At 38.0% G+C, this 144,179-nt stretch overlaps 5 protein-coding genes across 11 annotated transcripts in view; 3 read left to right on the top strand and 2 right to left on the bottom strand.

Annotated features, from left to right (window-relative positions):
• The window catches only part of pkdccb (protein kinase domain containing, cytoplasmic b), a 16,968-nt gene extending 8,767 nt beyond the window's left edge, over positions 1-8,201 (top strand). The window contains 4 exon segments of the mRNA XM_032547946.1: positions 240-319; positions 1,110-1,217; positions 5,708-5,884; positions 7,546-8,201. Of these exon segments, the coding sequence (XP_032403837.1) occupies positions 240-319; positions 1,110-1,217; positions 5,708-5,884; positions 7,546-7,652 (472 nt within the window). The 3' untranslated portion in view covers positions 7,653-8,201.
• An 18,103-nt stretch (positions 8,202-26,304) lies between these two features.
• Positions 26,305-27,970, bottom strand: LOC116709372 (uncharacterized). Its single transcript, XM_032547852.1, has 2 exons — positions 27,762-27,970; positions 26,305-27,670 (listed from the first exon to the last, which is right to left on the bottom strand). The coding sequence occupies exon 2, from the start codon at positions 27,450-27,452 to the stop codon at positions 26,637-26,639; it is 816 nt and encodes a 271-aa protein (XP_032403743.1). The 5' UTR covers positions 27,453-27,670; positions 27,762-27,970; the 3' UTR covers positions 26,305-26,636.
• Positions 27,971-31,295: 3,325 nt separating this feature from the next.
• Positions 31,296-33,397, bottom strand: LOC116708626 (uncharacterized). Its single transcript, XM_032546556.1, has 2 exons — positions 33,189-33,397; positions 31,296-33,097 (listed from the first exon to the last, which is right to left on the bottom strand). The coding sequence occupies exons 1-2, from the start codon at positions 33,307-33,309 to the stop codon at positions 31,572-31,574; spliced, it is 1,647 nt and encodes a 548-aa protein (XP_032402447.1). The 5' UTR covers positions 33,310-33,397; the 3' UTR covers positions 31,296-31,571.
• A 9,780-nt stretch (positions 33,398-43,177) lies between these two features.
• Positions 43,178-44,677, top strand: LOC116708679 (uncharacterized). The gene is made up of 2 exons (XM_032546627.1): positions 43,178-43,386; positions 43,478-44,677. The coding sequence occupies exons 1-2, from the start codon at positions 43,266-43,268 to the stop codon at positions 44,449-44,451; spliced, it is 1,095 nt and encodes a 364-aa protein (XP_032402518.1). The 5' UTR covers positions 43,178-43,265; the 3' UTR covers positions 44,452-44,677.
• Positions 44,678-58,023: 13,346 nt separating this feature from the next.
• LOC116709374 (echinoderm microtubule-associated protein-like 1) lies at positions 58,024-126,315 on the top strand. Of its 7 annotated transcripts, none has more exons than XM_032547857.1 (25): positions 58,024-58,173; positions 96,929-97,111; positions 97,306-97,359; positions 101,801-101,939; positions 104,169-104,183; positions 107,091-107,219; positions 108,461-108,489; positions 109,253-109,279; positions 112,011-112,140; positions 114,116-114,265; positions 115,366-115,435; positions 116,139-116,249; positions 116,385-116,480; positions 116,565-116,699; positions 117,172-117,271; positions 117,825-117,976; positions 119,540-119,665; positions 119,776-119,907; positions 120,629-120,696; positions 121,129-121,217; positions 121,374-121,471; positions 121,559-121,646; positions 122,814-122,909; positions 123,740-123,870; positions 124,991-126,315. In XM_032547857.1, exons 1-25 carry the CDS (start codon positions 58,146-58,148, stop codon positions 125,114-125,116), a joined length of 2,502 nt encoding a protein of 833 aa, XP_032403748.1. In that variant the 5' UTR covers positions 58,024-58,145; the 3' UTR covers positions 125,117-126,315. The 7 variants fall into 7 exon arrangements, with proteins under 7 accessions (XP_032403748.1, XP_032403745.1, XP_032403747.1 ...); XM_032547854.1 differs by lacking the exon at positions 58,024-58,173 and adding an exon at positions 71,893-72,212; XM_032547856.1 differs by lacking the exons at positions 58,024-58,173; positions 109,253-109,279 and adding an exon at positions 71,893-72,212.
• Positions 126,316-144,179: the final 17,864 nt, after the last annotated feature.

Below are 144,179 nucleotides of genomic sequence, written 5' to 3'. Positions count from 1 at the left end.
CATAAAACAAATGCCACAGGAACTAGTACTTTCTTTAAAAAAATCTCAAACACAAATTATTGACTTAAAACTAGCTTCGTCAGGCTGAAAAGTTACTTTTAAGTTAGTTTTGTCTTATTTCAAGTGTACTGAGAAACTAGACAAAAATACTTCAAATTTTGTGTTTTTGCAGTGCAGCTTTCTACTTTATGAAAAGTTGTGTTCAGGGTGTTTTTCTGTCTCGTTTTGCTCCGTTGCAGGTTTTTTTTCACCTACCTGCTGCCTCACCAGGCCCCTCCCGGCCTCACACACCTGGTCGACCACATCATGAACACCACAGGTGAGGACGGCACACACCGACATGATTAACTATCAGAGATCAGAGAGCGAATCTTTCCATCACCACCGTCGTGTGACGACATGCCCCTCAGGCAGGGCGGTGAAACCTTTTGTAACATCCTCAAACAAAGGAGAACTTAAAAAAAAAATCACAAAGTTTAATTTAAAAAATAGTTTACATGCTCAACAATAAACTTGTAAAGTATTTTTTGTCACGTTTTTAGAGCAAATATCTTATCTTACACTTGAAATAAGACAAAACTTGTAAGTTAGATTTTTCTTATTTCAAGTGGACTAAAATAAAGTCGGAACATTTTGAGAATAAAGTTACAATATTACCAGAATAAAGTTGTAAATATTACCAGAATAAAGTTGCGACCCGACCCCGGGTAAAGTGGAAGAAAATGGATGGATGGATGGAAGTTCCAATAATACCAGAATAAAGTTGTAAATATTTGGAGAATAAAGTTGCACATATAACTTTATTCTCAGAATTTATTTTTTTTAATTTTTTTAGTGTATTATCTGACATTTGTGTGACAAAAAGTCTCCACCTACTTCAACCACTTGCGCTGGTGGGACTAATTCGCATCCACATCCAATGTCCACACAAATTCTATCTAGGGTCCACAAATGGCCCTCGACCCACACTTTGAACACCCTTACTTTAAGTTTTTTTTAACTTAATGAGCTCAACAAGCGCGATACCCCTCTGAAACAAATGTTATGTTAAAATCGTGAACCTGTGAAGCTAAATCATATGAGAAATGTGATTCATTTTGTTTTTCCAGGGGAGCTGAAAGCCGACATCAATCAGACTCTGGAGGCCTTTGAACAAATCCTCCTCCTGTACAAATCGGGCCTCCACCTGGACAACCTGCACCCTTCAGCCCTGAGAGGTAAGAGCTGTGGGAATGAAGCCGGCTCTTCACGCACACAATCTGCACTTCTGTTTTCATTTTATAAGCTGGAGAAAAATGAAAGCTGCTCGTTTCTCCCGCTCTGGCTTTTTCTAACAGCTTTATTAGGCAGCCGGAGCGAGAAGACGAGAAAAACAAAGTGGAATTGATCCTGAACTCTGCATTCACCCCCACAACCACAAACTTTATATCGATAGGATTTTAAATGCTAGATTAACTCAATATAGTACCTAGTGGTGAAGAGGGAGGGAAATTATAGCTTTCTTTACAAATAAAATCTGTGGTGTGTATTTGGCAGCTTTGCACAACAAGACACTAATTTTGCAACATTTTGGATCGAGAGTCTTTAGCTGCATTTCCAAACGAGACCAAATGGGAGAAGCGAAATTAAATTTGCTTAATGGAAACATGTCAATTTCTGAAAACAAAATCTGATTTTCCGTTTGAATTGAAATGGAAGCACGTTTTTGGAATCACAAGAGTCACATGATCAACAACCGGGTGTTACTACTGGCAGAAACGACAAAGAAGATGACAGGAAGTGGTAGGACATGTGTCAAACTAGGCCTGGGCGATATATCGAGTATACTCGATGTATCGCGATATTTTCAATTTACGATATTTAAAATGGCTATATCGCAACTATCATATAAATTGTCATTCAAATAATAAACTTTCGCTGTCAAATCCACTGTGAGTTTGGTTTATCCGACACCCTATGAATGTATCACTAGTCTCTCCCCCCTCCCAACCTGAAAATTTTCTACCAATCACGCTGTGCGTAGAAAAGAACGACGCAAACTGGTTTCCCGACGCGTCAACATGTGACGCTGAGGGAAAGTTTTAAGCTATTTTATTATACTTGAAATAAGAGAAATGTAACTTATAAGTAACTTTTCAACATACATATATATATATATATACATATAGGAGGTAAATAATTTCTAGTACTATTCCCACAGTTTATTTCACTTATGTTGTGGTAAAAATGTCTTATTGATAAGTTAAATAATCAGCCAATGGAACTAGTACTTTATTATTATCAATTCTATTGGCTCTAAACAAACTCTTACATCTTCTGAAAAGTTTCTTGTAAGATTATTTTGTTTTATTTCAAGTGTACTAAGATATTTGCACTAGAAACCAGACTGAAAAATACTTGATGAGATTTTGTGTTTTTGCAGTTCAGGCCTTTTTAAAATCTATATTCAAGAATTATTTACTTTAAAAAGCCCCTATATGTTGCTGAAAAGTTCATTTTAAGTTGGTTTTGCCTTGTTTTTGCAGTCTAGGTCTGAACTTTGACCTTTTGATCCAAACAATTTGCCTTTTTTGGTTCATTGTCCTGCTGAAAACGAACCTCCATTCTTGTCTTCTGACATATTTTCCTCCTAAATTTCGCTAAATTCATCTTCAGTTCAACTCTAACCAGCTGAATACAAAGACATGTTGCAAAATATTTTTTATTAGTGCCATTTGTTAGTCCGTCACATGAAATCCTAGTAAAAAGGAGAGTGAATACTTTTGCAGAAACGTCTAATTTCTTCCATAAAAACAATCCTACACAACGTAAACTTCTTCCATATAAGCTCAGAGAAGCCCTTCACTTTCCCTCTCCCCTCCCCGCCTCTCCTCTCGGCCGTATGAAATATTAATAACAGAATGACTGGCTGCGTTCCTGTGGGGAGATTTTTTCCGTCCCCCAGATGCTGGGCTGTTTATATAGCAGCGCTTTGTGAATTTAATCACAGGTCCGGGGTAAAAGAGAGGCCTGGTTACAGAGAGAGGCTGCCAGCAAAGGGAGGGAACGTTTCAGCTTAGCGAGGAGGTGCCAGGAGTCGACTGCTGCCGCCGCCGAGCGAGCGAGCGAGCGAGCGATAAGGCTCGAAAAATGTCTCTGTTTATTATAAACGCATTCTGCAGATTCTGCTGCAAACTTCCCTGTGAGGTCTGTGATTCAAAGTTCAGACTGGATTAGCATGACTGCAACATTTTACCAAGTATTTTTGGGGTAAATATCTTACTTCACCTAAAATAAGACAAAACTAACATAAAAGTGAATTTTTAGTAAGATTTAAGAACTTGTTTTAAGTCAATAATATTCATAACAAAGCACTAATTCAACTGGCAGATTATTTCATTTATAACATGGGGAAAGTATCTTGTTATAAGTGAAATAATCTGCTAGAGGAATTAAAACTTTACTGGAGTTTCACTATATTTTACTTTTAGTTGAACAGAAACCTAAGTCACATTTACTAAAGTAACTCTGGGGGGAAAAAAAGACTTTAGTATCATGTTTACTTGAGTAATTTGATTATGAAGTATTGCTTCTTGTATTTGAGTAAAATTTCTGGATATTCTGCTGACTGTGAGTAACTTCAAAACTGCAAAAACACAAAATCCTACCAAGTAATTTTCCACTGCAAACATCTTAGCTCACTTGAAAAAAGACAAAACTAACTTACAAATAACTTTTCAGCCAGATATGAGTGTAAGTGGGTAATTCCTTAGTACGTTTAAAAGTAAGTACTACTTCCACTGATAAATTATTTTATTTAAACAAGGGAAAAATGTTTAAGTGAAATAATCTGCTAGTAGATCTAGAACTTTTTCATCATTACTAAGGTATTATAACCTCCCATGTCTTGATAAAAGCTACTAATGAGTTAGTTTTGTCTTATTTCAAGTGAAATAAACATTTGCACTAGAAACTAGACCAAAATTACTTGGTAAGATTTTGTTTTTGCAGTGAGAAATAAGCCTAACTTTCCAACACTGACATGTTTTTCTAGTTTTTTTCTATTCGATTAATCAAACGCATGAGAAAACCTAAAGTAGCTCAGCCTCATTTCTGGTTAGAATAAGCGGCCGACGTGTGAGTTATGGTTAGGTTAAGCTCCGGCTTAGTCTTGAATTTGTTTTGGTTATGCTTTGTGTCAGTGGAATGTCCCTGGAAGGGAAAAAAATCCACAAGCTCGAATGTGTGAGAGGGAAAAAAGATACTCATCAGACCTCCAGTCCTAATTTAAAATTGCTGACAGATGGAGAGTCTTCAGTAATTTCTGCAGAGATCATCTGAGCTGCGATGGAGGAGCAAAGAGCTGCAATTTTTGTAAGTGGAAGAGGAGAAAGTGGCATTTATTCAGGATTAAAGCCACAATTTGGAATACAGAGGATTTAATTTCTGAATCTAGATATGAATGTTCCTGATTTTTCTTCTTCTTTTGAAGTTTTTTACTCCTAACACACACACACACACACACACACACGCGCTGCCTCCTGCCACTTACAAAAGGTTACCAGCTTGCGCCTCCTCCACACCGACTCACAGGCGAGGCTTTTGTCCACTTCTGGGCCGGGTGTGCGTGCAGACGTATGTGTGCATGCTTTTCTCTCATGGCTCCGGCTAATGTGTAGCAGATGATTTAAGGCCAGATCCACAAGACGTCTGACTGAAAGAGTTATGATGATGAATGTAACACAAATGTAGAGAAGGAGGAGGGAGTAGAAACGGAGCGGGTCGGTCCGGAGGGGGAAGTTCTGCTTTTAATGCACAGCAGCAGTTTGTTGGAGAGACTTAAGGCTGCGTTCAACTGCAGCCCTGCAGTGACACAATTACTCCTTTTTTTTTGCCTTAATGCGACCTGTATTTGATCTTTATTTGATCTTTATATGACAGTCTGAACAACACAGATCTGATTTATTTTTTCGAATGCGACCCAGGCCACTTGGATTTCCGACCGTTTCCAATGTGATTTTGCATTCTTGCCCAGTTCAGCTTGATAACAGAGGTGTCATAAAGGCACATAAAGACTCCAGTTACATTTACAATAAAGTATATAGTAGTGAGTAAAGGGACCAGAGCTAGTGGTAAATCTCAGCGCTCCATGGTAAAGTCTGTCCTGATTATAAAGACTGTATAGTCAGTTACTAGCAAAAAGGTTTTCCCGCTAATATTTGCTGTAAAATGAAACAAAAGCAGCATTTGTTTCTATAAGATAACACCAGCAAAAGTTTCATGGTTTATTGTGATGCTAAATGTGCTCAACTAAAAACTCTAAATGTGTAAAATTTAATTCCAACTCAATCTGTTGACCGGTGAGATCTGGTGAGATTTTTTAAAGTCAAGACTGATACTGTTTTTGGTAAAGCCTGAAAGGCAACAGCAGGAGAAAATAATGTAATCTGCATAAATAATACATTTTCACTCTGAATACTTTGTCCAAGATTATGTATGTAATTGGTGAATAATGATGGGCTTAGCACACGACCTAGTGGTACGCCATTGTGTCACATTGATTGAACAGATATTTTCTTAAACCACATAACTGCTTGCTTTTTATTTAGTTTTTTTTGTTAAATTTCAGATCTGAATTTTGCTTTTCTTATTTTTTAAGTGGCATTAGTTGTCAGATTTTCCTCATAGAGTTGCTGTACTGAAGAACCGTGTCTCGTTCTGTGGTTAGATTACACTGTGATGCGAGACATGAGCCCCTCTGGGAACGGGGAGTACCGCTGCTGGCCGTCCTACAGCCAGCAGGGCTGCGTTTTGTCCGTCCACAGCGCCAGGGAGGCTGCGTACATCTGCAACTCCCACTCTCAGTGCAACAGCTTCACTCTGACCGGACAGAAGACGTGGACGGGTGAGAAACTGCTCTGATCTGAAGCACAATGTCCAACAAGATGCTTGGTTTCTAAAAGTGACCTATTATAATTCTCTTAGAACAAGTTAGGTTGGATCTATGAGCAACACGAAACATGTTCATTGCATTTTCTGCACAAAATGAGATTTTAGTCAGAATGAACTGTTTTAGGGTGTCTTGTCCCTTTAAATCCAAATAATCTGCTGCTGGCCCCCCAACTCAACATTTACACTCACACGTGAAATTGGCTGCAAACAGATGCGCAACTAAACAACCGTACATCTTTGAAAAGCATTAGTAGACTCTAATAGGCCCCTTCAAACATAAAACTCTGTCCAAGCCTTCAAGGCTCTTAAGAAAATCTCATTAGATTCGTATCTGAGAGCAAAAAAATCACCTTTTCCAGCAGCCATTCTGCAGTGGTAGAACTAGCTGACCAAATGTGCTGGAGTTCTGTTGGGGTTGCTAGGTAATGGGCTGGGCTTCGCTAGGGTTGCTAGGTGACGGGCTGGGCTTTGCTGAGGTTGCTAGGTGACAGGCTGGTTTCGCTAGGGTTGCTAGGTGACGGGTTGGGCTTTGCTGGGGTTGCTAGGTGATGGGTTGGGCTTTGCTGAGGTTGCTAGGTGATGGGTTGGGCTTTGCTGAGGTTGCTAGGTGATGGGTTGGGCTTTGCTGAGGTTGCTAGGTGATGGGTTGGGCTTTTCTGGGGTTGCTAGGTGATGGGTTGGGCTTTGCTGGGGTTGCTAAGCAACAATGCAGTGCCAGCTGATTTGTGACGTCGCATTCAGAAGTTAAAAAACATTAACTTAAAACGCAACTGGGTGTTTTTTTTAAGTGCTTGAGCTGTTCTCAAAAGCAGTGGACACTCAGATGGAAGTACAAATATGTGCATATTTTGCTTAATAGGCCCCTTTAAACATGCCACTCTGTCCAGCCCCTCAAGACTCTTAAAAAAAATCTCATTAAATTGGTATGTGAGCAGCAGTCCTGAACAATAATTGACAAAAACACTTGTCTTTTCCAGTATCCATTGTACAGCACATACAGCAGTAAAACCAGCTATTACAAGCCAGCCGGTTATTACAAGCATTTTATAAAAAACTTAAGTCCTATTGTTCAAAATTATTTATGAAATCAAGTGAAATGTAATTTTATATAGTGCACCTTGTGGGTGAAACATGCTGGAATTCCGTTGGGGTTGCTAGGTAACGTGTTGGGCTTTACTGGGGTTGCTAGGTAACGTGTTGGGCTTTACTAGGGTTGCTAGGTAACGGCTCAGTGCCTGCTGATTTGTGACGTTGCATTCGGAGGTTTTTCAGACACCAAATGACATTAACTTATTACCAAAACAGCTGGATGGTTCTTTTAAAGAGCTTGAGCTGTTTTTAGAAGCAGTAGAAACCCAAAAGGAAGTAAAAATATGTGCAAAATGTGCAAATTTTGCTCAATAATTTTCTTTAAACATGCCAACCCCTGAAGGCTCCTAAGAAATTCTCATTAGATTGGTATTTGAGCAGCAGTCCTGAACAATAAGCCTGAATAATCACAGCTGCTGCTCGACTGCGACGTCTAAGTAAACACTTCTTTTTAAACGCTAGTTGAGGACGTCATGTAGGGACACGTTACTCCAGCGATGCGTTTCACACGTATTTCTTTTGCAGGCCACCACCTCGCTTCGTTCAGGAGCAGCTTCGGCCACCTGGTGCCCGACTCCGCCTCGGAGGTCTACGTGAAGAAAAGCAAAGTTCCCCAGTCGCCGTCGTCTTGACCTGCTGCCGCAGCAATCAGCGCTAACGTGAAGTGAGAGCTGAAACACGGCTCGTTGATGGGAAGTGAAGCGAGAGCGCTGCGTTTATGCAGAGAACTGAAGTCTCTCTGTGAACATGCTGACCGCAGCTCGGCCCGGCTGCATGAGGAACGGCCTGCGGAGGCCGTTTGAAGTCAGCAAGCGAATGTGTTGTATTTATAAGGCTTCTGCTCAGCGACTGTTTGATCTGCCTGCCAGCTCGCTGCCTCTGCCAGCTACTATTTAAAGGGATTTCCCTTTAGGTACAATTAAGGAGGGAGAGCCTTGTGCCCTCACTTATTTTGTTTTTTCCTTTATTTGCCATGTGTCTCGGCTTTCGCCAGAGTTTAAAAGCGGACCTCGGAGTTCGGCGTTTGACGAGAAACGAAAACAAGTTCAGAGAGAAGCGGACTTTGATGAAGGGCGCTGAGGTCGGGGTTGTGTTTTCATGGTTGTCTGGATTAAGCTGCAGCCATGTGAGCGTTTGAACATCAACACTGGGACACAGATAATTAAAACCATTCCACAGAAGCCTGCTCTCACATGCATTTTATACAAAACTTAGTCTTATTGTTCATAAGTATTTATACAATCAAGTGAAATGTAATTTTATATAGTGCACCTTGTGGGTGAAACTTTTATTTTCAATGAAAAATTTTTTTTTTTACCGTGCAACAAAAACACAAAGTCTTACTTTTGGTCTAGTTTCTAGTGCAAATATCTTGAAATAAGACAAAACTAACTTAAAAGTAACTATTCAGCAAGATATTGGATCTTGTTTTAAGTCAATAATTCCTTAATATTGATGAGAAACGTTTAGTTTCAGTCGCTGCCTTTTGAAGATAAATTAGCTTAATGGAAACGCTGCAGTTTTGGAAAAAAAAAACTAATCTTTGCACTGGAATGAGGTTTTTTCTCCGTATCGAAATTGGTTAATTTGGGAAACCTGTCATGGAAATTTTGTTTTTGGATCACGAGTCACACGATCAACAATCGGATGTTACCACTGTCAGAAACCACGAAGAAGACCACAGGAAGTAGTTGGAGGATGATGCCACGGCATAGTTTTTAATGATTTGTTGCTTGAACAAACACTGCAATTGTGAAATTGTGTTTTTTGACTTTAAAGCATATTTGTAATAAAATTTCACTAATAACATGAAATAATCTTCCAGTTAAACTAGAACTTCTCCATCAATATTAAGGGATTATCGACTTAAAACAAGCTCTTATATCTCTCTAAAAGTTACTTGTAATTTAGTTTTGTCTTATTTCAGGTGTATAAATATATTTGCACTAGAAACTTAACCAGAAAACTTGGCAATATTTTGTGTTTTTGCAGTGCATTTGTAACTGTATGATTTGTCCCTATATAAATGTATTCCTTCTCCTTTTCAGTTGTGCCTATTTGAATTTTTTATTGTGCGGCGGGTAACTGCAACTAACAGCCTGATTATTTCTCATTAGCACCTCAGTGTGTGTCTCAGGAGGGCAGGTGGGGGGCCTGCAGGCCGTCCGATGGGTGTTTGTGTGATTTAGCCCTTTGTCTGCCTGCCCACCCCCACTTCTACAATCTGCAGCCCATCTAAATGACTCAGGTTGCGAAACCTCTGCAGAGTTTGCACAATGCCAGAGGAATGCATTCAAATGCCTGATCATGCTGAGCTCATCATGAGGCTTAATTAATACACATAAAGTCGCTGATTTAGGCCGTTTTGCATGGCCAGGCTGAGGGCTGTGGCTGGCAGACAAAGGCAGATGTCAGGACAATAACAGCTCAGTTTGCACACGAATGGGACAGGTTGGCAAGGTGGAGAGCGGCAGAGTTCGTAAAGTCAACGATTCTACACTGTAACAGCACAAAATCTTACCAAGAATTTTTACGTTCTAGTACAAATATCTTATGTGCTTGAAATAAGACAAAACTAAATTAAAATTAACTCTAGAGCAAGATACAGGAGCTTTTTTCAGTGAATAATTCTTAAACTGTCAGATTTAGTTTAGTTAGAAGTGAAATAATCTGTCAGAGGAACCAGTTCTTGTTATTTAGAACTAAAACAAGCTCCCATATGTTGCTGAAAAGTTGCTTGTAAATTAGTTTTGTCTTATTTCAAATGTACTAAAATATTACATTTAAAGACAAAACTAACTTACAAGTAACTTTTCACCAAAATATAGGAGTTTGTTTTAAGTCAACAATTCTTGATTAATAATAAAAAGAACTTGTTCCACTGGGAGATTTATTTAGTTTTAGTTATAAGTGAAATAATCTGCCGGTGGAACTACTACTTTTAACTAAAAAAGCTCCTATTTGTTGCTAAAAAGTTACTCGTTTTGTCTTATTTCAAGTGTAGTAAGTCATTTGTTCTAAAACTAAAAGATTTTGTGTTTTTGCAGTGTAGCGTAAATATTTAGCCACCATTTTATTGCTAGATTGACAAATTGCAGCTGTAGCCTTCCATGCAAAAATGTTGTAAAAACTGAAAATCCCTTTTTTTCCAAACATTCTGCATTGTTCTGCACACAGGAGCAAAACAATGGATGCCAGATTATATATCTAAGCAGCGATTCCTTTACCATTCAGCCATAGCTCCAGCTGACTTGAAAGGACATGTCCATGTCTACGAGTTAAAGTTTTATAGCAGAGTAGCAGGGAGGCCTCGGGGCCCTCTTTGCCTCAAGTTGGCCCCTTGTTGTCTGGACAAAGCCAACTGATTACCGTCTCGATCATACAGATAAGACGTCTCTGCGATTAGAAAAAACAAACACAGCAGACCAACACAGCTGGACTGGCAGGGGAGGCTGGTGTTTATAACGAACAAACCTGCTGCGAAACCGAAAAAGAAAAACATAATACGCACAAGAGCCATAATATAATGGCTATTGAAACCGAGGCTAACATGAGTAAGATAGATATTATCATAGTATCTTAGCTGACAAAATACTCAATAGGTTGTTGGGAATGAGTTTATTTTGAAACCAAAAGTTGCTGAGAAACATTGATATTACACTAGGAGAAAACAACTGTTAGCTCAGCTCATTTGTCCATTGAAAATAAAACTAAATAAATAAAACCTGTTACCACAATTTAAAACTATAAATTGTCTTATTACGAGTTTTTAAAGAGGTCATGTTGGTCATGATGATTTTTAGTTATTACTAAGCTAAGCTAACATGTTTATTTTTAAAACAAACTATAATCTAGACTGATTTTTTTAATTCACAGAAAATTTAAACACATTAAATAACTACAGATGCTGTTAATGATGTAACATTAAACTTGGAGCGGTTTCGTCGGTTTTGGGGAGAAATTGGCTTAAAGTTTGTCTTGGTTAACATAACTAATGAATCATGTTTTGGCTTTAAAAACAATTAATTTGATTAGTTTGATCAGTATTATAACAAAAAGAATCTATAAAATACACAAGAACTATTTTACAATATAACACCTATATCAAATTAGCTTGTTTGTAAGCTACGTTGCTATCAGTAGCCTAGCATAACAGCCATTAGCTCTGGTTATGCTAACAACTGACACTGAAAATAAACCAGTTCAAACCATAAGCTTGTTATGAAAGTTAATCCACCAAAACTGTAAAGTGTCTTCTACTTTACATACTTTCTGTAGAATATATTAGCTAGCTGTACGATACTGTGAGCATGTAGGATTGAAAACAAGCTAGGCTATGTTGTTTACTAAATAGAGTAATAGACCAATTTGGTCGGCCTCAAACTGGTTTGTCTTGGCAGCCATTTTGACAGATTTAATGAATGTTTTGACTTTGAAAGAAGCTTACTTGTGTTTTTTCTTTAACATTTCTACCTTTGGAGCCCAGAGACGGGTCGACTGACCTGAAGGATTTTAGCTAGCAGGCGCTTTTGTTCTGTAAATAAGGCCATTACTGGCGCATCAAAGGAAGGGGGAAAGCTTAACTCCCAACTAACTGTCTAGTTAGTTCTATTCAGTATATTGTATTTTATAATATAAAGATTATATATATTATATTTAGCTTAATTTTATTTGAGCAAAAAAGCACAATGAATTAATTGTAATATTTTAAATGGAGAATTAGAAATTTTACAGCCAGGTACAGCTGTGAGCAATGACCAGAAGTATTTGTGTCTAAGTCAAGAGGACTGAAATTCCAGCATGAGAAATATACAAAAGAACAACTGTTATTTGTTTAAATGCTTTTTATTTTTGTCATTAAAAACGATACAAAAAATACAAGAAATAAAACAATTCCACACATATTTACACTAGGCACAGTGGGGGGCTGAGTGGCATGTCCTTGTGTGACTGGCATTTCAGCACTCATTCAGCAGTCTGTCTGCACTGTCGGAACATACCTGGCACTGCCAGGGTATGACCCTGGTGCATTTGCCACATGTGTATTTGTAGCAGTCAACGCATCTCACAGTCGCATTATTGGTCTTGCATCGATGGTTGACCTGACACTTCGCCCTTTTGCCTGGGCTGGGTGTGGCAGGTTGTTGCCGAAGCAGTTTCTCCTTGTGCGCCTTCTTCTCACTCACATGAGAGTTAGCCAACTCTTTTGCAAGCTCAACCAGGAAGTCCACCCGTCTCTCCTGCACCCCAATGCATGCCTGATAAAGCACATGTGCATTCAGTGCTGCCATGTCAATCATGTTGTAGAACACCGCAACTGGCCATCTCCGTGTTCCTGCACGCACGCTGTACTCCCGCACCATTTGGTCCATCACATCCACACCGCACTTTGTTTTGTTGTATTGTGTGACCGTGTTTGGCTTCCTTTTGGTGGTATCCTCAGTCTCAACCACGCTGTGCATGCTGCTGAGAACGTAAACGGCCTTCTTCCTTTTGGGCGCATACACTGTCAGCGTGGCACCAGTGGTTGAAAACACCTGAGTGGTGAATTCAGTGCGATCCATCTGCCTAGCGGATTGAGGAATTTCCCGGCTTCTCTCGTTGACTGTGCCGAGGATAGTGGTTTTCCGGCTAAGCAGTCGTTGTGCAAGTGACAGTGATGTAAAGAAATTGTCCGTGGTTACAGTTCTGCCCTTGTCCATGAACGGTTCCATCAGCCTCATCACTACAGTCTCGGACAGTCTCTCCCCGCTGGGACGACTGGGGTCCTTGCCAAGATATGGGAAGGCATTACAGATGTACTGTGATTTCAAGTCGCAAGCCACCCAAAACTTGATGCCAAACTTGTCCGGTTTTGTTGCAATGTATTGCAGGAAACAGCAGCGAGCCTTTGATGGATAAAGCTGTGCATCAATAGTGATGTGTCGACCAGGGTTGTAGGATGCGATGCAGTTGGTGACAAACGATCCCCAAACATCGGAGATTGCAGCAAACTTATCGGTCTCCGCTCGCTCACTGCGTGTAAGCATGTCATCAAAGCGTAGGTGTCGCATGATGTTTTGGAAGCGGCTTCGGGCCATAGTTGCAATGATCCTTGGGTTTCCCAGGTTTGCTGACCAGCTGTCACATAGTGATGGAACCTTGTTCACCCCCCGCAAGATGACGACGGAAATAAATGCCATTAGTTCCGGGAGATCCATGAACCAATCCTGCTGCTCCGTGTGACGTGCATGTTGAGTTGTCCATTCTTGAATGCTACGAAGCATGTCAAGAGTGATAAAACAGAGGAAGCTCTGAAGGCGACTCTGGATACTTCATCTGGCCTCAGCGCTTGGCTCTCCATCTGTGGCGTACGGTTCTATTGGAGTGAAATCGAGATGTGTCCCCACTTCTTCTTCACGCCACACTGTGCCATCTTTTGCGGTCTGTGACGGCTCACTCCCCAAACGAGCTCTCTTTTGTGGTGGAGGGAGAGTCTCCTCATCTGCAAGATAAACAATTTCAAATTAACTTTTTGTTTGGTTCTAAATAAAAAATAGTCAGGAAAATAAAATAGGTAGGTTGAGAAATCTAACCTGAAGAGAGCTCAGAGTCCGAATCCGGTTGAAGGTCTATGTCTTCTCCATCTGAATCACAAGGGCTGGCACTGCTCTGAATCAGTTCCAATGCCTTCTGAGTGGTGCACCTCGTCTGCATTTTGTTTCTTGTGAACTAAATAGGTGAAGCAGTCCCTTATTTATACTCCACAGCACAAAAGGCTGTATGCAAATTTGCATGTGCAAAGTCTTCCAGATCTCTTGCTTACACTTTTTGTATGATTTTCCACTCCTACCTTCTGGCCTGACGGTCAACGGCCACATTTACAATTGAAGAAGGGATCCTAATTTGAGCCATCAGAGTCGTCAGTTTGGTATCAGGGTCGTTTGACCCTCTTTAGGGACTTCAGGGGGGAGGTCAAAAACCCAGCAGATAGAAAACAAAAACTGTTGGTATGTGGTGCAATTTTGGCTAAAACATGCTTCCTCTTAATTTAGTAAATTAATCAAGTTCAATATTTAATATTTAATTTAAAAACACGCCTGCAGAAACTTTTAAGACTTTTTTGTCTTTTAGTTTTTTGAAAAATGCCCAGTGTCCATTTCTACTTTAGATCTCTATGTTGTTTACTCTATTTAGTAAACAACATAGAGATGTTGCATTTATAAATTATTTCAAAACATTTGAGGTTTAATGAAAAAACACAAGTAAGCTTCTTTCAAAGCCAAAACATTCATTAAATCTGTCAAAATGGCTGCCAAGACAAACCAGTTTGAGGCCGACCAAATTGGTCTATTACTCTATTTAGTAAACAACATAGCCTAGCTTGTTTTCAATCCTACATGCTCACAGTATCGTACAGCTAGCTAATATATTCTACAGAAAGTATGTAAAGTAGAAGACACTTTACAGTTTTGGTGGATTAACTTTCATAACAAGCTTATGGTTTGAACTGGTTTAATTTCAGTGTCAGTTGTTAGCATAACCAGAGCTAATGGCTGTTATGCTAGGCTACTGATAGCAACGTAGCTTACAAACAAGCTAATTTGATATAGGTGTTATATTGTAAAATAGTTCTTGTGTATTTTATAGATTCTTTTTGTTATAATACTGATTAAACTCATCAAATTAATTGTTTTTAAAGCCACAACATGATTCATTAGTTATGTTAACCAAGACAAACTTTAAGCCAATTTCTCCCCAAAACCGACGAAACTGCTCCAAGTTTAATGTTACATCATTAAACTGGAAGTACCAGAGAAATCATTTAACATTTAACATTTCTACCTTTGGAGCCCAGAGACGGGTCGACTGACCTGAAGGATTTTAGCTAGCAGGCGCTTTTGTTCTGTAAATAAGGCCATTACCTTATAATTACCCTGGTAATGGCCTCAACGCATCTCACAGTTGCACAATTGTTCCTTAGACTTAGACTTAGACTGACTTTATTGTCATTTTGAATGCACAGGCTGTATACAGAACGAAATTTTGTTGCATACGGCTCAGGACAATGTTTGAGGTTCCAATGTTGTGAGGTTACTCCAGAGTAAAATAAAATACAGTATAAAATATGAATATAAATATAAATATAAAGTGCAGGACTGACAGTAAAATAGAAGTTATTTAGCTCTGTACATGTGCAAGGTATAAAGTGGAGACCAGTTTTTGAGTGCAGTCCAGTTAAGAGTTCAGCAGTCTGATGGCAAGTGGGAAAAAGCTGTTTCAGAACCAGGTGGACCTGCACCGGATGCTGCAGAACCTCTTTCCAGAGGGCAGCAGGGAGAACAGTCCATGGTGGGGGTGTGAGGGGTCACTGATGATGTTTCGGCCTCGGGACACGCATCCTGCATCGATGGTTGACCTGACACTTCGCCCTTTTGCCTGAGCTGGGTGTGGCAGGTTGTTGCCGAAGCAGTTTCTCCTTGTGTGCCTTCTTCTCACTCACATGAGAGTTACCGAACTCTTTTGCAAGCTCAACCAGGAAGTCCACCCGTCTCTCCTGCACCCCAATGCATGCCTGATAAAGCACATGTGCATTCAGTGCTGCCATGTCAATCATGTTTGCCAGGTTTGCTGACCAGCTGTCACATAGTGATGGAACCTTGGTCACCCCCTGCAAGATTATGACTGAAATAATTGCCATTAGTTCTTGTGAACTAAATAGGTGAAGCAGTCACCTATTTATCCTCCACAGCACAAAAGGCTGCATGCAAATTTGCATGTGCAAAGTCTCCCAGATTTCTTTTGCTTACACTTTTTGCATGATTTTTTGAGGTGGATCAACACAATTAATTTGGTTAGTTTATTTCTAAACTGTCATTTTAAACCCTCTTAGCTTTATTTAAAAGAAAAACATTACTAATTTCTTTTAGAAAAACCTTTGCATATTTCTTGAAACAGATTGTTTTGCAAACTCTATGTACATTTGACAAAATGACCTGGATAATGCAGCACAACATCATGGATCAGCTGCAAAAGGTCACATCTCTCCAAAAACACTTCATGTATGCTTCAAAACTAAACTGAAGAGCATTACCTACAGGAGACCTGATCTCCTGTAGGTATCATAGATACCCACCCCCAACATGGACTATTCACACTTCTACCTTCTGGCCTGACGGTCAACGGCCACATTTACAATTGAAGAAGGGATCCTAATTTGAGCCACCAGAGTCGTCAGTTTGGACTCAGGGTCGAAAACCCTGGTACTCCTTAAGAGGTCATACAAACTCCATGTTGATCATGATGCTTTTTAGTTATTATTAAGCTAATCTAACATGTTTATTTTTAAAACAAACTATAATCTAGACTGATTTTTTTAATTCACAGAAAATTTAAACACATTAAATAACTACAGATGCTGTTAATGATGTAACATTAAACTTGGAGCGGTTTCGTCGGTTTTGGGGAGAAATTGGCTTAAAGTTTGTCTTGGTTAACATAACTAATGAATCATGTTTTGGCTTTAAAAACAATTAATTTGATTAGTTTGATCAGTATTATAACAAAAAGAAACTATAAAATACACAAGAACTATTTTACAATATAACACCTATATCAAATTAGCTTGTTTGTAAGCTACGTTGCTATCAGTAGCCTAGCATAACAGCCATTAGCTCTGGTTATGCTAACAACTGACACTGAAAATAAACCAGTTCAAACCATAAGCTTGTTATGAAAGTTAATCCACCAAAACTGTAAAGTGTCTTCTACTTTACATACTTTCTGTAGAATATATTAGTTAGCTGTACGATACTGTGAGCATGTAGGCTTGAAAACAAGCTAGGCTATGTTGTTTACTAAATAGAGTAATAGACCAATTTGGTCGGCCTCAAACTGGTTTGTCTTGGCAGCCATTTTGACAGATTTAATGAATGTTTTGACTTTGAAAGAAGCTTACTTGTGTTTTTTCTTTAACATTTCTACCTTTGGAGCCCAGAGACGGGTCGACTGACCTGAAGGATTTTAGCTAGCAGGCGCTTTTGTTCTGTAAATAAGGCCATTACTGGCGCACCAAAGGAAGGGGGAAAGCTTAACTCCCAACTAACTGTCTAGCTAGTTCTATTCAGTATATTGTATTTTATAATATAAAGATTATATATATTATATTTAGCTTAATTTTATTTGAGCAAAAAAGCACAATGAATTAATCATAATATTTTAAATGGAGAATTGGAGAATTGAATTGAATTTTACAGCCAGGTACAGCTGTGAGCAATGACCAGAAGTATTTGTGTTTAAGTCAAGAGGACTGAAATTCCAGCATGAGAAATATACAAAAGAACAACTGTTATTTGTTTAAATGCTTTTTATTTTTGTCATTAAAAACGATACAAAAAATACAAGAAATAAAACAATTCCACACATATTTACACTAGGCACAGTGGGGGGCTGAGTGGCATGTCCTTGTGTGAGTGGCATTTCAGCACTCATTCAGCAGTCTGTCTGCACTGTCGGAACAAACCTGGCACTGCCAGGGAATGACCCTGGTGCATTTGCCACATGTGTATTTGTAGCAGTTAACGCATCTCACAGTCGCATTATTGGTCTTGCATCGATGGTTGACCTGACACTTCGCCCTTTTGCCTGGGCTGGGTGTGGAAGGTTGTTGCCGAAGCAGTTTCTCCTTGTGTGCCTTCTTCTCACTCACATGAGAGTTAGCCAACTCTTTTGCAAGCTCAACCAGGAAGTCCACCCGTCTCTCCTGCACCCCAATGCATGCCTGATAAAGCACATGTGCATTCAGTGCTGCCATGTCAATCATGTTGTAGAACACCGCAACTGGCCATCTCCGTGTTCCTGCACGCACGCTGTACTCCCGCACCATTTGGTCCATCACATCCACACCGCACTTTGTTTTGTTGTATTGTGTGACCGTGTTTGGCTTCCTTTTGGTGGTATCCTCAGTCTCAACCACGCTGTGTGTAGCAGTGTGATGTTATTACACTAGATTGTAAAGTGAGAAGCTATTCCGGTAGGAAATTATATGAGCACCGACAGCTTTTATTTTGAAAAGACGACCAATCCATTTCAAAACAGTGGGTAACTTCCTGTCCCAAAATTATTATCTTTATTCAAATTTAATATGTTGCAAATAAAACTGTGAATTATTACCTTTAATTTTTAACATATTGAGTTCATAGATTGTTGTTTAAAGTATCAGTTCGGAAGTTAAAAAGAAAAGTTATCGGGTCATACCATTATAATCTGTGAAAGGTTTTCCCACGCTTTCCGTCGCGCTCTTTCTGTTCGGATTCCGTGGGAGAAGGTATGAAGGTTTGCTTTCTGTGTTTAATAAGTGTATTTTAAGTGTAATAAGTATTAGTTTTATTACTGTTTTTGTTAAACAATGGGTGTCGAAGCCCTTAACCTGCAGTTAGCAGTTATCTAGCTGCTCTTCTGATACATGAAACATTGCTTCATCCATGTGCTGAAAATAGTATTGTTCATGATTAAACAGGCGCTGTGGAACACTGTGAAAAGAAAAGCCTGTTCTTGAGTACTATTTTCTGCCATTTGAATGCAGGTATGTGATGTTTCATTATTATTTTTGGTGGGATTATTTGGTTTAATTATTCTGTTTAATTATTTCTTTTCTTATTCATGTACTGTTTAAGATTATTATGTCCATGTTTGGGCTTAGTTATTAATTAGTGTTGCAATTGTTTTTATTTTGCAAGGTAAATGTGTTACTTTACACAAGTCACACGCTCTTTCTGTTCGGATTCCGTGGGAGAAGGCGCTGTGGAACACTGTGAAAAGAAAAGCCTGTTCTTGAGTACTATTTTCTGCCATTTGAATGCAGGATCATTAAAAGTGATTTCCAATCAGCTGTGGTCTGGCTGTGGTCACTCTTCTACAAGACACAACGCAGAGTCAGCTACGCTACAAAACTGGTGCCGTGACCTGTCGTCTGGTCAGCTGAAGCCGACCGCTGGTGTTGTTGGTCGACGCCTTCTGGTTCCATCTGCTCCTTGGAGACGCTGTCAGTGCTGAGTTCTTCGGACACTGTTGGTTGGGTTCTTTTTCGTTTTTTTGTTTTTTTTACACTGGACTTGGTCATGTCTTATTCCCATAAAGGACAACAGTGAGGACTCCTCATGGAGGGTCAGAATGTGAATGAAATGTCAACTCCTAGTCATAGAGAATTTTCCATGGGTAGGGGGAGAGGGGTCTTGCAGCTAGCAGCTGCTATGCAGTCTACTCCAGAAAATCCAGGGGCTTTGGGCTCAAAATTTTCTGGGTCTAGGAGGCAAAAGAGGTTTGATGACCTGCCTAGTCAAACTTTAAGTTTCACTCCAGGTTTGAGCCCAGTGACTCCTTCGTCCTCTCAAGCGTTTTCTTCTGATGGAGAAGCGGCCTCTGCCCGACTAACTGATCTAATCAGATCCATTGGGTCAGAAATAGGAGAGTCCATCAAAATGTCCTTAATGCGGAACGCCGCTTCGGAGCCTTCACCTGTCTCGACCCTGGATCACAACAAGAACACTTCACAATCGTTTCAAGGTTGCACTACTGTTATTGATGCATCAAAACTTAATCTTGTACTACGCTCTGATGTTGATGTTCCACCCTATTTCAGGGGTGACAAGTCTGATAAATGTTCTGTTTTTGAGTGGGAAGACCTCATGCGAGTCTATCTTCGACAGAAAACTTCCACTGATGCTGAACAGGTTGAAGTGGTTATGAACAGATTGATGGGGAGGGCAAGAGATGTTATTAAAGTTTGGATGCGTAGTAATGCAAATGTTACTGATGTTTCTATTATCTTTAACAACCTCAGGCAACATTTTGGTGACACTGTTCATTCAGACATGCCTCTAGCTGACTTTTATGCTAGCACGCCATACACAAACGTGGGACCTCTTGATTACTGGATAAGGCTTAACAAAGCTGCAGAGGTGGCTGAACGGTGGTTGACTAGTAAGGGGGAATTAATGACTGACCTGAGTTCACACCTGGTTCTCATGTTTATTCGCCATTGTCCTGACAGAGAGCTGGCGCTGGTTTTTAAAACCAAGCCTTCCCGCGACTGGACAGCTAGTGAAATACAAGACCATTTGGATGAGTATTTAAGAGACCATATGGTTGTTCAGAGCCATGGGAAACAGAAAGTGGCAATTACTACTCTTTCACATGATAGGGCGGCTGTCAATGAACAAACTGTGTTGCCCACTGCTAGACGTGTTTCGGAACCAGAGTGTTCCAAAACAGACATTGAAAACACCACAATGGACAGGGTCTTGAGTCTATTGGAGACTGCTCTTATCAGTAACACACAGGCTATAAGCAACAGGCCCAATAAGCAGATCTCTAGACGCTCACAGAAATGCCAGGTTTGTGGCAACCTGCAACATGATACTAGGTCACATTGTAGGATGCACAGATTATGCTTTCGATGTTTCTCTCCAGAGCACATCAGTGTTCACTGTACTCAAACTCAGAAACCGCAAACACACCCAATTGGTCAGAGACAAACTGATTCGCCTCAGGAAAACTAGATGGCCCTCATTTAGCGGGGGATGGTGTGGGCCTCTGTAGTGTTTCCCCCAATTTCGACGATGACATCCAGACTGTGTACATGATGGCTTGTGATACAGTATCTAATGATAAAACTGTCATTTTCCAAAATGTGGCAAAACTGCCTATCAGTGACAGCCTATTTTTCACTACAGTGTTAGTTGGCAACAAGATTGAGCTGCGGGGGATGTTAGATAGCGGGTCTATGGCTACATCTGTACGTGGAGACATGATCCCTCAGCTACGTGAGGCAGGAGTAGTGATGGGAGAGGTAATCCCTCCCACTAACATTGTTTTGGTTGGGTGTGGTGGCAAACAGACTATTCCAGTGGGCATCTGTGAACTGAAACTTAAGCTGTTTGGGTTTGACTATGTTGTTCCAGTTTTGGTGGTTGATGGTCAGGCTGATGAGCTCATTGTTGGCACGAATGTGATGAAACCGCTCATGAAACAGTTTAAGTCTGACGGGGCCTATTGGCGGATACTGAGTAGACCTGACTCCACCTGTTTGGATGAAAATAGCAAGTTTGTCAGATTTTTGGCCAACCTCGAACGGTGGAGGGGGGAGGAAATCCCGGAAAAAGTTGGGACTGTCAAACTTAAGAAGGCTGTGACTCTTGAACCGATGAGTGAGCATGTGGTGTGGGGCCGCCTGCCACCTAAGACTGAACTCTCTGTGGGGAGTACTGTTGTTGTTGAACCGAGCACTTCACGCTGCGTGCACCGTAGTGTGATGGTCGGCAGAGTGGTTACTCCACTTTGGGGAGGAGGGTGGCTTCCCGTGAAGGTCATCAATCCTACTATGTCTCCAATCGTGTTGAGAAGGAACGCTAAGGTGGCTGACGTGTATCCATGCATTGCCTTGGAGGATTTTGATGGTGGTTTGGAGGTGAGAGTACATCAGAATGTGGGTAGGGCAGGAAGCTCTCATGGCAGCCTTACAGCTGAGTCAAGTTGCAGTGTTAGTACAATAGGTGGACCTAACAAATTGGCTGATTTGGGGTTGCAGAATCTGTCTGTTGGCGACTGTGAAGTTTCTGAACATTGGAGAGAAAAACTGACTGACTTGGTTGTACAGTATGAAGACGTGTTTTCGAGACATCACTTGGACTGCGGTAAGGCTGCTGAGTTTTGCCATCGCATCAGACTTACCGATGAACGCCCTTTTCGTCTGCCTTATCGTAGGCTTTCTCCGGCTCACTACCAAAAGTTGAGAGAGACTTTAGATGATATGGAAGAGCGTGAGATCATCAGGAAGTCGAGCAGTGAGTATGCTTCTCCACTCGTTCTTTGCTGGAAGAAAAATGGTGACTTGAGGTTGTGTACGGACTTCAGATGGTTGAACGCCCGTACAGTCAAAGATGCGCACCCTTTACCGCATCAAGCTGACATCCTTGCAGCGTTGGGAGGTAATGCATTCTTTAGCTCAATGGACTTGACTTCGGGATATTACAATGTCCCTCTTCATGAGGATGATAAGAAATACACTGCTTTCTCCTCTCCTCTCGGACTGCATGAGTATAACCGCATGCCACAGGGTCTGTGTAACAGCCCGGCCACTTTTATGCGAATGATGCTCACGATTTTTGGTGACCAGAACTTTTTAAGCCTTCTTTGTTACTTGGATGATCTGCTGGTTTTTGGCAAGTCTGAGGGGGAAAGCCTGCAGAGACTTGAGATGGTGTTCCAGCGGCTAAGGGAACATAACCTGAAGCTGTCTCCGTCCAAGTGTCAGTTTTTGAGAAAGTCAGTCAAGTTCTTGGGTCACATTGTTACAAGAGAAGGTATTGCAACAAACCCTGATAAAGTGCAGGCAATTGTAGGCGTGTCAGAAGCGGATCTTATGGAACCTGATGGCATCACGCCATCTCCTAAGAAGATTCGTTCTTTTCTTGGAATGGTGGTGTATTATCAGCATTACATTGAGAACTGTTCTGTGATTGCCAAGCCACTATTTCAACTGACTACAGGGACTGCCAAGCCACGGAGGGGAAAGGGCAGAAAGAAACAAGCTTTGTCGCGTAAGCTTGTCGCGGCTGATTGGACCCCGGAATGTAGTGAGGCAATTAGGACTTTGAAAGCTGCATTGACGGAGCAGGTTCTTCTTGCCCACCCCGACTTTACAAAGCCCTTTCTGCTCTCTGTTGATGCGTCATCTTCTGGATTAGGAGCTGTGCTGTCACAGGTACAAGATGGCCACAACATTGCCAGGCCTATTGCCTTTGCTAGTAAGTCGTTGAATCATGCTCAGTCCAAATACCCGGCTCATAGGCTTGAGTTTCTCGCCATGAAATGGGCGATTCATGATAAGTTTAGTCATTGGCTGCGTGGACATAAATTTACTGTTTGGACTGACAACAACCCTCTGAAATACATTCTTACCAAGCCGCGGTTGGACGCTTGCGAACAGAGGTGGGTGGCCAAACTGGCCCCCTTTGATTTTGACATTCAGTATATTCCAGGGCCGCGAAACGTTGTGGCAGATGCATTGAGCAGGGAACCATTTGTTCAGCACAAGATGATGCACCGTTTGACGAGGATTCCTTATGGCACTCTGTTGGAAGAGGCCAGAGGTTTGTTGGTGGAAGATGTTCAGAACACGTTTCGCCTTTCTCGGGAAGAGTCTATGGATGAGAAGCGCAAGCTCACTTCTTCCAACCAGGGCTCTGTCACAGGCAGTTTGAACGTTAAGGACAAAGGTGGAAAAATTTCTCAGGATGAGGTGTCAGCCTTATTTGAGTCTCACCGATGTTGGAGTGAAGGTGCGGAAATGAGGGCAACCTGCTACACCCAACAGCTGGAGACACTGTTGCCAGTGGGGCAGAGCCCACTGCCTGTCCTCAACCATGAGGAGTTGTTTGATAAGCAGTGTCAGGATCCTGTGGTCAGTCGGGTTTCTTTCTATGTGAACAGGGGAAGTCGACCATCCCGACGTGAGCGCATTCATGAATCGCGGGAAACAAACCGTACATTGCGACAGTGGGGTAAACTCACGACACGGCTGGGTGTATTGTACAGAGTTTCTAAACAGGTGGTGAGCAAGAAGAAAGTGTTTCAATATGTGGTCCCAGTTGCTTTGAGAGGTCAGGTGTTGAAAGGAGTGCATGATGATGCAGGCCATCAAGGTCAACAGCGCACACTGTGGCTGGCCAGACAACGCTTTTACTGGGATTCAATGGAACACGATGTCAAAGAATATGTGAGTCATTGCAAGAGATGTGTTCTGAGCAAAGCACCCGAACCTGAGGCCAGGGCTCCGCTTGTTTCTGTTGTCACATCAGCACCACTAGAATTGGTTTGTATTGACTTCTGGTCGGCGGAGGATGTCAATAACAAGTCCATCGACGTTCTAGTGGTGACAGATCATTTTACCAGGCTCGCATGTGCTTACCCATGTCCAAATCAGTCTGCCAAGGCGGTGGCCCATGTGTTATGGAATAATTTTTTTTCCATATACGGGTTTCCAGCTTGTATTCATTCTGACAGAGGGGCTAACTTCGAGAGTTCCCTCATTGCCGAGCTACTCCAGATGGCCGGTGTTCGTAAGAGCCATACCACCCCTTATCATCCTGCGGGAAATGGCCAGGCGGAACGTCTAAACCGCACTCTGGGTAGCATGATCCGTGCTTTGACTCCTCGGGCAAAGGCAAAATGGCCTAAGATGCTAAACACACTAACTTTTGCCTATAATTGCACTGTACATGAAACTACAGGTTTTCCACCCTTCTTTTTAATGTTCGGGCGAACTCCTAGGTTACCTGTTGATGTGATGTTTGAAAGTGTTCTCTTAGACGGAGAGACTGCTGACATGGACAAATATGTTCAGTCATTGGGCACGGACCTCAGGGAAGCAATGACTTTGGCTCAGCGGCATGCTGAGAAGCAGCAATTGAGACAAGCCGAGGTGTATAACCGAAAGATTAAGGGACATTCTTTGGAGAAGGGAGACAGAGTTTTGATGGCTAACAAAGGGGAACGGGGAAAAAGAAAACTGGCTGATCGTTGGAAGGATACGGTTTACATTGTGGTCCATAAGAACAGTGAACTGAACACCTATGTTATCCGTCACCCTGTTACGGGACGAGTTAGGACAGTTCATAGGAATCTGATCATGCCTGTAAACTTCTTACCTTTGCCATCATGGGATGATTCTGTGACTCAGGTTTCTTTTTCTAACACAGTTTCGGAAGGTGGGTCGTCAGATGACGTAGTTCCAGGTGAGCGGGACAGTGACGCTCGAACAGCTCACTGGGTTTCCTCCCTTCCAGAGTCTAGTGTGGTGATGACCGCAGGTGAAGTGACAAAAGCTAGTGGATCTGAAGCGATTGAAGGGAATGATGATAGTGTTCAGGGTGGAGGGATCGTGTCTGTCTGTGGGGACCATAGGAGCATTTTGGATGAGGCGGATCATGGGTCGCAGAGCTCACACTCTGAGGATAACGTTAGTGATCGGCTGTCAAACTCTGTCAGCATAGGCTTACACCCAAGTGACACTGTAGGTTCAACCAAAGCCATTAGTGGTACACATGTGTCTGGATGTGACTCAGTCGTTCCGGTTGTACCCTCAGGGATTCCTTCGGTTGTTCGAGGGGAAGGAATACGGACAAGACTGGGTAGACTTATCAAACCTGTTAACAGGTTGATTCAGACAATGTCCACACAAAGAGTTAAGATTTTGTCATAGATCCTTCAGGGGTCATTTATTTTGTTATATGGGTAATTTATTTCTTTTTCTTCTTTGTTGGGACTTCTTTCACTAGGGGTCTGGTCATAATTTTATTTGGGTTGTCCATTGCACTGGACACATTTGGGTGATTTTGGGTGTACTCTATGATAGATGTGTAAGTGGCATGTCTTCTATGGTGAGGTGGGGACTTAGCTACCCCTCATCTTCCCTAATTCTTCATTGAATAGCTCTTAGCTGGTCGACCATTTTGGTCTTGTATGGAGGGTATACTTGGGTTACATGTATTGTGGTCAGGTTTGTAAATTTATTTTTTATTTTTTTCTCTCCTGGTGTGTTTATTTTTTTGTGTTTTATTTTGTTTTTTATTTGGGTAGCGTGCCCGCAATCTAGTGTAAAACAGTGGGGGTGAATGTAGCAGTGTGATGTTATTACACTAGATTGTAAAGTGAGAAGCTATTCCGGTAGGAAATTATATGAGCACCGACAGCTTTTATTTTGAAAAGACGACCAATCCATTTCAAAACAGTGGGTAACTTCCTGTCCCAAAATTATTATCTTTATTCAAATTTAATATGTTGCAAATAAAACTGTGAATTATTACCTTTAATTTTTAACATATTGAGTTCATAGATTGTTGTTTAAAGTATCAGTTCGGAAGTTAAAAAGAAAAGTTATCGGGTCATACCATTATAATCTGTGAAAGGTTTTCCCACGCTTTCCGTCGCGCTCTTTCTGTTCGGATTCCGTGGGAGAAGGTATGAAGGTTTGCTTTCTGTGTTTAATAAGTGTATTTTAAGTGTAATAAGTATTAGTTTTATTACTGTTTTTGTTAAACAATGGGTGTCGAAGCCCTTAACCTGCAGTTAGCAGTTATCTAGCTGCTCTTCTGATACATGAAACATTGCTTCATCCATGTGCTGAAAATAGTATTGTTCATGATTAAACAGGCGCTGTGGAACACTGTGAAAAGAAAAGCCTGTTCTTGAGTACTATTTTCTGCCATTTGAATGCAGGTATGTGATGTTTCATTATTATTTTTGGTGGGATTATTTGGTTTAATTATTCTGTTTAATTATTTCTTTTCTTATTCATGTACTGTTTAAGATTATTATGTCCATGTTTGGGCTTAGTTATTAATTAGTGTTGCAATTGTTTTTATTTTGCAAGGTAAATGTGTTACTTTACACAAGTCACACGCTCTTTCTGTTCGGATTCCGTGGGAGAAGGCGCTGTGGAACACTGTGAAAAGAAAAGCCTGTTCTTGAGTACTATTTTCTGCCATTTGAATGCAGGATCATTAAAAGTGATTTCCAATCAGCTGTGGTCTGGCTGTGGTCACTCTTCTACAAGACACAACGCAGAGTCAGCTACGCTACATGTGCATGCTGCTGAGAACGTAAACGGCCTTCTTCCTTTTGGGCGCATACACTGTCAGCGTGGCACCAGTGGTTGAAAACACCTGAGTGGTGAATTCAGTGCGATCCATCTGTCTAGCGGACTGAGGAATTTCCCGGCTTCTCTCGTTGACTGTGCCGAGGATAGTGGTTTTCCGGCTAAGCAGTCGTTGTGCAAGTGACAGTGATGTAAAGAAATTGTCCGTGGTTACAGTTCTGCCCTTGTCCATGAACGGTTCCATCAGCCTCATCACTACAGTCTCGGACAGTCTCTCCCCGCTGGGACGACTGGGGTCCTTGCCAAGATATGGGAAGGCATTACAGATGTACTGTGATTTCAAGTCGCAAGCCACCCAAAACTTGATGCCAAACTTGTCCGGTTTTGTTGCAATGTATTGCAGGAAACAGCAGCGAGCCTTTGATGGATAAAGCTGTGCATCAATAGTGATGTGTCGACCAGGGTTGTAGGATGCGATGCAGTTAGTGACAAACGATCCCCAAACATCGGAGATTGCAGCAAACTTATCGGTCTCCGCTCGCTCACTGCGTGTAAGCATGTCATCAAAGCGTAGGTGTCGCATGATGTTTTGGAAGCGGCTTCGGGCCATAGTTGCAATGATCCTTGGGTTTCCCAGGTTTGCTGACCAGCTGTCACATAGTGATGGAACCTTGTTCACCCCCCGCAAGATGACGACGGAAATAAATGCCATTAGTTCCGGGAGATCCATGAACCAATCCTGCTGCTCCGTGTGACGTGCATGTTGAGTTGTCCATTCTTGAATGCTACGAAGCATGTCAAGAGTGATAAAACAGAGGAAGCTCTGAAGGCGACTCTGGATACTTCATCTGGCCTCAGCGCTTGGCTCTCCATCTGTGGCGTACGGTTCTATTGGAGTGAAATCGAGATGTGTCCCCACTTCTTCTTCACGCCACACTGTGCCATCTTTCGCGGTCTGTGACGGCTCACTCCCCAAACGAGCTCTCTTTTGTGGTGGAGGGAGAGTCTCCTCATCTGCAAGATAAACAATTTCAAATTAACTTTTTGTTTGGTTCTAAATAAAAAATAGTCAGGAAAATAAAATAGGTATGTTGAGAAATCTAACCTGAAGACAGCTCAGAGTCCGAATCCGGTTGAAGGTCTATGTCTTCTCCATCTGAATCCCAAGGGCTGGCACTGCTCTGAATCAGTTCCAATGCCTTCTGAGTGGTGCACCTCGTCTGCATTTTGTTTCTTGTGAACTAAATAGGTGAAGCAGTCCCTTATTTATACTCCACAGCACAAAAGGCTGTATGCAAATTTGCATGTGCAAAGTCTTCCAGATCTCTTGCTTACACTTTTTGTATGATTTTCCACTCCTACCTTCTGGCCTGACGGTCAACGGCCACATTTACAATTGAAGAAGGGATCCTAATTTGAGCCATCAGAGTCGTCAGTTTGGTATCAGGGTCGTTTGACCCTCTTTAGGGACTTCAGGGGGGAGGTCAAAAACCCAGCAGATAGAAAACAAAAACTGTTGGTATGTGGTGCAATTTTGGCTAAAACATGCTTCCTCTTAATTTAGTAAATTAATCAAGTTCAATATTTAATATTTAATTTAAAAACACGCCTGCAGAAACTTTTAAGACTTTTTTGTCTTTTAGTTTTTTGAAAAATGCCCTGTGTCCATTTCTACTTTAGATCTCTATGTTGTTTACTCTATTTAGTAAACAACATAGAGATGTTGCATTTATAAATTATTTCAAAACATTTGAGGTTTAATGAAAAAACACAAGTAAGCTTCTTTCAAAGCCAAAACATTCATTAAATCTGTCAAAATGGCTGCCAAGACAAACCAGTTTGAGGCCGACCAAATTGGTCTATTACTCTATTTAGTAAACAACATAGCCTAGCTTGTTTTCAATCCTACATGCTCACAGTATCGTACAGCTAGCTAATATATTCTACAGAAAGTATGTAAAGTAGAAGACACTTTACAGTTTTGGTGGATTAACTTTCATTACAAGTTTGAACTGGTTTAATTTCAGTGTCAGTTGTTAGCATAACCAGAGCTAATGGCTGTTATGCTAGGCTACTGATAGCAACGTAGCTTACAAACAAGCTAATTTGATATAGGTGTTATATTGTAAAATAGTTCTTGTGTATTTTATAGATTCTTTTTGTTATAATACTGATCAAACTCATCAAATTAATTGTTTTTAAAGCCACAACATGATTCATTAGTTATGTTAACCAAGACAAACTTTAAGCCAATTTCTCCCCAAAACCGACGAAACTGCTCCAAGTTTAATGTTACATCATTAAACTGGAAGTACCAGAGAAATCATTTAACATTTAACATTTCTACCTTTGGAGCCCAGAGACGGGTCGACTGACCTGAAGGATTTTAGCTAGCAGTCGCTTTTGTTCTGTAAATAGGCCATTACCTTATAATTACCCTGGTAATGGCCTCAACGCATCTCACAGTTGCACAATTGTTCCTTAGACTTAGACTTAGACTGACTTTATTGTCATTTTGCATGCACAGGGTCAATGTTTGACGTTTCAATGTTGTGAGGTTACTCCAGAGTAAAATAAAATACAGTATAAAATATGAATATAAATCTAAATATAAAATATAAAGTGCAGGACTGACAGTAAAATAGAAGTTATTTAGAGAGTTCAGCAGTCTGATGGCAAGTGGGAAAAAGCTGTTTCGGAACCAGGTGGACCTGCACCGGATGCTGCGGAACCTCTTTCCAGAGGGCAGCAGGGAGAACAGTCCATGGTGGGGGTGTGAGGGGTCACTGATGATGTTTCGGCCTCGGGACACGCATCCTGCATCGATGGTTGACCTGACACTTCGCCCTTTTGCCTGAGCTGGGTGTGGAAGGTTGTTGCCGAAGCAGTTTCTCCTTGTGTGCCTTCTTATCACTCACATGAGAGTTAGCCAACTCTTTTGCAAGCTCAACCAGGAAGTCCACCCGTCTCTCCTGCACCCCAATGCATGCCTGATAAAGCACATGTGCATTCAGTGCTGCCATGTCAATCATGTTTGCCAGGTTTGCTGACCAGCTGTCACATAGTGATGGAACCTTGGTCACCCCCTGCAAGATTATGACTGAAATAAATGCCATTAGTTCTTGTGAACTAAGTAGGTGAAGCAGTCACCTATTTATCCTCCACAGCACAAAAGGCTGCATGCAAATTTGCATGTGCAAAGTCTCCCAGATTTCTTTTGCTTACACTTTTTGCATGATTTTTTGAGGTGGATCAACACAATTAATTTGGTTAGTTTATTTCTAAACTGTCATTTTAAACCCTCTTAGCTTTATTTAAAAGAAAAACATTACTAATTTCTTTTAGAAAAACCTTTGCATATTTCTTGAAACAGATTGTTTTGCAAACTCTATGTACATTTGGCAAAATGACCTGGATAATGCAGCACAACATCATGGATCAGCTGCAAAAGGTCACATCTCTCCAAAAACACTTCATGTATGCTTCAAAACTAAACTGAAGAGCATTACCTACAGGAGATCTGATCTCCTGTTGGTATCATAGATACCCACCCCCAACATGGACTATTCACACTTCTACCTTCTGGCCTGACGGTCAACGGCCACATTTACAATTGAAGAAGGGATCCTAATTTGAGCCACCAGAGTCGTCAGTTTGGACTCAGGGTCTTTCGACCCTGTTTCGGTACGTCAGGGGAGAGGTCGAAAACCCTGGTACTCCTTAAGAGGTCATACAAACTCCATGTTGATCATGATGCTTTTTAGTTATTACTAAGCTAAGCTAACATGTTTATTTTTAAAACAAACTATAATCTAGACTGATTTTTTTAATTCACAGAAAATTTAAACACATTAAATAACTACAGATGCTGTTAATGATGTAACATTAAACTTGGAGCGGTTTCGTCGGTTTTGGGGAGAAATTGGCTTAAAGTTTGTCTTGGTTAACATAACTAATGAATCATGTTTTGGCTTTAAAAACAATTAATTTGATTAGTTTGATCAGTATTATAACAAAAAGAAACTATAAAATACACAATAACTATTTTACAATATAACACCTATATCAAATTAGCTTGTTTGTAAGCTACGTTGCTATCAGTAGCCTAGCATAACAGCCATTAGCTCTGGTCATGCTAACAACTGACACTGTAAATAAACCAGTTCAAACCATAAGCTTGTAATGAAAGTTAATCCACCAAAACTGTAAAGTGTCTTCTACTTTACATACTTTCTGTAGAATATATTAGCTAGCTGTACGATACTGTGAGCATGTAGGATTGAAAACAAGCTAGGCTATGTTGTTTACTAAATAGAGTAATAGACCAATTTGGTCGGCCTCAAACTGGTTTGTCTTGGCAGCCATTTTGACAGATTTAATGAATGTTTTGACTTTGAAAGAAGCTTACTTGTGTTTTTTAACATTTCTACCTTTGGAGCCCAGAGACGGGTCGACTGACCTGAGGGATTTTAGCTAGCAGGCGCTTTTGTTCTGTAAATAAGGCCATTACTGGCGCATCAAAGGAAGGGGGAAAGCTTAACTCCCAACTAACTGTCTAGTTAGTTCTATTCAGTATATTGTATTTTATAATATAAATATTATATATATTATATTTAGCTTAATTTTATTTGAGCAAAAAAGCACAATGAATTAATTATAATATTTTAAATGGAGAATTAGAAATTTTACAGCCAGGTACAGCTGTGAGCAATGACCAGAAGTATTTGTGTCTAAGTCAAGAGGACTGAAATTCCAGCATGAGAAATATACAAAAGAACAACTTTTATTTGTTTAAATGCTTTTTATTTTTGTCATTAAAAACGATACGAAAAATACAAGAAATAAAACAATTCCACACATATTTACACTAGGCACAGTGGGGGGCTGAGCGGCATGTCCTTGTGTGAGTGGCATTTCAGCACTCATTCAGCAGTCTGTCTGCACTGTCGGAACATACCTGGCACTGCCAGGGAATGACCCTGGTGCATTTGCCACATGTGTATTTGTAGCAGTTAACGCATCTCACAGTCGCATTATTGGTCTTGCATCGATGGTTGACCTGACACTTCGCCCTTTTGCCTGGGCTGGGTGTGGAAGGTTGTTGCCGAAGCAGTTTCTCCTTGTGTGCCTTCTTCTCACTCACATGAGAGTTAGCCAACTCTTTTGCGAGCTCCACCAGGAAGTCCACCCGTCTCTCCTGCACCCCAATGCATGCCTGATAAAGCACATGTGCATTCAGTGCTGCCATGTCAATCATGTTGTAGAACACCGCAACTGGCCATCTCCGTGTTCCTGCACGCACGCTGTACTCCCGCACCATTTGGTCCATCACATCCACACCGCACTTTGTTTTGTTGTATTGTGTGACCGTGTTTGGCTTCCTTTTGGTGGTATCCTCAGTCTCAACCACGCTGTGCATGCTGCTGAGAACGTAAACGGCCTTCTTCCTTTTGGGCGCATACACTGTCAGCGTGGCACCAGTGGTTGAAAACACCTGAGTGGTGAATTCAGTGCGATCCATCTGTCTAGCGGACTGAGGAATTTCCCGGCTTCTCTCGTTGACTGTGCCGAGGATAGTGGTTTTCCGGCTAAGCAGTCGTTGTGCAAGTGACAGTGATGTAAAGAAATTGTCCGTGGTTACAGTTCTGCCCTTGTCCATGAACGGTTCCATCAGCCTCATCACTACAGTCTCGGACAGTCTCTCCCCGCTGGGACGACTGGGGTCCTTGCCAAGATATGGGAAGGCATTACAGATGTACTGTGATTTCAAGTCGCAAGCCACCCAAAACTTGATGCCAAACTTGTCCGGTTTTGTTGCAATGTATTGCAGGAAACAGCAGCGAGCCTTTGATGGATAAAGCTGTGCATCAATAGTGATGTGTCGACCAGGGTTGTAGGATGCGATGCAGTTAGTGACAAACGATCCCCAAACATCGGAGATTGCAGCAAACTTATCGGTCTCCGCTCGCTCACTGCGTGTAAGCATGTCATCAAAGCGTAGGTGTCGCATGATGTTTTGGAAGCGGCTTCGGGCCATAGTTGCAATGATCCTTGGGTTTCCCAGGTTTGCTGACCAGCTGTCACATAGTGATGGAACCTTGTTCACCCCCCGCAAGATGACGACGGAAATAAATGCCATTAGTTCCGGGAGATCCATGAACCAATCCTGCTGCTCCGTGTGACGTGCATGTTGAGTTGTCCATTCTTGAATGCTACGAAGCATGTCAAGAGTGATAAAACAGAGGAAGCTCTGAAGGCGACTCTGGATACTTCGTCTGGCCTCAGCGCTTGGCTCTCCATCTGTGGCGTACGGTTCTATTGGAGTGAAATGGAGATGTGTCCCCACTTGTTCTTCACGCCACACTGTGCCATCTTTTGCGGTCTGTGACGGCTCACTCCCCAAACGAGCTCTCTTTTGTGGTGGAGGGAGAGTCTCCTCATCTGCAAGATAAACAATTTCAAATTAACTTTTTGTTTGGTTCTAAATAAAAAATAGTCAGGAAAATAAAATAGGTATGTTGAGAAATCTAACCTGAAGACAGCTCAGAGTCCGAATCCGGTTGAAGGTCTATGTCTTCTCCATCTGAATCCCAAGGGCTGGCACTGCTCTGAATCAGTTCCAATGCCTTCTGAGTGGTGCACCTCGTCTGCATTTTGTTTCTTGTGAACTAAATAGGTGAAGCAGTCCCTTATTTATACTCCACAGCACAAAAGGCTGTATGCAAATTTGCATGTGCAAAGTCTTCCAGATCTCTTGCTTACACTTTTTGTATGATTTTCCACTCCTACCTTCTGGCCTGACGGTCAACGGCCACATTTACAATTGAAGAAGGGATCCTAATTTGAGCCATCAGAGTCGTCAGTTTGGTATCAGGGTCGTTTGACCCTCTTTAGGGACTTCAGGGGGGAGGTCAAAAACCCAGCAGATAGAAAACAAAAACTGTTGGTATGTGGTGCAATTTTGGCTAAAACATGCTTCCTCTTAATTTAGTAAATTAATCAAGTTCAATATTTAATATTTAATTTAAAAACACGCCTGCAGAAACTTTTAAGACTTTTTTGTCTTTTAGTTTTTTGAAAAATGCCCTGTGTCCATTTCTACTTTAGATCTCTATGTTGTTTACTCTATTTAGTAAACAACATAGAGATGTTGCATTTATAAATTATTTCAAAACATTTGAGGTTTAATGAAAAAACACAAGTAAGCTTCTTTCAAAGCCAAAACATTCATTAAATCTGTCAAAATGGCTGCCAAGACAAACCAGTTTGAGGCCGACCAAATTGGTCTATTACTCTATTTAGTAAACAACATAGCCTAGCTTGTTTTCAATCCTACATGCTCACAGTATCGTACAGCTAGCTAATATATTCTACAGAAAGTATGTAAAGTAGAAGACACTTTACAGTTTTGGTGGATTAACTTTCATTACAAGTTTGAACTGGTTTAATTTCAGTGTCAGTTGTTAGCATAACCAGAGCTAATGGCTGTTATGCTAGGCTACTGATAGCAACGTAGCTTACAAACAAGCTAATTTGATATAGGTGTTATATTGTAAAATAGTTCTTGTGTATTTTATAGATTCTTTTTGTTATAATACTGATCAAACTCATCAAATTAATTGTTTTTAAAGCCACAACATGATTCATTAGTTATGTTAACCAAGACAAACTTTAAGCCAATTTCTCCCCAAAACCGACGAAACTGCTCCAAGTTTAATGTTACATCATTAAACTGGAAGTACCAGAGAAATCATTTAACATTTAACATTTCTACCTTTGGAGCCCAGAGACGGGTCGACTGACCTGAAGGATTTTAGCTAGCAGTCGCTTTTGTTCTGTAAATAGGCCATTACCTTATAATTACCCTGGTAATGGCCTCAACGCATCTCACAGTTGCACAATTGTTCCTTAGACTTAGACTTAGACTGACTTTATTGTCATTTTGCATGCACAGGGTCAATGTTTGACGTTTCAATGTTGTGAGGTTACTCCAGAGTAAAATAAAATACAGTATAAAATATGAATATAAATCTAAATATAAAATATAAAGTGCAGGACTGACAGTAAAATAGAAGTTATTTAGAGAGTTCAGCAGTCTGATGGCAAGTGGGAAAAAGCTGTTTCGGAACCAGGTGGACCTGCACCGGATGCTGCGGAACCTCTTTCCAGAGGGCAGCAGGGAGAACAGTCCATGGTGGGGGTGTGAGGGGTCACTGATGATGTTTCGGCCTCGGGACACGCATCCTGCATCGATGGTTGACCTGACACTTCGCCCTTTTGCCTGAGCTGGGTGTGGAAGGTTGTTGCCGAAGCAGTTTCTCCTTGTGTGCCTTCTTATCACTCACATGAGAGTTAGCCAACTCTTTTGCAAGCTCAACCAGGAAGTCCACCCGTCTCTCCTGCACCCCAATGCATGCCTGATAAAGCACATGTGCATTCAGTGCTGCCATGTCAATCATGTTTGCCAGGTTTGCTGACCAGCTGTCACATAGTGATGGAACCTTGGTCACCCCCTGCAAGATTATGACTGAAATAAATGCCATTAGTTCTTGTGAACTAAATAGGTGAAGCAGTCACCTATTTATCCTCCACAGCACAAAAGGCTGCATGCAAATTTGCATGTGCAAAGTCTCCCAGATTTCTTTTGCTTACACTTTTTGCATGATTTTTTGAGGTGGATCAACACAATTAATTTGGTTAGTTTATTTCTAAACTGTCATTTTAAACCCTCTTAGCTTTATTTAAAAGAAAAACATTACTAATTTCTTTTAGAAAAACCTTTGCATATTTCTTGAAACAGATTGTTTTGCAAACTCTATGTACATTTGGCAAAATGACCTGGATAATGCAGCACAACATCATGGATCAGCTGCAAAAGGTCACATCTCTCCAAAAACACTTCATGTATGCTTCAAAACTAAACTGAAGAGCATTACCTACAGGAGATCTGATCTCCTGTAGGTATCATAGATACCCACCCCCAACATGGACTATTCACACTTCTACCTTCTGGCCTGACGGTCAACGGCCACATTTACAATTGAAGAAGGGATCCTAATTTGAGCCACCAGAGTCGTCAGTTTGGACTCAGGGTCTTTCGACCCTGTTTCGGTACGTCAGGGGAGAGGTCGAAAACCCTGGTACTCCTTAAGAGGTCATACAAACTCCATGTTGATCATGATGCTTTTTAGTTATTACTAAGCTAAGCTAACATGTTTATTTTTAAAACAAACTATAATCTAGACTGATTTTTTTAATTCACAGAAAATTTAAACACATTAAATAACTACAGATGCTGTTAATGATGTAACATTAAACTTGGAGCGGTTTCGTCGGTTTTGGGGAGAAATTGGCTTAAAGTTTGTCTTGGTTAACATAACTAATGAATCATGTTTTGGCTTTAAAAACAATTAATTTGATTAGTTTGATCAGTATTATAACAAAAAGAAACTATAAAATACACAAGAACTATTTTACAATATAACACCTATATCAAATTAGCTTGTTTGTAAGCTACGTTGCTATCAGTAGCCTAGCATAACAGCCATTAGCTCTGGTCATGCTAACAACTGACACTGTAAATAAACCAGTTCAAACCATAAGCTTGTAATGAAAGTTAATCCACCAAAACTGTAAAGTGTCTTCTACTTTACATACTTTCTGTAGAATATATTAGCTAGCTGTACGATACTGTGAGCATGTAGGATTGAAAACAAGCTAGGCTATGTTGTTTACTAAATAGAGTAATAGACCAATTTGGTCGGCCTCAAACTGGTTTGTCTTGGCAGCCATTTTGACAGATTTAATGAATGTTTTGACTTTGAAAGAAGCTTACTTGTGTTTTTTAACATTTCTACCTTTGGAGCCCAGAGACGGGTCGACTGACCTGAGGGATTTTAGCTAGCAGGCGCTTTTGTTCTGTAAATAAGGCCATTACTGGCGCATCAAAGGAAGGGGGAAAGCTTAACTCCCAACTAACTGTCTAGTTAGTTCTATTCAGTATATTGTATTTTATAATATAAAGATTATATATATTATATTTAGCTTAATTTTATTTGAGCAAAAAAGCACAATGAATTAATTATAATATTTTAAATGGAGAATTAGAAATTTTACAGCCAGGTACAGCTGTGAGCAATGACCAGAAGTATTTGTGTCTAAGTCAAGAGGACTGAAATTCCAGCATGAGAAATATACAAAAGAACAACTTTTATTTGTTTAAATGCTTTTTATTTTTGTCATTAAAAACGATACGAAAAATACAAGAAATAAAACAATTCCACACATATTTACACTAGGCACAGTGGGGGGCTGAGCGGCATGTCCTTGTGTGAGTGGCATTTCAGCACTCATTCAGCAGTCTGTCTGCACTGTCGGAACATACCTGGCACTGCCAGGGAATGACCCTGGTGCATTTGCCACATGTGTATTTGTAGCAGTTAACGCATCTCACAGTCGCATTATTGGTCTTGCATCGATGGTTGACCTGACACTTCGCCCTTTTGCCTGGGCTGGGTGTGGCAGGTTGTTGCCGAAGCAGTTTCTCCTTGTGTGCCTTCTTCTCACTCACATGAGAGTTAGCCAACTCTTTTGCGAGCTCCACCAGGAAGTCCACCCGTCTCTCCTGCACCCCAATGCATGCCTGATAAAGCACATGTGCATTCAGTGCTGCCATGTCAATCATGTTGTAGAACACCGCAACTGGCCATCTCCGTGTTCCTGCACGCACGCTGTACTCCCGCACCATTTGGTCCATCACATCCACACCGCACTTTGTTTTGTTGTATTGTGTGACCGTGTTTGGCTTCCTTTTGGTGGTATCCTCAGTCTCAACCACGCTGTGCATGCTGCTGAGAACGTAAACGGCCTTCTTCCTTTTGGGCGCATACACTGTCAGCGTGGCACCAGTGGTTGAAAACACCTGAGTGGTGAATTCAGTGCGATCCATCTGTCTAGCGGACTGAGGAATTTCCCGGCTTCTCTCGTTGACTGTGCCGAGGATAGTGGTTTTCCGGCTAAGCAGTCGTTGTGCAAGTGACAGTGATGTAAAGAAATTGTCCGTGGTTACAGTTCTGCCCTTGTCCATGAACGGTTCCATCAGCCTCATCACTACAGTCTCGGACAGTCTCTCCCCGCTGGGACGACTGGGGTCCTTGCCAAGATATGGGAAGGCATTACAGATGTACTGTGATTTCAAGTCGCAAGCCACCCAAAACTTGATGCCAAACTTGTCCGGTTTTGTTGCAATGTATTGCAGGAAACAGCAGCGAGCCTTTGATGGATAAAGCTGTGCATCAATAGTGATGTGTCGACCAGGGTTGTAGGATGCGATGCAGTTGGTGACAAACGATCCCCAAACATCGGAGATTGCAGCAAACTTATCGGTCTCCGCTCGCTCACTGCGTGTAAGCATGTCATCAAAGCGTAGGTGTCGCATGATGTTTTGGAAGCGGCTTCGGGCCATAGTTGCAATGATCCTTGGGTTTCCCAGGTTTGCTGACCAGCTGTCACATAGTGATGGAACCTTGTTCACCCCCCGCAAGATAATGACTGAAATAAATGCCATTAGTTCCGGGAGATCCATAAACCAATCCTGCTGCTCCGTGTGACGTGCATGTTGAGTTGTCCATTCTTGAATGCTTCGAAGCATGTCAAGAGTGATAAAACAGAGGAAGCTCTGAAGGCGACTCTGGATACTTCGTCTGGCCTCAGCGCTTGGCTCTCCATCTGTGGCGTACGGCTCTATTGGAGTGAAATCGAGATGTGTCCCCACTTGTTCTTCACGCCACACTGTGCCATCTTTCGCGGTCTGTGACGGCTCACTCCCCAAACGAGCTCTCTTTTGTGGTGGAGGGAGAGTCTCCTCATCTGCAAGATAAACAATTTCAAATTAACTTTTTGTTTGGTTCTAAATAAAAAACAGTCAGGAAAATAAAATAGGTAGGTTGAGAAATCTAACCTGAAGACAGCTCAGAGTCCGAATCCGGTTGAAGGTCTATGTCTTCTCCATCTGAATCACAAGGGCTGGCACTGCTCTGAATCAGTTCCAATGCCTTCTGAGTGGTGCACCTCGTCTGCATTTTGTTTCTTGTGAACTAAATAGGTGAAGCAGTCCCTTATTTATACTCCACAGCACAAAAGGCTGTATGCAAATTTGCATGTGCAAAGTCTTCCAGATCTCTTTTGCTTACACTTTTTGTATGATTTTCCACTCCTACCTTCTGGCCTGACGGTCAACGGCCACATTTACAATTGAAGAAGGGATCCTAATTTGAGCCATCAGAGTCGTCAGTTTGGTATCAGGGTCGTTTGACCCTCTTTAGGGACTTCAGGGGGGAGGTCAAAAACCCAGCAGATAGAAAACAAAAACTGTTGGTATGTGGTGCAATTTTGGCTAAAACATGCTTCCTCTTAATTTAGTAAATTAATCAAGTTCAATATTTAATATTTAATTTAAAAACACGCCTGCAGAAACTTTTAAGACTTTTTTGTCTTTTAGTTTTTTGAAAAATGCCCTGTGTCCATTTCTACTTTAGATCTCTATGTTGTTTACTCTATTTAGTAAACAACATAGAGATGTTGCATTTATAAATTATTTCAAAACATTTGAGGTTTAATGAAAAAACACAAGTAAGCTTCTTTCAAAGCCAAAACATTCATTAAATCTGTCAAAATGGCTGCCAAGACAAACCAGTTTGAGGCCGACCAAATTGGTCTATTACTCTATTTAGTAAACAACATAGCCTAGCTTGTTTTCAATCCTACATGCTCACAGTATCGTACAGCTAGCTAATATATTCTACAGAAAGTATGTAAAGTAGAAGACACTTTACAGTTTTGGTGGATTAACTTTCATAACAAGTTTGAACTGGTTTAATTTCAGTGTCAGTTGTTAGCATAACCAGAGCTAATGGCTGTTATGCTAGGCTACTGATAGCAACGTAGCTTACAAACAAGCTAATTTGATATAGGTGTTATATTGTAAAATAGTTATTGTGTATTTTATAGTTTCTTTTTGTTATAATACTGATCAAACTCATCAAATTAATTGTTTTTAAAGCCACAACATGATTCATTAGTTATGTTAACCAAGACAAACTTTAAGCCAATTTCTCCCCAAAACCGACGAAACTGCTCCAAGTTTAATGTTACATCATTAAACTGGAAGTACCAGAGAAATCATTTAACATTTAACATTTCTACCTTTGGAGCCCAGAGACGGGTCGACTGACCTGAAGGATTTTAGCTAGCAGGCGCTTTTGTTCTGTAAATAAGGCCATTACCTTATAATTACCCTGGTAATGGCCTCAACGCATCTCACAGTTGCACAATTGTTCCTTAGACTTAGACTTAGACTGACTTTATTGTCATTTTGCATGCACAGGGTCAATGTTTGAGGTTCCAATGTTGTGAGGTTACTCCAGAGTAAAATAAAATACAGTATAAAATATGAATATAAATCTAAATATAAAATATAAAGTGCAGGACTGACAGTAAAATAGAAGTTATTTAGCTCTGTACATGTGCAAGGTATAAAGTGGTGACCAGTTTTTGAGTGCAGTCCAGTTAAGAGTTCAGCAGTCTGATGGCAAGTGGGAAAAAGCTGTTTCAGAACCAGGTGGACCTGCACCGGATGCTGCGGAACCTCTTTCCAGAGGGCAGCAGGGAGAACAGTCCATGGTGGGGGTGTGAGGGGTCACTGATGATGTTTCGGACACTTCGCCCTTTTGCCTTTTGCTTACATTTTTGCATGATTTTTTTGAGGTGGGTCAACACAATTAATTTGGTTAGTTTATTTCTAAACTGTTATTTTAAACCCACTTAGCTTTATTTAAAAGAAAAACATTACTAATTTCTTTTAGAAAAACCTTTGCATATTTCTTGAAACAGATTGTATGTTTTGCAAACTCTATGTACATTTGGCAAAATGACCTGGATAATGCAGCACAACATCATGGATCAGCTGCAAAAGGTCACATCTCTCCAAAAACACTTCATGTATGCTTCAAAACTACACTGAAGAGCATTACCTACAGGAGATCTGATCTCCTGTTGGTATCATAGATACCCACCCCCAACATGGACTATTCACACTCCTACCTTCTGGCCTGACGGTCAACGGCCACATTTACAATTGAAGAAGGGATCCTAATTTGAGCCACCAGAGTCGTCAGTTTGGACTCAGGGTCGAAAACCCTGGTACTCCTTAAGAGGTCATACAAACTCCATGTTGATCATGATGCTTTTTAGTTATTACTAAGCTAAGCTAACATGTTTATTTTTAAAACAAACTATAATCTAGACTGATTTTTTTAATTCACAGAAAATTTAAACACATTAAATAACTACAGATGCTGTTAATGATGTAACATTAAACTTGGAGCGGTTTCGTCGGTTTTGGGGAGAAATTGGCTTAAAGTTTGTCTTGGTTAACATAACTAATGAATCATGTTGTGGCTTTAAAAACAATTAAATTGATGAGTTTGATCAGTATTATAACAAAAAGAAACTATAAAATACACAATAACTATTTTACAATATAACACCTATATCAAATTAGCTTGTTTGTAAGCTACGTTGCTATCAGTAGCCTAGCATAACAGCCATTAGCTCTGGTCATGCTAACAACTGACACTGTAAATAAACCAGTTCAAACCATAAGCTTGTAATGAAAGTTAATCCACCAAAACTGTAAAGTGTCTTCTACTTTACATACTTTCTGTAGAATATATTAGCTAGCTGTACGATACTGTGAGCATGTAGGCTTGAAAACAAGCTAGGCTATGTTGTTTACTAAATAGAGTAATAGACCAATTTGGTCGGCCTCAAACTGGTTTGTCTTGGCAGCCATTTTGACAGATTTAATGAATGTTTTGGCTTTCAAAGAAGCTTACTTGTGTTTTTTCTTTAAAAGAAAAACATTACTAATTTCTTTTAGAAAAACCTTTGCATATTCCTTGAAACAGATTGTATGTTTTGCAAACTCTATGTACATTTGGCAAAATGACCTGGATAATGCAGCACAACATCATGGATCAGCTGCAAAAGGTCACATCTCTCCAAAAACACTTCATGTATGCTTCAAAACTACACTGAAGAGCATTACCTACAGGAGATCTGATCTCCTGTTGGTATCATAGATACCCACCCCCAACATGGACTATTCACACTCCTACCTTCTGGCCTGACGGTCAACGGCCACATTTACAATTGAAGAAGGGATCCTAATTTGAGCCATCAGAGTCGTTAGTTTGGTCTCAGGGTGTTTTGACCCTGTTTAGGGACTTCAGGGTTGGAGGTCGAAAACCCTGGTACTCCCAAATGTTTTGAAATAATTTATAAATGCAACATCTCTAAGTTTTTGTTTTCTATCTGCTGAGCTGAATGACAGATTGTATAAAATGTATTTTACTATGTTTGTAACAGATTTGATGTTTTTCTGAGCCAGAATAACATGTTGGCTGCACTAAAGGAGAGCAATAATAGTGTGAAAACTAAAAACTAGACGCACCTTGTCATTTCTCAGACAACTTAAAAGACACATGAATCTCAGATGCTTTTCTAAAGTAATAAACACTGAGTTAAATCTTTACATGCAGCTTCACTAACATTTCCTCCACTGATAAATAGAAAATGTGTTAAAATTTAGAGTATTTATTTCATCCTCCTCTCTGTTTGGAGGAGAAATTGGTCGGCCTCAAACTGGTTTGTCTTGGCAGCCATTTTGACAGATTTAATGAATGTTTTGGCCTTGAAAGAAGCTTACTTGTGTTTTTTCTTTAAACCTCAAATGTTTTGAAATCATTTATAAATGCAGAGCAGCTGAAGGACTGTAACCAAGCTTTCAGAAAACGTTGGGACACTGCGTAATCTGTAAAAACAACAGAATTCAGCGATCTGCAAATCATCCGAACCACATGTTTTTCTGAAAATAGTAGAAAATATCAAAGCTGGACTAGAGATGTTTTATTGCTCTTTGAAAAACACTCTGCAGACTCAATTTTGAATCATGTTTTAAATAAGTTGGGGAGATGAGCATGCTTGCTCTGGGCTTAATTAAGTTTTGGTTTACCAACAGAGCTTTGAGTGGGATGGAAATTGTCCCCAAAACAATGAAAAACTTTCTTAAAAAAACAAAAAAGCTGTTTCTTTGTTTAGATGCCTTTCTGGGTGTTGTTTTTGTCTGGATTTTTCTTCACATGGTGCAGTTTCCACTTTCTGTTTTTAATAAAATTACAGTACACAATGACCAAAACACAAGAACTAACATCAAAACTAAAGCTAATGGCTAGAGCTAGTCGCTATTTGTAGCCAGCATTAAAAACAGCTAGCATTACCAGGGTTTTCGACCTCCCCCCTGAAGTCCCGAAAGAGGGTCAAAAGACCCTGATACCAAACTAACGACTCTGATGGCTCAAATTAGGATCCCTTCTTCAATTGTAAATGTGGCCGTTGACCGTCAGGCCAGAAGGTAGGAGTGGAAAATCATACAAAAAGTGTAAGCAAAAGAGATCTGGAAGACTTTGCACATGCAAATTTGCATACAGCCTTTTGTGCTGTGGAGTATAAATAAGGGACTGCTTCACCTATTTAGTTCACAAGAAACAAAATGCAGACGAGGTGCACCACTCAGAAGGCATTGGAACTGATTCAGAGCAGTGCCAGCCCTTGTGATTCAGATGGAGAAGACATAGACCTTCAACCGGATTCGGACTCTGAGCTGTCTTCAGGTTAGATTTCTCAACCTACCTATTTTATTTTCCTGACTGTTTTTTATTTAGAACCAAACAAAAAGTTAATTTGAAATTGTTTATCTTGCAGATGAGGAGACTCTCCCTCCACCACAAAAGAGAGCTCGTTTGGGGAGTGAGCCGTCACAGACCGCGAAAGATGGCACAGTGTGGCGTGAAGAACAAGTGGGGACACATCTCGATTTCACTCCAATAGAGCCGTACGCCACAGATGGAGAGCCAAGCGCTGAGGCCAGACGAAGTATCCGGAGTCGCCTTCAGAGCTTCCTCTGTTTTATCACTCTTGACATGCTTCGAAGCATTCAAGAATGGACAACTCAACATGCACGTCACACGGAGCAGCAGGATTGGTTTATGGATCTCCCGGAACTAATGGCATTTATTTCAGTCATTATCTTGCGGGGGGTGAACAAGGTTCCATCACTATGTGACAGCTGGTCAGCAAACCTGGGAAACCCAAGGATCATTGCAACTATGGCCCGAAGCCGCTTCCAAAACATCATGCGACACCTACGCTTTGATGACATGCTTACACGCAGTGAGCGAGCGGAGACCGATAAGTTTGCTGCAATCTCCGATGTTTGGGGATCGTTTGTCACTAACTGCATCGCATCCTACAACCCTGGTCGACACATCAATATTGATGCACAGCTTTATCCATCAAAGACTCGCTGCTGTTTCCTGCAATACATTGCAACAAAACCGGACAAGTTTGGCATCAAGTTTTGGGTGGCTTGCGACGTGAAATCACAGTACATCTGTAATGCCTTCCCATATCTTGGCAAGGACCCCAGTCGTCCCAGCGGGGAGAGACTGTCCGAGACTGTAGTGATGAGGCTGATGGAACCGTTCATGGACAAGGGCAGAACTGTAACCACGGACAATTTCTTTACATCACTGTCACTTGCACAACGACTGCTTAGCCGGAAAACCACTATCCTCGCACAGTCAACAAGAGAAGCCGGGAAATTCCTCAATCCGCTAGACAGATGGATCGCACTGAATTCACCACTCAGGTGTTTTCAACCACTGGTGCCACGCTGACGGTGTATGCGCCCAAAAGGAAGAAGGCCGTTTACGTTCTCAGCAGCATGCACAGCGTGGTTGAGACTGAGGATACCACCAAAAGGAAGCCAAACACGGTCACACAATACAACAAAACAAAGTGCGGTGTGGATGTGATGGACCAAATGGTGCGGGAGTACAGCGTGCGTGCAGGAACACGGAGATGGCCAGTTGCGGTGTTCTACAACATGATTGACATGGCAGCACTGAATGCACATGTGCTTTATCAGGCATGCATTGGGGTGCAGGAGAGACGGGTGGACTTCCTGGTTGAACTTGCAAAAGAGTTGGCTAACTCTCATGTGAGTGAGAAGAAGGCACACAAGGAGAAACTGCTTCGGCAACAACCTGCCACACCCAGCCCAGGCAAAAGGGCGAAGTGTCAGGTCAACCATCGATGCAAGACCAATAATGCGACTGTGAGATGCGTTAACTGCTACAAATACACATGTGGCAAATGCACCAGGGTCATTCCCTGGCAGTGCCAGGTATGTTCCGACAGTGCAGACAGACTGCTGAATGAGTGCTGAAATGCCACTCACACAAGGACATGCCGCTCACACACACACACGCAGCCCCCCACTGTGCCTAGTGTAAATATGTGTGGAATTGTTTTATTTCTTGTATTTCTTGTATCGTTTTTAATGACAAAAATAAAAAGCATTTAAACAAATAACAGTTGTTCTTTTGTATATTTCTCATGCTGGAATTTCAGTCCTCTTGACTTAGACACAAATACTTCTGGTCATTGCTCACAGCTGTACCTGGCTGTAAAATTTCTAATTCTCCATTTAAAATATTATAATTAATTCATTGTGCTTTCTTGCTAAAATAAAATTAAGCTAAATATAATATATATAATCTTTATATTATAAAATACAATATACTGAATAGAACTAACTAGACAGTTAGTTGGGAGTTAAGCTTTCCCCCTTCCTTTGGTGCGCCAGTAATGGCCTTATTTACAGAACAAAAGCGCCTGCTAGCTAAAATCCTTCAGGTCAGTCGACACGTCTCTGGGCTCCAAAGGTAGAAATGTTAAATGACGCTTCTCTGGTAATGCTAGTGGAGGAGCTGAGCTGTTGTTTTGGATTTTATTTAGCCAGTTAATAACACAATTCATGGTTTGAAGCAACTCCAGATGTTTCTTTCAGCATCATTGGTGCTGCACATAGTCTGTAAGAATAACTCATAAAGTTAACCACCAATAGGATTAGAAAAATAAACATAAAAATTATGCCTGTTGAAATAGATCTCAAAAAGACAGTCTGATCTGACAAAAACTGAATGAATCAGGGAGCTACCCTCTCTGGGAAGGTGATTGCTGGACAAATAACAGAAAAGTAGAACTTTTTTATTGTCCAACTGTTTATTTTACCAAAATAACAAGATTAAAGGGCAAAAATAACTTCATAAGACAATAAAATATACAGTTCCTTTTAAAATTATGTTATTGTTAGACAATGGATATTTATTTTCAGGGTTGTTGCGTCGTCCAGGTTTGTTCAACATTTTAAACAAATTTCAAATCCATAGGAAGAGTGGGAGTAAGATACAATAAATAAATTCACAAATAAACAGCGTAGTAGATAACAGTTAACTAAATAAATCAGAAAGCTAGAAGATCTGGGGAAGGTGATTGCTGGACAAATAACAGTCAAATAACAGTGTTTCAACGTCTAACTTTTATCAAAATGAGAAGATTAAAAGTAAAATAATCCCATCTATAAAAGAAAACAATAAAAGGTTAATTTTTTTTATTATATCTGTTAACTTGTACACTAAAAAACTTTGTTTTAAAGGTAGTTGATGTTTGTATGTAACATTTCATAATGGATTTGTTGCATTCTCCAGGGTTTGTTCAGCATTTTAAGGTAAATTCAAATCCACAGCAACAGTAGGAGTGAAATAAAACAAATAAAATCACTAACAGACAGTAACAGTTGGATCTGACAAAGACTGAATGAATAAGGGAGCTACAAATGCCGGGAAGGTGATCACTGGAACAAAGAACAGGTAAGTACTGCTTTTTTAATGTGCTGTTGAATATTTTCCAACGTTTTTAATAAAATGACATCACTAAAAGGATCTTAAAGTTCAGGTTCTTCATCTATGCTGTAAATAGTTACTGTCTGTTTATATGTACACTAAGCAATATGATTTTTCAGCTGGATGAGGTTTGCATGTATCGTATGACAATGGATGTTTCTTTCTTCTTTGTTGCGTCGCCTGGGGTTTGTGAATCAGCACCCTGACTGCGGTTGGTCTCTGCAGGTTTTCCTTGTACTCCAGAAGTATCTCTTTCTTTGCCCGACTTCTTTTTAAACCTAAGCTACATGTGAGGGTCTAACAGCCGAGTTTGTTATGAAAGCTCCTTTTTGTTTAGATATTTTGTCACATTTCCTGCGTTGAAAGATGTAAAACACAGCAGCCATATGATTATGTTCATGTGTGGTACACTGACTTGCTCTGTTTTTTTTGAGCGTGTAATTGACAAGCTGGTCCTTTTTTTTTTCCTACTCTGGAAAGGCTCGGGAACGAGCGGGGGAGGAGAACGATTGTTGTTTTAACTCAGCTCCATACCCCTCCATTTCTGTTTTTTTAAGTTTCTAGTTTCACCCGACTTGTTTCCGTCAGGTTTTATTCATGACCTCCATCTGGAAATAATATCAGTTCATGAAAACAAGCCATCAGCAATTTTAGGGAAGAGTTGTGTGTGTGCATGTGCACTGAGGGGGGACATTAAGGCTTCCTCTGTGGGGTTTGGGCCTCGCAGACGAAACAGCGTCCCTCTCCTAAAACACTGCAAAAACACAAAATATAGGTGTAGCTTCTAGTGCAAATATTTTTAGTACACTTGAAAGAAAACAAAACTAGCTTACAAGTAACTTTTCAGCAAGATACAGAAACTTGTTTCTTAGAAATTAAATCAATCTGAAATAAACGTCTGCTTCTTCACTGCAAAAACACAAAATCTTACCAAGTATTTTTGCTTAGTTTCTAGTCCAAACATCTTAGTACACTTGAAATAACCAGTAAGTAGCTTTTCAGCAAGATGTAGGATAGATAATTCCTTAATATTGATGAAAAAGTACTAGATCTATTGACAGATTATTTCACTTATAACAAGACATTTTCCTATGTTGTAAGAGAAATAATCTGCTAAGTAATAGTAGCTAAAAAAAGGACACAGATTATTTCCTTATAACTAGAACTTTTCCAGTTTACAACAATCTCCTATATCTTGCTGAAAAGTTTCTTGCAAATTACTTTTGTCCTTTTTCATCTCTACTTATATTCGCATTACATACTAGACCAAAGATTTTGTGTTTTTGCAGCGTATTCATGTGGGCAGGATGACCTAGTCAAAGCACAGACCTAAATCCAACCGAAATTCTGTCAAGTCCTATAAAAATATACTTCTACAGTCTGACTGAGAATAAGCATAAAATCTAACTTTGAAATGCTAGACGTGATTCTACAAATTACACTGCAAAAACACAAAATCTTACCAAGTATTTTTGGTTTAGTTTCTAGTATAAATATCTTATTACACTTGAAATAAAACAAAACTAAAATAACAAATAACTTTTCAGATATAGGAAATTGTTATGATTCCATAATATGGATTTTTAAAAATATATAGTTTCACTCTGAGATTATTTCACTTATGACTAGAACTTTTTCACAAATATTAAGGAATTATTGCCTTACAAAAAGCAAAAAATATATTTTGCTAAAAAATCACTTGAAAGTTAGTTTTGTCTTATTCGTGTGTACTAAGATATTTGCACTTGAAACTAGACCAAATACTTGATATTTTGTGTTTTGCGGTGCAGAAAAGGATCATTTGGGTCCTGCTTTGCAAAAACACAAAGTCTATTTTGGTTTCGTTTCGACTGTAAATATCTTAGCATACTTAAACTTACAAATAACTTTTCAGCAAGATAAAGGAGCTTGTTTTAAGTGATTTGTTCCTCAATATCGATGAAAAAGTTTTAGTTCTACTGGCAGACTTTTTCGCTTATAACAAGGGAAAATGTTTTGCTCATAGTGAAATAATCTGCAATCAATATTAAGGGATCATTTACTTAAAACAAGCTCTTTTATCTTGCTGAAAAGTTACTTTTAAGTTAGTTTTGTCTTATTTCAAATGTACTGAGATATTTGCACTAGGAACTAGACCAAAAATACTTGGTAAGATTCTGTGTTTCTGCAGTGAGTCCTGCTGAAATGCAGTTATGCTCTATAAACTCTTTGATTCAAATGCAAAGTTAGTCATCAAATGCTGGAACATTCAGCTGCTGGGAGGAATTACGTGTCAGGCAGTTTCTTTGGCAAAACGTTTGACCTTGGCTCAGACTGAAAATATGCATTAACTCAGTGAAAGCCTGCATAGTTCCACAGGAAAGAAGATCTGGCTTGTGTTAGCGCTGCTCACAGGAGCGTACGCTGCTTGTGACGGGGGAGATAAAGCAGATATTCACTCCGCTCCAGGCTCACTGAAACACCTCTGTTATGGAAAACCTTTCTGGCTTTCCAGGGTCTGTGTCTGCCTGCCTGCCGACTTGGCCGGCTCACACAGGAGACATGCCGGTCACACCTGAGAGCCTCTGAAGAGCAGCCAGACATTTTGGCTACGTTCAAATCCGATTTTTTTGTTTTTGTTTTAATGCAACCTGTATCGTGTTTTCGTGATATTCTGAGCATCACAAATCAGATTTTATTTTTTTTCAAATGCGACTTGGATATCCGATATGTATCCGATCGTTTCTAATGGGACCTGAATCCTAACGGTCAGGTCCTGAACGTCATTGATACTCGACAGAAACGTCACTATTCTGCGTCCTGACATGCGTAAGCAGGAAGGAAAACAACAATGGCGGTAAGGAGGATTAAGTTGTTACTACGGTGGCTCCTGTCGGACAACAACTTTAAGATCGTAAGCTATACTACACCGTTAGCATCCACGTTTACGTACTCAAACACTGAGCAGTTCTCAGTGAGTGCGTCTTCTTCTTCTTCTTCTTCTGTTTTATAACGGTTGGCAAGCAACGTTTAGATATGTGCACTACCGCCATCTACTGGGATAGACTGTGGACTGGAATGCTAAATATATATTACAAAGATTGATAACAAAAAATTCGTCTGCTTAAGGTATCTTAGTAAAAAACAAATGGATCCAAAATATCTTGTATGTTTAACTGTAATTTATTGTTTTGTAGTCTACGTACTAATTTCCTTCTCTCAATGGAGTATTTGGAAAAGAACAAAACATGTCTCTTCTTAAAAACAAAAATCACATCTTCTTGTTTCCATTTTAAATAAAATACTATTTAACCCTGGATGACCAAAACGTAATCTGGATATACTGGTTTCCTCCTTTCAAATGGTACCAATATATCAATGTAACTATTTTTTGTCCGCTGCTCTTCTTCTTCTTCTTTTTTATGGCGGTTGGCAAAACACTGACCACGCTCTCTGTGTGACGTTATTGCGCCCTCTACTGCGCATGCGGGACACTTTCAGGTCGCTTGCAGTTCACATACAAGTCGCATATATTTGGAAGTGTGAACGGCCACGCCAAATCATAAAATAAAATAAAAAATCTTTGGGATTTGGGTGACTTCAGGCTGCAGTGTGAACGCAGCCTTGGTCGGCCCGTCCCTGGCACCGAGGCGTCTCCGGGTCCATCCAGCTGTCGGCCTGAGAGAACGTCTGTCTGCCTGGAGCCGATATGATCTCTTTCAGAGCCATAATGGCTTTAGCAGCCCCTGAAGGAGAAAGGAGGTGTGTGAGAGGAGAGCTTTCATTTCTGCATCGGGAGGTGTGGCTGGATCATGTTTTAAAAGCCTTGAAGTTAACCCCAGTCAAAAGGTTTATGCATGCCACGAAAGCCGCAGAGGAATCATGTACAGCGTCTCTCCTAGGTGTACACGCCCTTGTTAAAATGTCAGGTTTTTATGATAGAGGGAAAATGAGACTTTGATAAATCGGTTTAAAAAAATTTCACATACTTTGCGTAAGCTTCTTTATCACATTGTGATAGATAACATACAAATTCAATTCATTTTCTCAGCATTCACTCTTGTTTACCATCCACCAATTAAATTAAATCATCCTGAAATAAACCTCTGCTTCTTCACTGTAAAAACACAAACTCTTACAAAGTATTTTGGTCTAGTTTTTATTGAAAGCATCTTACTACACTAGAAATAAGACTAAACTAACACACGGGTAACTTTTTGCCAAGGTGTAGAAGCTTGTTTTAAGTAAATTATTCCTTTATATTGATGAAAAAGTATCAATTCCACTGGCAGATTATTTCACTTATAACAAGACATTTTCCCCATGTGGAACTACATCTTTCTAAAAATCAATATTAAGGAATTATTTACCTAAAACAAGCTTTGAAATCTTGCTGAAAAGTTTCTGCAAGTTAATTTTGTCTTATTTCATGTGTACTGGGATATTTGTACTGCACACTAGACCAAAATGCTTGGAAATTTGTGTTTTTACAGCATTTGAGTTGTCTGACCTTTTGCATCCTTTAGATGAACCCATTTGCTGAAATGTTGCAAAAGATCAAGGATTTATCATCAGCATAAAAAGCTATCAGTCAAGAGAAGAGTGTAAACTTTCACAGCATGGTTTACATACCTTTATGGTAATTGGACATTTCTCCAACATTATTGAAATGACAAGATGAAAACTCATCAGGGTGGCAGACAAGAAGCTGATTCAGGAATTTCCAACAAGGTCTGGTTCTGTTGTATATCTGACAACAGTCCCCTGTATTCTCCAAGCGAGGTCAAAGGTCAGGAGCCTTTTCAATTCAAAGAGCCAATTTTGCCCTCATTCCTACTAGTGATGCAAACACTTAACTGACTTTAGATTAATTCTTGATTAATGGTTTATTAGATTAAAATGAGTTTAAATTGATTTACTAGTAACGTTAGACCGTCTTTTAGTGTTGCAGTTTGGCCGCCACCCAGCAGAGGGCGCCGCTGGTCATCCTCAAGCGGAGCCGTTGATACACAAACAAAGATGGCGGCCGTAACAGAACGGTAAACCGAAACGCACCAAACGGAGTCCGGTGTGGGGTGAATAATGCTCTTTATACGCCTCTTTTTTAAATTTAGTCAAGTGAAAAAACATGAGTCTAGAATTAAATCTAACAGTAAATCTGCGGGTTTATATGACAAAGATATTATGTGGGTAAATATTGTCAAGTCAAAATGTGGGAGGCAGGAAAAAAAGCTAAAAAAATGAAAATCAAACGGTGTTTAAGAAAAGTTTATGTTTAAGAACAGAGTTGGGTAGTAGAGCAACCTTTTTTAAAAAATAGAATAACCTTTTATAAGTATTTTTATCTTTACTTGAGTAAATTTAATTTGAAGTATTTGTACTCTTATTTGAGTAAAATTTCACTGAATGAAGAACAAACATGTTTTAACTAAAAATTCACCAGACACAGACCTTCAGATTCTATTAAAGTTTCACATTAAAAAAAAAAAGTTATTTATATGATTTATAGTTTTTTCAAAACAAAAAACTTTATACTTTAGTGTGTCTGATGATGTAATATTGAAATATTAAATGATTGCTGCTTTGATTAGTTTACTCTTACTTGAGTAACTTCTTCTTGGATGGCTACTTTTTACTTTTACTTGAGTAAATATCTGTGGAAGTAGTGCTACTTTCACTCGAGTACATTTTTTAAAATTATCTCTGCAACATTTTATGACTTTTCTCTCAGAGTTATTAATGTTAAAAATGGGTCAGTCACTGTTTCCTGCTGTGGAATCCATTGGCTGAGACGTTTTGAGGTATTTCTCTTTTTGGTTATGAGATCCCCACATGTTGCTTTGCCCCCACACTCACTACATCACAGCAGCAGGCTGGGTAATTTTTCTTTTGAAGGCTCCTTCTCCCCCCCTCTTTTCTTCCTCAGCAGTCCATCCATCATACAGAACCTCCTCTCAGCCCCCGCAGCGCTCCCTCGCCATTTAAAAAAACGCTTTTTGGACCAAAACTTGCTTCGTAGTTTTACTTCTTTTTCTTCTTCGTCTTTGCATCTGGAGTTTCCCCCAAACTTTTGGCTGGTTGAGACCTGAGGGCAGGGCTGCTGAGGATCAGGAACTGGGGTTTCTCAGTGTGTGTGTGTGTGTGTGTGTGTGTGTGCGTGTGTGTGTGGGTGTTTCTGACTAACACCACTGTTCAAATCAAAGTGTCTGCCTTTTGTATCCGCGCTCTGGAATCCTTTCCGTCACACCTCGGCTGCTGCCTGAGGAAAACTTCCTCCTCCTACAGTTAATCCTCCTCCAGAACGGGCTCCACACAGGGGGAAAGAATTCAATTAATTAAAGGATTTCAGGAGTTTTAATCTGGTAGATTCAAAGTTTGTAAAGCCACATGAGTAATCAGTTCTCTTTATGTAAGTCTTGCACCAAAAGCTGGCATACTTTAGTCATTTTGGAGGAAATGAATGCAAGTAAAAAAATGTTTTTTGCTAAAATATAGAATTTTTAATCAAATGTGAACCATATCTATGCTCTCAATGCTAACCTGTTTGCATTTTTTATATCCTATCATTGTAATTTAATGTGAAAGACCAACACTAAGTTGTTGTGTTGGTCTTTCCCATTAAAAGACCAACACAACAACTGTTGTTGTTGGGCAGGTCACTTGGATTCACAATTGAATACAAGTATATTGAATATTCAATTGTGAAGTAGCAAGAAAATTATATATCATTCAAAACATTTTTTACAAATAAAAAACTGAATAGTGCAAAGGTTTTCACCCTCCTTTTTGCAACCAATTGCCTTCAGAGGCTTCCTGTTTACCTACCATTGACTCTCAATGCAAAAATAGCTGCTTTGTGGTTGAAATGTGACAAAATATGGAAAAGTTACGGGAGTATGAATACTTCTGCAAGCCAATATTTATAAGACTTAAAAGAAAACTGGTAAATGCAAACAAATTAACATTAAAATGTCAAATTTGTTTGCTAAAAATGTGTATATTTGTATTCATTTCTACCAAAATAAAGAAGGTATCACAGCTTTGCATGTACAGTTGAAACTAGAAGTTTGCATTAACTGTATAAAAAGACACATATGCATTTTATTTTTCACACCGTCTGATGTAAAATCAGAATAAAATTTTCCCGTTTTGGGTCAGTTAGGATCACCAAAAATTCTTCTGTTTGCTAAATGCCAGAATAACGAGAAAGATAATTTTTAAATGCAGTCAACAGATTATTATGTTTTGAAGCAATTTCAGACAATATCAAACAAACTTGATTAAAATGTTTATTTTATTTAGCATAAAAAAATCCTCATAAATTCACAATTAAATATGTTTTGGCTAAAATAAAACAGAATATTGTGATTAAATTGTAAATAAAGACATTATTAGTAGAGTGTAAATATCTGTAATGTGGATTCCTGCTCTGCGTTGCAGTGATTTAGCTTCCGCAGGTTGTGAAACCCGTAAAAAGCTGTGAACTGCAGCTCTTTTCCACAAGTCCTCAATTAGGACTTTGCCCACAGAGCCATAAAACCGTTAGTGGAATCATTCAGAGGTCGTTAGATTCAACACGATTAAGAGTTCATTAGTACCTGCAGACGCAGCTACTGTAGCAACTGGAGGATCATTACCATTAGCTGTTAAAGCCGCCAGCCACAGGCCGCTTTTCATCCACTCCACTTTGTTTCTCCACAAACAACGCAATAAAAATTTAAAGGAAAGCGTCGTCCTTCAGCCTCCCAGACTCTCCAAAGCAAATTAGAATACACTGCAGGCGTCTAAGTGGTAGATAAGGCTCAACAAACAAGTGTTTAATTAGCATAATTAGCTCTAAGGCACATAGGTGTTAGTAATTAATCCAATTGACACATTTCAAAACTAAATTTACATTCAAAATGCTTTAAAAAAGTTAGAAATCTGCCTATTTTAATTTTTTTCTTGATTTGTAAGGATTCAAAAATGACTAATCTGAATGTAATTTCAGATTAATACCACCAGTGTTCAGTATTATAAGTATGACAACACACAGTGACAACAATATTCACAAAAATACAGTTTTTAGAAATTAAAAGCAGAAAACTAAGCGTGTTAAATGATCCAAAAGGCATAAATATAATTTTATATAGACACTGCATATACTGAATAATTATTTTCATTAAAAATAGTTGGCACTTTTTCATCAATGTTAAGGAATTATTGACCTAAAACAAGCTGCTATGTGTAGCTGTAAAGTTACTTCTAAGCTGGTTTTGTCTTATTTTAATTGTACAAAGATATTTGACCTAGAAACTAGACAAAAATAGAAAAACATAAAAGATTTTGTGTTTTTGCAGTGTATTCACATGATCAAAAATATGTTCACAGCGACTCAACATTCAGTCTGACTGACCATTAGCATTAGCATTAGGAGAAAATGTAACTTAAAGTAGCTTAAGGTGGTTCTACAAAACTTTACTAGGTATTTTTGTCTAATTTCTATTGCAAATGTCTTAGTACACATAAAATAAGACAAAACTAAATCACAAGTAACAAGATAAAGGAGCTTGTTTTAAGTACATAATTACATAATATTGGTTTAAAAATGTATAGTTTCACTGGCAGACTATTTCACTTGTAACTAGAACTTTTTCATCAAATAAAGTTCTAGGAATTTACTTAAGCAATTCCTTCCTTTAAGTAAGGAATTGCTTACTTAAAACAAACTCCTACATCTTGCTGAAAAGTTACTGGTAAGTTAATTTTTATCTTATTTCAACATGTATTAATGTAATAGCTTGTTTTAAGTAAATAATCTCTTAATATTGATGAAAAAGTATGAGTTCCTGATAACTTTCAAGCAACTTTTCAGCAAGCGATAGGAGCTTGTTTTAAGTCAATAATTCATTAGTAATGATGAAAAGTTACAAGTTTCATTGGCATATTATATAAGTGAAATAACCTAACATTTAAACTCATAATGTTCCATCAATATCAAGGATTAATTGACTTATAAAATGTCCCATATCTTCCTGAAAAGTTACTTGTAAGTTAGTTTTGTCTTATTTCATGTGTGCTAAGGTTTTTGCAATAGAAACTAGACCAAAACCGCTTGGTAAGATTTTGTGTTTTTGCAGTGTATTAACAGAAAGTGAAAAATACATTGAAGTTTCTTGACCATAAATGAAAGAACACTAATGGAAACACAGTAACTAACAGAACCCTCGGTATAATTAACGACGATCTGGGAACCGGACTGGACCGAGTCACCCAAACTTATTGCACGTGATCAAAGGCCGCGAATTAGGTGCAGTGTTTCCTAATTCTTTCTGTTTGCAGGAGCTCATGGGGTCAAGAGGTCAGGACGGGGTGAAGGCTGTGTTTGAGAAAGCGTCTCTCCGGCTCTTGTTTGCCAAACATCAAAGTTGGTGTGAAGACTGCGAGCTCGGAGGGTGGAGGGGCTCCTGGCAGGTCCGCAGGAAAGATAACAGACCCGACACGTAACCCCCCGTGTTCCTCCAAAATCCCCTGATAACCCGTCTTCCCCCCGGCCGCTAAGTCCCAATCTCCATGACTCCGGGTTCTGCCGGACAAGCCCAGCGTCTGACCCCACTTAATCACATGCTGAACCTTTCCCTCGTGATAATCCTCGCTGCCAACTGACAGGAAGGGTCAGCTGAGTAAAGCCGGCGAGTAATTCAGAAAGTTCAACTGAAGCGCTCAGTTTTTCCCTTTGTTCGCTCAAGTGGGCCAGTAATCTGTGACCACTTTCCTTTGTGTCAAATTTGGGAAAGAAGACTTTAACCAAACTGAACTCTGTTTTTTGGAGGGGGTTTTTTCTGTTTGTCTGCTTCCTGTCGCTCATGAACATTCGCTCCGATCCGTTTATTTGTCTGAAATTATCTCTCTTGGCAGCGGAGTCACTTGACCCTGGAATCTGATCGTTATCCAGGAGGAACAACAGATTTCATGGGACGTGACGCAGCAAGAGCTCAACGAGACACTGCTGCCCTCTAGGGGGAAACCAAGGTACTACAACCAAAACTAAACCGGTTTGGAAAAACCAGTAAACTAATGGATTTGATTATATACTGCTCAAAAAAATAAAGGGAACACTTTAAGTGTTAAACACCTGTTTAAGTGTTCCCTTTATTTTTTTGAGCAGTGTATATGAAGACACTTATACAAAAAATTAAAAACAATGCTTTTACCCTGTCATTAAAAACTGGGTGTTCGTTTTTCAAAGTCATGTTTTTACCATGTTATTCATGACAGAGTTCTAAACTAGATATTTAGTTTGCAAACTAAATATTTAGCTTTCAACTTAAATGTTTAATTAGGAAGATTTAATTTTAAACTAAATATTTAATTTGTAAACTAAATAGTTAAGTCTGAGCTAAATATTTAGTTTTCAAATTAAATATTTAGCTCAGAATTAAATATTTATTTTGTTAAAATAAACCAAATGTTTAGTTGCAAATTAAATATTTATGTTCCAAACTAAACATTTTCAAACTTAATATTTACTTTCCAAATTAATTATTTTGCAAAGAAGATAAATATTTAGCTCCAAATTAAAATAGTATTATGCTAAATATTTAGTTCCAAACTACATAGATATTTTCCAAACTAAATATTTAATTTTCAAACTAAACATTGATTTTCCAAATTATTTACCAAGCAAACTGAATATTTAGCTCCAAATTAAGTATTTATTTTGCCAGCTAAATATTTAGTTCTGAACTAGTTATTCTCCAAACTAAACATTTAATTTTCAAACTAAATATTTACTTTCCAAATAATTTTTTGGGCAAGATAAATATTTAGGTCCAAACTAAACATTTATGTTCCTAACTAAATATTTCATTTTCAAACTAGATATTTATTTCCCAAATTAATTATTTAGCAAGCAAGCTAAACATCTAGCTTTCTAACATTTGAGTTGCTAACTAAATATTTAATTTGAAAGCTAAACATTTAGTTTAATAAATTAGATATTTAGTTTAGATAAATTCAGATATTTATCAATGTATGAATAATATGATGAAAATATGACTTTGAAAAAATGAATTAATGCAATTTTTTCTATCAATGACAGGCTAAATAAACCTAAATAGAGCTGTTGATGTTTTACTGTGTAACTGTAAACTGCTCATAAAGATTCTCATTGCGATCAAGTTTAATTAGTAATATGAATCCGCAGGCAAAAGAAAAATCTGATTACAGTAAAAAGTTTTAATCCTAATAGTATCCTAATAGATTAAATAAACTGTTAGCTAACCAAACAATTCAGAATTTTCAACAAAGTCTCATGCTTTACTGCTGTTTGTGTGTTTTTGTGTTGAATTTTGACTAAGACAGCCTGTGAAATCTTATCTTGGGGGGTCGGTCACATCTCAGGGAAACAGTACCCCAAGGGAGGGCTGCTAGTTACAAATTTAGTGTCCAATGGAGCAGAGTGCAGCGGCTGACTGACGTATGTTCTGGCCACTGCTCAGATTGTTCGTAGAGGGTCAGACTGGAGGAGGATAATCTGGCAGAAAGTGCGCAGAGAGACAGAGTCTGTCAGCCAAGACTAAACAGAAGTTTCTTTGAGTCTTAAAGGAAGAAAAGAAAAGAAGCAGAAGACGAGAGACAATCCCTTCATCCTTCTGTCTGCAAGCATGTCCGACTGTGAGGGACCACCCATGGGTAAGAGGAGCCGAAATGATTATTCTTTGGTGGTGAACCCATGTTTAAGAGAGACGTTTGAAGCAAACACTGGGCATGCATGTGTGTAAATTGTTTGGATTTGTGTTTCTGCATTGTGTGGGTGTGTGTGTGTGTGTGTGTGGGTGTGTGTGTGTGTGTGTGTGTGTGTGTGTATTTTTAATGGAGGAGGGGACTTTGTTGGTCCATCCTGTTTTAGTCTCCACTGGGGACGCCTCACCCAACAAGGCGTCTGTTCAGTCAAAGGCCTTATATGGAAACCTGAAGCAGCTTTCTTTGGAATGATGCACGATGACCTCGGCTGATAAAAACTTATTAAAAATCTTTTAGGGTTTTTTCCCCTGGTGGAACATGCAGAGGAATTAAGGGTGAATGTCCAGGTGTCTCATTTTGAGCGCATTAACGGGTTTGTGTGTGGTAAAACATTAAAGCTGCAGTTTGTAATGTTTATGGGTTTTTTTTTTTTACTGAAACTGTCACTATGTCATGAAAAATTCAAGCTCCTCTGCCTTCCCTCAGTGATATCTAGAAACAACCAATCAGAGCCAGAAGGCGGGTCTAGGCGCTGTCAATCACCTCTGTGATCCTGATATATTTAATTCATTAAATATTAGTACACTGCAAAAAACCACAAAATCTTAGCTCAGGGAAGAGGTGGACGAGATCAATCTTCACAGATTATCTGTCTCACGACATGGTGACAGTTTAACAAATACTTAAAAAACTTTTTTTTAAATAAAAGTTACATACTGAATCTTTAAGTGTGAGCTTGAGAGAGAAAAATAAGCCTTTCTAATGTCTGGAAGTCTCACCAACAGCAACAGTCACGTATAAGCTTCTTCTCTCTCTCTCCATCACTCACTGATGCCTCAGCCTTTTTTCCCTTCATCTTCTACCTCTACGGATGATTCCCTCTCCAGTAAATATGATCCTTTGATGTAGTTGGCCACACACGCATTCCTGTAATTGAGTCTGCTGCATGACTTGTTATCATCTGACCGTCCCGCCTTATCGGATACTACGATTTCCTGATGCATTTGCCAGGAAATTACATCAAGGCTGATAAAATCTAAACTGCTGAAACAGCCAGACATCTGTCCTGCTTATTGTATTCATCTGCTTGGAAGCCCTTCAAGTTTATGAAATAAACATATGATATTAGCTTCACTTCAAAAACACAAAATCTTACCAAGTATTTTTGGTCTAGTTTCTAATGCAAATATCTTAAAGCACTTGAAATAAGACAAAACTAAATTATAAGCAACTTTTCAGCAAGATATAAGAGCTTGTTTTAAATCAATAATTCCTTGATATTGATGAAAAAGTGCGACTAGTTCCATTGCCAGATTATTTATCTTACAACATGGGAAAAATGTCTTGTTACAAATTAAGTAATCTGCCAGTGTAACTAGTATTTTTTTCATCAAAATTAAGAAATTATTGACTTAACACAAGCTCATTCATCTTGTTTAAAGGTTATCTGTAAGTTGGTTTTTGTCTTATTTCAAGTCTTTTGAGATATTTGCTGTAGAAATGAGACAAAAATTACTCAGCAAGATTTTGTGTTTTTGCAGTGTTGAAGACTACAAGGTCGTTTTTACATCTCAGTGTGTTTTTATGCCATTGTCAACTAGAGGAATTTGAGGTTAGATGGCGTCTGTCTTGTCAACAGTTCAAACAGCATATATATACCATTACCATGTTTACAGTTTTTATTCTCAGTTGTGTTTGACTTCGTAGCTTTGATGTATGACATGAAGAAATATGCATGAAAGGAGGAAAACTGCCAAGGAGTGATGAATGTTACACACAGGATACCAAAGTTGGGCATTATCGTCTAACACAATGACCAACCAAAAATAAAGCACAGTGGATTCTAGTATTTGTTGGGGGTAGTAACTAAAATGGCCTAAAAATAACTTAAATCTGGTTATAATGGCCTATTTTAACAGTTCAAACACCAAATATGCCCTAAAGCAGCAGGATGTGACTTCTGTTAAAAATACTTCTTTTACGTATTTGTTGAAACTGCCCGTGTAGTATAAGACAGATAATCTTTCTCCCAGGGCTAACTATAAACAAATAATCATAGGCAGGAGACGGATTTTAGCACCATCAATCATAATCTCCCCACTAGCTCTCTGGTAAACAGCAGCTAGCCTAGCCTGCTGTTAATGCTAGCGCTAGCTAGCATAGCCGCTGATGACGGCTGTCAAACAATTTTCCTGTAACGTAATAACTCATAACGAACTGTCATAACATGGTGACAGTTTTAACAAATGTCTGTAAGAAAAACACTCTTTATAAAAGTTACATATTGCAGTTTTGCTATGGATTAAAACACAATGAAAACCGTTTTAGCACAACTAGAGAAGCTAGCATCTACATTCAGCCTTATTGTACCTTCATCTATAGAATGTACAATTAGCCGATAGCATGTTTAGTAGCATCGCGTCTTGTTTCAGCTTACCAAACTCGCTTTATTTTTTAATATTTTGGATATGCTCTACCAAAATAGTAATAAAACGAGCCTATTCTAAGTTTAAGAATAGAATGCTACAAATCCAAGAAGACCAGCAAATAAAGCTGATTCAGACGAATGTTTTGCAGCTGTTTAAAATAAGATTTTCAGTGATAAATGTACATATTTTTTTTAAAATTGAAAATATTTGTTACAACACAAAATATTTTTATTTTATTAGCCATGTTTTTAATCTCATACCAAGAAGGGCAACAAATACAGCAACTTCTAATTCCAGATATTTCATTAAACTTGGCAAAATACAACATTATTACAGGCAGCAACATTTAAATAATTCGACCCAAAAAGCTTTCCTTTATTAAAGGAGACCAATTTCTGTACCCACTATGATTTGTTATTTTGATCTATGTTTCATCATATTATAAAATTTTTCTGCATATATAAATACTGCAGAAAAATTAACATTAAAAGTTTTTCATTTTTACAAGACAAAAATACATCTATGGGCCCTTTGTACTTTCAACTTGTCGATGTTTTCCCCTACTTCAAAAGGTTTAAACTCCAGAAACTGGTTTTAGAAAAAGAAAAAAAAAAGGTTCCTGCAGCACAGCTAATTTCCCACAGGGGGCAGTATTGTCATGTTTTCCATCTCCAGGGCAAAATGATTGAAACACACAGAAACAGAAAGGTGTGATGTAATGTAAGGGCAAAAGATGAAAACAGTCTAGAGCAGGGGTGTCCAAAGTCGGTCCTCGAGGGCCGGCATCCTGCATATTTTAGTTCTCTCCCTGGTGGTACCAGCAACCTTTTCAGCATGTCAATGTTCTTCTTAGGCCTTCTAACGAGCCATCATTTGATCCAGGTGCGTTAAACCAGGGAGAGAACTAAAACATGCAGGATGCCGGCCCTCCAGGACCGACTTTGGGCACCCCTGGTCTAGAGGGTCGAAACTACAGGATGAACGAGTGAAAGCAGCATGAAACGAAGGGTAAGGAGGGTGAAGAAGTGAGAAAAGACAGCAGCTCTGCTTCATCTTGATTTTGATTTAAAGGGGAGATATTATGCAAAATTTACATACTGCATATTTTTGAACTTCCATTTGGTTCTTAATTGCTTCTAAAAACCAAACTGAGCCAGAAGAAACACCTAGCTGTTTTATGGCTATAAGTTAATGTTTTTTGGTTTGTGGAAATTGAGCTGTTTCTAAAACCTTCTGAACGCAACATTAAAAATCAGCAGGCACTTCCCCGTTACCTAGCAACCCAAATGGAGCTCCAGCACATTTGGTCAGCTGGTTTTACCACTGCATGCGCTGTACAATGGCTGCTGGAAAAGGAAAAGAATGTTTTGTTGTTGACTTGCCATCCGGAAACCACTTGCTGCATTCCTGTTGGTTGTGCAAGAGGCTCCACTTTTGCTTTTCAAATATGTACAGTTGTATTACTGTGCGTCTGTTTGAAGTCATTTTTATGAACGTAAATGTTGAGTTTGGGGGCGTGGCCAGCAGCAGGTTCCTTGGATTTAAAGTGACAAGACGCCCTACAACAGCTCAAAATGAGTCTAAAATCTCATTATCTAAGAATGATTTTATTAAAAAATGTATTAAAATGTTTTGTATAAACCTATCCCAGTCTGTTCAAGGAAGCTTAATAGGTCACCTTTAAAGATAAATCAATGGAAGCAGAAGAGTTTTTCAGACTACACGTGTTTGAAATCTTTTCTGTGTGAAAACAAACGTTTGTTCAGAAACGGAGGTGATGATGTTATCCCTAAACATGCTAACCATGTTGTTCTGGATCAGAACAGGCCCATTGTCCTGCAGTGGGACTGAATGGGTTTATATTTCATGCACAGGTTTGTAGATAATCATATTTGCAACATGTGTTGGATGTTGGAGGAGTCTGGGGGAAGGGCGTCCAAACATGACGCCACATCAGATGTGATTAAACCTGAGAGAAGCAGCAGCAACACAGAGTCCATTCCCACTTCAGCGTTTTATAGCAGCTCTCTGTTATAGATTAATTCATAACAATCAACCTGACTTGCTGTCTTTTGCTGTTTTCTGGTGTTTTCTATAAAACACAGCAGTAGTTTTATTGAGTTTCATGATCTGCTGAATTATTGCCATCCTGGTCCACTTGTGCATCATTAACATATAGATTAGAAGAGGAGGAATCGCTGGTTTATAGCCACTCGTCTCCACTTCATCAGTAGGAAGTTTGAAACTTCCTACTGCGCCACCAGAGGCTCAGACAAAGCAATAAAGTCCAAAAAATATCATCTGATATGGAGTAACGGCGTTATGAACCGAATGAAGCAACAGATTCTCACTCCACCTGCTTCTCTTTTATCACTGTTTTATACATGCATACATACACTGCAAAAACACAACATTTTACCAAGTATTTTTGGTCTAATTTTAGTGCAAATATCTCTGTCCACTTGACATAAGTTAAAACTAACTTCTCATCAATAAATAGGAGGTTTTTTAAGTCAACAGTTTCTTCAATTTTGATGGAAATGTTATAAATGAAAGTGGAATTAGTACTTTTTAATTCAATATTAAGGAATTATTGACTTAAAAATACTAAAATTTATTGCTGGAAAGTTCCTTTTAAGTTAGTTGTATCTTATTTCAGGTGTACAGAGATATTTATACTAAAATTAGACCAAAATTATTTGGTAAGATTTTTGTTTTTGCAGCGTGTTTGCTTAAATTATGTTAATTCTGGCATTCCACTGTAAATTAGCTCTTTAAAATAATTTATTTGTTCAATTAATCTATTCTTGGGGGGGACTGTTAAAATTATTTATACCCTTCCTGCCTGCGATGAGAGTACAAAGGTTTTCTCCAGCAGATTAAAATGTCAACATTTGAGAAATGTTTTCCAGTGTATTAATGAAGTAAAACTGACATTAAAGAAGTTATGTTAAATTAAAGTCATGGTTTTAGCACTAACTTTTATTTTGTGTTTTTCCCCCAAAAATATAGATGTACTTCCTGGTTTCACAGATTTAAAAACTGCTGCTAAAATCAGTTAGGAGTTTACAAACAATATTTGAAACTACAATTAGCAGGTTTTTTCCCACCAGGCTAAGCATTGTTTATTTATTTTATTTTGTTTTTTTATATATATATTTGCCTTTTTTAAGACTTTATAGTTGGTGTTTAGGTATTAATCTTCCAATAACACATAATTAACCAGTGATAGTTTCAAATTTATTTGTCAACTTGAAACATTTTATTCTCAGACATTAAGATGTTTACGCCTTGTTTTCAGCAGAACTTCAGGATCCAAATCTTTTTTGGATTGCTCTATAATGCTCATCAGAGGAACTGCCTTCCTAAAGAGTAAACCAGGGTTACTGAGCCAGAGCGCGGTGGGGATAAATGAGGAGCATCCACAGATATTAGCTGCATCATTTTAAGAGCAGGACTGGTGACCCAGTTTCCTCTGACTCATAACATCATCACTTGGCAGAGCTGCAGCGTGTGTGGCCCACAGTCTGCAGCTGCTGCTTTTTCCTCTGCAGCACCACAAAAAAATCACTGCATTTATAGCTTCATGAAGGGATTAAAGCAAGTAAGTAAAGAATAAAACGTCCTGGGTTTGAATTCAGAATCTTTATGGTTGAGTTTCAGCTTTTGTCTGATTCAGTCGCAGATTTTCTCTCTCTGCCTGAAACTGGGTCACATTTCCCCCATAAAATACAGCAACGGTTTGTAGTAAAACACTTTGGGTCCTGCTGATCTGCAGCGGGACGCCAGCCATCGCTGACGGTTTCTGTTGGTGATAATGCATAAATCACAGGGTTTGGGTTTTTATTCTGTTGTAAAGTACAATCTGATCTGGTTCATTTTTATCTATTAGTATTCTGATTTACTCAGACTAGGGGTTTTAGAAAATGTCCAGATCTGATTTTAATCTGTTTTCTTGCTTTCTTTACAATATTTTTTAATAAACTGCAGAAAATGTTTTCAAAAAGTGGCTTTTATTTCATTCTTAAATGAGATGAACGACAGTTTTAGTGCCAAGTTATGAGAATTTTTTTGTTAATTTCAAGTATATGTTTGTAATATTAGCAGAATAAAAATGCAACATCTTAAAATTACAAGATAAATGTTTTCAATGTGAAAAATTTGAGTCCTCGCGATCTGTTGTGACCAGCTCAGTCCATGTCATTCTTTTTACAAAATAGAAAAATTTGTTTTTCAGTCATTTTAAATCCTGCTTCTGGTAATAAAAATGTGGATTTGTTAAAGATGAAATATTTCCTTATCTATAAAATTGATGTCACAGCATAACTTCACAAGGTACTCAACGTTCATAATTTAAATTTATTATTTTTCATGTTATTTATTTTACAAAATCTTATTTTTAGTTGTAGAGTTGACCTAAATTCAAAGCAAGATGGCCGCTCTTATTGGTCTGCTAACATGACTGAACATCTCAAAAAGTTTCATTCAGATGGAGCTTTGGATAAAAAATCTGTGCTGTTAAATTTGAATGTCAAAATCTTTTACTGTAAACATCTACCCAAAATTCATATTTTGCAGTTTTTTTATGCTTCCATTAAGACTTACTACTGCTAATAACAGCCGAAGGGCTTGAAAAAGAAACCCACCAGCTGTTTTATGTCAACTAGTTTTCGGCGTCTGGAAAATTATCAGCGGTGACTGCCTTGTTACCTAGCAGTGGCAGCAGAGCTCCAGCATGTTTGGTCAGCTGGTTCTACCGCTGGAAAAGAAAAAATGTTTTGTTGTTGACGTGCTGTCCAGAAACCATTTGCTGCATTGTTGTTGGTTGTGCAGGAGGCTCCACTTCTGCTTTTCAAAGATGTAAGGTTGTATAATTTCGCATCTTTTTGTAGCCATTTTCACGCGCGAGCGTAAACGTTGAGTTGGGGGCGTGGCCAGCAGCAGTTTATTTGGATTTAAAGTGACAGAGACACTAAAACAACTCAAAACAGGCTGAACTGGGCAGGAAAAAATTTATTATTTATGTAGCCCATAGACCTATCCGAACCTGTTCAAGGAAGAATGATGGGTCACCTTTAATTGTCTTTTTGTAATTTCTCAGTTTGACCTTTACACAAAGAGAAATTAAATTTGACTTAAGTGTTTGGCAATAAGATTATTTTCTGTCCCAGAAGGATCAGCAGTTCCTCTTTTAGGAGTACTACTCAATTTAAATAACGCCTTACTTCAAAATATACATGTCAGGTTTAAGTATTAAAGTCCTTTCTGCTCTATGAGGTTTTATCTACTTTTATTTTACTACTTTTGGCAGATTCTGTTTGTGATCACACTTGTTTGCGCTCTGTCACAAGCAGGTTGAAACGTCTATTAAACCTTATAAATTTTAGCTGGCAGCTGTTCAATTCCTCTTTAACTAGTTAAAAATGTTTATCAAAGAGTGTCTATCCAGCTTGTTAATGTAAACGATTTCAGTGTTTCAGAGTTTAAAAGCCTGATTTGGAGCCCAGGTTGGATGAATTCATGGTGTAAAAGAACAAAGCAGACAAATAAGCAGGACAGGAACACAGATGGTGGCTGGATCACACCGAGGATTTGACCCATTCCCCCCTCTGCTCTGGATTTGATTGTTCATAATCCCGACCCACCAACAGCCCAACTGATCATCTGCTGACGAAACAAATGTCAGCAGTTTCTTCTCTCTTTATAAAAAGAGAGATGTCTGGTGTGGCTGAATGTGACCTTCTGGAGCTGCAGCTGTAAACCAGCAGGGAGTTTTAGAAACAAAACAAGGTCAGTGGAAGCTGAAACTATGAAAACAATTACATTTATTGTGATTGTAGCTGATCTACCGACACAAAGTTGTGCATAATTGCGAAATCGAGAAAATAGTTTGCAACATTTTGTGTGGTGTAAACCTGAAAAGTGTGGCATGCATTTACTTTTAGCCCCACCACTTAACGCAACGCTCCACTCTAATAAACTTTGATGGAAAAATGTAAAAATGTTGATTTTTATTAGAATTTAATTGGAGTCAGAGGTCACAAACAACACCGTGAGAAATGAACAGCATAAAATATTTTCATGCAGTAAGGCATTCTCATAGAGAATAGACAAAAAAAATTCACAAATCAGTAGTCTGACTTACAAAAATGTCCACATATTCTGTATAATCTTTAAGAACACGTGAATAACAGAAACTTGAAATTTTTTTACAAAAAAACATCCCACTTCTGTAGGGAACATAAAATATAAATTTAATACCCAATTAGTCACATTAACTCAAATAAAAACATATTCCTTTAGCAAGAGCTGAAAAATTTCACGTCAGGTTTCTCCAGATCTCTACCAAGAGCTGCGTTTTAGCTGAACATGTCCTTGAACGATTTGACGTTTTGAAAATAAATTTGCTTTATGGAAACATAAATATCCCCCCCCAAAAAGGAAAAAAATAAACTCTTGGTTTTTCTGGCCATATCAAAATTGGATTATTTTGCAAAACTGCAATAAAAACCCTTTTCACATCAGACAAGTTTGCAAAGAAGACAACAGGAAGTGGTAGAAGGATGATGATGTGGTGGGTTTTTAAATTACTTATTAATTACTTTATTGGAAACACGGCAATTGCGAAATTGTGTTTCTCCAACATTAGTGGAATGTAGATAAAAGTTTTGCCCACATTGTAATGCAGCTTTAGACTGAGAAAAAGAAAACATGCTGCCCTCTGCAGAGTGTGGCGTGTAACTGAAAATGTTGATCTAACCCAAACATTAAATTAAACATTGGTTCCATCCATCTCATTCTGTTTTAAGATGCAGAATCTTTACATCTTCATCTTAAAAAAGCAGTTTATAATAAACACAAATTATTTAAATTTTAAAACTATAAAATTAACTTAAACTGTAGTTGTGTATTCATAATTCAACCACGGCGCTAGCATCATCTCAGTCATGAGAGGAGACGCCGGCTTCTTAGTCAGGCATTGGAGCAACAAGCCGTTTATATTTAGGAGCGGCTACTTATGCAACGTTTTGGGGAAACTATCGGCGGCCATTTTACAGAATAGCTGTTGATTCAATATGTTTGAATGACACAAAACCTTTTATGAACTGTGTGGTGCTGTGAGAGCTCTGGTGGAGCTAGCTAGACATTGTCCAAAACAAAAACAAACTGTCATCTTCCTACCGTTTCCTGTTGTTTTCTTCAGCGTTTCTGCCAGTAGTAACATCCTGCTGTTGATCACATGACTCGTATGATTAAAAAAAAAAAAAGTGTTTCCGTTGCAGTTTTGCAAAATAAATATATTTCAATACGGCTGAAAAACCACCTCATCCTAAAGCTAAAACAGTTTATCAAAGACATTTATGTTCGTAATTTCAGTTTGTGCAATTTTACGGTTAATAGAAACTCAGTTATTGATGCCAGTCCCATTCATATGTAGACTTGTTAGTCCAAACTCAAACCTTTTCCAGGTTTTCTTCTGGTATCGTCCCGTATTTCGCTCCATCACCTTCCCATCAACTCTGGCATGATTTTATTTAAGAGTATCAGAGTTCGAGGGGTTTAATACAAAGAGATGCCACATTTGTAAGATATTCTTTTTAAAATGTTTTCTTCTCATTATTAATTTCTTATTTTTTGTCTGAAATGCTTAAAAACGATAGAAAACAACATGCAGGGAACCTCATGATGAGCTTTTAATGACCAGTGGGTAATGTGGTGCAGGGGGCCGGGGCCGGTTCTCCGTCTGCCCCCTGCTGAGACTCAGGCGGGGCTCTGGGCCCCATGTGGGGACTGGTTTAAGGGATTGTGCTCCGCTCATATGAGCACTGGGGAAAAAAAGAGAGGCAGACACAAACAAAAGCCAGACCTGTCCCTAATCTGGATACCAAATCAGCTCCACAATGAGATTTACAAAAATCTGAACCCCCTTCAGACAAAACAGCACAAGGCTCAAGAAATCCAGGATGAAGGACAAACGATGCACAGAGCTCGAAATTCCTACTTTATCTGCAGAAAACCTCAGAATTCAACGCTTTAGCACATCTTAGAGCTGATAGATGAAAAAAAGCTTGGTGGATTTTTGCATAACTTTTAGTTAAAAACTGTCTGTGACCAAGCAGCACTGCAAAAACACAAAATCTCACCAAGTATCTTTGGTCTAGTTTGTTGGACAAATATCTCATTATGCTTGAAATAAGACAGAAGTAACTTTTCAGCAAGAAATATGATCATGTTGTAAGTAAATAATTCTTGAATATTGATGGAAAATACGCTTACTTCACTTATAACAACATATTTTCCATTTTATGGAAAAACATAAACAAGTTATTTCACTTGTTTATCAATATTAAGGAAGTAATTACTTTAAACAAGCTCGTATCTTTTTGAAAAACTACTTATTGGTTAGTTTTGTTTTATTTCAAGTGTAATAAGATATTTGCACCAGAAGTTAGACCATAAATATTTGGTAAGATTTTGTGCTTTTGCAGTGAAAAATGAACTTTGCATAATAGGTTCCCTTTAACAACACATTTTCCCCATGTTATAAGTGAAACAATCTGCAGGTGGAACTGGTACTTTCTGATCAATATTAAGGAATTATTGATTCTAAATGATTAATTAATTTAAGTTTATTTGATAGGGATAGACAAACTGAACAAAACAGCAGTCCCATGTTTAAATAATAATTTCCTATTTGTTGTGTATGGTGTGTCTTTGTTGTTGTTTTTTTTGACTGTTGAATAAATTAATCCTTTATCTGAAGCTGAAGTTACTTTTAAGTTGGTTTTATCTAATTTCAAGATATTTGCAGGCTAAAAATCCTTGATGTTTTTGCAGTGTATTGCGCTCAGACTCTGAAAATTCAACATATATTAAGATTCTTGTGATCAGACGAACCGTTTGCTCTACAAAGACCAAATTGTTTCCTGGCGTAATCCCGGCTGCGACCCAGCTTAGCGCGTCGCCTGATGCTTGATGCTGTTGCGTAATGGGCGAGTTCTCCTGCGGGACACGGAGGCGGTCAGTGATTCAGCTGAGGATCTGGCAGTGACCCGTTCATCTCTGTAAGGGTCACAGCGACGAGCCGCTACCTGCCCAGGAGGAAACAACGCGCTGCTGTTTTTAGAGCCTCTCTGCCTCTGTGTGACTCCATCTTGTGATCTGAGGAGAAAAGGGGGGAAGTGTTTCAGCATGAATGTAGGCCACAGATTCTATTTTCCCCAGGCTTCTTATTCTTTTCCCCTTCAAGCCTATAAATAATGCAAAGCGTTTTCTCCTCTTGAGCACATACAAAAACTCTAACCCCCGGTTTGCAGAAGAGCACAAATTACCCCTTTTTTCCTGCAGGGTTTCCCTCCTGAAACTCCCACCTCACTTTTTAATTTGGGTTTTCCTCCTCCTCATTTGTTCCTCCGGTTGCCTTCTCTTGTCCTTGTTTTCGGGCCGGTCTGCAGCGGGGCAGATAACGCAGACAAAGCGGTAATCGTGTTGAGCCACAGAGGAAACACTTGGCTGTCGCTTTAGGAGATTTGTGATGTCGGTCTGTTTCTTCCCATGTGAGAAAGAGGAAAGGTTTTGATTCTCCCTCCGAGTCAGAACGAAGCTCAGCTTTTAGATTTCAGCCATTACTGGAGGTTAGTCAATCAATCAATTTTATTAGTAAAGCACATTTCAGCAACAGAAACATTAAACAGTGAAACTAGTAACAGACATTTTCACTGAAAAATCACAAAATATCTGTTTGTTCTAAATGTATTCTGCAGATTCTGCTGCAGCTTTTTCTGCACACTTGGTTTATTTTAAAGTTTTTATTATAACCTTTCAATATAGATCACAAATGTAGTTTTTGATGTGCTGGATTTGTATAAAGCTGAGCACTGCAAAGTCGTATCAAGTATTTTTGGTCTAGTTTATAGTGCAAATATCTTAGTACACTTAAAATAAGACAAAACTAACTAATAAGTAACTTTTCAGCAAAAAATAGGAGTTTGTTTTATGTACATTATTCCTTAATATTGATGAAAAAGTTCTTGTTCCACTGCCAGATTATTTCACTTTAAACATGGACATCAGGTTTATTCGTATAGCAACAAAGCAAAGTGCTTTACATCATAAAAACACAAAGTCATAAAACACACAGTCAACAACTGAAACTTTATTTTGCCAAGTGTTGTCATTACACATCAAAATGTTGATCAATGTTTCATTTATTATGATTCAAAAGCAACACTGGTCTGGTGGGTTTTAGTCTAGATTTAAAGGAATTTGGTGTTTTGGCTGATTTGTAGTTTTATTCCAGATTTGTAGTGCATAGAAGCTGAATGCAGCTTCTCCGTGTTTGGTTCTGGTTCTGGTTCTGGAGAGTCCATCAAGTTCAAGCAGGGGCTCGTCTGGTTTTGCATGTCACTTGTGAAATAAATTAGACCTGTTTGCATTAAAAGTTGCTCTAATATTACAATTTTTCACATTAGTTTTACTTTTCAGTTTTCCTTTCTAGTTCTTTCCTTTTAGTTTTCTGTGGTTAAGTCAAAATGTTGACTTTTTATCTCATAATTATGACTATAAATGTTTAGATTATAATTTTTAATCTCATAGTTATGACTTAGAACTTTATTTAGAAAGTCAAAAATAAAACTTTCTCAAAATTGTGCTTATATCTCATAATTATGACTTTCAACGTCCACATTAGGGCTTTTTTCAGTCTAAGTCTATCTCTTAGTTATGACGATGAGAGTCCAACATACGACTTTCTCTCAAAATTGTCTTTATATCTCAATATTATTACTTTATAAGTCAAAATTTGGTTTTATTTTATCACACAATTATGACCACATGTGTTATATTATGATTTTTAAAATCTTCCAATTATGATTAAAAGTCGACATTTTGGTGTAGAAAGTCTTAATTGTAAATGTATCTCAAAATTATGTCTTCATATGTCATAATTATAACTTTGAAAGTCAAAATTATAACTTTTTATCTAAAAATTGTATCTTTTTTACTTGAAAAGTCTAATTATAACTTCCTTTTGGGCTTTTATTTTTTCTTTCATTTCGGAAATAGTCTTCCTTAGGAACGCTTTCAGCATTTTAAAAAACTATTTCATCCTTCATGCGTTTCCTTTTCCTGCTTTCAGCGGAGGGGGCGGGGCTTACCTCGCAGGCCACGCCCCTTTGCCCTGACTCGTCCTCTTCGTGTGACAGTGGGGGCTGTCCCGAGCATTATCTAAACACCCACAGAGCTACTGACACACACACACACACACACACACACACCAACAGAGCTCCCTCTTTTTAAGCTGTTTAATTTTTTATATCGGAAGGACCGGAGGAAGCTGCAGACATCCATCCCTCTGGTTTGTTCCTCCCGCTGCAACTCCGGAGTTTTACTGGGAGGAAAAACAAGTTAACATGACGGAATGGGAGTGAATGGGTTGCCAGGGAGCCTGATCCGAGCGGAGTGAATGGAGGCAGCAGCAAACTAAACTGAGAATGGAGGACGGCTTTTCCAGCTACAGCAGCCTGTATGACACCTCATCGCTGCTCCAGTTCTGCAACGGTAAAATGAAACTAACTCATCCCGCTTGCCGTGTTCCCGACCAGCTGACCGCGAGTGTTTAGTGCTGAGCTGCATCAGAGTTCAGCAGCAGCTCCAGCTTTACACTTTAGGGGATTTGGAGCTGAAAGTCATGATGCAGGAGGAATTAAAGCCAGAAAAATGTCAACATTGTGTCAGAGTGAGTCAGCTGCAGCCAGGAGAGGCGATAAACAAAGACAGGCAGGCGGAGAAACAGCGTTTCAGTTTCATGTCCAGATTTTTTTGGATGAGGTTTTCCCCTTTATTTCAGCAGGAGAAAACATCTGCAGTGTTGTCCGAGCTGTTGGGGAGGAGAAATGATCTGTTTGAGGAGGGGTGAGTCAGGAGGACAGGATGACACATCAGTTTAGAGATTTATTTCTATTAAGCTCTCCTCTGTTTATCTTCTAAGTGTTTACATCAAACTGCGTTCAGATTGGTAACATTATGCCTTCCTGCGTGGTTTCTCTACAGTTAATGGCTCTCCATCCAGGGTGGCATGCCCTGGGGAGTCAATTTGCGAAAACAAATCATATCAGTTTGGTTTTTTTGTGTCAATTTAATGTTTTGTATGCAAGTCAGTAATAAACTGAGTAAAAACCCACATGAAAAAGTTTTTATTTTCATACCTGATAGTCTGATAGACTCGCTTCGCTGCACCAAGAACCTCTGGAGGAAACGAGACAAAAACTTCTGAAGAAGACAAGAACGCAACTTTCTGTTTGACAAAATGGAAACAAAAATGGAGAGGCATCAGATTTTAGCAGTGCTATGGTTTCTCTTTGGTCTGGTAAAAGACTGCAAACCATTTTTCCAGCTAGCGCTAGATAAGCATGTTTGTTTTGGCAGTGATTACCCAGAATGCCCTACGTTAAAGTCCACTTCCTGCTTTTGGAGTGGACTTCAGTCTGCTTGCATTCACATTTGCAATCAAACCACACCACAGTTCACTTTAACCGAACTGAGACTTAAGTTTGTAGGAGGACCGGAGTTCATTTTCTTGGTCAATTACAAATGAACTGGACTTTCTAGACAAACAAACTAGAGTTAAATTAAAGCGGATTAAACATGACCGGTGTGAATGCATCCTAACATACAGCTTTAATTGAGTTTTTTATGTTAGTTTTCTAATGCACAGCACTGACAAATGTTTCTTTATGTCTCTGATATGTTGTTTCAGAATAGGGTGGGATTGTATGGTTGAATTCATACCAGCCCAGTTTAGTCCGCTTTAATCAAACTCTAGTTTGTTTATCTAAAAAGTCTGGTTCATTTGTAATAGACTAATAAAGCAAACTTTGATCCACCTAAAAACTTTGGTTACGGTTCGGTTGAAGTGAACTCTGATGCAGTTTGAATGCATATGTGGATGCAAGTGGACCGGAGACTGCTCCAAAAGCAGGAAATGGACTACAGTGCAGGGCATTCTGGGTAAAAACAACCAAAACAAACGCGCGAGTCTATCGCTAGCGGAAGAACTGGTTCATAGTTTTTTACCAAAGACAAAAGAGAAATTGTGGAACTGCTCAAATCTGACGCTACTCCACTTTTGCTTGCATTTTGTGAAACAAGAAGTTGCGCTCATGCCTTCTTCAGAAATTTTTGTGTTGTTTCCATCAGTGGTTCTTGATGCAGCGCCCCTACAGGTGAGGAGGGGAACAGGTTTCTCAAATAGTTTGGTTCTTTAGACACAGTGCAGTGTGAAAGAAAACTGCAACAGCTGAAAATGTATCAAATGTTGCAGCTTTGGTTCCCAATCGAACCGAATCTACCGGACTATCAGGTGTGAAAACAACCTAAGTGTGTTCAGTTATTTGTAAGGACAGGCGACATTTGTTCAGGATCCTGAAAAGAGACAGTAAGAGCCAAACAAAGGGGATTAGACCGAACACAATGACCGAGCTAACATGCTCGGGCTTCTCCTAAAGTAGTAACAGATTATTAATTAAACATTTCTCCACTTCTTCAAAAAGTTCCTCTTATTCCTCTAAAGTTTCCCCTCGTCTTTATTTAACGGTAAATGTAAGAATGCTCTGAATGCGATCGTGCCGCCGCAGCTTGTCATCGTAAGTCGCCTCGGCTGTCGTTTACTGTTAATGAAAAAATCAATGGCGTTTTCTGAGCTGTGTAAGCACTTTTGCAGCTGATGAGGAGGAAGGGGAAAGCAGCGCCTCTCTAACGAAAACGAAGGATGAGGGATTACAGAGAGGTGACTGCTTCATAGGTCCACTTCAGGCCTCAGTGTTCCCATGAATAACTGATGAAGTGAAGCTGGTTAAAACCATTTTGGACACAAAGGAAGAAGCTGCACAGAGATAGACAAATATTCAATCCATTTGGATTTATTCAAACTTTAAATCCTTTCAGAGCAAACTGTAAAAGTCAAGTGGATCTGTTTTCTTTCCTTGTGATGAGTGAAGCGACAGTGACAGCAGAGGTGTGCGTTGTTTTGACTGACCTGAAAAACAGGTGTGGCAGCGTGCTCCACGTCATGGAGGCTTCACCAGATTTCCTGAGGATACGAGTGTCACTTCAAACTCTTAGAAATAAAAATGCAGCAGCTGGAGGTTCTCTGGTTGGCACGCCATGTTGCTGAAGTAGTAGAAAAGCTTTGTCTTGCTGCATTTATCTCAGTGTGATTTCACACTTCGAAACTTCCTTTCTGTCTTATCAGAGAGCAATCAGTTAACAATACAAATGATTTTCAATTACTAATAATATTTGTAGCAAGAAATAACAATTCACTCTAAAAAATTAAAATATTTTGCTTGCTTCTACATGACATTAAAGCTAAATAACATTCACTTCAGCACAACCACAAAACAAAGGAAAACAAAAGGCTAGTGCTAAGACCACTAGCTTGATGCTAACATCTATAGAAATTCCCATTCATTCTAATAATTAGCATCTGCAGCGCTGTAATAAACTTATATGCCCCTCACAGTTTTGTACCTTTATTTTTGTTTCATTGGCGTCCAAAGACAAGATGCCAAAGAAAAATAACAAAAGTAGCACTGCTTCAACATATTTTTACTCGAGTAAAAGTAAAAAGTCTAGTAATTGATCAAATTATCAATCATTTAATATTTAAAATAATATCATCAGATAGACCAAACTATGTAGTTGAGAGGAAATGTTGGTATTTTAAGAATCAAAACAACAATAATTTATATAAATAACACAAAATAATAAAATCAAGTAAAAGAAAATGTTTCCAAATCTGTTACTTTAAGTAAAAAACTTATGAAACTTTAACAAAAACTGCAGGTGTGTGTCTGGGGAATTTTGGTTACTACCCAACTCTGATAATATGGGACACTTGAATACGTACGTAAAAATCCAAATAATGTTTTAGTTTGTTACTCCTGTGAGGTTAAAATCAATAGCCATCATAACACTGTAAGCTAATTACAAATGATGCCAATAATAGTAGGTATGTTTCCCACATCGAGTTGCCCAGTAATAACAAAGCATCTGGTGTTGACATGTTGTTAAGGGGGGCCCCAAATTAAAATCCGCTTAGGGCCCCAAAAAGTCTTGGGCCGGCCCTGCCTCTACATTCCTGCTCCCAAATGAAAACACTCATCTTCACAGAGGAACTTGTGTTTTGCTCCAACAGACTGCCTTACCAGGGGCGCACACATCTACTGTGTTTGTCCTGAAGGCCAAACTGACATCATCGTTCTCCGCTCCAGCTGTCCAAATCCACTCAGCGCAGAGGCGAATGATGTCATTCACTCCCCTCTTTCGCTGCCCCTCTCGTGCCTCGTGAGTGTCGAGCATTCAACCAGACTAATGTTCTGAGAGCGGGTCAGCTAAACTACAGAAAACATGAGCAGGATGCACGCTTTGTCCTCTGGCGGTCAGAATAAATGAAAGTTAGCCCCCTTACAACCTCAGACACACCCGATGTGTCTGAGGTAGGGTTGTATAATTACATGTAGTTACATGTAATGTGTCTGACTGCAGCTGATGGAGGAAATATACCCTTTAAATAGGCCCTTTGTCTGGGAAATCTGATTTAGAACAAGCTGCTTCTGGAGAAGAGCAGAAATTTAATTGTGTTAGTTTAGGGTTTGTAGCTGCTAATGATGATGGAGTTTATTTGCAATTGCTTTCACAGATGATTTGATGTGTATTGGTTCATTTTAAGGGGAAGAAAGTGACCGCTTTTAGCTCCCATTGAATAATTTGACGGTTGTTTCCTGTTTTGTCTGAAAGCTCACTACGGCCAGCTATTTCCCAAAATAGCTGAGTTTACATTGTCCCTGTTATGAGGAACACAGATTAGAGTAAAAATATAAACCCTGTAGTCAAACCAGAAGAGAGCAATCAGCCCAAATCACAGTAAATTCTCTTTCAGTGGATTTTTAAATGGCTTTAATCAAAATTAAATTTCAATTTGACCTTTTTTATGGAGGATTTTTCAGATATACCAAGTGCATTTTATTTTTACTACCAAAAACCTACGGAAAATCATTAACCAGCTGGATTTTTGTCCCCAAAATTCGCATTTTTTCTTGAAAGAAAATAATTTCAAATCTAAGTCTGACAGAAGTGTAAATAATTCTGAGCATAAACATACAAAACTTCTGCTTCAAATTCATCAGATAACATGCTTAGTAGCAGCTGATGTGTTTGTGTTGTTTACAGGGGATCTATTAAACAACACAACCTATTATGGAAAACTCATATTTTGCACATTTTTGTTCTTACATTTGAGTGTCTACTTCTAACAAGAGCCAAAGCTATTAAAAACAAAACTCCCAGTCATTTTTTTCTTTCGACGATGTTTTTTAGTGTGTGGAAAATGAACTGTTTCAAAACTTCTCAAAGGTTAAGTCACGAGCAACCCAAGGGGAATTCCGGACGTCACCTAGCAACCCAAGCAGAGCTCCACCATGTTTGGTCAGCTAGTTTTACCGCCTATGTGGGTCTGTTGGAATAAGAAATAAACACATGATAAAGTAAAGCGAGCTCAATCTTTTCCATTAGCATGATTTATTGTTTTACTCCTTTCTTTCTCTCTTTCTACCAAAAGTTGGATGACAAAAGTCTTTTATCTGGTAACTTGGAGTCAACTAAGACTTTTTTTGAAGGGCAATAATTCATTTTATTTGTTGTTTCTGTTGTTTTGTTTATTTATTTTGGATACTTAAAATGTCTTCCAGTCTCAGTGTTAAATGCTCATTAGAATTGTAAATTTATTGATCTTTGAATAGGTGTTCTTGCATTACTACCATTACATTACTTGAACATGGTCTGAAAACAACAATATTATTGTTTATCACAATAACTTCTGGGACGATTTATTGTCCAGCTAAATTTGTTGTTGTGACAGGCTTAGCTGTATGTGCTATACAATGGTTGCTGGAAAAAACAAACGTTTTGTAGTTGACTTACCATCCAGAAACCTTTTGCTACATTCTCGTTGGTTGTGTAGGAGGCTCCACTTCTGCTTTTCAAAGATGTAGGGTTGTATAATTACGAACCTGTTTGCAGCCATTTTCATGTGCGATGCAAACATTGAGTTGGGGGGGCGTGGCCAGCAGCAGCTTATTTGGATTTAAAGTGACAAGGCACCCTAAAACAGCTCAAAATGACCAGAGCTGAGCAGAATAAAATCTCATCATCTAAGAATAATTTAGTGCAACAAATGTAATGAACATACCACAGACCTAACCTGCTTAAGGAAGCATAACAGGCCACCTTTAAGAATGATTTCTTTTTGTTTTTACCAAATCTTTCTGCTCCATGTTCAAACACACGTCAGGATTAAGGAATCATGGATAAAAAGCTGCGATGTGAGATCATGAATGAAGAAGGTAGGGATTAATTAGTGAAAGTACAGCTGGACTGAGCAGATGTGAAGGGTGCGGTGGGAGTTTAATAAAGACTGAAGCTGCTTTGATGCTTGTTGGAGGTATTTTTGAAGCACATCAGAGGTGACAGGACTTCATCTAGCCTCCGTCTCTTCTTCTCCGTGGATCTGCGTTTAGAGAAGTCTTTGTCTGAACTCTGACTGATGGCGGCACGTGGGGAAGAATTAGGATCAAAGCCCCGCTCAGACTACCTGCCAAGGATGAGTTGTTTTAAAGGGAAATTGTAGTTTTTAGTGTTACAGTAGCGCTGGACAACATGACTGAATAACTTATCACGATATCAGCGATTCATATCAGTCGACATCGATAATCTTTGATTAGTTTTTTGGATTTAAATATGTGAAATTCTACCAGACTAGGGGTGTGACCTTTCCTCTTTCATCCAGTTTTCCCTCTTCGTCGTCGTTTTTTTTATTATTTGTAAGCAGTTATGAGGAAAAGTGGTGGAACTTTAAACTGCTACCGTGTCAGTTGCTCAGCGGAATTCGTTGCTAGGTAACCGAAGTTAGGGGGTGCTTGAACTGCTGCCCAGTGGGTTGTTGCCAGGCAACCAAAGAGTGAGAGAGTGAGTTGATTCCAGATTTCAGGATCAGAGTTCAGTAGATATTCCATATGTTGAATATTTTATCAGATGTTTTATCTATTGAGATGGATTTATATATTTTGCTATTTATTATCAAGCTCTTTTTTAGAGCGTTTTTTTTTATCTTAATCTATCTCTCCTCTTCTGCTTTTGACCTTTCTCCTGTTTAAATCAGTCAAATTCAAAAATACTCTATTGATCCCAAATTGAAATTTAATGTTGTAGCTTATATTAATTAAAATTCTTTAAAGAGTTACTGTAGATAGCGATGGCTGTTGTTTACATGTTGTCCATGTAAACCTATTTACACTAGTGGACTCTAAAAAAAGACTGCTTCAAAACATTAGGAAATGATGTAAAACACCACTAATCTGTATCTACATGTTTCAGTGGATCGGTCTAATAACTATCGACCTGAACAGGATAACTTATCTGCTCCTGCTGATTCGTTTAAAGGCTCACATTGATTTCCAGTATCAGTCAGTGAGATGTCGCACCTCGTTCTTTTCGGATCCAGCTGCGTCTCGTCCATGTTTAAATCCTGCTCGGCTTTATTCTGCTGCTTTTTCTCAAGCAGTTTGCCCCTTTATCCTCACATCTGACTCTCTCACGGTGGATTTCAGAGCGCTCTTCTGTTTTTCTTTTTCATTTTTAATCTGCAGCCAGTCAGATATTGAGCTGGGCGATTTGAGCCGCCCTGCCCCCAACCATCCAGCGCCTTATCTCCCTCCGTTTTCTCTCACTTTCCCCCTGATAAGGTTTGCTCAGCACTTTTACTTCAGTGCCGCTAAATAGTGAACCATTTATAGTGAAATGATACACAGACCGGCAGCTTGTGCTCATTAAATGTGTGCAGCGATACGCACCTATTTCATAAGATCCTGATCAGATCTTTTTCTGGCGTGTTTAGATTTTATGCATTTTAATTTATGCAAATGAGTGTTTCCTTCTTCAATTAATGAATGTTTTTTCTCAAAAATAGTCACAAAGATAAGATGCTGAAGAAACGAATAGTAGCATTAAGATTTAAAAAAAAGCATAATTAAGGACATGAATGAGAAGAATTACTTTTGGTTATCAAACTACTGACGTGTAGTTTAAAAAACCCAGATAGCTCAATATTATCAACATAGAAATAGTAATCATGACCATAGATATTTGTAGTAGTTCGATCTGTTTTGTAAAGTACCTTTAAATAAATGAACAGAACTGAATTAAATTAAATTATGTCATAAAAAGCTGAAGAATACCTGCTAATCAAAGAATATGAAGGGAAGAAAAAACAATGACGCGAGTTAAGAGCCTTGAGGAATCCCACTAAGGAGAGTTAAAAGGGACAAAACTAAATAAATAAATACATCATTAAATTATTAATTAAATATGCCAATTTATTAAATGTGCAAGAACCGTAACCATGAAATGATTAAATGCACATTTAATTATCAGCTATTATAAGTTTGCATTTTAATTATTTCGTAATACCTTTAATAAATTGTCTAGTAAATAAATTATTTAAACGTTTATTTATTTCATTGTACATTTAATGATTAATTTATTTAATTTAGTCCCTTTTAGCCCTTCAAAAACATTTTACTCTTCAACAATTTTCATTTTAAAACACCTAATTGTACATTTCTGCAAGTTTTTGTATACTAAATTAATTAATCAATTATTTTATTTAATATTTATTTTAATGACACATTGCAGTCACAACTATAAAAGACAGAATACAAATACCAGTAAAGCAAATTAGACTGACTAATAACTGAATGTTTCTTACAGGTATGACTGTTAAAAGTATTTTAAATGCAAAATTAAAAGTAACTCCACATAAAATGCTTGACAGATAGTGATGTAACTGCAATATTAGAAGCAGCTATTGCTCAGGTTGAAGCGCTCAAATCTCTTTAATGCGATGCTTAGCTTAAAATCTGCAAAAATAATATATAAGAACCATGAAAATGTGCTAATATAAAAGGATCTGCTGTCAGCTTCTGCTGAAATATTTTATTTTTGTCAAAATGCATTAAAATGCTCTCATTGTATCCTGTTAAAAGCAGGCCAGTATCAAACATTCATTTGAAGAAACTATTGCTTCTAAAAATACTTTGTAGTTCTTCTCAAAGCCTTTCTGTCTCTTCTGCCACGCAGCTGTAATTGTGTTTGGTTTGGTTGTCTTAAATAAATTAAAAATAGATTTTCTCTGCACATTAAAAGTTGTCAAGAACACACTCTTCCTGCACACTCTTCCTCTCTCCTCTTTATCTGCACTGACACACATTCAGGCAGCCTCATCTTGTGACCTACTAAAACAATCAGGCATGTAAAGCAGCACAGTTCCAATTCCTGGGCTATATACTGTGTGTGTGTATATATATATATATATATATATATATATATATATATATATATATATATATATATATATATATATATATATATGGACTCTTAAAATCATATAAAGCTGATGATTTTAAGTGGTCTCTTAATTTTTTCCAGAGTTGACAATTCTCCTATACTAAATATATTGCATATATTGTCTAGTAAATAATTTATTGAAGTATTTATTTATTTCATATTATCTTTAATTAATGGTTTAATATCCAATTGTTTAACTTCAAATCCTCCATGGGGTTCCTCAAGGTTCTGTACTCGGGTCATGTGTTTTTGTCCCTTAATATACTTTGATTAGCAGGTTTTATTTTCTCTTTTATGACATAGTTTAATTTGGTTGGCTCCAGAAACTCTACTTATATACACTGCAAAACAGATCTTACTATCTTTATATGGTAAAATTCTGGTTTTACCATAATTTAGAGATTTTCTTTCTTTTACAGTGTATAAAAGAAGAACTTCTGGAGCTGAACACTAAGAAAGTTATGCGCCTAATCTGTGCTGGAGAATTTGCATAAATGTGCGTCTGCATTTTGAGGATCATCGTGTGTGTGTGTGTGTGTGTGTTTACCTAACATCACAAGGTCAGGAGATGAGACACGCAGGCATCACAGAGCCTTGGACAGTTTGTCACAGATGTTTAAAAATACCTCAGCAGAGCAGAAACAGATCGGAAAGTGGCGCCGCTCCGTTCTGATCGCGCTCAGCAGAGCATGGATGTTACCTGGGGGGGAGGCCGCTGGTAATAAATCAAACGAGTCAGCACAACCCGCTGGAGGAGATGCCATTATTTTTAGCTGCTGCATCATCAAAGAGATGAGAGGCAAGAAATTATGAACAGTTAAACCAGAAAACAGTAACTTATTGAAAAAAAATTATTGGGTGTTTCTTCTTTTTTTTTATAGCGTTTGCTTTTAGAAGCAGCAAACCAGAGTTATAATAATTTGGGTTTTTCGATATAATTTAGTTATATTTCATTGCGATTTTTTATCTAATTCGGTTAGAGTGTGTTTGCTAGTTATTACTATTTAAATATTGTTTAGCTTTAGTTTTGCATACAGGTGCAGAATTAATAAATGTCAAAGTATCGTGTTGTGGTTATGTGTACGTATGTTGGGTAATGAATACTCAACAGAAGTCGTCATTTTCAAAAAAATGTATTCAATTTTTATTGAATAAAAAACTGTCTTGTGTTCTATCACAACTTTTGCTGTCGCCATTTTGCAAACCAGCGGAGTTTGAAGGACCGTAAACTGCTGATATTGCAAACACAAAATAGGTTTGTTCGTGCAATATGTTAATAAGATACAGGCACAGCCGTCATCCTCTTGCCACTTCCTGTCGTCTTATTTGTGGTTTTTGCCAGCAGTAACATCCGGTTGTTGATCACATGATTTGTGTGATATTTCCTTTTCAGTTTTGCAAAATACATCTATTTTGATGCAGCCAAAAACTCCACCTCATTCTACAACGCCAAAACGTTTTATCAAAAAATGTGAGGTTTTTTGAAATTACTGTGTTTACATTAAGCAAATTTATTTTTTATTATTTCATTGTGCACAATTTTGTGTTTAATGCAAACACAGAAAGAGGCTTTCATTCTCTTATCACATTTATTTTGATGAGGAAATGATTTATTTCTTAGATCGCTTCATGTTGTCAAACAGCAAATGATTTCTTCATTTTAAAGTTTTTGGAAAATTAAAACTTTGTGTTGTTGCTGATCAATTCTTTCAGTTCACTCAGATTTAACAAAGCAGCAGTTTGGATATTAGCATTTGAAAACTGCAACATGTATTTGCTCAGGTTATTATTTTGACAATCTAAACTTCTTGGTGTTGTTGCCACAAAGCAAAAACAGAAGCAAAATGTTTTTCCAAAGCTCTGAACAGATGTAAATCAATCACCAAACCTTTTACAATCAGCTCAGGATTAATTTGTTAGCTGAGTGTCTCATTTCCAAACCGTGTCTGGTTGCGATGTTAACAAATATAATTTACCTCTTGGTGCCTGCTGTGCAGCCTGCACAGATTATGCTGCAGCCTAATTGATGCCCTACATTTGCTTTTAATGGGGGAAGTGCGGGAAAACCCAGCTTTCTGTGATTGAAGTGTGCATCCCCCTTCTGCATGCACCCAGCCGGAGCGGAAAACCCCATTAGAAATCCCATCAAAAATTGATTCGTCAGACCACAGGTGCAGACATGAGAGGAAGAAAGATATTTGCAATTATTTTTTCTTTTTTGGGGGTTTGGTTTAAACTGACACAACATTTTTTTGTTGCTGAATATCATTTATTTTCTTGTTTTTTTTAAATTCAGTTTCAACTAAAACGTTTGCAGCAAAACCAAACAAAGCAGAGATTTAAAACTGGATTATGAGTTCAATCATTTTAAGCATATTTATATTATATATCTAAATCCTGATTTTATTTTTTGAAGATTCTAATTGGTGCACCCTTAGTTTGTGTCTGTCTTTTAATCTAGTTCTAATATTGTATAAAAAAGGCTTAAGTGGCTAAATGAAAAATCTGGTGAATATGTCATTTTTTAAAATCCAATTAATCATCAGAATAATCGATTAATTGATTACTAAAATAATCGTTAGTTGCAGCCCTAATATGATGCAAGACAAACAGCCTGGATATTTAAATGGGTAGCAGAATAATAGAGAATACGGAGTTCACTGAGGATTGCTACTGTAAAGACCAAATTAAATGAATATCCACTGCAGAGTGACTGTATCCGGTAGTGTTGCTGTTCACTGTTTCTATTTTTAATGAATGGAAATCATGTTTTCTGTGACGCCAGTGTTTCAGGATGGAACATCAGTATATCCACGCGCCCTCTCACTCTGGATGGACCTCCTGTTCCTTCCTGGCTGTTTGTTGCTGAGGACAAAGGCCTGTTTTATGTGAGGAAAGGTTGAGACTGAGAGCGAGGCTTGTGTCAGAGCCTGGAGCTGCTGCCAGCCATGACTCAGTACATCTGTCCTCCGTTTGGGTCCTGAAAGTCTCACTAATGAAGAGGATTTCTGGTTCCAGCAGTTTGTCACGCCGCTGTTGATTCAGATGGTGGCAGGGGATTTATGTGAAAATGAGAGTTATTGTTGTTTTTGCAGATCTGCTATGTCACTCAGAAAACTGAAGTTTATTTTGATTGGAGGGAAAAGGACTAACTTAGAGGAGTTGAAGTGTTTTTATACCTGATAGTCCGTTTCGATTGGGGACCAAAATTGCAACATTTGTTACATTTTTAGCTGCTGTGGTTTGCTTTCACACTGCACTGTATCAAACCTGTTCCCCTCCTCGCCTGTGGTGGCGCTGCACCAAGAACTTCTGAAGGAAATTACATGAAAACCTCTGAAGAAGACAGGAGGACAACCATCTTCTACATAAAATGTAAAAGAAAATGGAGTAGCGTCAGATTTTAGCGGTGGTAGCATTTCTCTTTTGTTTTTTATAAAAGACCATGAGCCATTTTTCCCGCTAGTTTTAGATTCACGCATTTTGTGCAGAATTTCTTGCACTGTTGTTTGCTTCCTGCTTTTTTGGTTTCATTGGAGACCAAAATTGTAACATTTGTTACATTTTCAGCTGGTGCGGTTCTGTTTCACACTGCACTTGGTCAAACAATCCAAACTAAATGAAAAACCTGTTTCCCTCCTCGCCTGTGGGGGCGCTGCACCAAGAACCACTGAAGGAGACATAAAAACCTCCAAAGAAGACAATGAGCACAACTTCTTTCTACACAAAATCTGAACAAATATAGACTCGCGCCAGATTTTAGTTGTGGTAGGATTTCTTTTTTGTTGCTTATAAATCCCTACAAGCAATTTCTCCCACTAATTTGTTTGGTTGTTTTTACCCATAATGCCCTGCTCTGTAGTCCACTTCCTGCTTTTAGACCACCTGGTGTTCACATATGCATTCAAGCAGCACCAGAGTTCACTTGAACCGAGACCAAGGTTTGTAGACGGACCAGAGTTCGTTTTTTCTGGGCTGAATCAGATTTGATTCATTCATGAACTAGAGTTTGTTTAAAATATACTAAACGGGGGCGTGCCGTGGTGGCGTAGGGCGTAGCGCGACCCGTATTTGGAGGCCTTGAGTCCTCGACGCGGCCGTCGCGGGTTCGACTCCCGGACCAGACGACATTTGCCGCATGTCTTCCCCCCTCTCCTTCCCTGTTTCCTGTCAGCCCACTATCACATAAGGGACACTAGAGCCCACAAAAGACCCCCTGGAGGGGTAAAAAAAAAATATATATATATATATACCATATACATACCTTTATATATATATCAATATACTATATACATATATATATATATATATATACCAACTCCTCGTAGACCGCACAGTTGCCCGAGACTGCAAAACCCGACACACCAACCTGTGCATGGCTTGGATTGATTACAAGAAAGCCTATGACTCAATGCCGCATACTTGGATCATTGAATGCTTAGAGATGTATAACATCAACAGGACTCTGAGAGCCTTCATTGCAAACTCGATGAAGCTGTGGAAAACCACCCTTGAAGCCAACTGCAAACCACTTGCACAAGTGTCCATCAAATGTGGCATATACCAAGGAGATGCTCTGTCCCCGCTACTGTTCTGCATAGGCCTGAACCCCCTCAGCCAAATTATCAACAAGACTGGCTACGGATACCGACTCAAAAATGGGGCCAACATCAGCCACCTTCTCTACATGGATGACATCAAGCTGTATGCCAAGAGTGAGCGAGACATCGACTCACTGATCCACACCACCAGGATCTACAGCACGGACATTGGGATGTCATTCGGACTAGAGAAGTGTGGTCGGCTGATCACAAAGAGGGGGAAGGTCATCCGCACAGAAGGGGTCTCACTCCCAGAAGGAACAATAGCAGACATAGAGGACAGTTACAAGTACCTAGGTATACCACAAGCAAATGGCAACCTCGATGAGGTCACAAGGAAAGGAGCCACAGCTAAATACCTCCAACGAATAAGGCAAGTCCTGAGAAGCCAGCTCAATGGCAAGAACAAAATCCGCGCAATAAACAGCTATGCCCTGCCAGTAATCAGATACCCTGCTGGAATAATTAGCTGGCCAAAGGAGGAGATAAAAGCCACTGATATTAAGACTAGAAAACTACTAACAATGCATGGAGGATTCCATCCCAAATCCAGCACCCTGAGACTGTACACGAGCCGCAAGGAAGGAGGCAGAGGACTAGTGAGTGTGAGAACCACAGTCCAGGACGAAACAACTAAGATCCATAAATACATCAGGGACAAAGCCCCAACAGACAATGTGCTCAGTGAATATCTCAGACAACAGGGAACGGAGGTTGAGGTGCCAGAGATACCATCATGGCAGGACAAGCCCCTACATGGGATGTACCACCAGCAAATAACCCAAGTGGCTGATATCAGTAAATCCTACCAATGGCTGGAAAAAGCTGGACTCAAGGACAGCACAGAGGCCCTCATCCTGGCCGCCCAGGAACAGGCCCTAAACACCAGAGCAATAGAGGCCCAGATATACCACACCAGACAAGACCCAAGGTGTAGGTTGTGCAAGGAGGCCCCTGAGACAGTCCAGCACATAACAGCAGGGTGCAAGATACTGGCAGGGAAAGCGTACATGGAACGACATAACCAAGTTACAGGCATAGTGTACAGAAACATCTGTGCAGAATATGGACTGGAAACCCCGAGATCAAAGTGGGAAACACCCCCAAAGGTGGCGGAGAACGCCAGAGCTAAGATCCTGTGGGACTTCCAGATCCAGACAGACAAAATGGTAATGGCGAACCAACCAGACATTGTCGTAGTGGATAAACAACAGAGGAAAGCCGTTGTGATAGATGTAGCAATACCAAGCGACTACAACATCAGGAAAAAGGAGCACGAGAAACTAGAGAAATACCAGGGCCTCAGGGAGGAACTGGAGAGGGCCTGGAAGGTGAAGACCACAGTGGTGCCTGTGGTCATCGGGGCCCTCGGGGCAGTCACCCCCAAACTGGACCAATGGCTACAACAGATCCCAGGAACAACATCAGACATCTCAGTCCAGAAATGTGCAGTCCTTGGCACAGCCAAGATACTGCGCAGAACCCTCAAGCTCCCAGGCCTCTGGTAGAGGACCCGAGCTCAGAGGATAAGAACCACCCGCGGTGGGTGAGAAGGGAATTTTTTTTTTTATATATATATATATATATATATATATACTAAACGGGGCTGGTAGGAATCCACCTCAAACTCATGTTAACATTTCCAGCTTCTGGAATATCCATCCATCCATCTCTGCTGGGTAGAGGGTGGACTGATGCCAGGATCCAGCTGTCATTCGATGAGAGTATACACCCTTAATAAGCTGCCTGTCCATCACACAGAGACAAACTGGACAAATACACACTTTTTCTCACACACACTCTCACTCCTAAGTGCAATTTAGAGAGAGCAGTTAGCTTAGCATGTTTTGGACTGTGGCCAGGATTCCAGCCCAGGACCTTAGCAACAATGCTAACAACTGCTGCCAGCAGAACAGCTACATAAGGTATAAACTGGGATTTTTTTCTCACTTTGATTTTGGTAAGCAGCTAGAGAAGCTTTTAACCTTTTTACTGGTTCTCTGTTTTTATCTTTTCCCTGTATGAACACTCACTCTCCACTTTCACCTTCGTTTCTTGGATGCCCTTTTTTTCTGTAAAATGGTTCTTTATGTTATAGATTCAAAATTGCATCTGCATAGGTGGGGAGAGTACGCAAAAATTTTACTAAAGTAAGAGTACTTCAGACTACTTCAATATATTTTTACTCAAGTAAAAGGTAGCAGCTGATCAAATTATGAGGCATTTAATATTTAAAAATTACATCATCAGATGCACCAAAATATAAAGTTAAGTGGAAATGTTCATATTTTAAGGACAAAAAAGACAATAATTCATACAAGTAGCAAAAACTGCAAGTGTGTGTCTGGTGAGTTTTTTGGTAAAATATGTTTCTCATTCAGTGGGTAGAAAATCCAGAAAATTTATTCAAGAGTAAAAAGTACAGCACAGTAAAAGTATTTTTTTACTCAAGTAAACATAACTCCTTTGATATTTTGATACGTATCGACTTTATTAAATGTCACACTAATGTAATAAATTTCACCAGGTAGCCTCTTCACGCTTGTTTAAACCGTTTGGGACGTTTTCTGAGGGTATAATTGCGAGCAGATAGTTAAAAAAGCATTTTCACAGACGGAGAGAAAACAGATCTATGTAGCTGAGCTTTGACTTTAGGGATCGCTGACATTCAGTAAGATCTGCTCCACATATCCTCCGTAATCCCTCTGCACCTCCTCTTTGGCAGGACAGCGTGTGTTTTGTTAAACAGCGTGTTGGGATAACGGTTTATATCTGACGTGTTCCTGGGTTAATGGAAGCCACGTCTTTGTCTACTTTTTCTTCTTTTTTTGCCAATTATTTCTGGCTTTGTGGCGGGTCTGCGCTCTGTTTCTCATCTTTTTAATCATTTATCTGTGGAGACTGCTTAAACATTACAGTTCTGAAAATGTTTAAACACTCATCTTTCAATTTTAAACCTCATCACAGACATGTAGCAGATCTTCTGATCTTGACTTCTTTCAATATGTTTTAAGTTGGATTTAATTATTTAGCTACGGCTAAATAATTAGCATTTGAGATCAATATCAAGCTGAAAAATCCTGCTTCATTTAATTTCTGATTCTTATCAAGGATGTTTCCATAAATTTATTCATTGCTGTTCATTCGGTTATATAAATGCTTTTCAAAGATGTATGGTTGTATATATTTACACGTCAGAGTGTAACCGTTGAGTTAGGGAGCGTGGCCAGCAGCAGATTATTTGGATTTAAAGCGACAGGGATATCTAAAAAGAATCATTCTGACTAAAATCTCATTATCTAAGAATGATTTTGTGCAAAACATGTAACCAACATATTTTGCATATCCCATGTTCAAGGAAGAACACTAGGTCACTTTAAGAAATAAATACACTTCACATCTGAAATCATTATTTATATATATGAATATAAAATAAACATCCATAATTAGGAAACTATCTCTAGTCTTTCTTAAAGACACAAACCGTTGATGTTTTATCTTCTCCTTGATGCATTTTGCTGGAACAGCTTTACATCTTATTTTTTGAGATCGCCATTCCTGTCATGGTGAGAGGATGAAGGTGGGGCCGCTGTCTGACCTGAGTTTGACTTCAGGAAGGATGTGACTGATAGGAAGACGGCGCTTTAACCCCTCGTGGGGATTGTTTCGCCTGTTATCATCTCCTCCTTGACTGTTTGCTGACCTTTGTACATGCAAAGTTTTGAGTGCTTTCAGTGATGCTGTGTCGCCATATGAAGCCACCCAGTCTGCTTTGCTTTCTTTTTTTGCACTCCCCTCCCTCTGTGCTGCTTGTTTTCTGCTCTTTAATCCCCCTACAGGTCTCGTATGTGAGAATTTCCAAAGAGCCTTTAGCGGCTCATTGTAATCAGGCACCTGTTTCCCTCAACTGACCTGTTAATTCGCTACGACGACATCAGCAGATCACCTGCTGCTGACCGCAGCCGACTCGTGGGATGCATCATTAGCTGCATTTCCACTGCTAATCCACACAAATCTTGTATTCTGCTAATGTTGGAAAAAAAGCAATTTCGTAATTACGGTGTTTCCATTATGTAAGAAATTAAAATAAAATTACACGTTTGTTCACGCGGTAAGTCGTAAAAAAAAAAAAACATGTCAGCAATGGATGTAAACAGTTACATGAGATTTCATTCATAATTAATCCATGGTGCTAGCGCTAGCCATCTGTTAGCCATCAGAGGAGACGTTAGCATCTTATTCAGGCGTTGGAGCAACAAGCCGCTTATACTTGGGAGCGGCTACGTATGCGGCGTTTTGGGGAAAATAAAAAATAAAACAATCCATAATTTTTCTACCACTTCCTGTCGTCTTCTTTGTTGTTTTCGCCAGTAGTAAGATCCTGCTGTTGATCACATTAAACTGTTTTCATTGCAGTTTTGTGAAAGACATCTATAGCCAAAAAAAGACACCTCATTCTAGTCCAAAAGCTAAAGAAAAATCCATTAAGCTAATTTATTTTAATAATTTCACTTTGTAAAATCCTATGGTTAATGGAATGGTCTTCTGCACAACCAGCAAGAATGTGACAAGTGGTTTCTGGATGATAAGTCAACAATGAAACACTTGTCTTTTCCAGCAGCCATGGTACAGTGGTAAAACCAGCTGACCAGAAGTGCTGGAACTCAGCTTAGGTTGCTAGGTGATGGGGCTGGGGTGCCTGGGGTTGCTAGGTAACAGGCAGTGCCTGCTGAATGTGACGCAACAACAGGGAGGTTTTGAAACAGTTCGTCTTCCAGATACCAAAAGACACAAAATTTATTGACAAAAAAACAGCTGGGTGGGTTTTTTAAGATCTTGGACTAATTTTAGACGCAGACACCATAGACCCAAATGGAAGTATAAAAACAACAAAATGTAAATTTTGAATAATAATTTAAGTGATTACTTTTTGCTAACTCCAGGATGGAGCCCACCTCGTATTTAGGAGAAGCAGTATGACTTTTCTCATTTCTCTTGGTTAAATGTTTCAGTTTACTGTTCTGGGTTAGGACTAATGACATCCAGCTGTTTAACTCAAAAATGATTGGAGTTGATTGGTGAAATTATTATGATCTACTAAACCAATAATCATGAGAAACCAGTGACAGAATGTTACCTCTTATTTTTTTCTTTAAGCCAGTTGAGTAACATTCGGGACCTCCATTAGTAAAGCCAGCAGCAAAGTGAGTTCAGATGTTTCTTTTAACAAATGAGACTCACTGGGAAAAATTTATGTCCTGCAGGATCAATTTTCACCAGCTGAAGTTGCAGTGGCAATGCACCATCTGGACAAACAAATGAATATTCTGGAATAGGAACCAGCTGTCAGTGGGTTTGTCCAGCAGATAAGCCAGAAGTGGTGATTTCACATGCGCTTTGGAAAACAAACAGAAGTCAAAGTGTTTTAACAGGCTTTTCCCTGCAGCCATTTTGACTTTTATCATCTTTTTATTTGTGCAAATACTTGTGGATTTTTAGATCATCCGACAGATTTTTCCTGAACTTTCCATCAGGTTGTTTGAAGCTTAGTGAAACGTCTCTGCTCTGCTGGAGCAAAGAAAGCGAACATTAACCAGCCTGTTCGTCGGTGGATTGTTGGCATGTTCAACATTAACCATCTGTTCATGAGAAGATCCAACACGCTGAATACAGCTGGACTCTCCGCTTTCTTGGAATGAGCTTCACATGTGTTTTTTAAATTCCTGTTTTGCAGATAATCGTAAAAACGATTTAATCTGTTTTTGGTTTTTTGGTGGGGGTGGGGAAGGTTGCCACACTTATGAGCTTTCAATTCAAAGAAAGATAACTTGAGTAAACCCAAAATGCAGTTTTTAAAAATGTTTTAATGTATTAATTTAAAAAAGATCAACTTAAGTGGTTCAGTCATTCTTGCTGGTATTTAAAATAACTCTCAATGAGATGTAGCTCAACTTTTGTGGTTTTATCAGAGTTAGCAGATGATTTAAGAAGAAGACAGTGGGTTTGGATAGCTTTTCATCCCTAAAGGAGACCTATTACGCAAAATTAACATTTTACATGTTTTTATATTTCCATTTGCGTCTCAACTGTTTTTAAAAACAACCCAAGTGTTAAAAAAAATACCCAGCTGTTTCTTGGCTATAAGTTAATGGTTTTTGTTGAAAATTAACCGTTTCAAAAACTTCCGGAATGTCGAGTCACAATTGACGGGCACTGCCTCGTTGCCTAGCAACGCCAGCCCAACCCAGCCCGTTACATGGCAACATAAGCTGAGTTCCAGGACGTTTGGTCAGCAGATTTTATCGCTGTACAATGGCTGCTGGAAAAGACGACTGCTTTGTTGTTTACTTACCGTTCAAAAACCATTTGCTGTATTTTCGTTGGTTGCGCAGGAGGCAGTACTAATGCTTTTCAACACTGCAAAAATGCAAAATCTCACCAAGTATTTTTGGTCTACTTTTTGGTGCGAATATCTTAGTACACTTAAAATAAAACAAAACTAACTTAGAAGTACCTTTTCATCAGGATATCAAATGAAATAAAAAATCAAATACAATTTTATTCGTATAGCACATTTCAGCAACAAGGCAATTCAAGATGATCTACATCATAGAACACAAAAATAAAAAGTCCTAAAATACACAGTCAGCAATTGAAACATTGCATTTTGCTGTCATTACACATCAGATTGCTGATTAATGTTTCATTGATTAAGTTTTAAAAGCAACTCTAAACGTGGGTTTTTAGTTGAGATGCCTGGAAGATTGAAACAACAATATCAGAGCTTGTTTTAGGTCAGCAATTTTTTAATATTCATGAAAAAGTACTAGTTCTACTGGCAGATTATTTTACTTATAACTATAGTTTTTCATCAATATTAAGGATTTATTGACTGTAAACAAGCTCCTTTTTTGGCTGAAAAGTTACTTCTAAGTTAGTTTTGTGTTATTTCAGAATATTTGCACTAGAAACTAGACCAAAATATTTGGTAATATTTTGTGTTTTTGCCGTCTGAACTTTATTTGTGTTTATTATTATCTACTGAAAGCCTTTATTATAAAAAGAGACAATCATGAGCAGGTTTTGTTTTGTATTTGCCCTTCCTGTTGCCCCCTGTAGCTGCAGTGATGGACATGCAGTCAAGCTTGCGGCTGCCTGCCTGAATCTCATCGTTTTACAGGGGGAGGTAGTGGGGGACACCATGCCCAGATCCATTAAGGTGAGCAGGGAGCACGGTCTCAGATTTGTGACCCCGCCACATAGTGGTCCAGTAATGAAACCAGAACAGACGGGGGAAAAGTTGGAGGGAAGCTAAGGAAGACGGACAGTGATTAAAGATGATGGCTGACAGGTGTGAAGACCCCACTGGAGATTGTTATTGGGCAGTGATCCTCTCTCCCACAGACAGAACAATGTTTAAGTCTCCACACTGTGATGGATGTGTTGCTAAATAAAGATTGACACCTCAGTGATGTGAATCTCTGGGTAGAAAGTATGTGACGGTGTTGTTAGGAAGCATTTTTTTTTGTTTTTCTGGAGGAACTTCTCTGACTGGCTGGAGCCGGGTGACAGACGGAGGATGTTAGCTCAGAGCTGTGACACCCAGTCATTGTACGGCAGCTACACCATCGCTGTCTGTGTACAGAACAGACTCACAGCAGATTCTCAGCAGACACGAGAAGCTTTATCTGAGGAAATTCACATCCTGCCAGACATCCACATATAAACATGTACATGGATTGCCTCGGTGAGATATTTGCAGGTGAGAGGAAAGCAGTTAGTCGTTTCTGGCAACATCTATGCTTTTATTTTTAAGAAAATTAATGAATTCATCATTGCTCTTGTAAGCTTGGTTTGTTGTTTTGTTATAGAAGTTTTAAAGGGCCAATATTATGTATTTTCCAGCCATTTTATAGCACAATCAAGGATCTATAATAACTTTAGTTGTGAAAGAATGCTGTATATATCAAATATGGCTTAAAATACATTTTTTAATGCCTTGAAATTGGGCTTGTGTCTCTTTAAAAACTCTTGCTCTTTCTGAAACTCCGCCTTCAGGAAGTCATCATAACATGGCTCCTCTATTAACCTCTTAACAATGTTTTTACTAGCATTGCACTGGGAAGTAGCTCCTGTAATGAGCTCAGCTGATGCACAGTTCCACCAAGTTTGCTAATTGCTGCTGGCTAGTCTGAAGGAGCCGTGTGGAGGATTTGCTGGGGACGGCTGTTCTGTGAGGCGGAAGTTTGAAAACTGCAGCTCCGAGGAGGAGCGATGCCTCAAAGATGGCACTGGGTCGAACATTTTCGACTTTTGAAACTCGGAAATTACCTCGTTTTTTACTCAAAAATTTCTGAGATTAGTCTAAAAATATCTGAGTAGCAGTTAAAAGGAGGAGCTTTGTCCTCTAAGGCGGGGCTAGGTCCACCCAGGCGTCTTGCACAACTGATTGCAATGGAGATTTAAGAATTTTTTAAACATGCATGAAAGAATCATAGCAACATTTCAGGTGTTTTTGATGAGGGAATGACATAATATGATGTGAAGCTCAAAGGAAGGCAGGTGGTTTCATTAAGATTATGAACCACCAAACTTTCTTCAGCAAATGCCTTCTAATTTTGTAACTATCTGTGCGTTTATTAAGTGTGTTTCTAAAAAGTTGTCTAGAAAGTTCGGTTCATTTGAGGAGTTGTGAACTCCTTTTGCTTTTTTGGTCTGAGCAGACCAAAAAAGCAAAATCTGGTCCCCCTACAAACCTCGGTCTTGGTTCAGTTGAAGTGAACTCTGTTAGTTCAGAGACTACTCCAAAAGTAGGAAGTGGACTACAATGCAGGGCATTCTGCATAAATACAACCAAAACAAACACGGGAATCTTTCGCTAGCAGGAGAAATGCCTCGCTGCCTTTTACTAAAAACAAAAGAAAATTCCTACAACCATTAAAATCTGACGCCTCTCCATTTTTGGTTAGATTTCGTGAAGAAGGAAGTTTAGCTCAGTATTTTCTTCAGAGGTTTGTTTTGTCATTTTGTTTAGTGGTTTTCAGTGCAGCGCCCCCGCTGGCGAGGAGGGGAACAGGTTTTTCAAAGATTTGGTTTGTTTAACACAGTTCAGTGTGAAAGTGAACTGCAGCAGCTGAAAATGTAACAAATGTTGCAAATTTGTTCCCAAATTGAACTGAGTCTAGTGTGAAAGAGAAACACAACGTTTCTGGCATCTAATTATACATCTACATACAATATATAACACAGGCATTCTTATTTTTATTTCTATTAAAGAACAGGGCGTCTTGTTTTGTGAGGCTACATACAAATAAAATCTACTTGACTTTTATGAGAAATAAGGACGCACTAAATGTCTTCCCACTTGTTGGCCAAAACTGAAATTTTTAATTTAATTCAGTTTTAATACTCGTTTGGGAAGACTTGTTTTCTTTATTTCAGATCTGATCGAGTTTCGGTCGGGGATGTAACCTTTTAAAAAGCTTTCATGAACCCTCAGGAGCTCATCATGCCACTTTACTTCCAGCATCTGAAATCAACAACTGCTGCAGCTGATTGTTTGAAGATGTTATTCACGGAGGTCAAGAGGCTTTTCCGTAATGCTGTCAGGCGGCGGGGGGTTGAACTCAGACTCTGAGTGGGTCTGCTCCGTCATGAATAATTCATCAGGCTGTTATTAACAATCTGTGGGGAAAACACGGCATTGATTTACATGAATATTTCAACAATCCACCCTGACATCAAAGTGTTAATGGAGGACACCCCGGGTAAGTGGGGGTGCATGTGTTATCATTAATGAAGTGGACCTGGTGGCCGGTGCTTGGCCCCGATCTGCGTTTCTGCTGGAGACAAAATAATAATCTGTTCGGCTTGATGAGAGGCCAGGAAGACGTTGGAAACAAATCTGTGATTAACCTCGCATCCAATTTGGTTTCCTCTTAAGTAAGGCAAAGTTTACCTGTTAAAAGTGACCTGTTATGCTTTATTGAAGAGGTTATGGCAGGTCTATGGGCGATACAAAACTTGTTAATAAAATTTTTGTTGTTGTTGTTGCTTAATATCATTATTAGATAGTGAGATTTTAATCTGCTCAGGTCTGCCTTTTTCGAGCTGTTTTAGGGCCTCTTGTTACTTTAAATACAAATAATCTGCTGCTGCTTCCCCAGCTTAACGTTTACTATTGCACATGAAAAAAACGCAATTATGCAGCCATGCGTCTTTGAAAGGGAGAAGTGGAGCCTCCTGCACAATCTACAAGAATGCAGCAAGTGGTTTCTGGATGGTAGGTCAACAGCAAAACACTTGTCATTTCCAGCAGCCATTGTACAGTGGTAAAACCAGCTGACCAAACGTGCTGGCAACCCAACCTGCTAGGTTGGGTTGCTAGGTAACATAGTGACTTTCAAATGTGCAAAATTCACATTTAGTGAGTTTTTATACTTCTATTTGAGTCTTAACTGCTTCTAAAAATAGTTCAATGGTTAAAAAAATTGTAGCATTGGTGTCTGGAAAATAAGCCATTTTAAAAACTTCAGAATATGAAGTTACACTGCCTGTCACCTAACATTATTACACGGTATTTTGTCTAGTTTGTCTAGTTTCTTGTGCAAATATCTTAGTACACTTGACTAGCAAACTGAACTCCAGCATGTTTGGTCAGCTGGTTCTTCCACTGTATGCACTGTACAATGGCTGCTGGAAAAGACAAGAGTTTTGTTGTTGACTTACCATCCTGAAAACACTTGCTGCATTCTTGTTAACTGTGCAGGAGGCTCCACTTTTGCTTTTCAAGGATGTACAGTTGTATAATTTCACATCTGTTCACGTAAAAGTGTAAATGTTGATTTTGAGGGGCCGTAGCCAACAGCAGCTTATTTAGATTTAACGTGACAAGAGGCCCTAAAACACCTCAAACTAGGCAGAACTGAAATGTCATTATCCAGGAATGATGTCATGGACCTATCCTGACCGGTTCAAGGAAGCATAATAGGTCACCTTTAACATTCAGGTGGATTTTCCAGACACTAAAAGACATTAACTTATTGCCAAAAAAAACCCCATCTTGGTGTTTTTTTAAGCACTTTGGCTGTTTTTAGAAGCAGTAGAAATCCAAATGGAAGCATAAAAATGTACTAAATGGGAATTTTGCCTGGTGTCCCTTTAAATGTGTCTTTCTTGTAATACGTTGACATGTCTGACCTCTTGTCTCCTCAGACGACAGCGCGTCGGCAGCCAGCAGCATGGAGGTGACGGACCGCATCGCCTCCCTGGAGCAGCGGGTCCAGATGCAGGAGGATGAGATCCAGCTGCTCAAGTCCGCTCTGGCCGACGTGGTTCGGAGGCTGAACCACTCGGAGGAGCAGCAGGCCATGGGGTCGCGCAGAGGACCCACCAAAGGTAACAGAACCAGAACCTTCACTTTTACCTCTGCTTTGTTTCTCCTTACATGGTTTTATCTGTTTGTGGAGCTTTTTCTTTACGTTTCTTCTTCCTGCCAAAGTTTACTTCAGATTCTGCTTGATTCCTCTGACCAGCTGTCACTCTCTCCTCCTCCACGACTGTGTTGTTTTGTTAATTGCGTTGTGCGATAGAGCCCACTAAGATGAGAAAATCTCCATCAGCAGACAGCAGTTTTGGCAAGTCAGGTAGGCCGGCTGTAGCTTGTCTGCACTCAACGGGCCTGTTGTGCACTTTTCAGTTGTTGCCTGCTACATTTCACCTCAATATGCTGCACAATGTTCAGATTAGAAGACAGATTTAATAAAAGAAAACTTTGATTTACTATAACTTGTAGTTTATATACTGTTTTTAACACTTTAAGAACATTTTACACCTAATTATGCTGTTAAACCTGAAATTCCCCTATGTGGGACAATAAAAGTTGTTTCTGTTCTTACTTACAGCTGCATAAGTTAATAAGAATAAATCATTTATTCACATTACACAAAATGAAAAATGCAACCTTTCTAAAATATTTTATTTGTAAATGTAACATTTATTTACTATTAAGTTTTGATGTCTAATTCTTTTTATGTGTATCTGGAAAGATTTAATTTCTCTTAAACAGCAAGAATGAAAAACAAAACTGTTTTTTACTTGAGAAAAAATTAGGACCCCCTAAAGTAAATTTTTTTTTTTTTTTTTTGCTAAGAAAATGCAGCTTCGGAATCAAAAATACTTAAATTCAATGCTACTTGATTCACAATTAGCTGGCATTTTCAAAGCAGCCAATCCAGGAGCGCCGTTCATTTTCCTTGGTTCTGATTGGCTGAACTATGAACGACAGAGCGAAGGAAGAGTGTGGTAATGCTAAAACCATTTCCACTGTTCATATTTATTTATAATAAGGGATATTTCTTGTTTAAACTACTAAATTTGGTAGATTTAAGTGTTTATTACAGTGTTTTTTGTCTAGTTTCTTGTGCAAATATCTTCGTACACTTGAAATAAGACAGAATTAACTTAAAAGTAGCTTTTCACCAAAATATTGGTGCATAAAATAATTGTTTTAAGTCAATTATTATTGAATATTGATCAAAAAGTATAAATAACACTGGAAATTTTTTTCACTTGTAAGAAGACATTTTCCCATGTTGCAAGTGAAAAGTTATAACATGGAACTATAGTACTTTTTCATGAATATGAAGGAATTATTTACTGATAACAAGCTTCTACATCGTGGTGAAAAGTTACTTATAAGTCAATGTTTTCCTATTTCAAAGGTACTCAGATGTTCATACTAGAAAGTACATTGTAAAACAAACCGTCTCTAATTTACAGTAAAGTACCGGCCGCTGAGGTAACCGCATTTTTTATCATATTTATACTGTATTTATATGTTAAAATCTCTATTTATACAGTAAAATTCTGGCTATTCTGGTAGGTATTTTTAAATTAAATGTAAATTTGAAACAGTTTGGGGGGTTTTTGCAGTGAAGACAAAAAAAATCCTCGGTTAGATTTAGTGTTTTTGCAGTATAGTCTTGCTTATGAGTTTTTCTTAAAGAGCAAAGTTTGGTAACCTACCCTGGCAGTTAAACCAGTATGGTATCTTTCTAATTGTATTTATGTCACCCAATGATATTTTTGAGTTTTTGGAGACGTCTAGCATCTTGCATCCTGTTCCTGATTTAAACCTGTTTGAAGAGTCAGATCTGAACACATTGTAAATTACAGTACTTCAAAATGGCAGATTTCTAACTCCTCTTTAAATCCAACTGTATCTTCAAATGTTAGAAAATGATGGCGACTTGATTGTTTCACCTTCACACCTGTGAGTTAAACTGTGCTGCTGCTGATTTTTTATTTATTCCACTCCACAAAACATGTTACATCTGTCCAGGCTGCACTTATTGCATTGTTTTGCATGCTGCCACTGCTGCTGTCTGTTCGCCTGCATGCCGTCATTTTTGTATCTCTGTTTAATAAAAACTCTCCACGTGTTTGTAAAGCTGATCTATTATGCTTCTTTGAACAGGTTAGGATTAGTTTGTGGACGTCACAAAACATGTTTATTACATTTTTTTACACAAAATCATCCTTCGATAATTACATTTTAGTCTGCTCAGTTCAGAATGAGCTGCTGCTGTCCGCGCCTCCAACTCCACGTTTGCACTCGCACATGAAAATGGCAGCAAACAGATGCTCAATTATACAACCATACAGCTTTGAAAAGCAGAAGTGGACTCTTCTGCACAACCAACAAGAATGCAGAAAGTGATTTCTGGGTGGTAACTCAACAACAAAACAGAGCATAAAGCAGTAAAACCAGCTGACCAGACATGCTGGAACTCTGCTTGGGTTGCTAGGCGACGGGCTGGGCTGAGGTTGCTAGGCAACCAGGAGGCTCATTTGAATCTAGACACCAAAAAACATTAAATCATTGCCAAAAAAAAATAGTTAATGTTTTTCTTTTAAGCATTTGGGATGTTTTTAGAAGCAGTTGAGAACCAAATGAAAGTAGAACAACAGGTTAAAAAAAAAAAAAAAAATGAAGAATTTTGGATAATAGGTCCAAAAACTGATTAAACTTTAGCTTTAATAACATAAAGCTACATAATTTTTAAGGTTTAATCAGTAATACTTTTATAACAAATTAATGTCAGATAGTGATTTCTTGCTTAATGTCAAGTTGTCATAACGAAGACATTTTGAATAATGTCAACTTTGTATTAAAAGTGTCATGATTTACCGAATGGCACTTTATGACAACAGTCATCAATATTAATGAAGACGTACTCATGTTCATGACAGGTTATGTCATGTTTATGATGGTGTCATGACAGTCTTATTCACAACCCGTCAAATAAAGTGTTACCCAGTTTCTTCCCACACTGAAACTGAGGATTGCTTGTGACGCTTGTGTTGCTTGTGACGCTCTCCATCAGGATTTCAGGAAACACCTGAAATCCCCCAGGATTTCAGGATTTCAGGTGTTTTTGAAAGAGGGAGCAGAATCAGGTCAGAGATCAGCTCACTGCCGCCAGTTCAGTTCTCATGGTTGCTCTGAGTTTCACTCAGATGATTCCTGAACAGTTTGTGCCTCTGCTGAAAAACAAAAAGACAAAGTCAAAGAGCGAGCTCTCAGCTTGTTCCCACAGCATAATGACTACTCTAGAGATAGAGCAGATAGAACTGAGAGTGCATGCATGTGTCTCTGCTGGAAGAAACTGCATCTATTAAATATTTATCACTGCAGATAAAGCAAAAATATTCAAACCCTTTGAACTTCCATTAATGTATCGTATTGGGATTTTATACAACAGTGCAACAGTAATTAGTGCGTCATTATAAAGGGGAAAGATAGGAATACATAGACTTTTTCAAAAGGAGGGTGAATACTTTTGCATTTGGTTTGTGACGTCATGTTATCTGTAAAACTGATTTATTAGAAAATTATCATGAAACTAGTACAAACCTCTATGTTAATGTTGTAGTTCTAAGGAAAAATGTTTTTAAAATTTTTTATTTTAATTAATGAGTTATGACAACATTTATTTTCCCCTTTGTATGAACAAACTATTTTTAAATCTGTATCTGTCCTCACATTAAAGGATGTGGATATAGAGGGAGGGACACTTAAGGCTTAGTGATAAATATTAGGGGAAAACACAAGTAATCGCATTAACAGTGACTAATTATTATTATTATTATTAAATTATTAATTATTATTTAAAAGAATTGCCAACTAATTTAGTGATTGATTAATTGTTAACTGGAGTATACTGACTCAAAAAAGATAATTCTGCTGAAAAAATAACCTATTCAGAGCAGTAATTAAGTCAAAATTTAACAAAAATATATACATTTTGTATTTAAGATTTAAAAAATTAAACATAAATTTTAGTTTCACCTGGTTCAAAAAATTTTCACCTTTTTCAATCAAAGTATTAATCAGTTAATCTAAAAAGATAATCCACTGATTAATAAATGAAGCAGAAAGAGCGAATCTTTTCACATGTTGATGTTAGAAATATAACATCAACATGTTATATTGTTGATGGCAAAAGATGCTATTTTTTAGCATCTTTTGCTATAAATAATCTAGTGTTTCCTAAAGGAATGCTACGTAATTACATTTTAGGAAATAAAATATTTTTCTTATTTAAAAAGCACAATTCTTTGTTTATTTTAGTGTATTTCTAATATTGTAAAGAAAAAAAAAGAAAAGAAATTGTTAGCTGAAAAATCTGCAAAATGTGCCAATTTTTTTATGCGATTAATCGATTAATCATCAGAATAATCAACTAAGAATAATCGTCAGTTGCAAGACCAATGAAAATGAACACTTTTGGTCTTCCCTAACTTTACAATTCAAAATTTTTATAATTACAAGAAATTTATCAGAGTGGCGAATTCTTCTGGAAATAATGTGTCCAAATCAAGTAAGTGGGTTTGATAGATCCTCCAGAATAATGTCAAAACATCCAAACAGTAGCTTAATATTACTAAAATGTAAATCCGGATATAAAGTGATCAGTTTAGTGTTTTATGTTTTGTTACTTTCCTCCCTCGTCGCTGATATAAACGTTTCACCGCTGCAGCTGACGCTCCTCGCCGTTCTGCTTGTGGTTGTTTGTCTTCCAGCCAGGCCTCTGATCGCCACTCTGCCGCTGCGGCCCACGGTCAACAACGGGACCGTCCTGCCGAAGAAAGGCAGCAGCACCCTGCCCTCCCCGTCTGGACCCGGGACCAGGAAGGACGCCGGCCCGGCTGCCAACAAGAGGTCAGGAGTCAAAACAGAGGATTCCTAAAGTACTGTCCTACGATGGAGTACCAGGAATAAAACACGGATAAAAAATCACAAAAAATAATCAGAATAGTCAGAAACTAAATAAAGGTGGAATTATATGATGATGAGGTCATAATATTTTGTGTAAAACATTTAAATAATACAAGAATAAAGTTGTAATAATATGGGAAGAAATTAATATTTCAAGAAGAAAGTTGTATAAGAATAAAGTCATAATAATATGGGAATAAAAAGGCATAATAATATGACAATAAAGTTATATTTTGAGAATAACGTCATACAATTAAGAGATTAAAAGTAAAAAATATGAGATTAAAGTTACATTATGAGTATAAAGTTGAAATATAACCATTGTCTTCATAATAGTGATCTTATTCTTTTATTATTTTGACTTTATTCTCACATGACTTTAAAGTTGTAATATAAATTTATTCTTAAATTACAATTCAAATTCAAAAATACTTTATTGATTGCAAAGGGAAATTAAATTAATTTGTGACTTTATTCTCATATTATTTTAATTAAATTTTTTGCAATATTACAATTTTATTCTTATAATTTTATTATTTTTTTATTTTCTTAGCTTCACCCTAATACTCCGTCATACTATTCAGCAGATTGATAGATTTGTTTTTTGTTTTGGATTTATATTTTGTGCAATTTTTATGAAAGATTCACCAGGTCTTATTAAGTGCTGAAACAATTAAACAAATTAATCGGGATTAATCGATTATTGAGATAATCGTCAACTAATTTAGTTATTACCGTATTTTCCGGACTATACGGCGCACCTCACTATAAGCCGCACCCACGAACCTTTTTTTTTTTTTAAAAACTGGAAACTTACATTCAATTAATCGTCAGAATAATTGAGAAAATATTCAATTATTAAACTAATCTTTAGTTGCAGCCCTAGTTTTATTAATGATGTTGTAAATCTTCGGTCAACACAGCCATGTTGCTTTGTGTTTCTGCCGTTTGAGCCCTCAGGTTTTCTACCAGCCATATTCACTGACATTTAACAAGACTGATGCAGAAAGAGACTTCTTTGTCACTGCGGTGTGTGTGTTCACGTGGAGGTCAAGCTACAAATTAAGTCTGCCAGGGGAACAAAAGTCTTTTCCAGTTCCTGGATGACATTAATCTAATCAGAAGAGGAGCAGCTCAGTCCAAACAAACCTCTCAGCTCTAATACTTTGTTCACTAAAACTAGAGGAAAAACATTCTAAAAGAATCATTCTTAGGTAGTGAGACATCAGTCTGCTCAGTTCTGCCTATTTTGAGCTGTTTTACGGCCTCTTGCCTCTTTAAATCCAAATGAATTGCTGTTGGCCAGAGCCCCCAATTCAACGTTTACACTCGCACGTCAAATTGGCTGCAAACATGCAAAATTATATAACCATACATGTTTGAAAAGCAAACGTAGAGCCTCCTGCACAACCAACAAGAATGCAGCAAATGGTTTATAGATGGTAAGTCGACGCATAAAGACTTATCTTTTCCAGCAGTGGTAAAATCAGCTGACCACTCGTGCTGGAGCTCCATTTTGGGTTGCTAGGTAACAGGGCTACTAGACTTGGCTGTGGTTGCTAGGTAACAGCAAACAATTTTTCTTCCTCTCTGCAGTTTTTCCAGAAACTGGGACCTTGATTTTTAAATAAAATGCAAAATCTTATGTCAGAATTGGAGGAACAGTTCAATCCTTTTTCTTCTTTGATCAAATTAAGATTCTTCCTACACTGATAAATAATAAGGAATGCAACAGGGGAAGCCCATATCCTGAACATTTCCTGTAACTCTAGCTGCACTGCGATTCACAATTAGAATGAGACTTTCTTTCATAATCTTAAGTTCCTACGATATGTTTTTCTTCCACTAAACTTTCCTTTTGCATACTTTTGCATACCTGTTTCTTTTATACAATTTTTTGTAGTGACAGTCTGCTGGAGAACTGTCAAATTAGCAAATGCTAAAAAAAATCAATTGCTACTGTAATATGCTACTTTCTTAGAGAAATTTCACTGTAAGAGTTTTTTTTAACTGAAAAAGTGAAATAAACATTTTTATTCTCCGGTTGACTTTTTTCCCCCTCTCCTCATGCATCGTGCCGTGTTTTCCCAGACACATCCTCTCCTGTAGCCTGTTTTTGAAAGCATCTCCTGTTTTCATCTCATGTTTTGTCCTCTTTTCTCTTCCCACCAGAATTTTGACCCTCAGGTGAGAGTCACCCAGCTAACATCACCGCCATTTAAAACGCAGACTAAAACTTCCCCTTCTGTCATTTTGCCTCCTGCACTGCAAAAACAAAAAACCTTACCTTACCTTGGTTCAAGTCTCTAGTACAAATATCTTAGTTTTGTCTTTTTTAAAGTGTTCTAACTTACAAGTATTTTTTCAGCATAAAATAGGAGCTTGTTTTAAGTCAATAATTCCTTAATATTGAAAATGGGAAAATCTTATTGTTATAAGTTAAATAATCTTCCAGTGGAACTAATACTTTTCATTAAGATTAAGGAATTATATACCTAAAACAAGCTGAAAAGTCACTTGTGAGGTGGTTTTGTCTTATTTCAAGTGTACTAAGATATTCGCTCTAGAAACTGGACCAAAAAAACTTGGTAAGATTGTGTTTTTGCAGTGAATAGTTTAAATAAAAAGTTCTAGTTCCACTGGGAGATTATTTCAATTGAAACATGAGAAAAATGTCTTGTTATAAATTATATAATCTGCCAGTGGAACTAGAACTTTTTAATCAAAATTAAGGAATTAATGACTAAAGACAAGCTCCCATAATTTGCTAAAACATTAGTTTTGACTTATTTCATGAGTTCTAAGATATTTGCACCATAAACCAAAAACATTTGGTAAGATTTTGTGTTTTTGCAGTGCAGGTTGTGTCTTTCTATGAACTAATCAGATCAACAGAAGCCATGAAGACATTTACAATATTTTAATCTGACATTAATTTGTTCTTATTAAACACATACTGTATCTCTGTTTTATGACTCCATGAGAGTTATATATATATATATATATATATATATATATATATATATATGTGTGTGTGTGTAAGAATTTTGTTTAGTTTTTTCCTTAGCACAGTAAATTAAACAGGCATATAAATGCAAGTTTTTAATTACACTTTTCAGATAGTAACTGAGTTGGTAAGTGATATATTTTATTTAATTTAGATAGGGTTTAAATAAGTTTTAACTTTAAAAAAAAATACTTGGTAAGATTTTGTGTTTTTGCAGCGTGTAAACATAGAAAGTAGAATTTTAGTTTAACTTTCTCCTAATTGATGTTTGTATTAATTTAAGCTTCGTCGCAGTCGCTTCCCGACTCGCTGCAGCCTTTAAAGCCCTGCGGTCCAATTAGGGCGCCGGGATTTCTCACAGGAAAAACAGCAAACAGTTGTTCCTTTCTGCTGCTTTGAATCAAAACACGCACAGTTTGTGCAGAAGGGATAAAAGCCAGCGGCGAGTTTCAGGTTCTGGACAGAGTGGATTAGATGACCTGTCTGCCTGCTGGCTGCTGATTTGGCTCTTTTTTTTGTTGTGGAAAAAAGACCGGCTGCCCTCATGCAGATCTGCACAGCGCTGCTTTCATTCTGACATGTTGTTTTAAATAAACTGTATTCCGGTGGAGAAATACAATCTTATCATTTTGCACTTCAACAAATTCCAATGTGTTATGTATTTCAGCCGGTTTGATGCAGACAATAACACTGACTGAGCTAACACCTTTTTATTTGATCCCTAATTTGCCGCTTTTTGCTTTGGAAGGCAGTGAAGCAAACTTAATTTATTGTGACTGTTTTATATGTTTTTAGGACAGGATCAGCAGACCTTGAAACAGGAAAATAAAATAGCTTTCTCTGCCAAAGTAGGAGGTGGTAATTTTTCCAATCTGAATACAAGTTGTTGTTCTACCAATAGACTGTTATAAGAATTTAACAGATTTTATTTCTTTTTATTTTTTACATTTGTTAGAGGAGGTATAAAAATACTGTATTTAAGCTAGGGATGCAAACTATTCACTGACTTACTATTAGTTTTCGATTAGTGGTTTATTGGATTAAAATTAATTCAAATTGATTAATTAGTAACTTCCGTTAGAACGTCTTTTAGTGTTGTAGTTTGGCCGCCATCCAGCAGGTGGCGCGCCTGGTCATCCTCAAGCGGATCCGGCCGTTGATGTGAAACAAAGATGGCGGCGGGGCTATGGCGGAACGGGAAAGAGAAACGGTCCAAGTCCGTTTTGGGATACAAAAGAACACTGTTTTGAGATATAAACACTCGAAAAGCCCTTCCTTAAGTTAAGTTTTACTTTAATAGCACTCATTTAGCCGAGCTACATGTCGTAACAGCGTCAATTTCTCACTCAAAAATGACTGATTTACTGCGAATTCGATGATAATGTGACAGAAAAGTGGAGGAAATATTTTAATCTTATGGAAAAAGGTTGACTTTGATAGCTGTGGTGAGTTAAAAAGACTTAATGCAGCAAAGTTTTAACATTCCTTCAAGAGCAACAACAGACTACCTCTGTATGAATGTTTCTCTATTCATGGGGAATTAAGGGTTTCACATATTTTATTCTTTTCATCTTTTAATTTTTTATTCAGCAACCTAAGAGGCTGTTTTGCTCCATTTTATACGTCCAGGTGTATTAATGTAAGAAAACCATTAATACACCTTTTAATTAATTTTCTATTTCATCACTTAGTTCATAGAGCTGACACAAAATGTAAAATTTTAATAGCTGCTTTAAAAAGTTCAGCATACCATGAAACATTTAGCCCGCCATGTGAAAAGACTGAGCACTCAAGAAAAAAACTCAGATTCTTAAGAAAAGCCGCTTATAAATGAGTCATTAGTCGATACGATAAATCAACTTTTGATCAACTCAATCAATAACTTGCATCCCTAATTTCAGCAACAAGATTAGAATTTGTGCTTAATGTCTCAAACGCCTTCTTGTTGCTGATAGAGCATTAAAACAAATCCTTATCAATGAAATCTTTTCAGGAAAGCTCACAGACGCTCCCGTCAGGTCATTTTACGGCCCTTTATTCTGTCTGCTTCCACTCACTGGTTTTGCTTCTTGTGTTTGTCCCTGCAGCACTGTGAGGAGAGCCAACTCTAACGAACACGTGGGGACTCTCACTCGCAAGGATTCGGGCGACTCCAAGGGGAACCGAACCCGGGCCGGGTCAACAGGCAGCAACTCCAGCGGCAAGAGGAGCGACAGGTAAACCCAAACCTCAGTCACTAACTGCGTTTCCATCCCAAATGTGTGAAAATCTTTGTCAATATTCTCCTAATGTAAAACAACAACAAAAAAAACAACAACAATTTCGCAATTGCTTTATTAAAATAACGTATAAGAAGCTTATTCACGCGATAAGTCGTTAAAAATCATGGCAGCGACGGATGTAAACAGTAAGATGTATTTACAATTCAGCCATCAGAGGAAATGTCGGCGTCTCATTCAAGCGTTGGAGCGACAAGCCGCTTACACTTGGGAGCCATTATAGTCGGCCATTTTACTGATAGCTGTGGATTCAACACGTTAGAATGACACACAACTTTTCATGAACTGTGAGAGCCAGAGTTTGGTAGTAACTAGTTACATTTACTCAATTACATTTACTTCAGTATTTTTTTAAAACAACTTTTAGGAGTATTTTTGCTATGTTGTACTTTTTACTTTTAATTAAATTTTATTAAGAAGTAATCGCTATTCTTAATTACTTGAGTAAAATTTCTGGATTTTCTACTCACTGAATGAAAAACAAACAGGTTTTAACCAAAAATTCACCAGACACAAACCTGCCGTTTTTGTTAGTTTCAAATGTTTTTTTATTGAAAGAAACTGATTTGGAAAAATTTTCTTTTGCCTGATTTTGTTATTTTTTGTTACTCATATTAATCATTGTTATTTTGGTCCTTAAAACTTTCTGATTATGTAATTTTTAAATATTAAATCCTAATTTGATTGGTTACTCAGTACCTGAGTAGACTTTTAACCAAATACTTTTTTTTTTACTGTACTTTTTGTAATTTTTTGGATGGCGACCTTTTACTTTTGAGTAAAAAGTATGTTTAAGTAGTGCTACTCTTAGTTCAGTTCAATTTTTTGACCAATGGTGAGAGCTCATCCTCCTACCACTTCCTGTCATTGTCTTCTTCATTGTTTTCTCCAGTAGTAACATCCGGCTGTTGATCAAGTGACTTTTGTGATGCTAAAAAAGTGTTTGGAAAAACCAACTCGTCCTAACACAAAAACTTTTTTTTTATCATAAAGTATCATAGAGTTGTTTTTTTTATTGCTATGTCTCCATTAAGCAAATTTATTTTTAAAATTTCAATTTGCACAATTTTGTGATTAAAGGAAACGCAGCTACTGATTTTTTAGGTTTTTAGTTTTCTAAACTGAAGTGTGTGAGCTTGGATGACTGACAGTTGTGTTTTTATTCATTTACTTTGCAGCAAACAGAGGGATCCAGTGTTCAATGCAGGTAAGAGTCCAGCTTTTTCTTTTTCAAAAAGTTGAGAGCTGATGTTTTTTCCAAAAAACAAATTTAATATCAGCTCTGATTTCTGTGTCATGAGTGTTTTGCACACAGAAGTCTACTTCAGCTTCTTTCCATGATGTCCTGCTTTAAATGTCACTGTTAAACATTCATTTTTCATTCATTCTTTACATTTAACACATTCATCTCATATCGTTTTATCCTTGCTTCAAAATTCATTACAAAATCTTTTATTAAAACGTTTTTTTTTGTTTTTTTGTAGATTTCAGTTCAGAAGCAGTTTCAGGTTTTTGTTAAATTCACCACAGCAGTAGGACCCGTTATTATTGTTGTTGTTATGTTTTATACTTATATTTGTTACATTATACCCTCCACAAAAGTATTCATACTCAGTATTCATTTAAGTAAGTATTCATACTTAAATGAATGTAAATTTAGATTTACATTCATTGTCATTTATCTAAGAAGATCTTACCAATGCTCAACATACATGCACAATTTTCCACTTAATATTTGAACAAACATGCAACTTTCTTTTTAACATGTTTTAAAAAAAATAGATGAAAAACATAAAAACTATTATGACGATAGAGAGAAACTCTTAGAAAACGATTGCGGTGGTTTATTGAATACATCATGGACAGAAGCTGCCGTTCACCAGGAAACAGGAAGTGAGGTCACTGTAGAGGTGAGGAAGCGATGCCAGCCTTCATCTGGTGCTTGTGTGTCTCTCTGTGACCTTTACAAGGGATGCGACGTGTGACCCACTGCAAAGGTAGGTCAGGGCCCCTCCGCTCCCTCCCCTACCTCCACCCTGTCTGCACAGCTCTCTGCTCATCAGTTCGGATTCATTCAGACGTGAAGCCGCTGCTCTCAGGCCGAGTCTTGAAGAGAAAACAATAAAAACCTGTTCATGCAGTGAGCAGAAAGCTGTCCAGACTGGAGCAGGAGCGGATTGCTGAGCTGCGTTTGAAACTTTCCCTTTGGAAAAATTAACTCACAAACATCCCACCTAACCTCCACTCAAAGCTGCAAAAACACAAAAACTTACCAAGTATTTTTTACTTTCTACCACAAAAATCTTATTCAACTTGAGGTAAGACAAAACTAATTTGGAAGTAACATTTCAGCTTGTTTAAGTTAATTTCTTCATATTTATTAGAAAAGTACTGGTGCCGTTGGTTGATTATTTTACTTAAAACATAGAAAAAAATGTCTTGTTATAAGTGAAATAATATGCCAGTGGAAATAGTAGTTTTCTTATAAATATTAAGAAATTATTGACTGAAGTAAAGCTCCTATTTATTGCTGAAAAGTCACTTGTAAATAGGCTTGTCGCAATAATCAATAAATCAGTTAAAACAAACTCAAACATTTCCATTTTCATGATTTATTGATTTTCTTTTTTTTTTCCTACAAAATACTGGATGATGAAAGTCTTCAGTCTCAACAAGCCCTTATTTCTTTTTTGAAGGATAATTTTGTTTATGGACATTTCAAAATTCATTTAGATATTTCTGTTTTATTTGTTTTGGATATTTAAAATGTCTTTCAGTTCCAGCGTTAAATGTTTTCTAGAATCTAAAGTTTATTGATCTTTGAGAACTTGTTCTTGCATTATTATGCCATTATTACCATTACATTACATGAAAATGGTCTCAAAACAACAATGTTATCGTTTATCATGATAACCTTTGAGGCAATTTATCATTCTAAAAAATTTGTTACCGTGAAAAGCATAGCTGTAAGTTAATTTTGTCTTATTTGAAGTAAGGTAAGATAAAAAAAATACTCGGTAAGACTTTGTGTTTTTGCAGCGGTTGCTGTCTGTTTGCTCACAGCCTCACTTCAGTCAGTTTTGGTCACCATAGTAACGACACAAAGATGTCTGCCACTCAATGCCTTGCAGTTGCTTCCAGGTTGTTGTTTTTTTTTAACGCCTGCTCTTGCAGCCTCCCTGCACTTGGAATGAGTATTTGCACACTGACACAGTTTCTATTGAATCTTGTCTTGAGTTTTCAGCTTTTTGTTTTGTATCTGTGCCCAAAATAAGAAAAGAAAAAAAAGAGGGAGTAATATCCTGAAACATGTAGCTTTCTTTCAGAGGGATTAAACTCTTAAACCAAAAGCGGGTAAAGTAGATAAAGATAGTTGCACTGCAAAAACAGATTTTTACTCAAGTGAAAGTTAAAAGTAGCCATCTAAGAAATCACTCAAATAAGAGTAAAAATGTATTTGGTAAAAAAGCTACTCAAAACATCAAGCATTTAATATTTGAGATAGTATTTACATAATCAGACTGACTAAAATATAAGGTTATATGGAAATGTTGTGTTTCTTATTTAATGGGAAAGAAGCTACTGAAACATTAAGCTTTTATGAAATAAAACTCTGTATTTTGTAAAAACTTTCAAACAAAAAACAAGCTGCTCCAGTAAAATATTTTACTATATGTTAAAAATGTTGGTGATTTATAATTACAGTCAGTTTCCTTTCTTTCCTTCTTTTATTAGCTTAGTTTGTTCTTTGCTCTAAAGTTATCTTTTGCTAGAAAAAATTACAGCTGCAGCTAACGGTTGTTTTTGTCATCAATTTATTCTGACAATTAATCGATTAATAGTCAGGATATTTAATAATTCTGACAATTTACCGCCTGAATAGTTGATTATTTTGACAATTAATCGTCAGAATATTTGATTATTTGGACGATTAAGTAACTAATTGTATTTTTTAAAAATGGCCACATTCTAGATTTTTTACTGAACCTCATTTATGCAATATTAGAAATGCATTGAAATATGCAAAAAATAAAACCTAATCAATTCCTTTTTTAACAAGATTGCCTAAAAAGCAATAATACAGCATTCGTTTAGTGTGTTTGAACCAGGTGAAGCAAAAACTACGCCACTTGAAGAGTTTTGGATAAAACATATTTATAGACAAATTAGATTTTATCTTAAATGCTCTGAATATGTTTGTTTTTGAATCTGTATACTTCAGTTAACGATTAAACTAGTTAACTGTTATTTAAACTAATTTGCGCTTTTTTTGTTCACGATTAATCTGAACTTTTTGTTATAAAATGTTCAGATTTGTTTCTGTTTTTGTCCTCTGCATGCATTATTTTATAGGTTAACATTTTACACTGATGACAACATGTCATTTGTTTGTCTCCGCATTTTGTGTTGAATCTCTGCTGTGTGTTTTAAAAACATCTGCTGTTCATTTTGTGCCCTTTGTTTTCACACAGATGTGTTTGAAATGAGCAATAAAAGCCAGTTTAAGGCATTTGTTTGTGTTATAATTTTTCTGTTTTTAATTATCTTTTCACAACAAAAAGATAAATAAACTCCACCTTCACACCCAATTGCATCACTGTTTAACCGATTTCACTCATAACTCACCAGCGCTTCTTTTGTTCACTAATTTCTCCCAAATTAATTATTCTGATCTGTTTGTGTATAAACTCATGGTTTGATGAGGCTTTTTTCTGCTGCCTTTCCTAGAGGAAGGTTATGTGAAGATGTTCTTGAAGGGTCGACCCGTCACCATGTTCATGCCTAAGGACCAAGTGGACAGCTACAGCCTGGAGGCCCGAGGCGAGCTGCCCAGCAACAAGCTCAAACTGGACTGGGTGTATCCTGACGCTGCTGCCCGGGAGTTTTCTGCAGAAGTAAAATCTGAAATGAAACGTTTACTGCAAAAACACAAAATATTAGCAAGTATTTTTGGTAATATAATATTCCCAACTATCCCCAACTACTGCTAGTTGTGGATGCACCGATCTACTTTTGTTTTCTTCTCATGCCAATATCTGAGGTTTAGTATTGTTGGCCAATACTGATCCGACTCAGAAAAACAGTGCTAAATTTACTGAAAATGTTTCCTTTTTTAAATAAATACAGACATAGCTGAATTACAAATTTATTTAATAACCAATACACCATACACTGCAAAAACACCAAATCTTATCAAGTATTTTTGGTCTAGTTTCTAGTAGAAATATCTTAGTTTTGTCTTTTTTAAAGTGTACTAACTTATAAGTAACTTTTCAGCATAAAATAGGAGCTTGTTTTAAGTCAATAATTCCTTAATATTGAAAATGGGAAAATTTTATTGTTATAAGTTAAATAATCTTCCAATGGAACTAGTACTTTTCATTAAGATTAAGGAATTATATACCTAAAACAAGCTGAAAAGTCACTTGTAAGGTGGTTTTGTCTTATTTCAAGTGTACTAAGATATTCGCTCTAGAAACTAGACCAAAAAAACTTGGTAGGATTGTGTTTTTGCAGTGAATAGTTTCACAAATTTGGTCAAACATATAAAAACAACACAACTTTAATTTGTTCATTCTGTGAAGTTAGGAGTAAAACAGCCAATGTAATATGTTACATAACAAAGAAATTGAAAATGACAGAATAAATTGGCAAAAAGAACCAACATGTAAAAAAAATAAAACTTTTTTCAAATCGTTCAGAAAGTGTAATTAGGAATCCTAAATGTAAATAATTAAGCATAGAATTAGACCAAATAGATCTGCCACTATGGATGGATTTTTTTCAATGTCTGGGCCGATACAGATATTAATATCAGATTGGTGGCTCTCTAGTGCAAATATCTTGGTAAACTTGAAATCCAGATTGCTGAGTCAGAATTCTGGGCCCTGTGCCGTCACCTAGCAACCACAGCTCGTCACCTAGCAACCCAGGCAGAACTCTGCTGGAAAACACAAATGTTTTGCTATTGACTTACTATTCAGAAACAACACTGCAAAAGCACAAAATCTTACCAAATATTTTAAGCAAGTATCTTAAAACACTTGAAATAAGACATAGCTATATCTTGCTGAACGTTCAGCTTGTTTTAAGTCAATAACTGTTTAATATTGCTGGAAAAAGTGCTAGTTCCTAACACGGTCTTGTTATAAGTGAAATCATCTCCCTGTGGTACTAGCACTTTTTCATCAATATAGAGGAATTGTTGACTTAAAACAAGCTGAAAAGTTACTTGTAAGTTAGATTTATTTCAAGTGCACTGAGATATTTGCGCTAGAAACTAGACCAAAAGTATTTAAGTTTTTGTATTTTTTCAGTGTTCAGCTGAGTAATTGTGTGCATAATATATTCAGCCTGTTATTCTGGAAAAACAAGAGTCTGTAAATGTTTCCCCTGCTTGTCAGAGTCGATCTGTTTTCGTCGCCCTGCAGCCTGGAGTCAGGAATAACCGGCACACAGCTGACAAGCCGACGGCACAAGCAGTCAGCAGCTCCTCTTGTGCTATTTTCTTTTTTGTATTCTTGTCATCTGTGGCCATCTTTGCTTATTTTTCTTCTTGCCAGGAGTGAATGTGGCGTGCTGTTCAGCCTCGCAGGAATAGAAAAAACCCAAAAGGCAAAAAAAAATGTGAAGAGGAAAGCACAAACAACCATGTTTTTTAAGGGTTTATTTACAAATTTCAATGTATATTATTGATATTTTATGTGACCGATTAGACTAGAAGGTTTTTTTTTCGATGTTTTCTTCACCTAAAACACCTTAAACTTCTTTGACACATTGTTCTTGTGTCAAATCCATTTTCATCCATTTGGATTCCTTGACCCTTGACCCAGCTACGGTTACCGCGGCAGAGACTGTCGCTCCAACCTGTACCTGCTTCCTACTGGAGAGACGGTGTATTTCATTGCCTCCGTGGTCGTTCTGTTCAACGTGGACGAACAGCTGCAGAGACACTACACAGGACACACGGACGACATCAAGTGGTGAGAGACACACTGGACTTTCCGCTTCCCGTCCATCATTAAAACGAGGATTTATTTAAAACGTTCCTTCTGTTAGTAAAGCATTTATGGTGGTAAACATCTTTTCATGGCAAGAATTTTAATTTATTATTGTCATAATAGAATCCAATTAATGTTTTACTGTATTTTCCACTGTTGGCTCAATGAGTAAGTTTGAAAGTCTGATTAAATACACTTAAAATGTGGACTTTAATGATATAAATCACACTTATTTAAATGACGGATGTCCTGAAGAAGCTTATTACAAATAGAAATGGTTTTTTTCAGGATCAGTATTTTTGTTAGTGATCCTGTGGCATGTAGGCCTTGATTTGTCAATAAATCGCATAATAAATTAAAATGAGCTCAATCATTTCTAGTTGGACCAGAATCGTTTGACACCCAGTATGAAGTCGTTAGTTTGTAATGGTTTTTAAACAGTCCTGCCACTTTTGCCTGTTTTTCCTGTCTAAGCTGAATGATGAATATTTGTTTGAAATGCATTTTTCAAGCAAATATTACAAAGACTTTGCAAAAAAAAAAGTTATTTAAAAAAATAATCATTAAAAAAATATATAAAAAATTATTTTTAATTATATAAAAATAGTATTTATATATTTAAAATGTTTTCAGAAATGTTATTTAATTATTAATTAAAAGGGTTTGTTTTTGTCTCTGGGTAGATAAATTACTTGCATTAATGTGACATTATTATGTTAGTTGAAAATTGTTTCAAAATGGCAATATTATCGTTTATCTCGATTTATCTTTCAGCAAAATTTATTGTGACTCACAGTAACAATTCTACACTGACCTTAAAAAAAGCAGTAAATAGTTCTTATCGTCACTTTTATCGTTATCACAATAGTACCACGAGATATTGTAATAAAACTTAATATCCATGTCGCTCACCCCTACTTTGTTCTTAATTTCTATCATTTGACTTTACTGGGAAAATGTCTAAGAGAATAAAAATGTATTTTAATTAATCTAATTTCCTCCACTCTGATCAGAAATGTCAGTTTTCCCAACCAGGCTGATTATTTTCTGAGACTATTTGATGTTTTTCCTGTCTTCTTCAGTTTGGCCATCCACCCTGATAAAATTACGATTGCGACTGGGCAGGTGGCAGGAACCTCCTCAGACGGAAAAGTAAGTGAACTTTTATTGTTTCTTCACATTCATGCTTTACTGAAGCAATATTAAGGTACGTTAAATTAAAATAACAGTCATAGAGCCTCAGAACTTCTACACTTGATGCAGTTAATCACACAGTAAATTGAAAGGAGCTCAATAATTTCCATTCTGATCAATATTTATGGTTTTGGTTGTGTTTTTTATTTCCGTTTTATTTATTGTTTTTGGTTGTTTTGTTTTGGATATTTAAAATATCTTCCTTTTTCAGTGTTAAGTGGAGCGTTGAATAAAAATTAAATGTCTTTGAGAAGGTGAACTTGCGTTATTAGGCAATTATCAGTATATTATTTGAAAATAGTCTCAAAACAAAAATATTGTTTATCGCAATAATTATTGTCATAATTTATTGTAAAATTGATTCCCTATGGGTTAGAGTTTGGCTTGGCTAAATCTAAAGTCCAATGAAGTTATTTGAAGTGATTTAGAAATTTAGAACTTTTGTAGGTCAAAGGTCAAATTTGAGGTGTGTGTGAATAAATGTGGTGTCCAGCCTCTTATAGTCTATTGCAAAAAGAAAATTTGCTTTTTTTATTAATCTTTTGTAAATATTTCAAGACTTTTGATGTTTATGATTGAAAACTTTTCCAAAATAATTAATATTCACCAAGCTAAATAAACGGAATATTGTATCCTAACTTGGTATTTGTTTTTCTGGCAGCAACTGGCTCCTCACGTCCGCGTGTGGGACTCTGTCAGCCTCAACACGCTCCACGTTCTGGGCGCAGGCTTCTTCGACCGAGCGCTCGTCTGCCTGGCTTTCTCCAAGTCGGTAAGAGACGCTAGCTAGCACCTTTAGCGCCACTCCAGCTCTGCTAGGAGTTAGCTTTTAGATCTCTTCCTGTGAAGCCAAATAAACGCATCATATGGTTTGTGTTGTTTTTTTTTTGTTTGTTTTGGAAATCAGAATGGAGGAAACACACTTTGCGTTGTGGATGACTCCAACGATCACGTCCTGTCTGTGTGGGACTGGCAGAGAGAGGAGAGGCTCGCTGAAGCAAAGGTAGGAGCGTCTTCTGGTACAGTGTGTTCTGGTGTTTGTCCTTCTGAACTGGACCTGTTTCTTTCTTTTTGTGGGTCTGCTCAGTGCTCCAATGAGTCGGTGTTTGCTGCAGACTTTCACCCAACTGACAGCAACATTGTTGTGACTTGTGGAAAGTCTCATCTCTATTTCTGGACTCTGGAGAAAGGCATGCTGGTCAAAAAGCAGGGGTTGTTTGAGGTAAGAGAAATATCTAACATTAGGCAAAAAAATGATCAATTTCACTTAGATTTTATCAAAGAAGTATGAGCTTATTTTTACACCCACCCCTGTAACATCTATAGCATCAACTAATAAATTACTATTCACTTTAACTTTGTTTTAATGCCCTTTCTCAGTTAGTATTTTCTATATCCATATCTATAACTACTACAGTGCATTAATAATTGCATGTCACTGACTTTTCAATTAAAAAAAAACTTTTTCAGACTTTCAAAATCTTCAAAATTCGATTACTCCAGTAAAGGTTCATTTGAGCATAAGAGGTCGTAGTGGCTGATAATAAGAGACTCAGTCAAGAATATTTTGGAGAAAACAAATAAAAATGTGTTGAAGTTCAGACCTTGTGTATGCGATTTAATGAAAAAAAATCTGTATTATGTAAATTCTTATGTAGTGGAGGAAACCAGTGAATTCTTGTGTTGTGCTACAGAAACAGGAGAAGCCCAAGTTCGTTCTGTGTGTGACCTTTGCTGAAAATGGCGACGCTATCACAGGAGACTCTAGTGGAAATATCCTGGTGTGGGGAAAAGGTACGAAGATTTGCAGGGAATTAAAAAACATGCATGAACACTGCAAAAACACAAAATCTTACCAATTATCTTTGTCTAGTTTGTAGTGCAAATAGCTTCATACACTTAAAATAAGATATAACTAACTTACAAGCAACTTTTCAGCAAGATATAGGAGCTTGTATAAAGTAAAGAATTCCTTTATATTGCTGAAAAAATAATTGCAAGTTAGTCTTGTCTTATTTCAAGGCTACTAAAATGTTTGTACTAGAAACTAGACAAAAATACAAGGTAAGATTTTGTGTTTTTGCAGTGAATATAAACAAATGTGTGAGCCGGAGTTGAAGGGAATAAAACAATCCAAATGTTTCCAGTCACAAGCTCCAGTGTAGCAGGCAGGAGGTTAAAGTCAGGTCACTTTGAGAATAGATCAAAGCCTGATCTTGTGAGCAGAGATTTAATGAGAAAAGCAATTCACCATCTCCATCTCAGTTTAATCTATTGATCACTGTTCCTGTCTGTCTCCCTGGCTTGAGATCCTGCTCATCTGTCTCTTCCCGTCTCTGTTGTGCAGGCACTAATCGCATCAGCCGCGTCATCCAGGGAGCTCACGAAGGCAGCATCTTCGCAGTGTGCATGCTGAGAAACGGCACCCTAGTGTCCGGAGGGAAGGACCGCAGGCTCATTTCGTGGGACAGCAGCTACCAGCAAATCCAAACAGTGGAGGTAAGGAAGGAAAACCCAACATCCTCTTTGAATAATGCAAATAATTTGTCAGTTTAATCATTAGTAATTAGTAATTTAGTGTTTTTTAGCATGAGTCATGATGGTGGAACTCCATAGCATACCAAGGAAGTGCATAGCATCAATATTTAAGGCTCATCTTGCTTGTTTTTGTACTTCAAAATCGGTTTCCGGTGTTTCTAAAAACAACGAAACTGCTTTACAAAAAACCACCCAGACATTTTTTGTTAACTTCTTAATGTTTTTGAGTGTCTGAAAAATGAGCCATTTAGACAAAACTTCAAAATGTAACATCACAAATCAGCAGGCGCTGTCTCTCACCCAGTAACCCCAGTAGAGTTCCGCCCGTTACCTAGCAACCACAGCGAACCCCAGCCCGTTACCTAGCAACCCCAGCAGAGTTCCGCCAACCTGTTTACACTCTGATGGGGTCCCTGTGGAGCACTTTACACATGTACAATGAGATTAAAGCCATCTTTAAAACAGTGCAAACAATGTAAGACATATATACAATATATACAGTTATATATTAAATCAGTTAAATTTACATATACACGCATACTCATATAGCCACCATGCATAAAAGCATGCGAGAGTTAAGGGTGTTAATTGCCTTTGGGAAGAAGCTGTTTTTGAGTCTGTTTTTGTTTTGATGCACCTGTCGCGCCTCCCAAGAGATAGAAGAGGCGCTATATCAGTGACAGGACTGCAAACTCGGCAGCAATCAGAAACTTTTTTGAATATCTTGATTAGCGAGAAGATGGGGAATTTATTTTTTTTTTACTTTCTTTCATTTTTCACATTTCTTAGCTTCTTGTTTCAGATCAGAAATGAATTAGTCAAACTCAACTATAAAAGGGGATCTATTAGGCAAAATTCACATTTTGCAGATTTTTGTCCTTCCTTTTCAGGCTCTACTGCTTGTAAAAACAAGGCAAGCGTTTAAGAAGAACACCCAGCTATTCTTTCACAATACATGAATGTTTTTTGGTGTTTGGAAAATGAGCCGTTTCAAAAACTTCCAGATTGTTGAATCACGTGTGACAGACACTACGTCGTTACCTAGCAACCCCAGAAGCTCAGCTCCTTTTCCTAGTAACCCAAGTGGAGCTCTTTTCACTCCTGTATGTGTTGTACAATGGCTGCTGGAAAAGATGAGTGTTTTGTTGACTGACACAATTTACATCAGTCCTCCAGATAATATTCACCCCCTTAACAGATTTGAATGCAAAAACAACACACAGTTCTTAAATCATGAAAACCTAATTGACTGTAATTCACCACATTTTCTTAGTTTAAAATTTTATTCAGCCTGATTGTGCTAAAAGATGAACCAGGTCTGAAGAAATTCAAAAACATTAGAAGAAAATCATTGACATCAACTTTTAAGTCAGGCTGGATTGTAAAAAATTCTCCCTCAACCAACATTTTAAAACTACTTTTGATATGTATTCAAGGTATTTTAAAACCTTCATTATGAAGAGAGATTGTTTATTTGTCAATGTTTGCTTCCAGGTAAACAACAGCTTTATTTTCATTCTGCAGGTTCTTGAGTTTTTCGGTCCAATCAGAACCATAGCAGAGGGCAGAGGGGAGACCGTCCTCATCGGCACCACCAAGAACTTCGTTCTGCAGGGCAGCTTGGATGGAGAATTCATACCCATCACTCAGGTAAATGTGCTCAGATATCCACCCTCCACTGAAGGAGTTATTTTGTTTTTGTTTGGTACCATATTCACTTGTTATGACTGGGTGAATAATTAATAAAGTCTCCTCTGCAGGGTCACACTGACGAGCTGTGGGGTCTGGCTGTTCATCCCTGGAAACCCCAGTTCCTGACCTGCGGCTATGACAGGCAGGTCTGTCTGTGGGACGCCAGCATTCATCAGCTCATCTGGACCAAAACCTTGGAGGTGAGATTAGTCAACACTGCCCCCTGGGGTCCTTTAGGGGAATTACACAGCATAAACACAGTTCATTAACTACTAATTTAAAATTGTAATATGGGATGAGGATGAAAAACAGTAACACATTATACTGAAACCTCTTTAGAACCGTTTTTTACAAAAGATAAATCATGAATAGGCCTATTTATTTTCTTTTTTCGTCCCGCTTACTATTCATTTTTGTGTTTTATGTGAACTTTAGGCTGCAGGTTGATTTCTTTTTTTTTAACCCCAAGAATTCAGGGTCACCATGAGCAGATTTTTACTTACATAAAGTGGTGAATGTGATGAAAGCTGTACACTGCAAAAACACACAATCTTATCAAGTATTTTGGTCTAGTTTCTACTGCAAATACCTTAGTACATAAAATATACTAACTAGTTTAAAATTAACAATTCTTGAATATTGAGAAGAAGTACTAATTCCACTGGCAGATTATTTCATTTACAAAATAGAAAAATGTATTATGAGAAAAATTATCTGCCAGTGTAACTAGTACTTTTTAACAATATTCAAGAATTGTTGACTTAAAAAAAGCTAGTATATCCTGCTGAAAAATTACTTGTAAGTTAGTTCTCTTATTTCAAGTACAGTTTCAAAGTTTGCACTTTGCTACGTCTCATCACCGATGGAAATATTAGATGGAGAGGAAATCCTAGTTTTCTTTTTTCATTGTTGTTTTCACAGGATACAGCCCAGTCAGCAGGTTTCCACCCATCAGGAGCCGTGGTTGCCGTGGGAACCCAGACTGGCAGGTACAAATGCAAACTGGTCTCTCAATGAGACAAACTGTACAAATAAAGGTAAATAACAATAATACAATAACAAATCTTGCTTGACAATAAATTGTCCCAGAAATCATTGAGATAAACTAAAATACTGTTGTTTTGAGACCATTTCAAGGTAATATAATGTTAATTGCATAGTAATGCAAGAACACTCACTTTAATTTCTGACTAACACTAGAAGTGGAAGACATTTTAAATATCCAAAATAAATAAACAAAACACCCAAAACAACAAATAAAATGGATACTGAAGTCTCTGTAAACAAAATTCATCATTCGTCCAGTCTCTGGTTGAAAGACAAACCATGAGCCTGTTTTAATTCATCTTAAAATTAATAGTTTTATTGCAGAGATGGATTTATGTGACGCTGACAGGCTCAGTGTGTCTCTGATCCTGCAGGTGGCTGGTTCTGGACACGGATTCGAAGGATTTAGTTACGGTTCACACAGACGGGAACGAGCAGCTGTCAGTGATGCGCTACGGCCCAGGTGTGCTGGTTTCTCTGTTTTACCTGCAGTAATATGCTTAACTTGCCTCATTTAGACAAGTAAAAAAAATACAGTTTTTACAGAGAGGACTTTAAATTGTTTAAATTTATGATATTTCACATCCTAAACGACGTAACTTTGATCTGTTTTCTCTAGACTGTAACTTCCTGGCTATCGGTTCCCATGACAACTACATTTACATCTACGCCGTGGCAGAAAATGGCAGGAAGTACAGTCGGGTTGGGAAGTGTTCGGTCAGCTCAGTCTCCTTCACACCTCCTTCCTCACCTTCTCCTCTCTGGGTCATTTCTCTAATTTTAATTCCTTTAATCCCTCGCCAGGGTCACTCCAGTTTCATCACCCATTTGGACTGGTCTGTGGACTCCCAGTATCTGGTCTCAAATTCAGGCGACTATGAGATTCTCTACTGTAAGTACGGGCGGTTAAATAAAGCATACTGTAGAGGAGCCAGACTCCTCAGCTGTGACCTTTGAGCTCATTTTTTAAATAACATCACTTACATTCCAGTTGCCAAACGTGTTTCATAATACCAGCATTCCTCAGAGATTTTGGTCCAAACTGTTACAAGGTTCACGTTAAAACAACACAGAATGTTACTGCCGTTATTAAAGGTGACCTATTGTTCTTCATTAAACAGGTTAGGATAAAGCTATGAGTCATAAAAAGCATTTTTATTACATTTTTCACAATATCGTCCTTATAATGAAATTTTTCTAGCTGTTTTAGTGTCTCTGTCACTTTAAATCCAAATATGCTGCTGGTGGCCACGTCCCCCAACTTTACATTTACACTCAGAAGTAGAAATGGCTGCAAACATATGCATAATTATACAATCCTTCATTTAAAAAACTGAACATCTTAAGTATTTTCGGTGTAGTTTGTAGTTTGAATAACTTAATAGACTTGAAATGAGACAAAACTATATTACAAATAACTTTTCAGCAAGAAATAGGAACTTGGAAGTTAGTTCTGTCTTATTTCAAATGCACTAAGATATTTGCACTACAAATTAGACCAACAATTTTTGGTAAGATTTTCTACACAACCAACAAGAATGAATCAAGTGTTTCATTGTTGACTGAATCGTAAGTTGACAACAAAACACTTGTCTTTTCCAGTGAATTGAGCAGTAAAACCAGCTGACCAAATGGTCTGGAACTCCTTGGGTTGCTGGGTAACGGGGCTGGGCTTCTGGGGTTGCTAGGTAACGGCGCAGTGCCTGTGGAATGTGACTCAATCTTGAGGTTTTTGAAACCGCTCATTTCCAGACATGCCAAAAAAACAGCTGGGTCATTCTTTTAAGCGCTTGAGGTGTTTTTAGAACCAGTTGAGACTCAAATAGAAGTACAAAAACTTACAAAATATGGATTTTGTATAATTTGTTCCCTTTAAGAATTGAGAGGAGTTGACTTAATTCATTTCCATACTGAACCAGAAAGATAAAATACGTAAAAAACTAAAAAAGAGTTTTAAAAAAATCTAAATTTTTCACAATTCAAACCATTCAAAAACGTTGCTGATTGCTGCAGAGTTTGCAGCGCTGTTGCTGATGCAGGACGTCTTTTGTCCCCACAGGGATCCCGTCGGTGTGTAAGCAGGTCGTCAGCGTGGAGACCACCAGAGACATCCAATGGTTCACTAACACCTGCACTCTGGGCTTTCAGGTGTTTGGTAAGACACTGCCGCCTCCTGCTCTCTCACTCGACCCATGTGCATTCACTGGCCACTTTATTAGGTACACATCTCCAGTAGTGGGTTTGGCTGTTCTGTTTTCTAATTCACTTTAATTCTTTATTTTATCACTTCAGCAAAGTGTCTGAAAAGTTTCTGAGAGATTTCGGTCCATCTTGACATTATTATACCTCCACCACAAGGCTGAATTATTGATAGAAGTCAGGATGGATGACTGCATTTGTGGTTTTATTGCACCAAATTCTGACTAAAAGGAGCAGACATGGTTTGTCCGTAAATAAATTTTAAGCTCTTTTACTCATTTTGATTCCCACTTTGTACTTCAGCAAGTCATCTTCGTCATCTTCATCATCTAGATGACTGGTCTGAGGGTGTCCATGCCTCCTTAGTCAAAGTCTTGAATTCATTTATTTAAAATTAAGGCCATAAAATGTCTTAAATTCATTAGAATTTTTTTTAACTTAGCTTTAAATACATTCATTACAGTTCTTAAATTTTGTCATAGCAGGACTGTTTAATCTTATTTATTATTTTTCTCTGGGACTTTTCTGTCAGGGAAATGTTTGAGTCACACTCAAACATCTTTATTGCATTATGTGAGTCACAGCAGTTGAGGCTACCGCTAATTAGCTGCTAATATATCCTCGCTAGCTAGCTTTTTTTGTATCTATCATGGATAAGTGTACATTTATCCACTGGATTATGTTGGCTTGCTTTTGATTGGCTGATTTAAATAAAGAGCCAAGTGAATGTTTGTTTTTGTTGAACTTCTGACAGATAAAATGTTTCTGCTGCTCTTTTCTCCTCAGGGTTGTGGCCCGACGGCTCAGACGGCACCGACATCAACGCAGCGTGTGCGTCCTACGACAGGAGCCTCCTGGTTACGGGAGATGATTTCGGGAAGGTCCATCTTTTCTCATACCCATGTTCACAGTTCAGGGTACGAAGCTACACAGGCTACAAACGGTGGCGGTTTGTGATGTGGCTCTCTGCCACGGGCAGCATAGCATGAAGGGCAACATTAGCACTTTTTTTTGAGTCAGGTAGAATAACACTGGCTCTGACGTTGGTCTTCAATATTTATCTTCCAAGTCAGACTGGATTAAATTATTTCATGCTTTTATTTGAAAAATCTACCCTCATTTGAACATTAAAAAAGCCTATGACCAAACAAATCAATAGAAATAAGATCAAAGTTTTTTAAAGTGAGATATTATACTTCCTTGAACAAGTCCTGATAGGACTGCGGGCGACACAAAACATGTTCATTACATTTTTTTCACAAAATTATTCTTAGATAATGAGATTTTAGTCTCATTTTGAGTTCCTTTCAGATTGAGATGTTTTAGAGCGTCCTGTCACTTTAAATCCAAATAATCTGCTGCTGGCCACGCCCCCAATTCAACGTTTCCACTCACGTGAAAATGGCTGCAAGCGGATGAATTACACAAGATAAATATTTTAATTCAGCCACACCGAGTGGTTCGTGCAACAAGTATACAACCGTACATCTTTATAAAGCGGAAGTGGCGCCTCCTGTACAACCAACAAGAAAGCAGCAAGTGGTTTCTGGATGGTAAGTCAACAGCAAAACACTTGTTTTTTCCAGCAGCCATTATACAGTGCATACAGCAGTAAAGCCAGCTGACCAAATGTGCTGCAGCTTAACTTGGGTTGCTAGGTAACCGATGGAATTCCACTGGAGTTGCTAGGTAACGGACGGAATTCCACTGGGTTTGCTAGGTAACGGGCACCGCCCCTTGACTATGACTTAACGGCTCATTTTACTGACACTAACAAACGATAACAGCTGGGTTTTTTCGTTTGAACGGTTGAGCTGATTTTAGAAACAGTTGAGACCAAAATGGAAGAATAAAAAACGTACAAAATGTGAATTTTACCTTTAACAATCATCGTCATAGATTGGGGTAGAAGCTGTATTTCGTTACTTATGGAGGCAGGAGAGCATTACAGAACCGCCACTGGCTACCAATGTGACCATTTCCTTTTGTTTTATTCAGAATTGTATGAAGAAATGTGTTTGTTTTTATCCCTTCCAGGCTCCAGGCCATGTTTACCGGGGCCACAGCAGCCACGTGACAAATGTGAGCTTCCTTCATGACGACAGCTACCTGGTGTCGACCGGCGGGAAGGATATGAGCGTCCTGCAGTGGAGGATAGTCTGAACAGCCGAACCGAACAGAACTGCACTAAAATGAACCAAACTAAAAAAAACAAAAGACTCCAAATAAGAAGTGGATGTGAGTGATCGGAAGTGGTTGAAATGCAGAACTTTTCCTTTTTTCTGTTTTTTTTTTAGTCACACTACATGAACAAAACAAACGGTCCAACAGAACCAAAGGCTCCGACTTTCTGACTGCACTTCCTCAGCGTGGATGTCCCGGTTCTGCTCTCAGGATGTTTGTTCGCTGCCAGACAGAACCGAATGGAGCCGGAGAGCCAAAAAAGCCTGAAATGTTGGGATTGTTATTGTTACTCTTTAAACTTTTATTTTGTATTTAACAACTCAGGAAAGCACTAATGAAGCAAGACTCTTTCCCACTAAACATATCAGGAAGAACTTCTGGCAACGGCTTGCAAAAGTATTGAACTTTTCCACATGACAACCACAAACTTTGATGTTTTTTACTTAATTTTTATGAAACAGACTAACACAAAGTCGTGCATAATTATGAAATTGCTGAAACGTTTAATCATAATAAATAAATTATTTATTAATTATTAATTTAGTACTCAGTTAACCATTAATTGCCGTTTGCTGAAAAAAGTATGTATTCGAAGCTGTAATTAAGACAAAATTGCGCAAAAGATAAATAAGTTTTGCATACAAGATGAAAAAAAAAACCCTATATTGGGTTAAAACTTTTTAAAAGCACCTTTTGCGATCTAATTATAATTTATATAATCTAAAAATAATCAACAGATTAACTGCACTTCCACATGTTAACTTTAGGATTTTATTTAATTTTTTTAGCTACAGATTCATCCTTTGCAATCATGTTACTGCATTTTAGCCAATAAAATTTTCATTTTCTTACTTAAAAAATCTACTTAAATTACTTATGTATTTCTAATACTGCATAAAAAGGCCTACATGTAAAATATGCAGAATTTCCCAGTGTTTTTATCCAATTAATCAATTCATCTTCAGAACATTTAAATTTATTCATGCTAATTGGAAACATTCTGTTTAGATTTTTATTTGTAAAAAAATACCTTTGGCTTTACATTTAGGCACTTTTTGTTGGTCTATCACATAAAATTCCTGAAAAAACATAAAAGTTTGTTGACGTAAAGTGATTCAATGTGAAAAAGTTTAAGATATATCAGTGACATCATCACAATATAACAAATCAGGTTTCAGCCAATTGGAACTGAATGAAGGATTTTCTGCATCATAGTCTAAACATATTTGACCAACACTGCAAAAACACAAAATCTTAAGAAATATTTTTGGTCCAAATATTTTTGGTCCAGTTTCTAGTCCAAATATCTGAGGACTTATGAGTTACTTATGAGTTAGTTTTTCCTCATTTCATGAAATGAGGAAAAACTAACTCATAAGTAACTTTTCAGCAAGGAGCTTGTTTTAAGTCAATAGTTCCTTAATATTGATGAAAAATAACTAGTTCCACTGGCAGATTATTTCACTTTTAACTTGGGGAATATGTCTTGTTATAAGTGAAATAATTTTCATCAGTATTAAAGGATTATTTACTTAAAACAATGTCATATATTGTGCTGCAGTTACTTGTAAGTTATTTTTTTAATTTCAAGTGTGCTAAGATATTTGCACTAGAAATTGGATGGTAAGATTTTGTGTTTTTGCAGTGTTCAAGCTGAAAAGGAAACCATTTTTTATTTTTTTATTGATTTTAATCCAAATCTCCCTCTGCCAGTCGTTTCTCCTTGAGGTTTTCTCCTTTTGTTGTCTTGAGTGGGTGAATCTATACCAAGAGCCATGGCACGGTTCTGTGGAAAACCTGAGTGGATATTTGAAACAGTTTTAGCTCTTTTTTTTTTTTGATGAAATGTTGTATGTGTCTTTTTTCAAACAAAAAAGAGGAGCATCAAAAACAAGCAAATATTGTTTTTTTGTTGTTGTTTTTTGGCTTCTAAGGTTTGCTCCTGCAGAGGAAGGAAGAGACCGTTGCACTGTAATCGCCTGACTTTTTGCACCGACACTGAACTGAACCCTTTTCCTCTTTAATGCACTTCTTCCGCCTGGCAAACACTGCAGGTTTCTGACTGCTCAGCGTTACATGAAACAGTCTCTGCTCCTTCAGTCTCAGTCAGGTTTCTGCTTCACGTCAGAGCCAAACTTTATCGGGACGGAGTTGAGTGGATTTTAGTGTGAGCCTCTCTGCTGGTGTGTGTGACTGATGGTTGGAGCTTCGTTCTCAGTAAAATCTTTTAACTTCCTCCAGATGGATGTAACAGAACCTGTTTTACCACATAACACCTGAAGCTGCAGTTTTATTCCTATTAAATACCTAACATCTGACTGAAAACAAATGAAACTTGAAAATGTCCTCATGTTGTCTTTTTATTTCCACGATAAAAATAACAACAAAAAAACAGTATTTATCATAAAAATGGAGAGAAAAATAATTTGGGGTTTCCCCCAACTGGTAAAAATGTTTTTTTTTTATCAAATCTTTGATTTTTTTGTTTTTTTTGCTTTTTTAATTTTATTTTATGGAGTTGTCATATATTCCCTTTTGTCCAGTTTAGTTGATCTTGAGCCCAGAAACAGAAAATGTTTCCAAGTACTTTGTCTATTTCTACTGCAAATATCTTACCACACTGGAAATAAGACAAAACTAACTAATAAATAACTTTTCAGCGAGATACAGGAGCTTGTTCAAGTCAATAATTCTTTAACATTTATATAAAAACTCATTGGCAGATTATATAGCTTATAACAATAAATTTTCCCTATAATATAAGGAAACAGTCTGCATGTGGAACAAATTATTTTTCATCAGTATTAAATAATTTACTTAAACTCAGATTTTCTCTTAAAAGTTAGTATAGTAATTATAAACTAGACCAAATTACTTGATAACATTTTTTGTATTTGTATAATTTAATCAAACCCACAGTAATAATGTGTGTAAATGTTTTTAATTTAATTTAAATGTTTAATTTATTTAAGGGTTTTCAATAATACACTGCAAAAAAGCAAAATATTACCATTTATTTTTGGCAAATATAGTACACTTGAAATAAGACACAACTAGCAAATACTGTAGCTTTTCATCAAGAAATAGGAGCTTAATTTAAATAATTAATTCCTTAATATTGATGCAAAAATACTAATTCCACTGGCAAAATGTTTTATCTTTAACTTATAAAAACACATTTTCCCCATGTTATAAGTGAAATAATCTGCAAGTGAAACTCTTACTTTTTAAAAAATCAATATTGAGAAATTAATTATTTAAATTATGCTCTCATATCTTCATTGTAATTTCATTTTGTAAGATATTTGCACTAGAAACTAGACCCAAAATACTTCATAAGAGTTTGTGTTCCTACAGCTTGATGTTAATTTGTGTTCTTTTGTTTTGTATTTTACAATCATTGTTGCTTTTGAAGACAAAGACCAGACTCCTGTTAATTGGCGACACCCAGTCGAGTCCCGCTCCCACCTTTTGGGAACCACTGGGAGGCGGAGGGGGCTGGGTTCAATGCTCGCCTTGGCCGCTGGGGGGCAGTCTTGAGTCGCTCCTGTTCCTTCTCCTTCTTCGCCCACCGTGTTAGCAATCCACGAAATCTGCTTCCCCGGCGCACCGCGACCAGAAACAAAACACTCCGGATGGGGAGGAAATGCTCCACGAAGGAGACCGAGCCGCACCGGCGCTGTTGACCGAGCGTCTCTGAGCCGAACATGGGCCTGAGGAGCCGCCAGCGAACCGCCGGAGCTCCGCTGAGACAGCGCAACACAAAGCGCATGGAGGCGCGCGCTCTGGTTTAGCGTCTGCGGATCATTTCAACGGTTGTTTTTTTTTTTCTCTCTCTCTCTCTTCTCTCTATTACTGACGCTGCTTGGACGCGGGAGGGCTGTTTTTATTTTAGTTTTTCTTCACATTTATCAAGACGGATCTGACGCTCATCAGTGCACCACCAACGGCTGGATAAAGGAGAAGAAGACGAAGGAGGAGGAGGAAAATGAGGTACGCTGCTACCGCTGCTGCGGCTCCATGCGCTCCGTTTGACGCGTCATGCCAGATGCTCTGCCCTCTTCCTTCCCTCTCGCATATGTCTGAAAATCACTGCAGCAGCTTTGGCTCATTCAGCAGCTCGGTTCGGCCACCTCCCCCCCCCTCCTATTTCATGTTATTATTTTTTTTTAACCACTTCTCCATTGTCACCTACACCGGACCCACCCTTGTGAGCTAAAAAGCCGGACTCAGGCCCCGGTTCGTGAATCGTGTTGTCATGGAAACGACAGCATCGTGTATCTCTCCTAATCGGTGATGTATGGGGAAAGAAAAGGCCCCGTTTCGGTGTATGTGACCGCCATATGTGAGCCGCTGCAGGGGATAAGTGGGGGTGCTTATGGCAGCAGCGGGGGGTGGGGGGGTGTTTATTCTAGTGGTTTCCAGGCAGGTTAATAGCCCCCCACCCCCCCACTACACACACAAACACACACTATTCCAGCATGGATCCAAGCCATATTTGCTCATTAAAAAATATATTCTATATTCGACCTCTATTCAAATTGTCTGATACTCACTGGCGCTTAAAAAAAGAGAGAGAAAAAGGGGTTTATACTATAGGCGATGCATAGGGGGCGCTGCGATAGCGGGGGCGCCAAAGACAGTGCCGTACAAAATTAATTTTTTCAATTTAATTCTTTATGCTGACTAGAAATAAAACAAAATTAACTTACATGTAACTTTTCAGACAGGAGGAGCTAATTTTAACTCAATAGGTTTTTAATTTTTATATTAAAAAAAGCTATTTCCACTGGCAGATTATTTTACCTATCATACGGGAAAAATGTCTTGTTATAAGTTACAATTTTGCATGTTTTAAAAAAATCGATGTTAAGGAATTAAATACTTAAATTAATATCCTATGTCTTCTTCCTGAAAAGTTATTTTACCGTTTCTGTTTTTAAATGGCGAAGTACCAGACCTGCCACAATAACAAATTTTGCTGGGCTATAAATCACCCCAGAAGTTATTGTGATGACAAAAGTATTGTTGTTTTGAGATCATTTTCAAGTAATATAATGGTAATGATTCTCAGAACAGATTCTTTAAGATGAATATTTAACATAGGAACTGGAAGACATTTTAAATATCCAAAAATAAATTAACAAAACAACAGAAACAACAAATAAAATGAATTATAAATAAATGTGTCCTTCAAAATATAGGCTAGTTCAGATGAAAGATATTTGTCATCTAATTTTTAGTCATCAAATTTTCCGTTTGTTTTAATTGATCATGCGATTAATTGATTTATTGTGACAATCCTAAACAGCATTATGTAAAATTTACATCACGTTATGATATCCCCTCATTAAAAAAATACCCGGAGTGTTGCCTTGATTCGTTCATGCATGTCTGAGAAATCTTTATATCTCCATGGTAACCACTGAACAGTGCAAAACGCCTGGTTGGACCTAGCCCCGCCTCTAATGGCAAAGCTCCTCCTCAGAGCTGCAGTTTCCAAGCTTCCACATTACAGAGCAACTCCTTCAGAGTAGCCAGCAACAATTAACAAATACCTGGTGGAACTGCGCATCATTATACAAGCCACTTCTCAGGGCATCGCTGGTAAAAATGTTGTTAAAGGGTTAATAGAGGAGCCATTTAGTAATGACTTCCTGAGAGTGTTTTTTTTTTAAAGAGACAGAGGCCCAATTTTAAGCCTTTAAATTACAAAATATAATTTATTTTAAGTAATATTTTATATATATAGCATTTTAAACAACATAGTTACTTGATTTTATTACAAAATGGCTGAAAAACACCTAATACTGCCCCTTTAATGACTGTGACGTACACCTCAGACAGGACAACGCTGCGTCTCTGCCGGTGTTCTGGCGATCTGCTTGGCTGCTGCCAGGCAGCTCCAGCTCCACCCCGTTGCTTTGCCGGGTCAGAACCAGCAGCTGAACTGTTTTCCTCTCAGACAGCAAACATGTACATGTACATGTAGGAATCATGTGGCTCCTTCCAGCTGGACGAACGCTCGGTTTCCTCCCTTTCTGTGAAGCTCAGCTCCTTGCGTCCTGTGTGTTTATTTTTGCCAGAGGCAGGTCTGCTCTTTGACTTAAGCCCAGAAGGGAAATCTTAAATCTACACAGAGAAACCACTTGCTTCTTTTGCAGTGTATGGAGGGGATGCAAATTATTGACTAATGAGCTCATCTAAAGTTGATTGACTAACAATTAATTAATAAGCAGCCATTTTCTTTAAAACCCGAGTTTTCACTTTCATAACATAAATGGTTGTTTTTGATTTTGAAAGAATGTTAAGACTTCTCTTCATGAAGTGAATTAACTCACTACAGCCCTAAAAATGAACCATAATTATCAGCATTATGTTTTTTCCCATCATGTTATAATTTTTCTCCGTTATGCCCTTTGCATATTATTCTCATTTTGTAGCAAAACAGTAATTTTTGAATGAGAAATTGACCCTTCTCCCGCTAAATGAACGTTATTAAGGTAAAACTTGACTTAATGAGCTTTATATTTGAAAACATAAACGCATAAAGACCAGACTCTGGACTCTTGGACCGTTTCTCTTCCTGTTCTCGTCACCATCTTTGTTTCTGTATCTGCTGCTCCGCTTAAGTATGACCAGCGGCGCCCTCTGCTGGATGGCGGCGAAACTACAACACAGAAAGAATCAATTGGGACTAATTGATTCTTTCTAACAAAACAACAGAATATGTCTTGTTATAAGTTAAAATTTTGCCAGATTTTTTAAAATCAATGTTAAGGAATTAAATACTTAAATTAATATCCTATGTCTTCTTGCTGAAAAGCTATTTTACCGTTTCTGTTTTTAACGTTGTTGACTAATGTTAATTGTTGATTAATGATAAACCATTAATCAACAATTAACTGTAAGTTGGTTGTTTGTATCACCATGGAGGAAGATTTTTATAAAAATGTAGCCTCCTTCTGGGCTTTGTTGCATAATGCTGATGCGCTTAAGCGTATACATGAGTGCATTTTTAGTCCTTTGGCTGTGCATTGCTTTATGCTGTCAGGTCTGATGAAGTTCTTGCTGCTGGATGAGGAGGAAGCTTTAAAACAGTTGGGCTTTTGTCCTACACCGTCATTTCAGGATGATTTCTGAAGCGCTTCTGCTGGTGACTCATTGTTGGAGAGGTAAAATGATGGAGGATGCACTGCTTTACAGCAGTAAAACTGTACTGCAGGCTGCTGCTGCTAGCGTCCACGTGAGCCAAAGTCATCCGTCTCCAAGCTTTAAGCTGGCAGAGAGAGGCTAACAATAAACCCTGAAATGTAGTGGAGAGAATTCAACCTTCAAGGGAAGAAAAAAAGTATTTTAACTGTTAATGAGTGTGTAGTTTTTTTCCGAGGGGTCAGAAGACGTCAGAAAAGCTCTTAAACTTATTTAGTTTCATTTTAGGCAAACATGGCAAAACGTTTGCCATGTTTACAAAGTAGTCACAGGCCAAAAGAAATCCAAAATCAAGCCATTAAGCTTCGTAGAGCAACAACTTGAAAGGGATTTTTACGGCCGTGTATTAGGGCCTTTATAAATAGAGAAAAAGGAGTACATTTCCACCAAAAACTCAGAAATTTTGTGATTAATCTAGAAAATTTTGTAGGTTGCACAAAATCAGTACAAGGGCCACAGATGACCCACGGACCGCACCTTGGACACCCATGCTTTTTGCAATTCATTTTATTTTCTAACCCATTTTGGCTGTGTGTATAGCTCAGATTTTTGTTTTAAAATGTAATTTTTTTCTTAAATTATCCCCAAAACAACACATTTGTTCATAAAGAGAATAAGCATCCTATTGGAAACCTGTCATAGTCCTTAAATGTGTCCTAAAGTAAACTAAAAGTTATTTTTTTGTCCAGCAGATGGCAATACTCTCTCCGTTTTAAACTTGCAGCCAAATTTCACACTTTTTGTGAATTTCTCCAAGAAATACATTTTGTACTATTATGCAGCTATTATTGCTGCATAACTGTGTCTATCTTTCTCTCCAATGACAATATCAGCAATTAATTTTAGTTATTTATCTTTAAAAAATGGTCCAATGTTAGTATCTTGGCTTTAAAGTGGTTATAACGAAACAATAAAATTAAAAAAATAAGATTTTAGGGAGTTTACATTTTTTGTCCCTAGGACTTTGGGTGGGATTTTTTTTTTAATCTGACAACATAAAAAACATAATTATAGCCTCAAAATTACTATTAGAGAGAATAATGGATTTATATCACAGCTTAAAGAGAAATCCTACAAACAGTAAAATCTGACGGCTCCATTTCTGTGAAGAAGGAAGTTGCTCTCAGTGTTTCCTTTAGAGGTTTTTGGTGTAGCGCCACCACAAGTGAGGAGGGGAACTTTTTTTTTCTTTTAGTTTGGATCGTTTGACACAATGTAGTGTGAAAGCTGAAAATTCCCCAAATATTGCAACTTTGGTCCCCAATCGAACTGTGTCTACAGGACCTCCAGGTGTGAAAACGCCCAAAACATTTAAATCACAAACAAGGAAATACTTTTTTACATCCTTTCATAGTAAACATAAACATCTTGATACTGTTGATCAAAAACTTGGGGAACTTTAGTGGTGAAGTAATTGCTTGTGAATTTTTAAAAAGTTCCTGTTGTGTTTCTGTGACCTTATCAGCTCCAGGCTGCATATTTCCTGCCATTTTAAGGCGCACAAAGCCCTCTAATCTTTAAGATTGCTCTTTGTTTGCTTCCTGCACCTCGGCTTGCCGTAAAGAAGCTTAATGTCTGCGTTGCTTCGGCCAGATGGACCCTGCGTGCGGACAAACTAAACCCACATATGAGCAACAGAGAATTATATTACACATAATTGCTGCTCAGTTTGTCTGAACTGGAATAATTAAATGGAATAAAGGTAAACAAGTAGAATCCATTGTGTTTCCTACAAGGGTTAAACTGTAAAAACAAAAGTAATTTTGGTGTAGTTTATAGTGCAAATATTTTAGTACACTTGAAATAAGACAAAACTAACTTAAAACTAACTTTTCGGCAAGATGTAGAGCACATGTGACAAACTCAAGGTCCGAGGTCCAAATCTGTCCCGCCAGAAGATTTTATGTGGCCCTCAAATAGAATCTTAAAATAACAGTTGTGTTTTTTACATATCATTTTATCAATCAGCAGTTTTATTTGTATTGTTCCAAATTAAATAAGGGTGAAAACATGTTTAATATGATTTAATTTCAAGAAGTTCTCACCATCAGCTGGTTATTTATAGGTGGTTTCATCAACACGCTCTGCCACAAACGGCCCTTTAAAGACATTCTTGATTGTGATTTGGCCCAAAATGAAAACAAGTTTGACACAGCTGATTTAGAGGCTTGTTTGAAGTAAATAATTCCTTAATATTGCAGAAAAAGTTCTTGTTCCACTGGCAGATTATTTTATTTAAAATAGGACATTTTTTCCATGTTTTAAGTGGAATAATCTGACAGTGGAACTAGAACTTTTTCATCAATATTAAGGAATTATTTACCTAAAATAAGCGACTATATCTTGCTGAAAAGTTACTCATAATTTAGCTTTGTGTAGTCAGATGATGACCAGGAATACTTGGTAAGAGTTTGTGTTTTTGCAGTGTAACATGTAATTTCCACCCTGTGGAAGTCATTCCTCGGGGGCCGGTCTGCAGCGATCACATGCTCTCTCTCTCTCCTTCATTCCCTTTCCTTTTCATCTCCCTCCTACTCTCTCTCTCTCCGTCTTTCTCTCTCTGTGCTTCATGCTTTGCTGGCGTGGTGGTTTCTTAAAAAACAGCTTTTGAGGATGTGAAGAGGGGAAAGACTGAGTGTGCTGCAGCATGTGTGGCTCTCCGTCCTCTCAGACCAACACTTCCCCCTCTCCTCCGTAATCGTCACCTTTTTTTGTATCTCCTCTCATCCTCGAGGATAGCGTCCTCTCCGACATGTACTCCCTGGATGACTTCGGGTAAGGCAGCGCGACTCTTCCTCTCCGCCTCTCGTTCTGTGTTTGTGGAGTTGTGCGAGTCGCCATCGGATTGCTTCTGGAATGTGTGGGAATGATTCTTCGCTCCTGAGTGTTTCTTTTTAAAGCTTGGCTCGGCTTTCAGGCCACATAATCTGCTTCCTTCTTGAAAAAACGCTCGCAGGTTTGCTCGTCTGAAAGAAAGCAGGGAATTTTTCTGCTTTTGCTTCTGCTTTTAAGCTGCTCTTCGTGCCATGAACTCCTCTGGTGTGGCAGAGAAAATGAGAGAAATGCGAGGAAAAGTGCCAGTTTCTCTTACACCCTCCCGTCTGTGTTTTCTTTGCTTGCGGAGAATTGATTTTGATTAGCTTAGTTCCCATTTTTTCCAGGCAGAAGGAAGGAGTTTCTGCCTCAATGTTGCCAATTCGCAGCAGTGATCTGACTCAATGCATCACCTAAAGTAGGAGAGACAGGAAGAAAAGGATAGAGAACGTTAATCTAAGATTGCTGGATGAGCTGGAGTAGCAAGAGCCAGATGAGATTCAGACAAAGAGGTTTGTGCATAATATGGCATGAATCAGCTGCTTCATGCCGATTTGTTGCAGCTATCTCACAGATGTGGGTCAGGAGGGATAATATCAATGGTTTAGATTTGACCGCGTGAACTCCAGTGATGTATTGCAACCAGATCACATGTCGGATCACAACCGGAAACTTGTCTGCATGTCAAAGCAGGTAACATGGCGGGAAGGAGGCTCAGACTGTCATTTCGTCTTACAGACACACAGGGATGAAACGATTAATCGGATAAACCATGATTAACCATTAATAATCGGTCAATTGGTAACTGGCGTATGCAGACTTAAAAATATGCATTTGGCTGGAAGAAAAACATTCAGAGCTTTATTTAAGCCAAAACTGTACAAAAACTTAATTTTAAAAAGATCAAACTTACACTAAAGGCATGTTTAGTTATTGCATTTTAGGCACTTAAATGTTCATTTTATTTCAAAAACTTGGTTATTTGTTCACCTGCATTTTTTAAATTGATTTCTATTATTGTATAAAATAAGCTTTTGTGGTTAGATGAAAAAATCTGCAGAATTTTTATCCAAATAATCAATTGATCCTTTGAATGATCAATAAAATACTCAGTTAGCAAAATAAACATACATTTCTTATCAATATGACTGTCAGGTTCATGTTTGCCTGCAAACAAAAGTGCACTGCAAAACCACCAAATCTTACCAAGTAGTTTTGGTCTAGATTGTTGTGCAAATATCTTAGTGCACTTAAAATAAGACAAAACTAACAGACAGTTCACAGTTCTGCAAGATTTTAAATCTTTTAAGTAAATAATTATTATTGATTAAAAATACTAGTTCATTGTAACAAGAGAGTTTTCCCATTAAGTGAAATAACCTGCCAGCGGAGCTAGTACTTTTTCATCAATATTAAGGAATTATTTACCTGTAATAAGCTCCTATATTTTTCTGAAAAGTTTCTTTTAAATTAGTTTCATCTTATTTAAGGTGTACTAGGATATTTGCACTAGAAACTAGACATAAAATACAAAACAGAAAAGAGTTTGTGTTTTTGCAGAGTGCTAATTCCCTTTAGAGGGCGAGTGACACTGTCAGGTTGGAGGTTTGTGTTTGTGTTGTGCAGTATGTATCCATGTCGATTAGCCTGAGGCCTGATTGGCATCGAAAGACATTTGTAATAAATAATTGATGTAATCTGGGGCGATCAGTGTGCTGGTTTTAGGCTTTTCACCAGATATGATATTCATGTTTATCTCAAAGCATTTAAATATGATCAAATAGTGAATTTAATTCAGTTATCCACTTCAAAAAGTGAAACTTATAGATGTATGTTGCATCTATTACCTAGTCAGACTGTGGAGACGTTTAAAGTAAGGTTAGGTTCGGTAACACTTTATTTGACGGGTTGTGAATAAGACTGTCATGACACCGTCATAAGCATGATATAACACCTGTCATAAGCATGATATAACACCTGTCATAAACATGATATAACACCTGTCATAAACATGATATAACACCTGTCATAAACATGATATAACACCTGTCATAAACATGATATAACACCTGTCATAAACATGATATAACACCTGTCATGAACATGATATAACACCTGTCATGAACATGAGTACGTCTTCATTAATATTTATGACTGTTGTCATAAAGTGTCATTCGGTAAATCATGACACTTTTAATACAAAGTTGACATTATTCAAAATGTCTTTGTTATGACAGCTTGACATTAACAAAGAAATCATGATCTGACATAAATTTGTTATAAAGTATTACTGATGAAACTTTAGCTTTAATAACATAAAGCTACATAATTTTTTAAAGTTCTTTAAAGTACATAATTCCTTAATATTGATGAAAAAGTACTTGTTCTATTGGCAGGTAAATTAAATTGTAATATGGGAAAATTTTCTTATGAGTGAAATAATCTACCAATGCAACTAGCACTTTTCTTTTATCAATAAACAATAAAATAAACTCCTTCATCTTGCTGAAAATTTACTAATAAGTTAGTTTTATCATATTTCAAGTATGCTAAGATATTTGCCCCAGGAAGTAAACCAAAACTACTTGGTAAGATTTTGTGTTTTTGCAGTGTAGAGGTTTGCATGCAGCTTTATGTGTCGTTTTTCCTTGAGCAGAGGCTGAGAAAACAGGGTTGGTCTCTTTGTGGGTGTTGATGGACAGTTAGCATGAACCCCTCTGCAGCTAATGAGTGTTGTATTCATGTATTCACATCCGTCCTCTGAGGCCGAGGCCACCCCAATCAATATTAGTCACCACAGTATAGACCGGTGGTTGTTAATTTAGATTCTGCTCATCACTGGCTGGTGGTGAGCGGTAGCAGTAGAAACCCCAACAGCAGACTGAAAAAGCTGTGTATGATGGAAGGGGGCGGGGCTTAGGACATGAGGTAATCTCCCCTGGGTTAGCAATATTACAATAGCACAGAGGCTCAAACACACAGCTGGCAGGTCAATGACTTCATCTCTGCCTGTCTGTCAGTCAGTCATCTCTTTGTTGCTGGAAGGATGGATTATTGGTCCAACTGTGGATGCAGCAGTGCATGAATTCAGAACCACTGGATCTCATCTCTTATACCAAAAGGATGTTTTCTTGCCCATCGCTTCTTTTTAATTCTGGTCAAACGTGACGGTTAAAGCTGCTCTCCTGGGGTTGTAGTCCTGTTTCCCTTTTGACCAAAATGGACATTCATCGGGTCCAAGCGGTGCGTTACTGCCTCCCTCAGAGCGTCAGTGACTCGGGGTTGTTTTACAGCCATATCGCTGCCAGGTTTGTGCTGACACTTTCTTTGTCTGTGAAACAATTAATCAGATTACTCATGATGAATTGATTGTTGAAATAATCGTCTAGTAATTTAGTAATCGATTAATCGTTAACCAGAGTATAAAGACTAAAAAAAATATCTAGTTTCTGAAAGAACAACATATTCAGAACAGTAATTAAGCTAAAATATACAAATTTGTATTTGCATTTAAAATAAAAACCTTATTTTTCTGTAAATGTATTTTACAGAAACTCTTCAAGTTCCATAGTTTTAGTCTCACCTGATTCAAATTCACCAAATGATTGCTATGTTGTTGCTTTTTAGGCAATGAATTGTTACTTTCTTGTTTAAAAAAGGACTTATTTGTTTTTGTATATTGTATGAAAAAAGTTTAAGAAGTTAAATGAAAATCTGCAGAATGTGGCAAATTTTAAATAAGATTAATCACTTAATCATCAGAATAATCGATTAATTGTTAACTAGAGTATACATACTGTAAAAAAGAGGCAATTTGGATAAAATATTCAGAGCTGTAATTAAGCTAAAACATTTTGCATTTAAGATAAAAATCATTTGTAAATATGTTTGCATTGTTTTGACTTGACCCGGTTCAAATTGTTGTTGCATTTTAGGCAATAAAATATTTATTTCTCATTTTAAAAATTAATTTAATTTGTTTTTTATTGTATAAAAAAAATTTGAAATTAAATGAAAAACATGTAGAATGTGGCATTTTTAAAAATCAGATTAACCGATTAATCATCAGAATAATCGATTAATCAATTAGTAAAATAATTGTTAGTTGCAGCTGTATTCTGTAGATGAGCATTTCCTCTGATTATAAATATCAGAGAAGAGTGAAGTGTTATGACTGAAATTAAATAATAAAACACTTTATGAGGAATTTTAAATGAGTTGGACGGAGTGAGTGTGAAAAAGGAAGAAAGCTTCTCAACATTTGTGCAGCACAGATGGACAAATCTTTCCTTTTTGTAATTTAATCAGAGCTAAAATACTAATCTGTAATCTTAATCTGCTGTATGGAAACAGAATTGAGGTTATTTGGGATTAGTTGCTCTGTACATGACTGGTTTGAGCTAACTGTTATGTTTTTTCCATAAAACAGTGAAGCTGATCTACCGTTTTGTAGATCCTGTCTGGTTGCATTTTCCCAGCGAAAGTCAGAGATGCAACGAGCCTCGTCGTTATTCTGAACACTCTGCAGCTTCGCACAGAGCATCTCTGAACAGCAGAACTCTTTAAGGCCTCCATGCATTTTTAATTCACACATGTATTAAACACAGTTTGGCTTCTGGCTGAGGCAGCAGTCTTTCAGGCCAGTGGTCTCTGCGGGGTTGATGCCAACAGGGTCGCTGCGGTTGTCCCCACAGCTCGGATGGCAGCCTTGTTCATCTTTAAAAGGAAAATTATGAACAGTTAGACCTTTTTGTGTTCCTTCTGCTTAAAATTCTCTTGACTTTTGGGGTAAAATGTCCTGTTTGGGTGTTTTAAGCTATAAAAATCCACAGTTAGCTTTTGACAGTTGGCGGCTGCATGCTGAGCCAAATATAACGTAGATAATTAAAGAATCAGAAGCAGGGGAATGTAAACTCTAGATTACATGTTATTTTCTGGTGCTTTTATTTTTGTGCATAAAGGGAATTTATTATGCAAAATTTACATTGTGCATGGTTTTGTTATTCCATCTGTGTTTCTACTGCTTCTAAAAACAACCCAACATCTTAGGGAAATCTTTTTGACTATAAGTTAATGTATTTTGGGTAAATTTAAAAACCTTTTGAATGTAATGTTACAAATCAGCAGGCACTGCCCGTTACCTAGCAATCCCAGCGAAGCCCAGTCCATTACCTAGCAACCCCAGCAGACTTCCAGAACATTTGGTCAGCTAGTTTTATTGCTGCATGCGCTGTACAATGGCTGCTGGAAAAGACAACTGTTTTGTTGTTGACTCACCTTCCATAAACCACTTGCAGCATTCTTGTTGGGTGTGCAGGAGGCTCCACTTCTACTTTTCAAAGATGTCTGGTTGTGTAATTGCTCAGTCTGTTTGCAGCCATTTTCATGTGTGAGTGTAAACGTTGAGTTGGGGGCGTGACAAGACGCCCTAAAACAGCTCATTCTGAAAGGAACAGACTAAAATCTCATCATATAAGAATGATTTTGTGTAAAAGATGTTATGAACATGTTGTGTATAGACCACAGACCAATCCTAACCTGTTCAAAGAAGCATAATAGATCACCTTTAAGGTTGTTACCCCACCAACTAAATTATCATGGCACTAGATTTATGTTTTTTCCACAGTGACTGTGGCATAGAGAGCTACGCCCAGAGCTGTATTTATGTGGTTTGCATTAATGCCTTTAGGACTTCGAGTTTTGTTCATTTGGAGCTTAACCATCCTCGATTGTGCAGTTTTAGTGTTTACTTGTGTGGACCAGATGGGGCAGGGGTGGGATTAGATAAATATACAGGCTGTGGAAGTGGGTGCACTCAGGACAACATCTGGGATTGGCATGTTTAGGCTTTGGAATATGGATTATAACCGCACAAAAAGTTAAACCATTTGTATTTGGCTTAAGGTTTTCTTTCCTGTAGCAACGTTTCTTGGCAATAAGTCTCAAACCGTTGGAAAGCCTGTTTACTCCTTCCTAAATGGTGCCACATTTGTTCAAGGCTTGTCGTAGCTCAAAATTAAGGCAGATTAATCGTTGCACCCCTACTCAAAAACATTAAAAATGACAGTAAAGCAAAAGCATCTATTGTCCTGAGAAAGTTTCTGCTTGGTCGTCTGGCTGCTGACTGTCATCTGCGTTTTGTCGATTTGAATGGGATTCCTTCCACTGAAGCCAAGTTTCTCTATGATATTTTATTATCCTTAAATTGATCCAATCACTTTTACTCATCTCTCCAGCATAGAAGATCTTTGGCCAAAGTAGGAATGCTCACTCTGCTTTTTTTTCTGTTGCCATTAAGTTTTAGCACATAAGTTTGACTTGATCTGGAGAAAGCAGTTTGATTTCTGTTTTCAGCAACAGGTTGTCATGCTCTGCATTCTGTCTGATATGGCATGTTTTTTTTAAAAAGGGGGGTTTACTAGCACTGAAACAATTAATTGCGATTAATCTGTTATGGAAATAATCATTAAATAATTTAAGGATTGATTAATTGTTAAATGGAAGATGCAGACCCAAAAAAGGCCTTTTGCTGAAAGAACAACACACTCAGAGCAGTAATTATACCAAAACTGTACAAAACATATATATATATATATTTTGCATTTAAGACAAAATAAGAAAAAATTGTAAGTATGTTCTACACAGAACTCAAGTGGCATAGTTTTAGCTTCACCTGGTTCAAATTCTGTGAAAAAACTTAACATAGTCATCAAATTATTAATTGGTTAATCAAATAAGAGTCAGTAGATTATCCCTATACTATGTTAATTTTTAATCAAGCAGAAGGGCTGAGCGCTTCACATTTTGATGCAGATGCATCCTTTGCTACAAATGATCAGGCGTTCACTACAGGAACGCTGCCATTGCATTTTAGGCAATAAAATGTTTATTGAATTGTTTGCCTGCATACTTAATGTATTTATATTATTGTATAAAAAGGCTTAAGTGAAAAATCTGATAATCGTTAGTTGTAGCCCTACTATTATCTGTTCTTTGATGAAGTTGGTTTTCTCGTGACAGTGTGCAGGATTTCTAAGTATTTATGTTGTCTAAATTTAAAATGAAATGGTCTGAACCGCATCAATGTGACTCTTACTGACTTTAGAGCCAGCAGTGATACTAAAACCCAGCTCACATTGACTCATCAGTTTGGTTTTAACAAGCGAACAGAATCTGACCCGGCTTCTCGCTGCCGGTTCTGTTTTTAGTTCCCGGTGCCTGTTTCTCTGCCCGTGAGCAGTACTTTCCCCCCTGGAACAGATTAGAGGTCTTGCGCTGGAGTTAAGTCGTGGTTAATTTAGATTTAAAACTGCTGTGAGGTAATGATCCGCCCAACTTGGCTCGGTCTCTAATCCAACCTGTCAGTCAGCTGAACCCCACACCCACCCAGATGCTGGCGCTGTAAATAAACTTGCACACCTCCACCCAAAGCGCCAGCGTCACCCCAAAGACTACTGTAATTATACATACATCAAATAAAATCTACGCACTGGAAACAAACTGAGAGTATGAAAGAGTTTTTTCCTGCTTCCTGTTGTCCTAAGCCATGCCTGAGCTAAAAATATCCATCTGTTTTATTTTGGGTTTACGTACAGTATGGGTACCATGATGTATGGCATGCTGGTGGATAATTATGTGTTTCTATTCCTGTTTGGGGAAGAAGGCAGAGCAGCATGTCACAAACGCAGGGCGGGTTGATTCAGTCTGAGCAGCAATTTGCATTTCTAAGTCATTTCTATCTGCTTCTCTTGGCCTCAACTAGCGATTAATCGATTAATCTATCGATTATTCTTACAATTAATTGCGTACTTGAAAGAAAAATTGGCACATTTTGAATTTTTCATTTAACAACTAAACTAATTCTATACAGAATTATAAATACATTAAAAGGTGCAAAAAATATTTCAATTCTTTTGTTAAATAATAAAACAAACATTTTATTGCATAAAAACGATGACACAGCATTCCTTTAGTGAATGCTTGACCATTTGTAACTAAAAAATACTTCTAACATCAACATGTGAAAATGATTGTATAACACAAGGACTTTTTAAAATTATTATTTTATTTTGCATAATTTGAAGCAGGTAAAGCTAAAACTGACACTTGAGGCGTTTTGGGTAAAACATCTTTGCAGACAAAGGTTTTTTATTATCTTAAATGCAAAGTGCTTGTATTTTTGTACAGTTTTGCCTTAAATACTGCTCTGAATATGTTCCTCTTTTAGCAAATTGCCTTTTTTAGCATGTAAACTCCAGTTAACGATTAATTGATTAATATTTTAATAATCAATTAATTCGATTAATCGTTTCAGCTCTGATAAATTCACTGCTTCAGTTGAACAAACACTGAAAGCTTAATGCATTCTTCCTCATTCTGCTGTTTATTTACTCCTCTGTTGCCGACTTCATGTCTCCATAAGCAGCAGTTCCGACCAGCGATGCATTAGACCGTGTAATTATTCCTGCTGCTGCTGCACATGGCAGCCTCTCCATGTGCTTTTGTCATTCAGGAGCTTTGAGCTAGTTAATGAGCATGAACCAAAACGGATTATTTGAAGGAATTTGAAGGAATAAAGTTGTCACTTTGCAGGACGCCTCCTGGTTGGCCCAGTTATATTCAGAGGAATCTGCTGTGGAAAGTGGTGCAGAGGAGGTGTTTAGGATGTGATTATGTGATGACAATTTTTTTATTCCTGTCTTACTTGATAGAAAATTATATCAGTATATTTAAATTTGATGAAAAAAGAGAAAATATCAGTTAGTTTCATTCAAAGTGATATATTTCAAGTGTTTAGCATTGATGACCACTGGATTAGAACCATATTTTCCTGCAGTAAGTTAAACGTTTTCAAAAAGCTCCTAAGGAAATAAGTATTAAGAGTAGAAATTATTTTGGTTTGTGCAGGGATCATAAAGCCATATTTCATGTGTCAGCAGGCCTAAACGGTGATCAGAGCCACAGATAATGTAATAGGGTTAAATAAAGAGTCTTCAGTAATAACATCCATTTAAAT

This window comes from Xiphophorus hellerii, chromosome 19 (genome assembly GCF_003331165.1).
Source record: "Xiphophorus hellerii strain 12219 chromosome 19, Xiphophorus_hellerii-4.1, whole genome shotgun sequence".
NCBI classification, from domain to species: Eukaryota; Metazoa; Chordata; class Actinopteri; order Cyprinodontiformes; family Poeciliidae; genus Xiphophorus; species Xiphophorus hellerii.
Note: the sequence above shows the minus strand (reverse complement) of the source record. Positions and strands in the feature narration are given on the sequence as shown.

Coding starts and splice junctions, on each gene's coding strand:
- LOC116709374 (XM_032547854.1), top strand. CDS start 72,146: ATGGAGGACGGCTTTTCCAGCTACAGCAGCCTGTATGACACCTCATCG. Junction 97,360..101,800: donor CAGCAGTTTTGGCAAGTCAG/GTAGGCCGGCTG, acceptor TTTGTCTTCCAG/CCAGGCCTCTGATCGCCACT. Junction 116,700..117,171: donor AAAAGCAGGGGTTGTTTGAG/GTAAGAGAAATA, acceptor GTTGTGCTACAG/AAACAGGAGAAGCCCAAGTT.
- LOC116708679 (XM_032546627.1), top strand. CDS start 43,266: ATGCAGACGAGGTGCACCACTCAGAAGGCATTGGAACTGATTCAGAGC. Junction 43,387..43,477: donor GGACTCTGAGCTGTCTTCAG/GTTAGATTTCTC, acceptor TTTATCTTGCAG/ATGAGGAGACTCTCCCTCCA.
- LOC116709372 (XM_032547852.1), bottom strand. CDS start 27,452: ATGCTTCGTAGCATTCAAGAATGGACAACTCAACATGCACGTCACACG.
- LOC116708626 (XM_032546556.1), bottom strand. CDS start 33,309: ATGCAGACGAGGTGCACCACTCAGAAGGCATTGGAACTGATTCAGAGC. Junction 33,098..33,188: donor GGACTCTGAGCTGTCTTCAG/GTTAGATTTCTC, acceptor TTTATCTTGCAG/ATGAGGAGACTCTCCCTCCA.